This window comes from Sturnus vulgaris, chromosome 6 (genome assembly GCF_052056855.1).
Source record: "Sturnus vulgaris isolate bStuVul1 chromosome 6, bStuVul1.hap1, whole genome shotgun sequence".
Taxonomy (NCBI): Eukaryota; Metazoa; Chordata; class Aves; order Passeriformes; family Sturnidae; genus Sturnus; species Sturnus vulgaris.
In genome coordinates, this window is record NC_142248.1 from 41,905,517 (window position 1) to 42,006,671 (window position 101,155).

Sequence of the window (101,155 nt, forward strand, 5' to 3'; positions counted from 1 at the left end):
TAATTTCTTTAACTGCCTTTATTGTGACCCATGAGGTTTTTTCCATCTTAATTCCCCTTGTCCCCATCCTGCTGAAGCCCACAGAGTGGCTTGGTGGGCACCTGGCTTCAGCCCACAACAAGGAATTGTCCTTTCTCTAGGTGCTTTAACTCAAATACAGTATTTAATACAGCCTGTGTGCCACTGAGATCTATTTCCATGTGAGAAATATCCAGACTTTAACATGTTTAAAATTCCTTTTGCAACAGAAGCTTCTATGAAGACATCACAATTAGAGTAAAATTAATTAACAGCCACGAATATGAGCATCTAATCCTGCCACAGGTCTGTGAGAACTGCTGAATTCAGGTTTGGTGGGATGACTACCAGAGTGGGATGCCTGAACTCCTCAGTATTTTCCTTGCAGAAGTCATAATGTACAGAGGAAAAAAGCAACCCCCAAAAGTACAAGCCTGGCTCCAGGACCTCTTTTCCAGTGAGTGACCCTGCAGTCCTTCCCCTCTGCTGGGCTGGGAAAGCACAGGAGAGAAGACAGAAGGTTTTGAGATGCTGCTTATTCTGTGTGAAACAGCCTGTGAGCACTGCAGACTCTGATCTTCAGTTTGCATATAGGAATAAATTCAGTAATGAGAATATTTATTACAGTAATCAACATATGAGAGGGTGAATGCCTGGGAGCCAAAATTGGACATAATTCCCATTAGAAATAAGGTACATTATAATGGCAGAGGCCAAAATTAACCATTCAGCAACCTGCCTACACCATACAAGACCACAGAACAGGAAATATTAAGATTGAGTTTCCTTCACAAGAGATGACAACTCCTCATTTATAAATAATTCATAAATATTTTCATACTCATATATACTTTCATATATTTGAGTATATTTTCATATACTTACAAAATTTTCTCCTCTTTTTTTCTTCCTCAAAATAATTTCCCAGACATAATGCAGAATGGATTATTCAACTCTTTAGCCAGGAGTATTAACTTTCATTGAATTCTTCTCCCTGCTTTCCCTCCCAGTTAAGAAATTGTCCCTCTTGTTAATAAAGTTTAATAATTCTCTGAAATGATCATGCCATCTGCATTCCCATAAATTCTTGGCTTTTTTTTCTATTCGTTTAGTTCAGGGATATCCTTTAGCAATTTTCAGGAAAAAGCTGCAGTAACTTGGTGCATCCTGGAAGATGGGAACGACCAGAAGGTACTAAAGGAAAATATAGAGGACAGTTCTGTCATTCTTAGAATGATGCCTAAATACCCTGAAGGTTTTTAACTGTGAAAGAACTGTTAAAGAACAACAAAGTTACAGGAGAAAATGATCCTGAGGAAGAAAGAAAAGCAATAAGCAATTCACAGGAGTAGGTGGACTAGGAGATGGGAGAAACTTACCTGATAAATTGTGTATTGTGAGGCATTGAGTGGTTTTATAGTGGTTTTATAGTCTCATACATGTGTGTTTGACCATGGTATTTTTGCCCCAATTTCCTCATAGGTTAAAAGCTGCAAAGAAATTGTTCTGGTTAAGCTGAAAAGAATGGAGAAATGGGTGGTATTTCTAGAGGAGAGGTATTCTTCACTTACTGGGAGGGTTTGAGACTTCTGCTTGCAACACGATTGGCCCTGGTTCATCTCTCTTGTTTATGTTTTGAGTTTTCAAGTCACATACTGAATTATGCCAAGTGACAGAAGGGAAAATGTCTGTGTGGAGCAGAGTCATGCCCCCACAAGGAATTGGCTTCCTTGGCACATCAGTGTTTTCAGGCACTGGTGACCCTCTGAGTGAGAAATGGAAAGAGGAATGATGAGCCAGATTTCCAGACAGGCACGCACAATTAAACACATTTGAATGTGCCTTATTTGTGCTCATAGGGAGTTACTTGTATTTCTCTCCTGGACAGCCTGAGCCTACTTGAGCCTACCTTCTTTAACAGCCACACAGGGTCACTGCCCTCCTCAAGGGCCTGATGAGCTGGACCTTGCTGTCCTCCTCTGTGGCAGTGCTGGAGCCCCTGACTGGGTAGAAGAGATTTTGGGCAGTGTAAGGCACACACAGCAGCTACAGGAGGGAAAACCCTGAGCTGGATGTAAGATATGCTTAGGCTGTGGGATCTGTGTATGAGTATGGAGCAGGAAGGTGAGGGGCTCAGTGTTTACCAAAGGCTTCTGGCTGAGTGTGTTTTAGCCTGTGACTCTGATCAGGATTTTCATAGGAAACTTCTCTCCCACTTAAAATTTACAAGGCTGTGCACACGGCCCTTTGCTTCTGATTATAGCAAACATCAATAGAAATGGAATCAATAGAATGGTCTGGGTTGGAATGTACCTGAAATCACCTCGTTCCAGCCCAATGCCATGGGCAGACACCTCCCACCAGACCAGGCTGCTCAAAGCCACATCCAGCCTGGCCTTAAACATGGTCAGGGATGGGGAACTGTTCTGAGCAACCTGTGCCAGGGCCTCACCATCCTCACAGTAAAGATTTTTTTTTTTACTGATATCCAATCTAAACTTACTCTCTTTCATTTTGAAGCCACTCCCCCTTGTCCTGTCACTCTTTTAAAGACTCCCTCTCCATCCTTCTTGTAGGCTCCCTTCAGGTACTTACACTTGATTCCAGCTCTCTTGTTGAGGAATAAGTGATTTTGATGAATCCTTTGACCACGGGTATCATTCATGACAATTTTATTCAAGCCCACTTGTGCCACAACTACATCTTTTTGTAGAGGTCGAAAAGTATTAGGAAAAATTTCTTCACTGAAAGGGTTGACAGCCATTGGAACAGGCTGCCCAGGGAAGTGGTGGAGTCACCATCCCTGGAAGTGTTTAAAAAACGTGTAGATGTGGCACCTGGGGACATGGTTTAGTGGTGGGCTTGGCAGTGCTGGATTAGTGGTTGGAATCAATGATCTTAGAGGGCTTTTCCAACCAAAATGATTCTATGACTTTAAGTTTGTCTCATTTTGCATTGTTCATACCATTGTCCCTCTTCCCAGATGCACAACCACATGTTTCACTGCAGCAGGCAAAATGGTTCACAGATGCTTTTGTTGAGTTTGAAAAACTCAGTGGAAAAACCCAAGAGCCACTGCTGTGGTGAAAAACTAAGAAAAAGGACAAGAAATAGATGCAGCTTTGTGGTTCATACTTTATTTATAAACACCTTTGAGTGTGGTCAGTACAACCAGTTGTAAATCTTTCTTCCCAATTAAAGAACCAAATCAAGAGCAGAAATACTGCAATTTGCAAAATGTACTAAATTATTGGCAGAGTTCCATGGCTGCAGGTTATCCACCTGATTTCAATGCCCATCCCTCTGTGGCTGGGATACATAATACAATAAAGCAAATGGAAACTCCTCTCTATATAAAGGGAAATGTTGATAGGTTGCTTTTTTCTGTAATATTGATTTTCCTGAGCACAACCTTTTGTAAAAAAAAAAAAAAATCTCAAGAAAGTCTTTGGCTGCCTATCCCAGTCAATGACACTTAGTCCCATTAGTGGGAAAAAAAGTCAAACCATCTAGGGAGTGTCTCTTCAAGTACAGAAGCAGCTCTTAGAAGACAGGATCAACAATCTCATCTCTTACTCCAGCTAGTCAGAGGTATTGACCAACAGTGTGATGGGCTTAAGAAGTTTGTTAAAAAAAACCCCAGTGAATTGTAAGGGAAATTGGAAGTGTGAATAACTTTGATTTAGGAAATAATGAAGACTGTTTTGGACTGTGACTAGCCTACTGAATGCTTAATGGAAATATGCACTCCAGAGCCACTGGGAGCTTTCTGCATTGGTGTGATGGAGGAAAATATCCCATGATACACATTAATTGTGTATTGGGTTTGCATGACCAGAGAGGTTCTGCATGGTGAAGGATAGCTAATGCTAGCCTAGCTTGCATACAGACATTTTTATAATCAGTATATTTGGAGGAGAAACATCAGAAATTTTGTAACTCTTTAAAATTACTTCTTGATGATCTTGGAGGTATTTTCCAGCCCTAATGATTCTATGATTCTGAACAAATGGCATCATTTTTAGGGCCTCTGAATGCATCAGAACAGATGTGTAGCCCATTGAAGATCATCCATGCAAAGAAATCAGTGCACAAGTTGTAGAAGAATGCAGGTGTTCTTTCAAAAGCCTTCTTTGATGCTAAATACTCCAACATGAGATGGGAAGTGGGCACAAATGGCTAGACAGAGCCTGTTGCTCAGTGAAGGAAAATTTTGATCAAGAAAAGATGAAGTCCCCTCCCATGCTGTCCTTTCTTCAGGACACAACATTCTCAACAGACGTAGGAGAGGCTATTTGCCTGGACTTGCAGCCCAAATAACTCCTTTGTTGCCTCCTTCTGGGAGAAAAAAATGAGTGATAATGGGTCCCTGAACACACCACACACATGCAGGGTCAAGTGTCAAGCTGAGAAAAGTTGCCCAGAGAAGCTGTGGATGCCCCATCCCTGGTCAGGGCCAGGTGGGACGATCCTTGGAGCAACCTGGTCTACTGAAAGGTGCCCTGTCCACAGCAGGGGGTGGAATGAGATGATCTTTGAGGTCTCTTCCAGCCCAAACCATTCCACGATTCTGTGATTGCTGCTAATTCACCTGGACACTGAAGTGCTCCTGATTCCAGACCTGGGGTTAAGCACAGACACCTCAGGGTAGTGCTGCTGCAAGGGACCAGGGTAAGGACCTTTGTCTGTGGCACGTGTCCCCTGAGTGTTACCTGAGGCAGAGAAAATACACATCACCTCCTGCAGATCCTACAAGGATTCTCAGCAGGGACTGGCTCTGAGCATGAAGGAAACTCAGGCACTCCGAAAAAACACCATTTATCTCCACAAGATGATCAAAGAGAGAAAAAATAAACACACAGAGATTCTAACAAACACACAATGAACTTTCAGGCTTGGTGTTTAAAGACTTGCACGTGGAAGCTGTTACCAGTCCACCTGCAACTTTGGCTGGCTCAACCCTGCTGTACATCCATCCCAAATATCAAGAGGAGCTGAGCCATGGAGTCACCATGTAGGAACTATTTGGGCTAAACAGCTTTGTGGCTGGATGCATGTTCCCACCTTCTGGAAGTATCCTGGGTTTGGATTCCAGAAATAAGTCTGCTGCATGGGAAATGTGATCCATCCTATTGCGCACAGTTTGCCGAAGCAGCAGCCATCTGCTGGGGTTTAGAGAAGGCTGAGGAACACAGGATGTTTGCTTTCATTCAGATGTGCTGTGGATGTGCCTCTTGTGAGCAGGCTTGTCACAATCCTAATAAAACAACTGGGACATCACACTCGGGAGGAAAGCTTGCCTTATGGGGTAAAATTAGACTTGAGCAAGATAGAAAGCACTACAAATACACATGCACACATGCATATACATAATCATTTAAGTAAAGGTCAGCAGAAAACAGGCCAGACAGAAATTCCAAGGAAATGCAGCACTAACTTTGAGACTGAATTAAATGCTTTCCGAGGTGTTTCATGGAAACCACTCGCAAGAGAAAAAAATCCACAAAAGGTTAGATAAGGAACGGTCCAGCTGCAAAATAAACCTCCATGGCAAAATTACGAGATGAGATTAATTCAGATAAAGTCTCCCACGGGGGATTTGGGATTACTGACAGAACTGAAACGTGGGTGTGGATTCACAGCGTGAATCCAGGACTTCAGAAGACGAGACAGAGGCATTCCCTTATCACTGGCAGTGATCACCAAGGCCAGGCAAGAGAGGAGCTGGGCTCAGGTGTCTGCAGCTGCAGGAAAATGCCATCCAGAACGAGGGTAACCTCACGCTGCTGTGAATGTGAGCCACAAAGGGGAAACATTCCCATGGGAGCACAGAGGATGCAAGCAGCATTCTGCAAATGCAGGACGAGAACGAATCCGAGGAGGAACCAAAGATGCAGATGGAGATGCTGGCAAACAGCATGAGCAGCAGCTAAGGTTGTCTTTGCCAACAAGGGAAAAAGTTAAGTATAGTAAATCAAACAAAATTAAACATGCAGCAACAATGGATGTCCCAATTTCTCTGCAAATGTCTTTTACCCATTTCTCCCCAGGAGGTAATAAGGATTTTTTGCAAATCTCTGTGAAAAGCAAACAACCTTGCTTATATTTCTGTCTAATGGCTTAAATGAGTGGAGAATACTTCAGATGGAAAATATTTTTGCAACTAAAATAAAATAAAAAATTCTGCATATGTGGCATTGAGGTTGAAATACCCTGTAGATGATCACCAGTAGGACTAACACTACTGGTATCTTTTGTGAAGAAACCATTTGAATGGGTTGATAAGCACTGTATGAAAGCTCTGGTGAGTATATTTGTCAGAATTCTGTCAATTTGTCAAAAGCAAAGCAGTGAGGAAACTGGGGACAAGTTAAATTGTTTACACAGATGTATGAAACCAGTTTGCTGAGTTGCAGTGCTACCAGGAATTCTGAAAAAAGTCTCCAAACCGTTGTGTATCAGAATGGTAGTGTGTAACTTCTGTAACATCCCAAAGAACTACTGCTGGATCATGCTGGGAGAAGGCCTGAGGTGAGTTTCAGTGGGAGTAGAATTATATTTGATGCAATCAGAACAGTTTGAATGTCATGGAATGAAATTCTGGATCAAAACCAGTGTACTTTGGAAGAAAGTTTAGTAACTCAGAAAGGATGCTTTATGCAGAAGATGAAAAAAAAATCTATTTTCACATCTTCTAGGATGTGACTTACATAATATTTTAAGATCCTGAATGAAGCTGCAGTGAGTTTTCAAGAAGGAACTCAAGATCATAATATGAATTTGACCTAGGTGTAAATCAGAGAAAAGACAAAAAATTATGTTTTAAAATTGTACTCAAGCAGGCACTGAACAGCATTTCCCTGGAGTATCTCACACTCATGCATCAAGATGGTGATAAAATTTCAAGAACAAAAGACTCTACAAAGATTATGGAACTAAAAGAATGTCTCAATAGCCTATCATTAAAAGCCAGTAATTGCAAGAAACTAATTATTCTAAAACAAACTTGCTGGGAAGTGCTTGTCTGAAGGGCTCTCATTAGCCATTTTACTAAAAGCTTTCAGTATTAGAATTTCAGTGCCTAGTGCACTTTTGATGGACTTTAACACACGACGTGCAGGTGCACACCTATAGAATTGCTCTTAGAAATGAATCTGCTCCGAGGCAGGAGCTCACCTAGAAAGGCACATATTAGAACTAAATATGACTCAGAAGCACACAAGTCTCTAAAATATTTCTTTATTTATTTGTATTTGAGCTGCAATGGCTCAAGTGGGAGCTACAATTTCTTTGGATGTACTAAATATAGCTTAAGACAAATTTTCCAGAGGTGTCCTCTGGTGCTACTTGGTGCCCCAGCAAACTGTGGTTTTAACTTCTCCTTGCTTCTTAAAAATGAAAATCTCAACTCTGTTTTTGATGAGCTCTCACTCAAGCCTTGGCTATTGATTCTTGGCTATAAATTCTTCCAGGTCCCACCTGACACTGGATAATGTTGAAAATTCCCCAAGTATGGGGACAGCACAGCATGTCAAAGAAGCCACTCAATAATAATATGTCAAATATTGCCACATCACAGACTTTATATTGGCTCCAGTTCTTCTGTATTTACTGAGTTATCTTACCCTAAATCTGGTGTCTAGACTTCTCTATAGAGCAGACTTTTAAAGCTGATAGTGCTGCATTTTTATTTAGTATTTAGATAGGCTTCTCCACTCATTAATATGTTGTATGTGTCATGTATGTTGCAATTAAAGCAGCCCACTAAAATATGAGGATAATTTATTCTCCTCAGTGGTTTTTAAAATTTTCCTTTATTGAACCTGTTCAAACCTTCTGCCTCCCTAACAGGATGTGGAAGCTTGCAATATTCCACCTTGCCAGACAACATAAGAACAAAAAATACAAAGCAGTTTTGATAAATAACTCACTAATTCTCCTGTCTCCCTTCTGCTGAAGATCTTGACAAACCTCTGTCAAATTCAGCATGAAGCTTTTTTAGTTCTGAGATAAAGATCACCAGTGTGTGAATCCTCTCCTTCTGAGGGAATTGTACCAAGCCATCTTATTTCTTAGCTTTCTCTAAATTACAGAGAGTTAGAGATAAGGAAGGATGCACAATGGGTTTGTACAGTGGTATATTTCCTGGTTTTTTTGCTATTCTTTTCCCAACCTTGGCATTCTCATCTCTTTAGGCCATCAAGTATGGGAGAGGCTTTAATGACATTCCTTCTCAGTGTTTCCTAAAAATCAGTTCTATCAGAGTGCTCCTTTAAAGTGAGACATCCTCATCTCCTCAAGTTTTTAAACTTCCAGTGCTTGCACAGAACACCGGTTTTGTTCTTGTTCCAGTTATCTATTTTTGAGTGGTCTGCTTAGTCTCGAGATTATTTAGGTGTTTCTTTGCTATTTTCCACCTCAATCTAATGAATTTCTGCCTTTTTCTAGGATTTATAGCTTTTGGATTTCAACTCCAGTTCCTGTCTCAAAGTCCTTTCTTCCTGGTCATTTATAGGGTATCTGAAATTCCTGTGCATGGTAATGGCAGAACTACAACCTCCTAATTCATGTAATTTTCTCAGTTGCAAAATTATCCTATTTGTTTACCTGACAGTGGATCTTGGAAGACTCTAGAAAATACTCATAGTACTTTTCTTTTTCTATCCTTCCCATTTTGGCAATATACCTACATATCCATTCATCCCTACTGCAAAATTTGGAACCCATTAAGACTTGTATTTTAAACTTAAGTGCTGATAGACCCCCACTGATGCAAAGCATTCCTTACAATGCTGAGCTGAGCCACAGACTATAGAACACTTTCATTTGCCGTGACTTGAAAATTTAAAAAGTATCAAATAGGTTAAAGCTGTACCACGAGACAGAGATAAACCAGGTTAAAAAAATACAACATGAATACTTGCCTGTTCTCTTTTACAACAAAGAGAACGAGATCTCTCTGTCTCAGCCTACTCCATCCTCAGGGTCTCTGCACTTTTAAAAAACTGGAGAGTTTTATCAACTGTTCCTATGATCACGAGAAATGCACCAAGCTTGGGAGGGAGCTGGTGATGCTCAGTGGAGATTGGGAAGTGCTGCAGCTCACACACTTTCTGGGCACCTTCACCACGCACACACAGAGGTATTTTACTCATTTGTTCTTTCCAGGGTGATGTTGTAAGTAAAGCTTACAACAAGCTGGGCCACAGTAGAAGGTGCTCACCTGAAGAGGAAGGTTTTATGGCAGTATATATATATTGGTTTGTAACACATTAAATGCAGTGATAACCGAGGAAACAGAGCCAAGGAATGGTTTGGGCTGAGAGAGACCTGAAAGATCATCTCATTCTAGCCCAATGCCATGGGCAGGGACACTTTCCACCAGACCAGGTTGCTCCAAGCCCCATCCAACCTGTCCTTGAACACTCCCAGAGATCCCAGGCATTCACAGCTGCTTTGGGCAACCTGTACCAGCATCCTCACAGTAAAAAAAAAAAATTTGTAATACACAATCTAAACCTATTATTTTTCAGTTTGAAGCCATTCCTCCTTGTCCTGTCACTATATGCTCCTCAAAAAAATCCATCTCCATCTTTCCTGTAGGCTCCCTTCAGGTACTTGAAGGAGACTTGATCACAAAGCAAAGAGCACAAGCCGAGCTCATTTCACTTGGGACTCAGACATCTCCCAGTGGCACAGGGGGCCACGTAACACATGTGGCTGTTTCCAGGCAGTGTCAGGGGCCAGAGGCTGCACCAGAACCTTCTGAGGCAGTTGTAGGTGACAGTTGGGGCGGGCAGGGACAGTTGGGGAGGGGAGTTGGCCCAGCAGAGCAGCGCAAAGCCTGAGGAAGGTAAGAAGTAAACAGGCAGCGAAGGAAAGTGAACAAAAAAATTCAGAAAACTTGGCCTAAAGGAGTGCCCGAGGCCTGGAGGCAAGTTAAGACGCTGGGGGAGGGGAACAAAGTAGGAACAAAGCCATGAATTGGGGAATAAGTGAGAGCAGTGCTGTGCTGGAGGACACAGCTAGCCAGCTGCCAAGGCGAGCAAGCTCCTGCTTATCTTGCCATGTTGACTACAGAAACAGACTTCAAATGACGCAGTGTCTATAAACACAGAGGAAGAATTAGTTCCCATTAGGGTAGTTGTGTCTGTGACCCCAAAATGCTTACCCTACACCCACCAGGAATTCAGTTCCTGAGGGCACTGACAGTGCCATGGCACAGCTGATATCAGGAGGAGCAGGAGGAAGGAGTAACAAGCACTTGCTTATTACTAGGGAAACTTGGTATGGCAATTGCAAACACTGCCTAAAAACCACACCATTCCTCCCCAAAACCAAAAACATCAGTCAGGAAACAACTACAGGGTAAACAAACTTAAGTAAAATGCTTTCTTGTTACATGTGAATTGGATTCAAAAGCAAACAAAAAAAAGTCTCAAATTGTACCCTTTCAATCACAGTGATGGATCAGGACTGTTACTTTGATGCAGCGTTCCACAGTGTTCATTTTTGTTAAAAGATGTATCAGAAAAGCCTTGTTCTCATGCTGATTTGCCTCTTCAAACAGCTCTGCTGCTTCCTCCATACCACTTTCTCTGGCTGGTCTTTTTCCTGATGGTCTGAATAATTAGTTCTCTGGGGAGATCAAGTCTTTTCTTGCTTCCTAGTATTGGAACAGGGAATATCTGGACTAATCCCATGGCACCCTGATAATGCTCCTTTTGACATATAGGAGATCCTTTATGGAGCATTACATGACCCTTCCTGCAGACAAATAGATGTCACATGTGCCAGGTGAAACAAGCTCCAGCTAGATCCATTTATGTTTATCACTCAATACAGCAGGACTTCCACAGTGGTATCTCTGCAGCAATCCTGTTTGATAAGCTGCTCTGCAAAGAGCAGAATGCCAATGTGGATGAAAGCTCCTGTATTCCTGCCTGGGTGGCCATAACAGATGGTCTATAGTGGAACTCCAGTCACACAAAAAAACGTGAAGTGGCACAAATCTGAGTCACTGGTACAAAAATCTCTGTTCTGGAGGGCTCTTGACTGCTGTTCCGACTGTCTGGGTGCTAAAAAGCAGAGCTGAACTGGGGAGGAGATGGCCCTGAAAATTCCTTTCCAGCTATTTTTAAAAAGCCCTTTTGTAGGAGAGTGATGCAGTTTAAGATTTAAAGAGTAAGTTTGTCTTGTACCTTTGATAGCACTGGAAAAACACTGATCAAAAGGATTTATTATTGCTTGTAGATCTTCAGGAAGTGCTGCATGTACTGAATGTGCACATATTTTCATATATATGCCCACACACTTGTATGGCAGATGTTGGCCATGTGAACCTTTATCTGAGGAAATTTAATTTTTATTCTTGCAAATTGGTATTACATGTATTTATAAAACACATACATAAACATGTACAGATACACATCCACTGCAGAACAGGTGTAAAACACCTGTAGTACTCAGTTCTTCTCCATCTCTGCTTGGGATTCATGTAATCATTTTCAAAGTAGCAATTTTTACAAAATACAAGCTAAACAGAGAATAGAAGGACAAGTAACAGTACCCCTTTGAAAAAATCAGCATTTTTACATTCATACCTTATGTTGTGCTCTGAAATCTCATCACAGATGAGGACTTCACAGATTAAAGTAGAAAAAAGAAAGCGACCAGGAGATAAATGGGAAGCCTTCTGTCTAAAATCTGATGGCCACGTGATAAAGAAAAGGTAAGATTTTATTCCCTGCTAAAGCCAGCATTTTTTCTTGAATTGTTACTGTCCAAACATCACCTGATATAAAACACATCATAAAAATGCTTTACACAGCCAAAACGGACCATAGAGACCACATGATGACCATATAAGAAATGAATTAGCTGAATGCATTATTTACCAGCTTGTTCAGCTGTACTGAAAAACTAATTCTGTAGTTATTATACCAACTCAGAATGAGGAGTAAAAACATCTGTGTGCACTGGACAGTGGACTTGGACAGCACTGTTGATTTTTATCCCCTTCTATGGCAGTTATTTTAATAGATACCCACATCACAGCCTTCAGTTTTAGATTTTTGGTGTTTTACAAAGATGGATTCATCTCATACTAGGAAAACTGAAGTACAATCATGTAAAAGGACTTGCTCAACTGCACCTGAAGTGCCAGTGTAGCCATCAGGCTGTGCTAGAACCTCCTTTCTGCAGAGTGTGCTGCCAGAAAGTTTATGAGCTGCTCAGTGCACTGTTCACATCAAAAACAGCACACAGGACAGTGAACAGAACTGAGGAATTCCGAGCTACCAAAATTAAGCACATGGAACAGCAAAACATATACAAATACAGGTTCTGTCCCTCGCTAATGAGACATTACTGTTTTTGCCATAGTTTACCTTATATTGGTATAACTCTGACCCACGCTCTTTGTTACCCACCCTTGTTTGCATTTAGATTATTTTAGCTGGTTTAGTCTAAGCAAATTTAAAGTTTTAAATATCTACAAATACATACAAATCACTCTTCAAACTTTAGAGTTACACAACCCTTCTGCAACTATGGCACAGTTCAATCTTAGTTTTGCTTTTTTAAATACAATTCTTCCGAGAAGTGCAATCGATTTACAGAGGATGACAAATTCTACAGTTCTCTGACTTAACATCATGTGGAATTTCATTTTAAAAGATGTCTTGACTGCTTGGTTATAAAATAAAAATGAAGGCATAGCATTAGGGCTGTTGCAGGAAATAATTTCTCAAGCAGCATTACTGTCTACTTGAGGGAGAAATACCTGGCTTGGGAGGTCAGCAGAAATGGATGCGGGGGTAAAACAGGTCAGCAAGATTGTGAATAGATCAGACTGACTCAAAAGCACTTGTATTGGCATGTGTAAACAGGAATGGGGGCTGTGACAGGCCGGACAGCAGGTGCTGGCATTGTTGAGGCCTTAATTTTAGTAGTTCAGTCTTGGGTGCTACAGTTAAAAAAAAAAAAAAAAGATGTGAATGATTTTGAGACAACACAAGGAGAAGACATAAGCATCTTAAGAGATTTAAAACCGTGCCACACCCAGAAGGATTGAAAGGAAGTGAAATTGCTTTGTCTATAGATAAAAAAAAATAGAGGAGACATATATCTTGAGATATAAAGAGGCATTTTGAGAGATGAGAGGCAAAACTGCTCACAGCCATTACAGTTATACTTCAGTTACAGTGGTTATGAGCTTTTAACTACTGTTCCAGGTTCCTCAAGGGGAGCTGGACCAGGCAACTGGCTGAAAATTAGCAGTTTTGAAAGTAGTTTGACAACAGCTTAAATGACTTTAAATCAAGTCTGACACAGTCTCACTTCCTCCGTTATGCCAAAAGCTGAGTCAGGAAGCTGCGTAGGACAACTACCAGATCTCCTTTGCAGGGTTAGTAATGTTGAGAGGATTCAGTACCTGCACAACAGCAGGGATGTGACTGACCCACCAAAGCAACCAGCTCTCAAACTGCCTTTGAGCTAATTCCCTAAAATAAGACTGTATGTCAGAGGGATTTCGTCATATCAACATAGGAGAGCTGCTACTTGTAGACGTCAATTTTTTTTCCTGCCAGAAATACAGGTGAAACGGTGGAGCCTGTTTGAAAACATAACAGTCATATTAACACCATTCCAGAATCACAAAATCAGGTAGCTTTGGAAGAGACCTCTGAGACTGGGTGCAGCCTATGACTGACTGAACACCACCTTGTCAACCAGACCATGGCACATCCAGGCTTTCCTTAAACACCTCCAGGGACAGTAACTCCTCCACCAATCTCCCTGGGCAGCCCATTCCAATGTCTAATCACCCTTCCTGTACAGAAATGCTTTCTCATGTCCAACATAAATCTCCCCTGGCTCAGCAGGGATGTTCCCTGACATCCCCTACTGTGTCCCTTCTGTCACTTGCAGTGTGAGAGGAGATTGAACTCCTGGTACAGCCTCCTTTCAGGGAGCTGCAGAGCACTAAAATCACCCCTGAGCCTCCTCTTTTCCAGACTAAACATCCCCAGCTCCCTCAGCTGCTCCTCATAGGACTTGTGTGCTGTAGACCCTCGCCCAGCTTCGTTACTTTGTAGCCATTAGATGTATTTTGGGAAAACTCCCAACAAAAACAAACAAACCAGAACCACCAAACACCAAGCCATCGAGTAAATAAATTTAAACAAAATTTAGGATACTTAACCATGCTATCTACAAGCAGTCTTTGTGCTGGTCCCTGGTTGCAAGTATATATAAATATACTTAGGGGCAAAAAAAAAAGAAAAAAAAAAAGGTGATGCAGACAGCGATCACACACTGGGCTAAGAAACCCAAGGGTGCAGAGCTGCAGCAGAGGAGAGTGAGGGGCGCAGCCTCTGCTTCTCAAAGGAGGGACCGGCCGGGTGGGTCCCTCCGGCTGCTCCCGGCGCGGCCCCTCGCCCGCAGCCCGTCCCGGGAAGCGGCTCCGTGGCCCCCGAGAGGCTCCGACGGGGCTTTACCTCAGCCTGAGCGCGGCTCCCCCTCAGCAGCGCCGGGTTCTGCTGCTCGGCCGACGGGCCCGCCGCTCTCCCGGGCGAGGGATGCGCGGGGCTGGCGGGGAGGGGGCGGCCCTTTCCCGGCGGTCCCGGCGGCCAAGGCGGCTCCGGGCGCCACTGAGGCGGCGCGTCCCGGCGGCGGCTCCGGTGGGCGGTCGGGGGCGGTCCGCGGGCGGGGGGCGGTGGCAGCAGCGCGCTCGGTTGTGAGCGAGAGCGAGTGCGTGCGAGCGAGTGCCATGGCCGGAGCCCGCTGAGAGCCACAATAGGAGCGAGACCCCGACGCCCACCGGGACCCCCCGCTCAGCTCTCCCCCGCGCCAGCCGCCGGCGGAACAGCAGCGCTCCCCGCCCTGCCCGGCACTGCCTCTCCCCCCCGCGCCCGCCGCTCCCCCTCGGCTCGGCTCGGCTCGGCTCCCTCCCGCCTCGCAGGGCCCTTCTCCGGGAATGTGAAGAGGCAGCAGCACCGCAGGCAGCGGGGAGTGCACGGGACTGAGCGGAGCCGCCCGCGCCTGAACCCGCCGCCGACGCCGCCCTGCGCCGGGGAGGCCGCGCTGCCGCCGCCGCCGAGGCCGAGGCCTACAGGGCTCCTGCGCCGCCGCGGCAGCGACCGAGCCCGGCGAGAACCGCACTCGGGCCGCCGCCGCCGCCAGGCATCGGCCGCGCTCCGCCAAGGCCGCCGCCGCCTCCCTCCGTCTCCGGCTTCTCTACCAGGAGCGTCAAGGTAACTCCATCGCCGGCCCGGCGGTGCGGGAGGAGGCGCGGGGGGCTGCGGGAGGACATGTTCCAGCTGCGGAGATCCCGTCTGGAAATGACAGCCGGGAGCGGATAATTGCGCCTCTGCTCCCTTCCCCGCCGATATCCGTCGGTATTTTCACTTCTCCCCCTATCCCCCCCCCCCACCCCCCACCCCACCCCCGGGACCGGCGGATCTGATGAGCGTGGCTTCGTATTTACCAAAATACTCGGGGAATAGAGCGGAGGGAGCAGGGAGCGGTGGCCGGGTTTGCAGCTTTCCCCCTCGCACACAATAAATAATCTCGGGCTTTATTCCCCCCGCCCCCCCTCCCCCCCACTGTTGGTGGAAACAGAGTATTTCCCTGTGATAGTGCATGCAGGGCAGCGAATGTTCATTTGGAGAGACGAAAAAAAGATCAGTGTTTACTGTAAGGTTGTTAGGCTGGATGTAGTCTTGTTGAATTAGAATTAGATTTTAATAATTTATAAAGCAGGTTAGGGAAACTGTTACTAAATTTACAGCAGAGAAGTGTCAGTAAAGCTGCTTGCTGACACAATGATCCTGCAGTTTAAGTGATCTACTTCAGTCGCTGTCCATTATTATTTTTATTATTTTTTGTAATTTAATTTGGGAAGAGCGTGCAAACATTTCTGCAGGGATGGTTACACTTTAATGATGCGCGTGATGAGGAGGGGAAGCTTTCTGATGAGATGAGATGGGGCCAAACCGATTCAGATTTAGGGAATGAATTTTTGCTGGTATTTTCAGAATTTGGTTTATGTAACAGGTAACTTTGTGTGTTTTTTGGCGGACTGTTGAAATCTTAGAAGTGGGTTACTAAAGTACAGGCCATTCTATTCCAGTTTATCTGACTTTTTTATTTATTAATCTTGGCTGGGGCCTGAATGCCCTGGTGATGGTGGCATATTTTTTTTTCGCCCAGATGATAAACAAGACCAGTTTAAGGTACGGGTTCATGTTGCTGATAGTATATTATATTTAGAAAGCCTAAGCTGGTAGCGAAAGAATACTCCAGTAGAAATCAAAAAGATGGAATAAGGTTTTTTTTTCATTATTGTAATGCCAGCTGCACAGTTCAGCTTCTGGGTGCTGCACATGCTTCCTTGAAGAAGCCATGGAGTTTATACTCCATTTTTGATAGATTCAGTGCACCTATATGTAATTTTGCATTAAATAGCTCTTATCTTTTGGAGCTTGTTTACACTGTTGCAATAAATCATGCTTTCGAAAGCTTTTCTTACAAAAGACAAACCCAAATAATGCCTGTTTCAGTGGATTTGGTAATCTGTGAAACACACGAGTAACCAGATATTTCAATAAAAGTAATAAGTACTCGAAAGTGTTCTGTATGTTGTGGAATCAACTTCTTGTAGCACTCGAGTCACTTTGGTAATTGAAGTCAACAGACATTGAGGATGAGTAATGCTTTCCAAGGACACCTTCTAAGACCCTGATCCTGCAAGTGCTTACGCCCGTGCTTAACTTTGCACGGCTGTCTGTCCTGGCCGAAATCAACAGAGCTGCCCTCGTTAATGGTCGTGTCATTAATGCAGATGAGGCTGCCGATTCCAGTGGAGCTGCCCATGCTGGTGGAGCTAACTGTGCACCGAGCTGCCTCTAACGTGTAGGCCTGAATTCCTCCTGTCTCCTCTCCCTTGAGTATTACTCATGTGTTTCATCAAGCTCTGATGGGCCTTTTTAACAGACAGGACCAGACTAGTAAATAAAACAGCTGGATGCATTAATTCAGTGTTTGCTAGTGCTACAGAATCAGCTGCAGGAGTACCACCAAGGCAGGTTTTGTAGGAAAGAAGCAATGCCTATTGCTGAGGCCAGCTGAAGTTGGGAAACAAACAAACTTTTGCTTGCAGAAGCCTTTTTTGGCTCTCTGCCTCTCTATGCAAACCTTGTCTGTCTTATGCCCTTAGAACAGTTACAGCTACCACACTGCCAGTCGTCCAGAAATGCCAGGACATGGAATAACTACGTGTAAAGGGACTCACAGGAAAATAACTGAGTATTTCTGAAATGGAGAATAAAGAAGTAATATGTACAGTTTATCAGTGTTAGTGAAATTGTGAAGCATAGCAATACTTTTTACTGTACTTTCTTAAATTTCTGTAAAATCTTGTATGTAGGTGTGGCAAATAAATGCCATTTTTGTTTTGTCTTGTGTTTTTTGCCCTGTGCATATGGATGACCTTAATGCCAAAAAACCGTCTGTGCCTTTTTGTGTACCCCTTCTTTAGCAGAGTGAATTGAAATGACTTCATCCCAAAGAATGCATAATTTAAAGCTACAGTCAGGTCTACAGGTGTATGAAGTTCTGAATGCAGTGATGTCAGCATTAGGTCTGAAATTTTTGGCACATGGGAGACACAGATGAAAAAGTAAGCAAGAGGAATTACTGCACTAACAATTAAGTTCCACTAAGTCTATTCCATCCAAAAAGTGGGTTAGATCTCTTAACAGTTTATCTGTGTGAGTTTTCAACAAGAGAGTAATGCAGGAAGAAGATGTTTGGAAAATTTAGGTTAATTTTTACCTTTTTCACTCATTTGGAACACATTTTTAACATGTGCTTTCCTTCAGTAGGGATATGTCCTCAGCACCAACTACTCCTCCATCAGTGGATAAAGTAGACGGATTTTCTCGGAAGTCCGTCAGAAAAGCCAGACAGAAGAGGTCACAAAGCTCCTCCCAGTTTAGGTCTCAGGGCAAGCCTATCGAGTTAACTCCCCTGCCTCTGCTAAAAGGTAAGATCAAGTACAGTTTTTAATAAATAAAACAATTTTTGCTCTACAGCTAACTTCTAAAATAGAAGTGTTCTATTGTCAGAAATTGCAGGGAAATTTTGCCAGCATTGAGAAACATTTCATGCCAGATATATATGTGTTTAAGCTCTACAAAATATTTTATCTGTGACTTGAGGGTGTGGTAATTGTTTGCAATACTTTTGAAAGTTTAAATTGCTGATGTTAACCCGTACCATGACTTGAATTTTCAAGGCTCTCAGGCTTTGTGCAAGAGTGTTCTGGTTTGTGAATCCTCAGCGGCTGACATAAATCAGCATTAATTTTGGTAAGGGTAAATGGACTTGTGAGCTGAAAGAAATTGGTTTTTAGTATCTTTCCTTGATGTATGGACCTGCATCCTGTGATAGTGGTGCCAACTGCAGCCCCTACAGCAGGAGAAGGAGGTGGGATCCCCTCTCAAAGCATTTGTGTGTGGATAGCTCCCAGGTCCTGCCTTCTGCTGGATTTTGAAATGGAAAGGTCCCATGAGCTGCTCCCTCCCAAGGGGAAAGATGCTGCCAATCTGGTCTTAGGCAAGGCCCTACTCTTTTGAGATCTTGCATATCCCGATGCTGATTGAGTTTCTGCTGGCAGATTTAACCTCTAATTTGAGAAGGGAAAATATAATCCAGCATACTAATCTTAAAAAGATGCCAATATCTCTGTGATACCTTGAATACTTTCCTTGAACTGTAGTTGTCACTGAATTTTGGTACAAATTCAGGGATCAAAAGTACCTCTCAGAATGTCTGTCTGGTGAGGAAGGAGAAATCACCTCTCAGAAGTCTTCAGTGGTGACTTCTGAGAGAAGTTTATTATTATGAGAGGTTTGTTTACTTCTCTGTACTTTTTTTCTTTGCTGTTCTTCATTTCTGCTATAAGTAGCAAAAATAGGCATGACTGGTGCTGATAATTTTGGAAAACAGGAAGTTTAATAGGTTTAATACTATGTATCCCTTTTCTTCCTTTTTGGGCAAGTATGTTCCCCATATTCTCTCACCTACCTTGTTTGACAAATTTGCTAATCAGAGCACTGAAATATATAATAAATGCGAAACTGCACTTTGGTTAGTTCTCAACCCCACTTCATAAGGATACCGTAGTTGCAAAAAAAAAAAAAAGCAAACCCCCCCTAAAACCTCTGACCTTAATTTGTGTCTTTTAAATTTAAGTAAAAGTAGGATTCTGGGATTAGTTCCAGTGGAGTTGTCATTAAAATATTGTGGGGTTCTTTCTGTGGCTCCCTGTAAAAATGCACAAATGGAATATCCTGAGTCAAATGAAAGGTGCACCCAGCCCCCCTGCACTGTGCCTGGTGATGACTTTTATTCAGTATTTCTCAGTTTAGGGTTGGTTGGTGCCACTGGATTTGACTTTGTAGTCTGTAGTGAATATTATTTTTGATTCTTTGAGTGATCCTCTGCAGGGCCAGGAGTTGGACTTCAATGATCCGGTGGGTTTCTTTCAACTCAGGTTATTCTATGATTCTAAATTTTTTTTCTCTTTGTTGTTGAACTCTTTTGTTGTTTTGTGACGATATGATAAAGAAATAAATATTCTTTCAAATAATTTTAAAGCTCAATTTTTCGCTTTTTCAGGTAATTTTTGGTATGCATGTTATTTCATACCAGTTGCTGCATTTTGGAAGGTGACTGGAGTTTATCCTTTGGCTTAAACGGTGGGATTAGTGGAAAACGCTGAGATTTGTATTTGTACAAATGAAGAAATTGATGTTATAATTATTCCACTCTATTCTGTAGTCCCATTCAGGGAGTAAACCAGGCATGGGCCAAGTAAGAGTAAAACAGTGAGAGCCTCACCTTGCAGAAACACAGGCGTGTCCAGGTGCTCAATTTGACTACTGTAGCCAGTCCTGAGGATTGAGATATAAAACTATAATAAGATAAAACAAACAGATGGGGAGCAGAGAGTGTTGGTGAGACATTTATGATTAGTGTCATAATGAGTTACAGTGGTCCAGCTTCAAATTAAGAATCTGATCCTGAGAGTTCATTTTCCCTCTTCACCTTAGTGCAGATTCACAGAGGTGCAGGGATCTACCTGTGCAGATTAATTTGTGAGATTTGGGCCTAACAGTTCTCTAAACAGCAGTGCTGTTGGTCCCTGCAGAAGGGACACTGGCAGCTAAAAATCATGCTGCTGTTTAGAAATACTCTTGACCTACATTAATATTTGTAACATTCAGGATTGTTAAGTCTGCGAGAAGCGAGGAAATTATTTTCTCCTGTGTTTTCATACTTTTCTTGACCAGTTTCATGAAAGTCCTGCTTATTTTTTAACTCCTAGGTTTACACTTGCTTTCCAACAAGTGACCAGTCCTATTACTTCTGTCCAGTAACCGTATGATTTCCAGTTTTATCCTGGAAAACTTTGTCTTTTAAACCGAAATAGAGAAGAGATACCAGCAAAATAGCTTTTTAAAGTTTCAGAAAACCGAACTTAGTTTGGAAATGTACAATTGATAAGCTTCCTGGTTTGGGTAAATTTCAAGTTTAATTAAACCTCTTCAGAAATATTTCAGTATGGGAAATTTTTAGAGGATAGACCTCAAATTCATATTCATCAGATGTGTTTCATATGCATGATGGGGGGGTTTTGCTTACAAACATACATGCTATGCTCTCTTCTGGTTTGTTTGTTTGTTTGTTTTTTAATGGATATATTGCATATTGACATTGGCAGGCTGCCTTATCTCAAACAGCACTTTATGGCCTTCAGTATCTTCTGTGATTACAAGAATCATGTATGCAGAAAACTGGGTAACTGCTTGGTCCATTCCTTGCAAGTTTTTATACTCTGCCTGTCACCATAATGATCTGAGCACCTTCCAGTAGTGTATTAAGTGACGTGACTACACATCTGTCACATCTTATCTGTTCTCCTTCCTTTCCCTAGGGGCAGAGTCACATACAGTGAAATGGCTTGTTTTGGTAGTGTTTTAATGCAGTCTGTTGTCTTCTGTGAGCATCCTAGCCTGTATTGTAAAAACAGATAGATAAACCAGCCTTATTGTTGTTCATTTGGTAATAAAAATATTTTGGGAAAGAAAGAAGAGGTACTATGTTTTGATGCTGTGTACAAGTCTGAAGGATAAGCTGCTATTTAGTAAATGGAATAAGAACAACTGGAATTTTCAGTGTTGCTCATTTCAGAAAAAAAAGTATAGAGAAATGAAGTTGTTACTCTCATGTTTCTTTAAAAAAGTGTGTGTATGGTATAGACTTGTAAATAAACATTTAACGTATTTGGCAAACAAGGTGTTCTTTCTGAGGCTCTGCTGGGCTGAGTTGAGGCTTTCAAAAGCCCCAAGTCAAAACTGCTGTTTGCCTAAAGACTTAAATTTTTAGATTATTCCATTATATTTTTATTTATTGCTTTATGACTAAATCTGATTTGAAGTTATCTTTTAAAATCTGACTATTGTCCAATATCATACTTTAAACCCAGTGTTTTCTCATTTGTTTCAAGTGTAGAGGAATGGGATGAGAAGTGCACATGGGAGTTGTGACACAATTGCATTTTGCCCGTGTGCTCTTCTGTATGTTTCTCACATGCATTCTTTTGAAGGTTGCATGCTTTTCCCTGGTGTATCTTGCAGTGCATGATGGATTTTGGCTTTACTCTGAAGAGGCTGCTGGTATCACCCTGGCTGACAGGTGCCTTAGGTAACTGGCTTGTGGCAGAGCAGTCCTGGTGAAGGGCCCTTTTTTGGGATTGAGTAATTCCATCTGCGTGCCTTGATTCCCTCCTAGGTTTGCTAACCAGGTTGGTGGTGTGCCTCAAATCTCTGCTTGTTCTGTAGAGGAAAATAGGATTGTAGATGCATTGGGTAGGTGTATTATTTATTGGAGGGCTATTTTGCTTTCATTTTGTATAGCTGCTCTTTTTACTTAGAAGTCTCTAGAGGTGGAACAGCAGGAGTGCAATGTTAGAAAGCATTTGGCTGGAAAAAGAGTATATTGTAGTGCTGGACATGTGAAAACAGAACAATTTCAGTGTTGCCTGCAAAAGGGGGAGGGGGAGTTCATTTGTGTTTCTGCACGGTCTGTAGAGGTAGGGGAGTGCTCAGAGGATGAAGACATAGACAGAGATGATTAAAAACATCATGTGTCTTAGGAATGCACATTTAGCATCCTGAGAAATTGCACAGAAAACTTGGATGTAGCTCACAGCATCGTTCCCACTCCCCTTGCCCTCATTAAAAATGCAGAAATTAGGCAAAGCAAACCATCCAAAAGTGAGATTGTTAATTGTTAAATCATTTGTATCCCATTTTTATAATTCAAGGTGTGTTTTTTTTGTCATCCTTCCTCATTTTCCAATGTTTTAACATAATTAGTGAAGGTTACTTTCATGTTCTCTGCAACTATTGTATATTTTTGGTGAAAAAAATTTCAATGTATGATTTTTATTTTTAGATGGTTTTTCTTCCTTCAAATAAGCACTCAGAGCAGAAGTTCTCTGTCAACAATACCAATTGCTTTGCTACCTCAATATTATGAAATTTACTGAGCTTCTAATACATTTATCAGATAGTTTCCATGGCATTAAAGAATTGGTGTAGTGGCAACAAAAGAGCATTGCATAGTCAAAAAGGGAAAAATCTCTTTCCACTTGCTATTTGCTTTTGATCATTAAATTATTTTCCTATAGCTGAGATTTTATTATAAGCTTTTCTTATGAATCCTATCTACTGGTCAAATGCTGAAGTTCCTAAATAGTAAAAAATCCTAACACTTTGAAAAGAATCTTGGCTGAGAACTGCAAGATGTGCACCTTCTGTTCAAATACAGTTACTTTTGAATTTTTAAAATATTCCTTTATCATGAAAAAAGTCTGGCCTTTGCAGACCTATGGGTGCCACCTAAAACTCTTCAAATGGGAAATAGTTATGGTTTGAGTTGTAGAAGAAGAAAGACAGAGCTGCTGTTTTCTGTTGGCTTCCGTGGGAGCTGCCTGCTTATCTTGTCTGTGCTGCTTTTCATTGGAGAAATTTGGAATGCTTTACAGATATCAGATATACAAATATCAGTAAACTGTTAATAAAATCGCTAAGCTAAATGCTTTCTTCTCATCTATAAACAGGAATTTAGGGTCATAGTGGTTATGATTTCCCAAAATAAAATTCAGCTTTATTTACAGAATTAGAAATAGATCTTAGGGCTCCTAATTTATTGCATGAAAGCAACACTGGAACTTGGTTTGAACTGCATGTGCATAATCAGGGATGAATCCTGGAACTGCTTCTAGGAATTTTATGCCTGTTCTGGTTGATATAAATCTGGACATAATAGGCCATCTCTGTGTAAGATTTGGGAACAGGGCCACAATCTCAAAAGGAAGAAGGACTTAGCCCATTTAGTATTTTCTTTATGACTATGTATGATGTTCTAGTCAGAAGTAATACATTTCTTCACTTTCTTTGTGCTCTTGTCAGTTGGTTTTTGTGCGTGCACTTTCTTTATAATCTGTTAACATATGTTGATTGTAGAATATTTTTTTCCAATAATCTTAAAAGGTTTTTGGTTGTTTCTAAAAAGTGTTTTGATGGTGTTTAGAAAGGGCAATACACTAGTTACTTTTTTTTTTTTTTTTTTGATTGCTGGTTACTGTCTCCCATATTGGGAATGTAGTTTTATAAGGCAGCATTTGTTGAGAATGGGCAGGTTAAGTAAAAGAAATACCCTCTTATCTTTACAGTGTATGAGTGAAAGTGCAATTGGTGAGGAATTCTGTCAGCTTACCCCTGATATTCCAATGTTTCCAGTCAGTTCTCTGTATTCATTTCTGAGTCTCTCTAGGTCTGGCAGTTTTCCTGTGGCCAGAGTGTTGGTGGGTTATTTTTTTGCTTTTTGGGGGAGGGTGGTTGGTTTTATTTTCTTTTGTTTTGTTTTGCTTCTGAAGCCTCCAGTGTAATTGTTTTACTTCCGTAATTTCTCAGCCTGGCTTCTGCAAGTGTTTAGTGATGATGATTCTCACCTTTTCCTTTTTTTTTTTTTTTTTAAATAATTTTTAAAGTGAAGTAAGTTGTAATTATGTAAAATGGGTTTCTGTACTCTTCACAAGATTGAGTCTAAAATCTTGATAATTTTCTGCAGGATGTTTAGACTTTATCATAGAATCACAGAATCACTGAATGGCTTGGGTTGGAAGGGACCTTAAAGATCACCTTGAACAGGGACACCTTCCACAGACCAGATTGCTCAAAGCTCCATCCAACCTGGCCATCATCATGAAAAGCTTTTGATTTCAGTCTGTACTTGTACACTATGTCTTTATAACATTTCCCAGTATTACTTATATCTCTAATATTATTGCCGTTTTCTTTTCTGTGCCCAAGTGTAACCCGATGGGTCTGTAATAAAACCTCGTGTTTCTGTAATAAGTACCTCCTTTATATTCCTTTCCTGAAGTACCTTCAACAAATATAAGTTCTGGTTCAGCCAAGCTATTATTTCTATATACTGCACATGATTATTGAAGTATAGAGCTGCCTTTATAATTGGTTATGTTATGGTGCTTTACTGTTGTGAAAGAGCACATTTTCCATGTCTCTGAAATTATGTGTGTATTTATAAAATCTGTGTTTGTGTATATTACATGTGTATAATATATCTGTGTATATAAATAAGCTATAGATATATTTAATGTCTTATACAAAGTTTAGGTTTTGAGTTTATTTAAATTTTCTCCTCTGTTTTTAAAATAGGATATTGCTTCTGTTTATTGGTAGAGCTTCATAGTAAGGCAGCAGTCCTTTCACATTCATCCATTGTAAGCTCCTGCCTCCCTGAGAAAAGAGCACTTTCATTAATGCTTTCTGGGGAGTGGGAGGAGGACACACAACTATTTTTAGGTTCAGGGTAACTTCCTTTCACCTACAGTTTTTTCATTCAAGTTATTACTGTTTCTTTGGCTCAATCAGGCAAAATTCCTTAGTAACAGAGGAGAAGACTTGGGAAGTTCAGGAAGTTTTGGTAGGGTGGGTATTTATGGATTACTGTCATCTTGGTAACTGTATAGCTCACAAGTATCAGGAAATGGGCTCACTTTGCTTCATAAGAGGTTAATGCAAGTCTATTAGAAAAATTATTATAAAATTATTCTATTAGAAAAATACCAGAATCTTCTTTCAGCGAGTATGGCAGCGTTCCTCTTCCTTTGAAACCTCCCTGGCTGTGTCAGTCTGGTTGCAGGTGCAGTGACAAGAGGGTTTTTTCTGAGGGTTTTTTTCTGGTGGCAAAATTTCTTTGAGAAGTTCTCGAGCCAAACGCGGCCTCTCATCTGCTGAGAGAAGTGTCTGTGGGGCCAGAGTGTAAAACAGATTGGTAGAAACATTCCACCTCCTCCTGATTTTAGTGATGTGCTTGATCCCGAGTCCTCTCCAACAGTTAATTCAGCAGATCTGAAACGCTGGTGGATATTTATGTAGGCTTGATAGTTTCTGTGTCTGTGGTTTTCTGCTTAAAGTAAAAAATAGTGCAGCTACAGTCTGGGGATCTTTATCAAGCGTTTCAAAAGATAAGGCAGCTGTCCAAAGAATCAGTGTAAAATACTTTTCTGCCCTTAGTTGTTGCACTTGGTTGAAAATTTTGTCTGTTTTCAACGAAGTCTTGGAGTCAGACTGAAGGGGAATCAGTTTGATCAGGAGTAATAATGATCCACAGTAATGGAAGGTTTTTCACCAGTAATTTTTTTCTAATTGTTATGTTAAACCAATCTAAGAGTATCTACATTTTCGAAATTATACACGTGTCAGTATCAATTTACTTTTGAATTTCCTGTAGGAAGTTTATTTTTCAAGTCGCAGTATCTGATATTAATTTTTTTTTTGCATGAAAACAAAATATTCAAGATTTTATTTTGAAACACTTTAACGTTTTTAATACATTTTATTAAAAATGACAATTTGTATTTATTATTTTTATTGATTTTTACCACTCTACTTCCTTTCCAATATGTATGACAGATTCTTAACTGTAGTATTTTCCTTGGCTGTGAAGTGCAAGGTCCTTCCTGTAGCATCTGCAAGAGTCTGAGGCAGAGAAGGAAAATAACACAGCAGAATTGCTGTACCTGTTTAAATGGGCAGAAAGCAAAAAAGTGAAATGGATAATTTCTGGGTAGCTGCCTAAAAGAAAGCGTAGAATATCAGATTGCTGTAAAGTCTGTTTTACATGGTTGGACGTGGTGCCAGCTCTTCTGTAACAGCAGCTCCTTGTGTTCCCCGAGCTGAAGAGCTTGTTCTAACACCTCAGTGTTGGACTTCAGAACTGACTGACTTACAAGAGATGTGGAGACAAGCAGTCTGCTCTTATGGTTATAGAAGTTTGTGCATAATTAGGGTATATCTGAAGATTTTTATGAATTGGAAATGGTGCATCTCCTGCAAAACATGAGTTAAGGATTCAGCTGTCCTTATTTGATGGTATTTTGTAGAAGTTGAAGTAAACCCAGTGGTATCTCAGGAGTGATGAGTAAATGCTGACACCTCTGTGCCCCTGCTGGTTAAATGTATCAGTTTTAGAACTTGACCCCAGCAAGAGATATGATAAACTACCCAGTTACAGCAATTTTTATTCTGAAAAATCAGATACTATCATGAAGAATAACGTTAAGTTGAAATTGTGTATTGTCTGGAGAAGTTCTTTGCTCTCAGATTTTGATTAAAATGATGAAATAAATATAAGTTGCATGGTTATCCATTTTATATTTTCATTGTGAAGGCTGGCTGGGCAAAAATGTAGTTTGGGTGTTGGGGGAGGCGTTTATTTGGATATTTTTTATCTTAAGGAGATCTGTCATTATAATTATTAGTGAGTTTCTAACTGTTTAAGGAGCATCAGAAAAGGTTTAGTGCCATTAAGAAGTAGTGACTGTAGTTTGTGTTGGATGTGGTCTGTAGTTTTCTGTGGGATTCCTGGAAGGTTTTAGGGTACATTGCTTGTGATGTATTTTTGCATAATGCTTGTGGCTATAGCTCTAGTCTGAAGTGTGCATCTGTTGTTTGGGATTTCTATACTTTGCAGTGTCATGAGTTGAATATTTTTGTGACTTTCTTGGCTTTTCTTTGCACGTGCTTGTACTGACCTTGGATTTTCAAGTTTTACAGTGTAGGTGGTAGCAAATTTGTTTGTTGCATTCAATGATTTTGTCATATGGATTATGCTGCAAAGGAAATCTACTGCAACTTAAATTTCTTGTATTACAAATTGATACTCTGAATAGTCAGAAATTGAAGGAAGGATAATTTCAGATTTTAGAGGAATTAAATATTCTTATTTTTCCTTTATGTTACCCAATAGGATGTACTGTAAACACATAAACTTTCATTAGTTTTCTTGGCAAATTTCGCTCATGTGATTTCCACTTTCACATTCCAACAGCAGGACATAGATGTTACGTGCAGTCTGTATAAATTATAAAGTCTAGTTGGTGTTTTCTGATTTCATGTAAGGTTAACTGTTCAAAACTATTTATAGAGAATATATTTTCCTATGGGTGTGTGAACAAAAATGCAAAAGATGGTGATTACAGCTGACACAGTACTTGAATCGCTGTAGAGAACAAAACTTACTGGTTGAATATTGTCAGTGTTACCAAGAGAGAGTAAATTTGGCAAATTGCTCTCTTGGTGTTTTCAAATAACGTTTTGGGATGGCTTTTTGAAGAAGTTGAGGTGGCACTGTGCCATCTTGGTTCTCCTTCACTTTCCCTTTATTCCACCCAGCCCATACTTCTGTTTTTTTTCTTCACTTGTTCCTCATCACTGCCTTTCTTACTCCCACTTCTTTTTCTTCCTGCACCCTCTGACGGATACAACAAGGTATTTTTCCACAAGAGGGTGATAAAACTCACACGTGTTAAAACGAGCCCTCCAGGTGGAGGGGATTGCAGAGGTTATTGACAAACTCAGTATAATAAAATTAGCTGTATTTATACAGAAAAAAATAGTCTGCTCATCTTCAGCTCCATTCATGTGTTACAGTGGTTGTTTGTGTACACTTCTGGAGGCAAGACTAGACCTGTCAGGATGGAGATCCACCCTGGGAAGAACATGCCAGCTCCATCCTGCCTCTGTTGCAGTAATCAGACCTTGCTGCAAGACAGTCTTTCATATCTGTTATTCATGCAATCATTTTCCTTTCTCCCCCATGCACTCTCGTGAGTATTTCTTGCTTTTTTTCTCCCCCTCTCCTGTTTACTATGAAACACAACCTCCTTCTTCACTGGTCCTAAGAAACTGCAGTGGTTGAAATTTCTATTCATCTTTAAAAGGTGCAGAAAGGATGAAAAGGTGAGGTGCAGAGAGAGAGAGAAAAATAGCCACTGCTGTGATTTGTCTTTAATAGGGAATTTTAGTACAAATTTTAGTACAAATTTGTATCTGTTTTTTACTGTACCCAGACTTGAACAAGTATTTTACTCTGGACTAGATGCTGCTTCAGTTTCTCCTTTTAGGGCTAGGAAGGCTGGTGGAAGTCAGTGATTCTTACTCCCTCTGACAAGAATAGCTCCAAAATTGTGTGCCTTAAGTGGTGGAGACCATGGCTGGAGTTCTGGCACCTGGGCTGGGCTCTTGGAAAAGTGATTGGTATAGCTGGATGACAAAGATGTGGGAGCAGATCCATTATATATATGAGAGAAGGTTGGGATGCAGGGTTTTTTTAGATGGCCTTCAAGAAGTAGTCAGTATTTCAGGGTGGTTGTTAGCCTATATTTTGGATGCCATAATCTCAGAAGTTTCTGTTGCTGTAAATTGCCTAAGAGTATGATCTGAGCTGCCAGATTAAATCTCTGTAGTCACAAGTAAAAGGAGCTGTTGTGAGTCTCCTAATACTAGAGAAATGAGCAAATGAGTTCTATATTGTGGGTTAGGCATAAGCCAGGCAGTGAAAAGGCTTCTGGAAAAATTCTGAACACTTCATTGCCATGAGTCAGCGGGAATCGTGGCAAGGAAGGAGAGAGGAACAAAGTACTTGAGGTTATGTTTACTCCATCCTCCTATTAACTGTGAAATTCCAGGTCACAGAGTGAAATTTTACACTCTTCTTTAATTTCAGGAAGAACAAACAAGTGTCCCAAATAACAAATAAAAAAATTTCTATCTTTTAAGTAAGACAGCCACAGAGTCAATGATCTTGTCAGAATCTCTGTTAAAATATTTTTTAATATTTCCTCTCTTTAACAGTAGGAAATTCCAGTGGCAAGAGAAATGTGTTAAATTTCTCAGAACAAGTCTGTTCCTCTTCCTGTTCTTTTACTGCCTTGTTTGTCCCTAAACTGCCACATCCATAATGTCCACAGTCAAGTTCAGTAAACAGCATTTGGAGCTCTCGTTTCATGGGCCAAGTTTAAGTTTTGGTTCAAGTATCCCATAATCTCAAGTGGGACAGAATCTTCCAGTTAACACTCTTGAGGGGAACATCCCCACCCTCACAGCAGAAAAAAAAACAATCTACAAAACCCAAATAATACTTAGAATTTCTGTATGTGCTTCTGAGCTGATTCTGAGTGTAAAGGAATTGGGGAGATTCTAATTTCCATTAGGAATGTAAAAGTAATTTTCTTAAGTTTTTGGGATATTCTTCTGATGGAAGAATGCCATAATTCCTAGAAAAGAAATGGCTAGAAGCAGGTTTTGAGTGTTTCTAAGCAAGTTTCTCTTATTTCCTGCTTGGTAAGGAACAATCATTCCTCTTGCAGAAACTTTATTAATCAAGGACTTTGCAGAGAGGAGGATTGCCATGCCCTTCATGTAGATTCCAAGGTGACCTTATTTGACACAAGAGCAGGGTTGGTTTATCTTCCCTTGTTTTGTACAGTTGTTCCCGACATGAACAGGCATTGCATTATGGCAAAAATTCATTTGAGAGCCAAAATCTTCAAAGTGATTTCAGTTGTGGTGAGAAGTGCCAAAACTTCATGGTCAATAAAAAGCAAATTGTTTGGAAATGAGCATATTTTCATGTTTATTTGCTTTTGGATTTAAGAGTTCTAATATATCAAATATAACAAAAAAGCTCTAAAACACCACATCATATACAATAAAAAATTCACAGACTGTTTTTCATTACAGTTCTTTTAAGCTAAAGCACTCAGTACTTGATAGTATTTTTGCCCATGTAGTTTTAAATGTCTGAAGGAACAGGAGCTGTCTCATGTCCAGAGCTGCAACAAGGAGTGGAATAGAGCACCCACCCGTGTGTGCTTCATTTTGGGAGAGTTGTCAAATGGGTGAAAGGGAAGTAATTCAGCCTTCCCCCCATTCCTAGATTCAGTGACTGGACAGACACTCCCTTTTTTTAATTTTAATTTTTAATTTTTTTTACCTCTCATGCTGCATTTGTGGCTAATGCAGTTTTACTGCATTGTTGTTTCCCAGGTTTCTTGTCCTTATTGAATATCTATATTTGGGATTATTTTTCCCAGATGTATTAGCTGATGTTTTTCCAAACTGAATTTCACATTATTTTCTGGCTGTGTAAGGAATTTGCTTAGGTTCCTTTGTATTATTTCTGACTTTACTGCTACTCAAAGTTCACTATTTAATATCCTCAGATGATGTTATCTATATGCTATTTTAATCATTAGATCATTAAAGAAGTTATTAATGTCTGGACTAAATTGATTCTTTTATCTCACTGGTATTTCTTTCCAGTTGGATACTTAGAGATTTTTATCCTTTTATTTCTAGATTTTTTGGCAACACTGTGTATGTCAACCTCCTCTACCCCAAAAAATTGGAGTCTGTTTTAAACATAGGACTTTGAGGGAAAAGTGAAGTATGATTCATGCTGGAATAGGGTAAACTTTGTAAATCAAATCATAATTGAAATTGAAGATATGTTGTAATCATTACATATGTATCTTCACATGGATTTCAATATGCTGTCTTTTGTACTTTCATTTGTACAGTAGTAGTTCTTAAATGATAAATTATTAAGTAAATATTTTCCTAGCGGAATGTGCTTTCTATTTTTGTATATCATCTTGAGAACAGAATGTGATTCCTTTCTGTAGGGTCAGCTATTTGAAATACTTGCCTGTGTTTGTTCTAACTGCATAATCTATAATCCTCAATATGTCTTTAATCCACTTTATCTCCTACAGAGCTAAATCTTTGGAATTGGGGAGAATATAGTGTGGTAGATGGTATCTAAGGTTATAAAGTTTGGGAAGCTTAAATTTACTTCTGAGGTCAGATTGATAGGTTTTGGCAAATAACAGATAAATTACTAGTAAAAAAAACCACTACTCATATTTTCATGCCTATGGAATAAACAAATAATAAGTAACAAAGGGGTTTTTTAATATTTCATCTCTAGAAATAAGATAAAATTAAAGATGAAATTTCCCACTTGGTTAATCTTAAACATCTACAGTGTTAAGCAAAAGGAATTGATTTATTTTCTGTTTTATTGTTCTTGTGTGAAGTTGAATTGAACTTCAAAATGTTTACCTTTGTGTGCATGACTAAGGCAGAAACCAGAGTGCACATTTCTTAGCACTCACCACTTGGGAGTGAGTGGATGCATTAATGTGAGCAAACTTCCCCTTGGGTTCGAGGAAGGTGCTGTGTGCATCCACACACGTGCCTTGATGTCTGTCCTGGGAGAAATGAGCACGTCCTGGGATTGTTTAGGGTGCCTTTAACATTTTGGGGTGATGCTTTTGCTAAGGATTGCACAAAGGGCTTCTGTGGGATTGCTTCCTTAGAGTAAGGGAAGGAGAAAAACTCCTGATAACTTTTTTTTTTTTTTTTTATCCTTAAGTAAAACAAGTTGTCAAAGGTCTGTGTTTGTCTAATAAAGATATTAGGTGCCATTTGTTAGGAGAGGGTGGATTTGTCATTTTACCTAGTGATAATCTGATTTTATAAGGTGTTTGGGGAATGAGATAATGATCATGTCAAATGGCAGGCTGGCACAGCACAGGCTTTTGTTAATGAAGCCACACTGCACAGCAGGCCTGGGTTCAAAGTCCACAAGTATTTATATTTTTTTCATTTTATTTTAAGTAGTTGGTGTTAAACACAAATATTCTTGGAAGAAGCAAGGAGATCAGCAATGTTAAGTAAATCTGGCTCATCAGTCCTAATGTTTGTTCTTACAACAACATGTATAATACTGAACAGAAGAAGAAGGTTAGTAAGGAATTTCAGTATACTGTACTTGTAAAATTTAGGACAATCCTGCGAGGAGATGTAAATTGCAGGGAAGCTTATTTACATGAGTAGACATTTCCTGTATAGAAAAAAAAAAGCTACCTTGTAAAACTTGGCCTTTAAAAATTATTCCCTGGAAGGGATGGGAGCTGGCTGACAGGGCAGTGAGTGATTCTGAGCACTGAAATGTTTTGTCACCTGCATTTGCCCCTGTGATGGCATCCATATGGCTGCAGGGAGGGAGGGCCTGCACTTTATTTTGTCCAGTGAGGAAGTAAGTGGGATTTCACTTTTTTTTTCCCCTTTCAGACAAGAAGTTTTCTCCCAGCTTCACTGCTTTAATTCATATTGTGCTCTCTGTGCTGCCATACCATTTTCAGTAAAAGAGCAGTTGCATGGAGACAAAGAGGCTGCTGATTTAAGTCTCAATAGAGAAGTCTGTTAGGCTTCAACTGTGGGAGGATGCTAAATGCAGCTCAGAGGTTGGCAGATGCTACCTGGACCAAAACTACTTGAAAATATTAAGAAGCTGTTTAGTAGGTTTGCCTAAAAAAAACCAGAGACATTTAATGACTGGAAGAATTAGTGGGACTAATATGACAGAGGACTTGCAGTTTAAAAAGGTACTTACTGTCTGGATGTGATCTGCTGTTCATGTTGAATAAAAAATAAAAAGAGTTTAGCTACAAATATTTTGCTAATCTTGATGGGAGGGCAAAAGAAATCCAACCCCAGCCCTGCTTTCTCTTCCACTTGTCAAACATTTTTTAAATTTATGTCAGTTTATGCAACATTTTGAACTTCATTTTTAAAGGGAGGAATATTGTTTCTGATCATGATTATTTGAAAGCTGTGGAGTGTTGTTTTCTGAAGTTTTCAGAAAGCTCAGTGTTACTCTAGACATTTTTCTAAGCCATAACACAATGAAAATTTACCTGCAGGGTTTATTTTGTGCTGCAGCCTTTGGGAGCACCATAAGCATCATTACTGAGGTGCTAGGACTGTGCCTGGCTTTCTGCTGGCTGTGTGTAGAGCTTCATGGATGATCCAAGAGGGGAAGTTTTCTTCATCCCTGCCTAAGCCTCCTCTGCAGGTTGGGAAGTCCTGGGAGCTGCCCTGGTTTCTCACCTTGTTGCTGAGCCAGAGTTTAAAGGCTCTTTAGCCATTTCACTTCTGACCTGTGAGATGCTGTGTGGGAGACATGAAATGAGATATCCCAGCATTTTTTTGTTGTTTTCTCTTTTAGGGATGGAGAGAGGAGATAAAAGTAGTGTGAAGGTGTTGTGCAGCCTGAGTAAATGTAGAGAAAAGGCCTAAGGAATCCATTGCTCAGGACCAGGGTCGTTGATTTAACAGGGAGGGTGAACTTCTCATTAATTTCTGAGGGGGGTTCCTTTCATGACCTGTTCCATGGGGAGAGTTGATGAGAGGATTTCTGTGCCAGGTTATTCAGTAGTTCACTTCAAGGGAGATAGTTTTGTTTCTGAAGCAGAGGTTTGCACGCACATGGGTAACAAAGTGTTTCCAGTAGAGCACGTTTGATACTTAACCTGCAAAATGTCAAAAGAGGTGATTAATGTTTTGTGCCATTGGAATAGGTTTGATTTTGTGTGCCTGAAGCTTCTAGCAGGTGCTATAGAAACGAGGGGAAAACATTCTTTTCAGCATGTTGCACTTAAAGTTCAAGTTGAGCCACAAAATAATATTCAAATGAATGACAATCTCTTGTTTGAATCTAAATGGAGAATGGAGTTTTCCATGGCCTACTTATTCTAGAAATGATCATTTCATTGTAGGCAAATTTAACTAAAACCTAGGAGACTTTGTCAAAATTACATGAAAGAAAAAATGATATTATTCACTTTTAAAGTGAGGCAAAGAAATGACAAGACATTTTTCAGTGTATGTTGATCTATCTTGCCTGCTAGTTCTGCTTTTGAGAGAAAGTAGTTTTCAGTTTTCATAAATACATTTTTTGTTGTTTGATTACTTTTTTTTGCTACTACACTATACAGAAATGTGGCTAAAATTGCTGTATACAGTTTCTTAAATTTCAGGGGTGTTTTTCAGAGTTTATACAAATGTATTTCTGAAAGAGTGCATGTTTGTCCTAAAGAAATGGTGCTTTAGAACTCCCCTAGTGGTCCCTTGCTGTTTGCCAGGGGTAGTGTTTGTGCCCTAGGTGAGTTTTTTGCCTTGTCTATGAACACCAGCCCAAAATTGGCTGAGTTCTGAGATAGCAGGAGATTACTCTGTTTGTAACAGCTAGATAGGTTTATCATAATTAAGAATGACCAGGCATTTTAGCATCTGTTATTAACCAGAGTGTACGTGTGTCATCCTCCCAGAGCAGATGAGGGTGATTTGTTTCCTCTGAGGTGTGACAGAGGCATCGTTGTTAGATCCGGCTGGGGCTCTGCTAAGATCAATATGAGGATGCATCATGGCCAAACTTGCAGGAGCTGTAGGAGGATGAGAGAGATTTAGATCTATTAAATAATGGAAAACCCAGAGAAAATGCCTTATGCAGTGCAATTAAAAAAATAATTTTGAATAGTTTATTAAAAGGTTTGTGGGCAGATATAGTGTCTTATGGGGAGGAAATACTTGTTAAATAAAAGAAGAAGTGATACTGTCAGCTAAAGCAGGAACCATGTGGTTTTAATAGTGAGGAAAAGTCTGTGCTGGCAGGAGCTGTTTAAATGGATGATAAATTCTCTGTGAGTTTCCTAAAAATCGTGACTACATGTTGTAGTTGAGCACACGTTACCAGATTAGTTCATGGAGGGTTGCTTCTGTAGGATATCTTAGGGACTGTTTTCATTTAGGTGAAACTACCTGCTTTGGTAGCCTCTTCCAGCTTGCAGTTTCCTAAATGTGCAGCTCGAGGACCCCAGCTTTTCCTACTTCTGAAGCTGTGAAAGTTGTTGGAAAGGCAGAAAGGAGTTTGGGAAGAAAAGTGAGGCTTCCATGAGTTAGACCAGTGGGATGTTTCCTTGGAGGAGTTGGCCTGTGTTGTTTCCTCTGCTCTTTCTCTGCTCGTTGTTGAGAGCTCCTCACTTGCTGGTTTTGCTGCTCAGCCTGAGACACGAGGTGATGATTTACAGAATGGATGATGACTCAAAGTGCAAGTGAACTTGGTGGGAGCTAGTCCTGAATATCACACAGTGCTAAGTAAACATCCAGAAAAATCAGAATGTTTCCAGTTGGGCATGGGGAATTAATGGATGCTTTTAATCTGACTCTTTTTATTTCTCAGTGTTCTTTTACATTGATATCTTGTGAGTAATACAGCATAAAAATGACAGTCTTTTAAAAAAAGTTATTATTGTCAGGTCTGAGGAAAAACAAGATAAAATTACACACGACATTATGCTAACTCTTTAAGATTCACTGCTTTTGTTACAGCTAAGTAACTGAAAGATTGCTCTAATTTTATTTTAATAGAAACAAATCTGATTGAATTATTTCTGTTTTTCTTTTCAAAAATGAGACTATCACAAGCATTTTAAAAAGTCTTGATTAGAGGTGATGAAGTGCCTAGTGAAATTCAAGTATCTAGACTGGAGCAGTGCTGCTTCCTTGGTTCATTTTGAGCATGAAGTCTTTTGCTTTTCAATCAGAGGCTATTTTATTTTTAGGAATAAAGTTTTGAAATTAATTATTCTGGGTTTTAATAGAATACAGTAATTCTTGATTTTACTATGCAAAATTAATTTTTTTTTCCTAAGAGTAGTGTACTCTTAGGGTTTTAAAACCTTTTAACTGAAATCCATAGTTCATTTTGTTGCTTCACTGGATCTTTTTCCTCTTCTTAGCACATTTCAGCAAGCCTCACCAGGTTAAAGAAAGGCCATAGTGTTAAAACAATTTTAAACTGAGATCCTGCTTAAGCTCTTCTATTTTCTCACTTCCTGACTGAGCACAGCTATCTTTGCCTGCCCTTTCTCCCCTCTTTCTTTTACTGCTGAGGACAGGGCTGGTACCACAAGCATTGGAGATGCTCATTGTCAGCTGAAAGGAGTTCAGTAGTGAATGCCTTGTCTTAGGGAATATTGAACATCACATCCCTATGCTGTGATCTTTTATGGCATCAAAAAATTCATCTGTGTGGGCTTTCAGTGTTTATTCTACTAATTTGGTAGTGCAGCATGCAGTAATTTATTGTCATGTGTTACATATTCATACATCCAAAAAAAAGAAACGAAAGCAAAATAAGATTAAATAAGGTTTTCTGGATGTTTTATTGTTTTATATGAACTCCTTAAAACTTGCTTTTTGATTTATTTTTTAATAAGTTTGGAAGCATGGAAGAGTGTGCTGATGAATCTGAAATTTTTGGAGATTTGATATGAATCTATTCTTAAATATATGAAATGTTTATATCAATGAATTGCTGTTCAGTATATCTTGTTGAAAAATGGTTATGCTCTTGTTCTCTGAAAATAAAGGCTTGTAATTTGAGACTGCCTTTTTAAGAGTTTCCTCCAACGCTGTCTCAAGGTAGAGTTTGAAAAAGGAAGGAATTTGTAAAGTGCCGAAATACAGCTCGGTGTCAAAGCAACCAAAGGATAAAATTGCTCAAAAGAAATAGTTGCTCTTATTTTGAAAGCGAGTCAGAGTGGAGGAGCTTGCTTTGTGCACAGCTGCTATTGGCTGCACAAACCCCTCGTTTCTGTGGCTAGTGCTAGATAGGAATATTAATAATATAACTCACGCCTTGTCGTATTTTGCCGCTTAATCATCTTGTTTGGCACACCCCCGGTCATGTTCTACGTGGCCATAGTTCAGGCAAGCAAACTCAGCGAGGCACCGGTATTGCAGTGCAGCAATCAGCGAGGCTGGGGTTCTGCAGATGATGAAGGGACGTGTTTATCCCGGAGAACCGGGCTGAGGCTGGAGGCACCAAGGAGCCGCTCTGCCCGACCATGGCCGAGGCTCCTGCGCCACGGCTGCCCTGAGCACCCGGCCCGGGTAAGCACAAACCTGTGTCAGCAGCATCGCTGCAAGGCTCCTCCACCAAATAATCCGGCTCTCAAAGTCCTTCAGAGCGTTGTCTTTCCTCTGTTGTCAGGAGTGGGATTTCAAGGAGGTTGATAATATTTTGTTGGAAAAATGTTTGATTCCATTAACATAGTTTGGAAAGATAGAATGAGCCTAAATTCAAATAGAAGAGAAAAGCAGCATTTTTAAAAATTTCCTCTTAATTTTTTTTTAGCAACAGCAGTTTTAAAATCTAAGCCTAACAGTTCCTCAGAGACCAGAACTGAAACCTATGAATGGCTTGTAATTCAAAGTGTTGCTATATTAGTCAGGAGAACTTCAGAAAAAAAAAGTAGAGTAGAAAACAAATGCTTGGCTTGAACCTAAAGGTGGTTTAGTTGAGGAGCACTGTAGAGGATAAAATGATGAGAGGATAAAAGGAAGTATCTAAAACAAATCGAAGGGGAAACTAAATTTGATTGGGTTTTTTTTGGTTGGGGTTTTTTTGGTTATTGTTTTCTTTTTCTTTGTTTTGTTTTTAAAAATGAAGAAGCCCTTTCCCTCTTTTGGTTTTTAAATAGTGTAGGTTCTTCCAGGAGACTTTTTGTGAAGTGGCTTCCATGCTCTTGTCAATGCATGAATAAGAAATAATAGAATGGGTGGGGAGGAAGTTGATTGTAATTTAACTTAAAAGCATGAATGTTTTGACCTCAGCGATTGGCAGTTTGAAAAGAATGATTTGCTGTGCTGTTTGTGTGATGGTTGGGCTGTTTAGTGTTAATCACCATCCAGTTATGAGTTCACTTGTTAGACAAGTGAATTAGACTTTAGGCTAGTGCTGGACTTCTAAACATAACTCCGGTAAACACTCAGGTTAAAAGGAGGGGTGGTTTTTGGAGTGATTTGTTGAGGGAAATTTCATCTTCATCTTGTGGAAATATTCATCTTGTGGATGTAATGAAGGTAACGCTCTTCAATTTGGAGAGGTCTGTAAAAATAAGACGTTTTTATTATATTTTCTTATATAGTTAAAAGGTGTATTTTCTGAAATACAGTTTTATGTTGACTAATAGTGAAATTTTCATGCCTAAACAAACGGTAAGGTATTAGGGTTTCCTTTTTGGTGGGGTGTCGTTTTATTTGCTTTTTCTAGTGATTTATGTTTTAGGCTCTTAAGTTTCAAGTAGGATGTTGTTTGGTTTGGTTTATAGCTTAAGTTGACTACTTTAGCAGCTGATACCATTTAAGAATATTTTGCCTATGCTTGCTGTAGCAAAGCAATGGAGTCAGAGGAAAGCTGATCCTTATTTTTTTAAAGTGATACTTTTGTTTCTGGTTTTTAGAGTTTTGAGACAGTGGGTGGAAATCAAATCAACATATAACCTGATCCTATCTACAGAGTTCTCCTGGGCTTGAGTGGCCCAAAATCTGAGCAAGTATAGGATCAGTCCCACATTGTAACAGTTTTTCCTGTGTTTCAGAATTAAGACTAGTTTTTGTGATGCTCAGAAATAATTCTCATTTGATTATATTAGCACTTTGCCTGATTAAGGATTGCTGAATCAGGTTCAGTATTTGAAAGGTGAAGGGAGGTGAGTGTTAATATTTGTGTTACTCTGGCTGGTGTGTTTTGTGGTAACATTTTAATAAAGCAGAAGCTGATCATTGTGTTGAAGGATGTTAAGAGGGACTGTGTTTGTATTCTAATCCAAAAGAGAGATATTCAATTTATTTTTTGCCCATCTTTTTGCTGAAGACAAGTTTTGAAGTTGTCATTGAACGTGCCAGGGCCTGAGTTGGTTCTCCTCCAGTTGGACGTAGAGAATTATGCTCAGAATAAAGGTAAAATTTACTTTAAAAAAACAAACTAAAATTAGAGTTTTCAAAGTTTTTATGTGAGAGTTATAAATCCTGAAGTTTTTGTACCAGTAATGTATTCTTTAGTATTTTTCATAGGAATGAAGTAATGTATTTCAGTTTGATTTAAGAAAGGACATCAGCATTACTTATTAGGCATAATAAAAAAGTAGCTTAGTTTCAAAATACTAGTCCAGTGGGAATTTCATACACCTCCTGTGTATTCTCCCCCGTGGACATTAAGAAAACATTAGGAATTTAAATGTCTGTAAGTCAGACACTTATTGTGGTCACAGGGTGGTTTTGTTTTCCTTTTGTCCCTTCTAAATATTTTCTAGTAGTTCTAAACTTCTTCCTACAGATTTCAGTGAGTTTATTACTTACAATGAGAAAATAAACTTCTTGTTTTTGTTGTTGTGATTAGTTGGTTGTTTTTTGTTTGCTTTAAGTGCTCAAGAAGCCCAAAACTAGAAAATGATTTTGAAGGGTTTACCCGGAATTGAAGGGTTAATGGCAGCTTGTGAGGTGGTGCCAAGGAAAAGGTGGGATGATCAGGGAAGGAGGAAAACGGAGGGAAGTTTGTTGGTGTCACAGAATGAGGAAGCCGAGAGGAACTGGCCAGACCTGTTGTGTAAGAGGAGCTGTGTCAGGTGCAGGGCAGGGAGCTGGAGCTGATGCCGGGCGGGTTGGGTCGAGCACAGAGGAGCAGGGGCAGCTCTGCTCCAGCCCATTTATTCTGTAACTGAGAGAGGGGGAAGAGCTGCTGCTGGCAATCTGAGCTTGCTGGGAGAGCTCAGCCACTTCTCCTTCAGCCTCTTAAAGTCCGGGCACTTCGTAACACTGGAAACAAGAAAATTCACAGCTTGCTTGATATGCTGCTCCTTGGAGATAGTGAGGATGTGGAGAAATGATAATAAAATTTTATTCCTGAGCAGGTAAAGTTCACTATTATACACCACTGTATAATAATGCAGTTTTGTTTGCCTTACTATGACTTTAATCAAAATGTCTATGCCTGAGCTTATGCCTATCTACCAACTGGTTGAGTTTTGGAATAATTTGATTTTTTCTCAAGTATCTGAGCTATTGAAGGGAGGGTCAAGAGTAAATACTTGCCCCATGAGTGCCCTAAAGTGGTGCTGGTGCCTCAAGGAAGGATTATCTCAGAGTGGGAAGAGTAGTGCCCAAAGCAGAAGAACCTGTCATTTTCCTCTTCATTACACAAGCAGACTTTTTAATTTCCTCTGCCTTGCTGAATCCTGATTGAAACCTTGCATTAGGCCAAAGCAGCCTGGGTGCCCAGGTAAGGCTGTGTGCAGGGAGAGAGGATGTCTGCCTCAGAGATTGGATGAGAGGAGTCTCCTGTGAAATGATGAAAATATCCTCAGGTCTTGGGTATGCATGAACCATTGGAGAGTTAAAATATGGAACTAGGAGTGACCATGTCTGTCCCATCAGTTTTGTCCACAGCTAGAAACTCCCAAACATTTTTTCCAGCATTTTGGATGAACAGCCGTGAGGTTTGGGAGTTGAAGTCAGAGGGATGCTCTCGAGCTGGGTTCTGGGGCCCAGGTTGCCTGGTGCTCTTGTGATGGGCTCTGTGTGTCCTATGGGATGTTGGTCTCCCTCTGCTCACTCCTTGCTCTCTCCAGGCATTCGATGTCCCTCACAGTGCTGTGTCACGGGAAACAGGGATTCCTCATTGGTTTGGAGGTGCCTACATATGTTTGAACCCAAGGAGATGTGCACAGCTGTTCTGTAATTAATTCAAGTCCTGGCTCTGTGGCTTGAGTCCTCAGTCAGGACGAAGGCTGTATGCAGCCATATGGAACTGTTCCTTTAAAAGAGAAATAACCCCAGCCAAACCACACTAATGTGAGAGTGGGAAGAAGGGATGTGCCAACTAATGGTGGTGGTGGTTTGCTGGGCAAGGATTTTGCAGTCTGTTGTATGTGTTCTTTCTTTTTAGCAGAATCACGTTTAAAGCAGATCCTTTTAGCCTTCATTTCAAGTGAAAAGAAGTTCCTTTCTCAGCAAAACAAACCATCATAGAAGCATTCAGTTTCTCATTTGCAGAATAAATGATTTTAAGTTCTCTCGAGTCCAGCATGGAAAAAGTACTCCATCGTTTTACCGGATGCTGTGTTCTCCAAAACATCCGTTTTTTAAAATGCCTATTTCTTAACGATCCACAGCTGAAGGTCCTTCCCTTTACTCTTGGCAGCTTGAGCTATCTTCATAAGGTGGAACAGGATCTCTCTTTCGTCCTAAGAAATAGTATCAATCCTGCCAGTATTGAACTGAATCCAGAATTACTAATCTGTCAGAACTCTACTTTTAGTTACTACAGATGATAGTCAGGATATCTGAGAGTTGCATTCATGTTCTTGAAAACATAGGATGTGTTTGTCTGTGGTAACATCAGAATTTTTAGAAGGGATTTGTTATGTTACTATTAAATGATTGTGGTCTTTATTAGTAAAAATGAGTCAAGTTCTCTTAATAAAGTGGTAATTTTCTAATTATGTACTGTATTTCTAAAGTAATGGCTTTTAATACGAAGCATTTAAATTTGGCATTTTAGTTGAATAATGAAATATTACAAAGGCTGTCAATTAGGATGAATTCAGATCATTTAGTTATTTTTTCCTCAGTATTTTCCTAGTAAAAGCTGCCTGACTAGTCTTTCTCACGATCTGTTTTTCCTGTTTGTACCAATTTGGTTGATAACTATTCAGAAGCAGAATAGTTGGGAGGAAATTCCAAGATGTTTCAACTTTTCATTAGCAAAGTGATTGAGAAACAAGGAGAGTTCACTGGGATGGCTGAAGCATCACTTTGTAGCTGTGTAGCAAGCTGGGCAGTGTCACATACATAAGAAAGAAGTCCATGTGGAAAAGCACCCTCCTCAGAATGGATTGCTTTTATGTGTGTAATGTCTTTGCTTCTTTCAGTCTTCAAAAATCGAAATTTACATGAGTTTTCTGTCGTTTCTTTTAAGTAATCCTTGGAAGGTTGCAGGCTGGTGTAGGTAATACGTGGGGAAAACCTGGTGAATAGGCAGGGTGAAGTCTCTAGTGCTGCAGTTATCTCTTGTTTTATATGTTGCTTTCTTAAGGATTTAGAACTTTAAATGTCTTGTGCAGGAAGGCTATTACTGAAAAAAAATTGTAAGTGACACTGCTGTAAAATCTTAGAAGCTAAATTCTGGTTAATTTAAACTGGTTAAACTCTGGAACAAATTTACTGGAAGCTTCCTTGTCTGAATGAATGTGAGACATACAGAGATTCCTCAATGCAGCAGTAACTCTTTCTGAGTTACTCAGCCAGGTTACTTTTCCAGTTGTGACTAAGTAGCCAGTTAGCAGCATCCGGATGAGAAAGAAGGCAGTGCCTAGGTAAAAATAGGATGGCATTTGGAGAAACTGGGGGCTGGCTTGGAGGAGGTCTTCAGCTGTAGACTGAGAGAAACAAGAGAAAGAGGCACCCTTCAGAAAGGAGTGTTCCAGGAGTAGTACAGGACTGTGAGAAATTCCATGAACAGGCACGGGTAGGAGCAGCCCATAGGAATGGCAAAAAGCAATACCAAATTAGACCCTCAAACCAACCGGCCTCTGCTGCCAGAGGAATTCCTGAGCTGGGCTCTTACTCCCATTTGACAAGAGCATAAGGCTGGCATTGATATGAAAATGAAACAAGCTGTAGCATCCTCTGAAAATGACAGGAACCAGAGGTGTGGGTGTACAGCTCGCTAGGTTGTTAGCTCTTCTGTTCAGGATTGATACATTAATGCCTCTGTCAGAGGCAGGAGTAAGTCACACACGAGTGATGCTTCAGTCGGTTTGCTAGAAGGCAATTAGCTGACTACTGATGGCATCTCAGACTAAATAATTAAGTACCATGTGAGGTACAGGGAGGAGAACTGGATGGGCTGGGATTTTGCTTTCTAGCCTTTACAGTAACAACTTAGTCCTGGGACCACAACAGCTTTGATGGTCCTTCTCTGTTGTTTTCACAGGATACTGAAGCTGCTGGATTAGTATAGTTAAAAACTCTTTTGTTGCCCACTGACCTACTTTGGCTGCATGTTAGCTATTGGATTGGGAAGGGGCCATCTGTGTATGTACCTGCTGGTAAGCCTGAGTGTAAAGTGAACCTAGGATGCTGTCTGCCTTCTCTTGATAAACCTCAGTCCAGTGGAGGCAATTACTTAAAATATTCAATTTTATTGTGAATGGCTTGCTTTGCTCAGCATTTAATAACGCATTAGTAAATTTGATGCTTCATGGAAGAAAGAGAAGGCATGAGAATGCTCCTGAAGTCCTGTCTTTAAATACAAAGGATGTGTGTAAGTTAAAGACTTATTACTAGTGGTCTAGTAGTGAGCTGGCTGCTTTCTGAAAAGTATGGGCAAGCCAGGGAAGGTGTGATCTGTGTATTCCTTTGGACAGATACAAAGCATGTTTGCTTATCTGTATCTGCAAAGGCTCTATAAAAATGCTTTCAGAATGTTATGATAATTCACCTGTAGTGTATTTAGATCACCTCACTTCTGGAGTTATCTATGTTTGTATAAACCTGCAGAGCACACTGAGTTTTTCTCCATTTTTTTTTTTTTTTAATACATAGCTGATGTGATTGCTATTCTTTTTTGCATTAGTAAGCAATGAGCTTTCTGCCAATTAGAGCAAAGGTGTAATTGCAGTTGTAATGAACCAGAGTAAAACTCCTTGACTTCAGTTTGGCCAGAGTGCCACCTTCAAGATGAAATTTGTGACCACAGCACAGCTGGGGATAAGTATTGCTGGAATCTAATTTCAGTTTATCATCTTCAACAGAGAAGCAGCTTAACTAATGAGTAGCTTGGAAGAGGTAGAGAGGGTAGCAGTTGATGATGAAGGGTATTGTTTGGTAACCACAGAGGAAATGTTTTAATTATATTTAATGCCTAAACTGTTATGTCTGGTTAATGTTTGTAACAGTCTAAACTAGGAAGGCTTTGCAAAGTGACTCAAAGCCCAGCAGAGATATACCTTTGGTTATGATACAGAACTTTTAATTTGTATGGGTCAAATATTTATTTTTAACAGCAATCTGTTGTAGACTGATAGTGATATTGCAGAGGGTCTAAGTAACTTCTGAGAATTTCAGGTGCCAAGGACCAGTGATCATCAGATATATTTGTCTGTCTGTCTAGGAGCAGACAGCATATCTGAGGGACAAGACCCCCTGTAATGGATTTGCACACAAGCAGGTAGATAATGTTCTGCCCAAAAAACTCTGCATTATTTTCTTTGGTGTTTTTGAAGAGCTCAGAGGTAAAGATCTTCTGAAAGAAATGCTCATCATGCTAGTGTGAGGTTATGATAAAGGTTGTTCTTTAGACAATTATAAATACTCTGAAATTAAGTCTTTGATCTCTAGAACCATGTTAGGGAGATAAAATGCCTATCCCATTTAGGGTTCAAGAAGCAAAATAAAAAGTTTCTGTTCAAAAGAGAGAAAAGTGCCCTAATAATCTATGTCAGTCAATTTTGCAAGTTTTAGCAAAATTACCTGGTTTAGGTATAACAGAGCAATAGTCTCTAAAGGTGGATAATTACTAGTAAATGAGTTTCTCATTTAAATTGCTTTGAAATGGAGCTGAGCCATTCTGTGATGGACAAGATCCCATTTCTAAAGGAATAGCTGTTATTTTTACATAGATATATGTAATGATAATACATAATAACATAAAATACCCAGCATAGCACATATTAACTTGACAGGTTATAGATGAGTATTATATAAATGTCATGCTTTTCCCTTCTATTGCTGAGTTGTTCCAGATCCTGAATAATATGAAGATCAAAAAGTTGCTGTAGAAGTGGTATAGAATAGCAATGTATTTCTGTGCACCAGGGAATATGAGAGAGCTCTACAGCAATGGCAAAAGCAAAATAAAGTCGATTTATATATTTATTTTCTGTCATTTAGACATATATACTGGGCTTGGCAGTATAAAAAAGGGTGTTTCCTTAACTAAGAGCTTGGCTGACTGGAGTTGCTGTCACAAGGTGTTGAATAAGAGTGTGAGGCTCACAGGTGAGGGCTGTGGAGCACTGAACGCCTTTAGCAGGGAGTGTACAGCGGGGAGGAGCCGCCTTTGTGACAAGGAAACCACATGGATTGTTTGTGGGCTGTGCCGAGTCCTCACGTAGCAAATTCTGAGTAATGCTTTTGGGTTTCTGAGCTGGCCAGGAGCTGTTATCCCAGCATGCAGATTAGGATGTACCTTCAGGTTTTCCTGTATTTTCCGGGGCTGGGATGTAGCAGGGATCACGTTCTTGTGCTCAGGAGCAGTGGTTGGTGTCTCAAAGGGACTTGGTGCTGCACATGGAGCATCCTCTGCAGCCCCAGTTTGCTTTTGGCATAACATTGAATCCAGCTTGAGGTGTTGATTCTCATCCTAGTGGGCTGGAACTAGAATTAAAAAAACCTAAATGAATAATTTAGTCAAATCCCATGATTTTGTTGTTGTGTCATGCTGGAGTTTATACAGGAAAGAGGAGATAAGAAAAAGAATGTGTAAGAAGTTGAGCTTTCACTGTATCCACCTGGGGAATTCCAAGTGAATTCCCAGCTTGTTTCTGCATCTTTTGTCGTAACTTTGGGGTATGTTTACTAAACACTGGGGTTTTTTCTTACACGAACATAATGTCTCAGCAATGTGCAGTTCCATAAAATCCTTACTCCATTACACACATTGTCCCCTCTCTGGAGGGAGTGAAGGAGCAAATAGTTGGATTGTGTAGCATGTTACTGGAAAATGCTGGGAGACTATTGTGGTAAATTGGCATAAAGTAGAATATGTTGCTGACTAAGTTTATACTGCCAGATGAGAAGGGAGTGGAAATCATGTTTTCAGGGTTCAATTAAACTCTTCTCAATGTATAAACAGGGCTATAGAAATGTATATTTTATGTGTATGTATATTATTTAAGCTAATAAATGTGAATATTTTAAAATATAAGCCTGAGCTCTTAGACAGTGGTTATGTATGTAGAACAGCTCTCACGTAATTATTTGTTTCACTCGAGAATGAAGTGTTCCTGTGACTTCTGGGCTAAATCTGTGGGTCACTATTAAGCAAAGTAGCAATTCTGGCACTTGCTCTGAGCCTTGGATAAGAGTTATGAGTTGGGCTTCCTGTGCTCTTGGTTCAAGCTTTTTTGCAAGTATCTGGGCATTTCTATATACATTTCATATAGCAGTTGAAGCAAAATGAATATTGCATATTTTATTTGGACAGATGGCAGTTTCAGAGCACTTACTAAGCAAGATACAATTTTTGCATTCTTACAGGAAGCGTGTACAGATATATAATTTTATCATTATTTTATTATGTACTTAATGAGCTGCAGAAATGAATTGCAATGCAAATCCTGGACTGCCTTGTGACTGCATTTAGGGTGGAAGGTAACTGTAAGATTGCTGTGGCATGTTTGTGTTCTTATATTCAATGATCATTACAGAGCACAGGCCTCTCATGTCATGCAGAAAAAAAATGTGATCTGGTAAGAATCTTATCAAAAGAAAGACAATAATCCTCTTAAGGATTCTTGTGTCTTAGGTCAGGAGGCCATCATGGGGTTTTTGCAGAGGTTTGTTTCTTAGTGTCCTGGAAGTTGCAAACATTTTTAATTTCTTTGCCGTCTACGAAACCTGGAAACAAGGTCCTATTCATTATAAATGGTTGGTCTTGCCATAATATTGCCATTAATTTACAATGAAAAAATATTGCACATGTTGTAGCAAGATAAAGCTAAAGCTGCAATGTAATCCATCATTCTCTCTAAAATTAACAGAAAACAAGTACGAGATAAAAGAGATTTGAGCACAGCACAACCAAGTTGAAATAACGAGCTGAGACTTGGTGTCTCTTTTGATGTTTTGGGTTCTAGTGCTCTACTAAGAGCTTGGGAATGGATGGAGGATGGCAGGGTCCTAGAGACCAGCTAGGCAATTAAAAGTACACTGAAAAGCACCTTGAACTGTTAGAGATTTTAAAGGAAAGGGAGACAGCAGTAGGGTGATTTCCATGGAGCATTAAGCTGCCGTTGTGCAGCTTTGCTCTGTATTGGGTGTTTGAGAAATCCCTTGGAAAATGAGCTGGCTTTGTTTATGTGGTGTTCCTGCCTCTGGTCTTTGAGATGTGATTTAGGGTAAAGGAGCTGAGCACGTAGGTAAGTTCAGCTACTTTGCATTTGCTCTACCTGTAGCTTTTGCTATTCAAATGTCTACAGAAAAACCTGATTAATGCTGGTGTGCAGCTCCTCCTGATAAGGGCTGAAAGGAGCTGGTGGAAGGCTCTGCACTAGAGGCATTACCAGCTAGAGCTGAGCAAAGATGTAGGGAGTAACACTAATCCTGGAGCCTCACAAAACCCAGCTGCAAGGATTTCCCATGTAGAGTCAGTCTTGTTTGTAACCGAGCATGGGGCTAAAATTCAGGATCTCTTCTGAGTTTGTGGATATTTTGATTCTTACACTTAGAATGTTCTAACGGCTCTGGGAGTTGCAAAGCATGAGCTGATTGTACTGTATTTTAGTGCTGTCTCCCAGGTTTGTGGTTTTTTTTATACTTCTGGCTAAATTAAAAGGTTAGTGTCAGAAAAAAAACCAGAAGCAATGAACCATCCAAGAAACAAACAAAACCAAATGGAAAGATGCTCATGTTTATATACATGAAGAATTTAGAAAACAAACAGTGGGGATTTTTTTGCATTTTATTTTCTTTCTTTTAATAAAGAACATTTACAGTCCATTTTCTTTCCCTTCTTGGAGAAGACTTTGAGAAGTAGCAATTAAGTGCTTCATATGTAATTCTGGATGGTACTAGGCAGAAAGTGTGTGGCAAAGGTATCCTGATAACTTCTTCACTACCTCAAGCCAGTGTTTCCAAGTAGCAGGACAGACAGTTTTCAAGGCAGCAGCTCTCTCTGGTGACTGTTCAGCAAACTCAGTGACTTGGCTGAGGGAAGGGTAACTTGTACTTTGAAAGTACAGTTCAGTAAAAACCTACTTAAAACAATTGGCATGAGCTCTCTGAGCCGGTATAAAAGAAACCTGAGTCAGTCCAAGAAACTGGCCACAGTAACTCTCAGTTTTCCAGCAAAGTATTTTTGTCTTCTTTTGGGACTTAATGCCACGTGTTCCATTTAGGGAATTGAAATAATATTTATATGTATTTTTGCCAGCCTTCTTGCTTCCCTGGAAAAAAAGGAAATCAGTAATAATTGTTTTTGAAATATTAGTAAAAACTGGGGGGAGAGAGCAAAAGCAACCTACAAAACCTTTGATCAGCCCAGGGCTAAAATATAAGTGTTAATTTGATGTTTAGGCAAACTCACCCTAAGTAATGTAATTGGATATATTAAAGATGTCAGAGTGTCAAGAACCTCCAGATATGTGGTTGCTTAATCAAATCTAGTCCCTAACCTCTAACTCCTTCATTCTTGTTTTCCTTAAACACTTCGAGTTACTACTTTTTTTCCTTTAAAAATATTCTACTTCCATTGTGTACATATTCTCCAAACATTTTTTCCTCCATCTTCCAAGTCTCCTGCTCTACCTCATTCTCTCTCTCCTGGTCTTTTAATAATTTATGTTGTTTCCTTGCCTTCTTTTACTTCCCTCTGTGTACCCTCCAAATAATATTCACAGCCTCTTTGCCATTCTCCCATCTCTGCTGAAATTTTTTGGTACATTCATCTACTTGCTCTTTTTCCATCAATTTTGCTTTGAAATCTTGTCATTTGAATCCTTTTCCTTACCTTCTCTTTTACCTTCTTCGACCTAGATCATTTTTGGCTTGAATGGAGTTGCAGGTGGAATATGTAAACTTTGGCTGTCCTGGGGTTGTTTCATCAAACTCATCCCAGTTCTTGAAGAACTAATGGGGAAATGTTGAAAATGTTGGCAATTTACCTAAAAACGAAGTTATTGCTGCTTGATTATGAAGAGACACAGTTCTGCTGAGTGGTGATTATCAGTCCAAGCATCAGGGACGCTGTATAGGCCAAGTATCTTGTGAGTCTCTATTTTTATGGGGCGGCAGTTGGTGTACCAAAATACCCTGGCAGTCTTGTCTTCCATTAATTGCTCAGGAATTGTCACTATCCACCATATATTTCCTTGATTACATATCATTATCTGAGATGTTTGATGTAACTGTTTCATAACAGATTCCTCGTGTAGGTCAGTGATGAGTGAGAGCACCCAAACTTATAAAACCTAAGGTTCCTTGGAGTCTCTCTGCTCGCTTTAGGGTGCATATCATCAATGTCCATTTGCACTACTACAGACCTTTGGCAGCGAGTATTCATGGAATAATGTTTTGTTATGGCTCATAAATAACTTTGACAACCAGGCTTGTGCTCTTGGTTCACTTCCAAGTTAAAAGATTTTCACAGCACAGACATCATTGGTGAGAATGAGCAAGTATTGGTCACAGGTTAACAAACTGTAGCCCAAAGGAGTCTTTTCCTTGAAACTTTCACTACCGTGGCTCTGGATTGAGCTGTATGAAAATGGAGAGACTTAAATTATTGCCTGCACCATGCCTGCTGTGGAAATAGGCAAAAGGTTCAACTGAAACTTCATAAAGTATAAAAGTATAATTAAAAAAATAGTTTATAAAGTTATTTTTATTGTCAATTCTTAGCTGTTCATCCATGTATTATTGTATTCAGGGGCTGAAACTTGAGGTACCACATATGTGAGCAAAAGCAGAATTTTGATTAATACGTCTACATGACAAAATTTGAGCAGTCTATATGACTAAGAATACATCTATTAAGGAAAACCCTGTGCTGTTTGTAATGCTGCCCCATCTGCACTCAAGGCACTCAAATGATATGTTAGATCTACACTGAATTTAGAATACCCACCCCAGTAAGTGATGTTTGTTGAATATCTGTGAAATGACTGGGGAGTGTTATAAGCAGTGGAGGGATCCCTGGATCCAGGATCCCTGTGGAACTACCCAGGAGGCTCCTACCTGGTGAGAATGTGCTCAGTTTGAGTGGGGGCGAATTTATGTCCAGGGAAATATTATCAACTTTGTGACAGGTTATCTGAAGAGGCAGTGATTATCAGGAAATTGGTGGATTATGTCCTGTGTTGCATTTCTAATAATGCAGTTTGAATGTGCTGGAGATGGTATGGTAATGTGCTTTTTCTTTCTAAGTGTGTTCACTCAGGAAAGTCAGCTTGAGTTTGTCCCTCTGTATTTATTGCTGTGTGAATAATTGTACTGGGTAGATTTTACATACTTGGAACTCAGTGCCTAACTGCTGCCCTGCCTGTATAATTATAAAGTCTAGAGAATAGGTTGGGAAAACAGCTTTGAGAATAGCACCTCCTATAAATGAATGATTACTGACTTGGCAAAGCATTCATAATATTGACGGCCAGTTAGGAAAATGAAATCAGTGCAATCAGGATAGTGATTAGTTTTCTCAAGAAGTGTTTGTGTAAGGAAAAGAGAGTAAATATTGGTACTTCTTGGAATGTTAAGACCAATATTCTGCTGTGAAAAGTGACCTGTAGAAACATAGCTTTTCTGTATTTCAGGACTTTAAGTTAGGGAAAGCTTTGAGCTGAGTGTCCCTAGACCTCTTGAAGTCAGCGTCTCAAAGAAAACCAAAAAACTTTCAAATTCAAATTTGCCAGTTTTATTGGAATGAAAACTAGAAAGGTAACTTCTTCCAAAATAAAATCTTCAGAGTGATTTGTGAGGGTTAGCTCTAGCAGAGTTTTATGCACCACTGCCCTCTTTGTGCAGGTAGGATCTTGATGCAGGACTTTGTTATATTTGATGTGATTTGGTGAGTGGTAGCAAAGCAGGAGCAGTTTTGAGGTTTGGGAAATTTTTTTGTTGGGAGATTTTATTTGAAAAATAATTGTTCGAGGTTTGCTTAGTAACTGGAAGATATGAAAATTGAAGAGTTGAGGAATTATTTTGCTATTGAGTAGAAAGGGAAAATTGAAATTTTGGAGCTTAATTGAAAGAGGAAACAAAACAATCTCAGAGGTGGCGTGAATGTGAAGTTCTCAGATGTTGGGACAGTATAAGGAAGTTCTTAAAATTAATGTGAATAAAAATGTTACTATTAGTCTCTCTTCCCCATTTTGAACTTGGGTCTTAGTATGTGTTTTTATTTTTTGTGCTTAATGTGGTGTTGGCTTTTAGTATTATACGAGGAGATGATGCTAATTATCTATGCAAATGTCATCTTCAAGCTAATGAATACCAGTAATGTATATACTGGAAGCAATAGTTATTCTGGGAGCATTTTGATTTTAATGTTTCATAAATGTTCTGAAAGTGCATGTGTGGGTGAAGGGTAGCATGTATGAGCATACTCTAGTTCTGCTTAATACTTCATACATAATCTGCATATTTTGTCTTGTTTTATTTTGATTTTGGGCCCTATACTGCCCTGTGTCTGCAATCCCATGGCTTTTCCTCACAGTTGCTGCTTTGAGCAGCTCAATCCCTCCCCACATCTTCACTTCTTCACTTCCCAGCATTGTATCCTTCATTGCAAAACTACAGGCAGGAGTGGATCAGGGAACTGATCCAGGTCCTCCCCCTTCCGGGTTGTTCACTTGCCAGGGAGAGGAGAGCCAGAGCTCTCTTCCCTGGATGCAGTTTCTCTGGTGCATAGTTTGTTTCCTATAAGCCAAAATGTGTTACTTGTAAATTACTTTAATTAAAACATGAATGTAGTATAAACGTTAATATGTTTTTATTGATGTTAGAGACTTGCAATAAAAGTATGCTATCAGATTTTTATGTCTTCAGTTCATAAAACGATGCAGAAGGCAGAGCCTGATGAGAAGGGATGGGCTGGTTGGATTAGGATTATTTTGGGAAAAGGCTATTAAGAGAGAAACAGAATTGCTTTAGCCATTTTAGAATTAGTATTTCAGCCCTTGCATTAAAAAGTGTTGGTCCATGTCGAAAAAAAAAATAGCACTTTCTGTCAGTTTTTCTGATAACTTTATAAAAACTTGACTTTAAAGCTCTGATTCTGTCCTGATAATCAGTATTCACATGTACGTGCTTTCACTAAGCCGATTTCCTTTGAATCTGTGAATACTCACTGTATTTCAAAAGCTCTGTACAGTTTTAAATGGCTAAAGAGAAAACTGACAAGCCTGAAAATTAAACTGTAGCAAAGACCTGAAAATGAGGAGAGTTCTCACAGTCATCCAGACAGAAATTTATCTTGCTTTAAATTTTGGTTTTAATAAATGTATACTCCTCTGTGCATTTGCCATAAATCACACATGCCACTTAATACTGTCACTTATAGGTTATTAAAGTATTATGTGTATTTACACAGATTTATTAGAGTGGTTGCTCAATTTTCTGTTCTTTTATGTGAAAGTAGATACTGGTAATGGTAATATTGCAGGTTATTAAATTTTAGAAGCTAAATGTTTGGCTGTGTGTTAGCATGGGAGTAAAATTCATTGAAAGCTCTTAGTATCTGCTGAGAAGAAAAGGGTTTGCTGTCTTTTATCAGCCAACTGTGAACATCTATAAGGAACTGTGTGTTTATTTCCAAGTTGCTGCATTAAGGACTTCAGGAGTTCTTCTGTGGGTATGTGCCCCAAATAGCAGAAAAAGACCCCCCCCACCTTAAAATCTCAAACTAGTTAATACCATGGTATGCATGGGAAGGTTGAGAACATGGAATACTGGTTTTATTTATTTGTACCACCCTTTTCTTGTCTTAGGACTCCCTAATTTTTCAAGTATATTTAGTCTCATATACTTCCCCTGTTTCCAAGTTCAGCCAACCTTTGGCATTAGTTAACCCTGTTCCCAAGGCACCCCAAATTCCCAGGAACATTGAGAAAAATTACTGAGTGAAATGTCTTAGAGTTGTATTCCCTAGTGTGAGTGGCAACTTGCTTAATAAAGAAAAGCAAATATGACCAGAACAATTGGTTTGTGGGGTTTTATTCTATGGGGCTTTGAGGTTTTTTGTTGTTTGTTTGTAGGTTTTTTTGGTTGGCTGTGGTTTGGTGCTTCTTAGCTTCCCCTATGGTTCACATGGCCTGTTGATGTAGTCAGACTGGCATGGACTTCATGAAGGGTTTTAGAGTGGTTTTGCTTGAGAAGAATGTAATTATATTTTTTGTTTTGTTCCCACACCTCCAGATACTTAACTGGAGAAAGAAAAAGAAAACAAACGTTTATGACTTATTTTAATGCTTTAGCAATTTTAAAATTTTTATTTAATTTGAACCCTGCTTAAAACGAGTGTAATCTTGAGTCATATGTATGAGTCTGGTTTTAATTTGTGCTGAATTGTATCCTAATGGATTCCCACTTGATTTCAGCCTGTTTTTCTTTAACTGTAATGTCCTTGTTGGTCAAAACAAACATGTAAAAGTCATGTAGAACAGTGCAACCAAAACTCCATTATAGTCATGCAACAACATAGAGTGTATTGAAATCTTTTAAGTATTTTCAAGGTCTGTGGTGGATTATAGGTGTAATAAAGAAGAAAGAGTGTAAGTTTTAAATATAAAGCTTTTGAAAAGTAACCAGTTGCACTTTCTTTTTTTTAGCCTGTATATAAGGCTGTCTTTGTAATAAATTTTTCATCAATTAACTCTTGCCTGCTTGTTAATAACAGTGAATTCTGAAGTCCATTCATCTCTCTATTATTTGAAGGCAGGTAGTCAAGAGAGCAGTCACAGAATTGCTTCTCCAGGCCCTTTATGTGCTGTAGGGCTGTAACCTTAGAAAGCTCCTGTATAGAAATGATCTTTTTTGTTGCGGGTGAAGGCTAATGAGTTTCTCTGTCTCCTTGACTCATCTTAGGTTTCAGCTCTGCCTCCTCTGAGGTGTTTGAATGTATGAGAGAAACCTGGCCAGTGGAATACTTTAGGGTGCCTGGTTTTGGGACCTTCAGTATTCCAGAGGTGTTTGTGGATTCTTCTCCCATGTAGATTCCCTGTTGAATCCTGTCACTACTTCAGTGCTGTAAACAGAAACAGTTTGAACAAACCGTTGCATCTTTATTTGTACTGCAATCCATGTTTATTCTTTTTAGTGTTTAAGCGCTGGTTTTAATTAAATTGAAGTGCTGTGTTTAAGCAAAACAGATTCGTGGTTCTTAAGCCTTAAAACTACTTAAAACTACCATACAATTACAAACACCTCCCAGCATTTGCCAAGTATTCTTTACTGTGACTTACTCCTGTGTCAGCAATGAGAAGTTCCATCTTATACTGGACTGATAGAAGTCCAAGTTTAAGAAATAAACATAAATTCTTTACTATTAAAGCTTTTTAAAAGTGAGATCAGGAAGTCAGCCAACGGATTTTTGTGATGAGGCAGTCATTGGTGCTTTAAATAAAACCAGGTAGCTCAAAGGAAGTGAAGAGCTCCCTAGTCTGAGGAGACCTTCAGAGTAAAAATGTGGATTTCATTTCTACAACTTTCTGTTATAACTATCCTCTTGTGTACATGAACATTGGATAAATGAAGCTGTCTCTGTATTCTTTTGATGCATTTGGTAAAGTAACCAACAGCTAAGAAGCTGACATTCCTTTCATTGTATTAAGTCCTTTCACTTCCTGAGAATTAAGAAAACAGTGTAAAAGTAGTGAGTTCTGTTACTTTGTTGGTCAAGCACATACTATTTGTGAAAATGTTCCTATTGATACTTGTTATATGTTTCATACTACAGTAAAAAAAAATCCTCACTGTATTTCAGTGAAATTGATTTTTCTGTGGAAAGTGTCAGCGTGGGGGTAATGATTGAAATCTAAAATTTGTTTGTGGAATTATGGTCTTGCTGTATATTCCTATAAATGTATTCATGTATATTCATACAGGGTTATAAGTGATGCAGTGTTTTTAGAAATACAAATTAATCAAGCTTGATGTGTTTGACAGTTCTTTCATCCTTCTTTGGAGTTTAAGTTAACAATGGTAAATACCAGCCTCCAGTCAAAGTAGTTGTTTATTGTAAAATTAAGTCTTGAATGCTAGTATGTTTCCATTCTTTACTTCAGCCTGGACTTTCTTGGTGAACTTTATTTTCCTAATAGCAGTTGATGATTAAATTCTTTCTACAATATGTTCAAGATCTCAAACACACAATAGTAATACAGTTCCTGTAAGTGGTTCATTTGTTAATCTGAGCTCTGTTTTACAACAATTGTATGAATGCTGCTTTCCTTTGAAATTGATCTTCAAAAAGAAATCCTGTTTTGTATAATAAGATGCCAGACTCACAAAGATTTCCTTTCTTGTTTCATAGACGTTCCATCTTCAGAGCAGCCTGAATTGTTCCTAAAGAAACTTCAACAGTGCTGTGTCATTTTTGACTTCATGGACACGCTTTCAGACCTTAAAATGAAAGAATACAAGCGCTCCACTCTTAATGAACTGGTGGACTACATTACAATAAGCAGAGGCTGTTTGACAGAGCAGACTTACCCTGAAGTAGTTAGAATGGTGAGTTCTTTCTTTCTCATGGTCTTGTTTTAAATCCACTTGCAATTCCAGTTACACACTGTGGGCGAAATTGAACCCTGGAGTAGGTGGATTAAATGATGCCTTTGGCTAGTATTTGCTAGTAGACATTGCTTGGAGATAATTCTCCAAAGACAAAATTACTAATTTTTATATATTTTTAATTAAAGTCAAGTAGACTATGGTTATTGTAGTGTCACAAATGTATTTAAGGAAACCTGGATTGTTTCCTGATGGAGAAAGCCAGCAACTGTAAAATCAAGAGTCCCTCATATTTTCTCCAATCTATCTTCCCTCTCCTCCTCAGTATAAAAAATGGAATACTTTTTGCAAGTTTTTTATCATTCTTTGAACTTTCTCCAAGCTCTTGGGTGTCTGCTTTAGGCAGAGACAGCTTAAAGTATGCGTGGATAATAATTTTAAAATAATAAATGCTAAAAATGTTGTGTAGGATTGTTGTGGAAATGTCCTGGTTGAGTTATGGGGACTCATTGCAGGTGCTCTTAGAGTGAGCAAGATTACTCAACTATAAAGCTATACCTTGTATATATAAATTGTTAAATAATAGTGTTTTCAATGTAAAAATGGAAAAAGTAACAGATGCTGCATGGTGAAGAATGTTCATTGCAACTGGCAAAATCAATTGCTGCTTTAAAATGTTTGTTCTGTGCTACTGTACAGAACCCTTATAACCTCTCTAAATGAGAAAGCAATTAATTAAATATAGATTTGGTGATGTCAGTTTGCTAATGGTACTCTGTGATTATGGAATCCTCAGGCTATGTGCTGTAAGAAGAAAAATGTGAATAGTTTTTGCATTGCACTGTGTATGCTCCTCACTTCTTTTCTGACACTCAGATACATGCTGTGTTGCTTGTCTGTAATACTTAAAAATAGCTGTAAATTGTGACAGAACCATCAAGCAGTTAATCATGAAGGAAAAAAAAAGAGAATTAAGGGTTTATGAAAAAATCTTAATATGGCTTCTTTGTGTGTATTCATTGTCAGAAAGCCTATGAGATCAGATTCTTCCCCTTCTCCCTCACCCTCTCTTGCCCTCTTCTGCACTGGGCCAGTTGTGAATGAACTGCTTGCTGTGTTATTTCTTCAGTATGTGAACTCATGCACCATTCAAATACCAGGCAGAATACAGAATGACTATTTTTTGTTCCTAAATTTTTCTGCTGGTACTGCGCTTTAGTATCTAAATGGTTTGCAAATGTTAGTTTAATCTAACGTGTAGTACCCCTTGTGATGAACAAAGTATATCACACCCTTTGCATAGAAAGGATGTTGATGCACAAATAATCTCAATAAAATGAGAGACTTTTTCTGTGTGTAGCAGATGCCTCCAAACTCATCCCCCCAGAGAACTTGGTAATTTTTTTAGCATTTCTGTTACTGAGGTTGTATTCTTGCATTGACTTTGGTTATAATTGTTTACTGAAGCAACATCTCTTGAATAAAAGCTCTTCAAGTTAGTGTTGCCTTAGCTTGGACCCCAAGAAACAAGAAGAATTTGATTTTTAACTGCTTATAAAGTTCAATTTGAATCATAAATCATAATCTATGAAGTAATCTGATTTTGAGCTGCAGAAGAGATGCAAAACCCCTTTGGTATCATGTTCTACTGTCCCTGCAGTCACTTGTATTGATTCACACAACTGATCTTAACTTAAGGAAATAGTGTACTGCCTAAAGAGTTTGAAAAGCATGGTTTTGAATAATTTCCTTAAATATAGTCTGTATCTACAATATGGGGGAGTTATTAGAAATGAAGAGAAGCCTGAATGTTTCCACTGGATTTCATAGATATTTACTTACGGAGCTTAAGAAATTCCAGTTTCAGCTTAGCTCCTTTTTGATAAAAGATGAGAGAACAGATTTCCCTTTTCATTGCATCATGCCCTTCTTCATTCTGCTTTCTTCTGCTTTTCATTTGTGGTGCTGAACCCAGGCTGTTTCCTCTTCAGTGCTGGGATACTGAAGCATGGGAGGACTGTGAATATTCTCATGTCCTGTGTCTGGCTACTCAGTGGCCCCTGACTGCCCAAACCTGATTTTTTTTTTACAAGCAAAAAGATGCCTAAGTATTTAAGGAAGTGAACATGTTTTTTCCTAAAGAATTTCCTGAGAAAATTTTAAGTAAATGTAATTGTAAATTGTAATTTAGATTTTGGATGGAGCTGTAGTGTGCAACAGCCGCCTGAGCTTTGGTGAAGGTGTTAGCAGTTGAACACTGGAGTCCCCTAATTGTGCCTGTCACAACCAGTGGTGTTCTTGCTGCCTGTGCTGCTGGAAAACCACTTTGGTGGTTGTATTCCATGGGAGCAGGATGCAGTGCTCTGATTCTGAATTGGTGTGAGTGAATCCATAGCAGATGCATGAGTGATTCCTGAATGCTATTGCAGTGTTTCTGCTAAGCCACATCACCAGGGCTTTTGAGGCTTGCAGGTATTTTGTTCTTTGCAGACAAGACTATCTGGTAAAAATGCTGTTTTTTCCTGCTGGTCTTTGCCTATAAAAGCAAGACTTCTTCACCACTTTGAGCACAGTTATGCAGGCCCTAGAGGGAAAGGTAGTTCTTGTAATATTATATAGAATAAGCTTTCAGCACATACTGCCTGGTGAAGAGATGGCATTAGTCACTTGGTGCTGAAACACTGTTTTTGGTATCACTTGTTCTTTGCTCTAAGTACATGTTCATGTTTCAGGCAGTTTTGTGCCCATAATCTTACACTGAGACAGACTTACATGTGCACAGTTTACTTCATTGAGTGCAACTACCACCTTCATGTGCTTTTGGGGATTTTCACCAAGGTCTCCAGCTGTGTTCACAAGGGAGCTGTCATGTTGACAGTCTCAGACCTGTCATGATAGTGAAGAAAACAGCAGTATTTATGTCCTGACCAAATTAGCATCCCCTCTGCCTGCCTGCCACAGTTGTCATGGGAGTGTTTTGATTGAAAGACCAGGTTCTTAAAACTGATCAAAACGGAGCCCAGTTTTTTATGTCCCTTTGAAATGTTCCTTTCTATGTCCCTGCTATGTTTAGTGTTTATGAATCTAAGAATTAGTATTTCCTGCTTGTCCCTTTGGGCTACTGTGATTCAGAGGTGAAGGGAAAAAAAGTTCTTTTGTGAATTTTAGCATCTTCAGGAGCAGAGAAAGAAGGTGCACCTGTCTAAAACTGGTATTTTTAAAGTTACAAATATTCATAGAAAAGGACTAATAGCTGAAGTGTTTTCTCACCTAAATCGTCTAAAACGTTTGAAAAAGTAATACCTGTGGAAGAGACTTTTTTGTTTTAAGGTGTTACAATGTACATGTGTGTTTAGTGATCTCTGTTAGTGACCCAAAAGGTGTTTGGCTGTAGGCATACTAGGCTAGGAAAAGGTTGCCAGTAGAATTCTTCAGAAGAGCTGAGATTTTTAATTGCTTCTAAAATATAAGGGTTTGAAAAAGTCATTTGTGGTAGCCAAATAACTTCTGGATGTTTTTCATGCTGATCATCTAAAATTTATTCCATTAAAAGCTTTATCCATGCTTGTAAAATCACATGTTTTCATCTTCTTGTCTTGAGCATGTGATATGATGTTGTATATAGCTAAATGTGAAGCCACTTGGCTGTTTGTCAACCTGTGTGCAAATCTGCTTCCTTAAACCACTCTATCTAGCTTGATACAGTTTCTGGTATGTTATTTGTTATTCAAAAAAATAAAATAGAACCTCCTAATGACCAACCAAAGCAAGTTGCAGGGGCCTCATCTGTGTCATCAATATCAGTTGATGGGGAGAGTGATTGGGATTTGTGCTAATGGCCATGAGTTGAACAGAATTATTCAGGAGGGTATTGCTCAGCGTGCTTCCCCTGCAGTTTGATGTGTTGTTCAGAAGGGTAGATGACATTCTTTAGAATTAGGCAAGTCTTAGGAAAAATAGCCTTGCCAATTAAGCCACACTCTGCTAAGAAGAAAATGCCAGTAATAGGACTTTATGAGCCAATAATTGGACACTTAATCTAAAATTTATTCCTGTCTGAGCAAAACGTGGAGGCTTAAAGTAATGATACTGATTTTTGCTGGTAGATTAAACAGTGGTAGTTGAATGAAATAAATGTTTGTTATTATCTGTAGTATCCTGAAGGGTGTATGTGGTTGAGCTGTTTGTGTTTGATGGATGTTAAGACATAGATTGAGGAAACTGATGTATTTCATTTAAAAAACGGACGAAAAATTTGACAAGCTGTTAAACTGAGAAGTCTGGATGAATCTCTTTGTTGGTGAGCAACCTTTCAGCTCTCCTACTTGCTTCTTTAGAAATTGTAAACCCGGGCACTGACGTTTGTGCAACATCAGTGTGTGTTTGGCAGCCCACAGGAGATGGCTAATGAAACTCTCTTCAGATACATCTTTTAGAATGGAATGGTGATACTTTGTTCTCTTTTCTAAGTGCTGAAATGCCTCTGGCTTCCCATTGTCATCTCTATCTTTTCTGTAATGGCAAATCGAGTAAAATAAGGCTGTAATTTCTGAACAGCCAAAGTGAAACATCATAGGAGATGTCATGTGGTGTAGAAGCTGTGTTAAGCAACACAGAGAAAGAAACTTGGTTAAATCAATACTCAAATAAACACAAAAAATGCATTTTAAAGGTCAGATTCTGGTTTGGGATTGTTTTTTTCTCCCTCTCTTTTCTTTCTACTGGCAAATCTAGAGAGATTGCATTCAGTTTAGTGCAGGTTTGTCTCAACAGATGTGAGGCCAGAGTCTGTTCAGGAGTTTGTTTGTGACAGACCCATTAAACATAAAGAATATCTTGCTAAGCTGTGATTTTTTTTTAGCATGTTGAGGAACCTATTTTTAGGAAGTGTTCTAGCTGTTAGACTTCATAGGCATTATGGTTTTTATATTTTCTATAGCTTTAGCTGTGTCTTATGACTAAGTATGACATCTTCAGAGTTTCTGTATTAAATGTTCTTGGATAGGGATTTTTCTGCAGGTCAGTCTTACCTCTTTGATTTAACAAAACCCCTGCATTTATGTTCCTGTTGCTTCTTGTGTGTTAGATTTCAAAATAAAATGCTGAATGTCATTTTGAGTTTAAGGGAAATAAATGAAATCATATACTCTCACAAGAATTGAAAAATCATATCCCTTTCTAATGGAAATTTTATATAAGTTCTGGAACTCTGTAAAATATTAAGAATTAATCTTGAGCTTGACTTGACTCGGTGTAAGTGGAACGGATTTTGAAGCCATCTGAAATGCTGGAAGGAAAAATTCATTGTCTTTTGACTGCCCCTCAAAGTTTTTTGATAAAAAATTATCATGTAGGTGCAACCATAATGGAGCAAGCATGCTATTGTTAAAAAACACATTAAAATCACATAATATTTTAAATTCTGTTCTTCTTTCTTTAATGTGAGGGTTATCAATTCTGTAGAAGCAAGAAAAGAATCTATCTTTGATTTTTTTTTTTATGCATCATTTCCAAATACTTTTGTTAGATGTTTTTGTTTTTCGTGTTCTTTATATACCTAGCTTGTATTAAACATACAATGCTTATTAAAAGAAGAGGCACTGATGTTCTGTGCTCCTCACAAAAAATCAGTTGGAGGCAGCTGCTCTTGCAGCAGTTGTCTGTAATTACATTTACCTGTATCCATTATTCCTGTGGTTGGTTACATAGGCCTTGCATCTGTCAGACTTTATCTGCATGACAGTTCAGTGACCAGGTCTAAAGGAAAGAAATAAACTGGAAAAGCACTTTCTTGTTCTAAGAAGCACTTGAGCTTTATTTATTTATTTATTTATTTACTTAAAGGACCTTTACCTCTCCACGCCTTATTTTGGCTGTGTCATCCTCTTAAGTATCTTTAAAACATTTTGTCTACAGACAAGCACAGTGTTAATCTTCTTCTGAGGGGTTGCTTTCCTGGCTTTTGAATTGTATGTTTTGTTCTTTAGTTTGGAGTCCAGGACAGCATGAGTTTTGTAATGCTGTCTAGAGTTCAAGTTCAGGCATGAGCAGGCTTTCACTTGGTCTCCTGCCTGCTCTGAAGGTGAGGGGCTCTTTCTGCTAGTACTGTGCATTAATTTGTTGAAGATACTTAAGCTACTGCTATGATTTTTCAGTATTATATGTATTATAGAATTACCTGGGCACACATTAAATAAAAAATTCCTCTGCTGAATGATCTGAAAACTTTGTTGCAAGAAGAGAGTGATGAATGGGGTTCCTGGTAGGGTACTCAGATACAGTTCAGGTCTAGGTGACCTGGAGAGGAATTGCAGAGCTCCAGTTTCCTGCAGCCCTGGTTGTATCCAAGGCTGCTGCTGGGCTGGGGTCTGGGCTAACACTATTAATTCAGATCCAAAGTGTCATAATCCACCTTGACTCTTGTTAGAGTGAACAAGATTAGAGCAAGGGGTAATGGCTGTACACTGGAAGGAGAGAACAAAGAGCAATGGCTTGAATTTGGAAGGGGACAGGGGCAGATTACATGTTAGGATGGAATTATTTACTGTTGGGTTGGTGAGCCAGTGGCAGAGGCTGCCCAGAGAAGCTGTGGCTGCCCCATCCCTGGAATTGTTTAAGGCCAGGTTGGATGGGACTTGTAGCAGTCTGGTGTAGTGGAAAGTATCTGCCTGTGGCAGGGTGGAAGACAATTAGATGACCTATAAGGTCCCTTCCAACCCAAACCATTCTGTGGTTCTCTGGGACGTTTCAGGGTTTGTAAATTGAGTTTCTTTTGGGAAAAGTATCCACTGCAGGAGTATAGCTACTGCTTTTGTTCAGTGCAGGATATCACTAGAAAGCAGCTCTTCCCTCTAAACATGCATGGTGTGGACATTGCACCTGAGCACCAGCTGTTTTGTCCTACAAACTTGCTCCCGTTGTAGTTCTGCCAGGAGAGGCATTGCTCAAGGATCTCAGGTTTGCTGCCTCCTCATCTGTATGGATGGAAGCTGCTACCACCACTGAAGTGGGTGGATGGCAAGCTAACAAGTTTAGGAGCCCTGATCCAGAGCTAGATTCTTGCAGGTTATTGATTGAATTTTTAGAAGACTTAAAGGTCAAGGGAAAATGAGAACTGTTTTCCCCCCAGCCTGTGATCTGGATTGTTGACTGTGTTCACAATCCAATGTAGTTCATTTTGATGCAGCCAAGTCAAAAGTAATGCTGCTGGGCAAAAGAAGGCACATAATATTAAACCCTGAAAGACTGTATTCAGGCAAGCAGTGGTGCAGAAAAGAACCTGAGCATTGTGGATTGCTTATCATGAGTATCTTAATATGAATTTCTGGTACACTGCACTGTTCAAAGAAGTGAATGTTGATAAATTAATACGACAATATGCAGGAAAAAAAAGAGGGAGACGGTCTGGCTTTTTATATATACCCCAGTGCACTTGTGCACAGGTGGGAGGTCAAAGGAAGGAAGCAAAAATAATCACAGGATTAACAACAAACAGAGAAACCAACAACTGCTTGGGTTTAGGAGCTTTGTTTTTCCATTTAACGACACAGAGGTTGAGAGTTGTCATGTCTATATAAAAATACCGATCTATAGATAGACACATACTGCATATGCAAATATATATACAGGTGTAAAAGAGATCTGGTGGTTTAACAAGAAGCAACAGGGTATCAGGCAGATTCAACCTTGAGATCAGAAGCAGTGCTGTAGTAAAATTAGTGAAACTTTAGGAAAAGAGAGCTGGTGGAACAGTTTATAATCTGTGAAGATAAAATTAGATACTAGATTTTGGAAGATGTTCTTTAGTGAAACTTCTGGGAACAATTCAGAGGGTTTTATAGAGAGATTATAGCTGAGTGGCTGCAGTAGTTGCTTCAGGCTCTAGAATATGTAAATCCATAAACAATATTAAAAAACTCCACATATGCAGATATGTTTCAGAAGGACAAGTCCAGTGCCTTTTCCAGGGGCCAGTCTCCAGGTTAGCATGGCTTCATGTTATGACTTAATTACATTTTATTGCTTCTCTGTTATTATTATGCACAGCAGTTTAAATATTGTGAGCAGAGATACTGGGTTTCAATTTTGTATGTACGTGAGGTTCATTTGGATGATTCCACATATTTTTAATTGAAGAACAGGTGTTCCCTGTAAGCTAAATGGGTATCCACTTACCCTAGTTTTATATAGAGAATATATTAAACTTTGCAGTGTGTGTGCTTGTTTTCATTTCAGCTTTCATTCAGGAAGACTATTACTGATAAAAATCTTTGTTTCAAACAGCACAGAGTAGAAGTGCTCAGCTGCAATTCAATTTGTGAAGTGTTTCTGTTACAGCGTTGTCACTTTTATAGCACTCCAGTGAGGGGCAAAGAGGATTTCTCAAAACATGAATTTTGACTTCAGACTTGAGCCTCTTACCATCTTCTTTTCTAAAAGTTATTTCAAATGTGGTGATAAAGCTTTCTTGAAGCTTGATGCTTCTACCTGTATATTCATAATTTTGTAGTTCCACAATGCTGAGTAGCAGCCATCAGATCTGTTCAGAAATTGCAGCTCACTCTCTAGTGGGGTGCAGAGCAGTCTTCTCTGTCTTGTTTGTTTTTAATGAATTGACATTGACTTGTAATTGCTTGGGAGAGTTTTTGTCTTGCTTCTGGATGGAGTTAGATGTTAGATCAGGTCTTAAGAAGAAATTGTTTATTAAGAGGGCAAGTGAAGCACTGGTAGAGGTTGCCCAGAGAAGTGGTCCTATCTCTGGAAGTGTTCAAAGCCAGGCTGGATGGGGCCTGGAGCAGCCTGGTCTAGTGGGTGGCATCCCTGCCCATGGCACAGCATTGGAACTAGCTGACCTTTAAGGTCCCTTCCAACCCAAACCACTCAGTGATTCTGTGAGTTGTGCCTGACTGACACTGACACAGAGCTCAGAGGTTTCTGTGCATCTCCAGTCTAGAAATCTGTCATTTCAGCATTTGCAGTTTGATCTTGGATGTTTCTGATTCAGAGCCAATGGGTAGATTTAACTGCTTGTTAAATGGTTTCTGGCACTTGGGTGTTCACATTCTGCATGGTGGAGCTGAGGTGGACTTTGTACATCCAGGTTGGTGTGTGCTTCTGAAAGGTACAGCCATGGAGAAGAGGAAGGTGCAGGTGTTTTTGAGGACAGAGAGGGGACATCTGTCTTGATACAACTTTGTAGAATATTAGAGTTCTGGTTTGCCTTCCAAAGAGATCATCTGGGCTTGGAGGCGTTCCTAATCTGTGGCAGACGGAAGTCAGTATTGATCCATAGTCATTTGTGTTGGCTTTGGGAGAGGAGTCGCTGGGGATTGTGTGTGCAGGCTGGCAGGGATGTCCTCTGGCTTGATGATCCAAGAGAGGTCAGGAGAGAAATGATTCAGCTATCCAGCTGAAGGAATTTTGGCATGCTGCTTGGGCCCAGGGATAAATATGAAATAGCTGCCTTATGCCTCTCTGAGAAAAAGTCTTTCCAGATCCAATGTGGTGTGTTCCTGTCTTAGGCTGGTGGCTGTCAGGGTCTCCAATGTACAGCTGGGCACTTCATGCTTGGAAGGACTTGTTGCCTTCAGTTCTCCCTTAGAGGCTTATAAACATTAACCACCCAGAGGCTACTGATTTAGATAAGCATTGCTATAAATTGACACTGCATGTAAATGAGCTATCGTGCTGTGTTGTGGTGATTAATGTAACTGTAATGGCACACATTATCTCCTAAAGTTATGATAACCTGGGGAAATCACTTAAAGATAACCTGTTCTGTCTGTTCTCCTCAGCAGAATATCTGCATTTTGGCTCCACGTAGGTTATCTTTACTCCTAATGCAAAACAGAAAATCAAAGAGAGCAAACTGCATACTAGGACCATATTCTAGCTTGCATTGCATTTACTCCTACATGTTAATTTTCTTATGCAAAAAAACCTGCTTTTGAGTTGCCTTGAGACTGGCATTTTTTAATAGGTACTCTCCAGAAATCATACTAATTTTGTCCCAAGTTCAAGATCCAGGTGTCAGTGCTGGCACTTAACTAATTGTTGCTGAACCTCTCATATTTCTGTCATGTTCGTAAGGCCCTAGCAGGAACTGCTGGAGGCTTGCTTTGACTTAATTTGAGTCTTACAGGAATTTGTCTTTGTTTAGCTTTTCATTCTGAAAGTATGTACTTTGCTTGCAGGTTTTACTTGTGCCATAATTCAGTATTTGTTCCAGTTTCTAAACAAAACAGCTGATGAGTGATCTGTAGGCATAAGTTTTAATAATACATGTATAGTTGAATTTGCAGAAAATTTTCTTCCTTGTTTCAAATGAAATTTAAAGCAGAAAAGGAAAAGAAAAAAGCTGCCTTTGGTTCTCTTAGTTTCTTATTTTGATCCAAATCCTGAGAGAGCTGTGTTTTTTGACTGTGAAGCATTAATAAAAAATGCTTGAGTAAGTATTTTAGAGTCCTAGATATTTGGATTCAAGGTCTGGATTTCCCACTTTTTACTTGGGAATCCTTTGGACTGCCTACCTTCTTTTGTGTTCCACCATAGAAACTCTCTTGCTAATTCTGATCACTCTCCTCCTCTCCCTGCATTTTCATATCAGGGATAGTAGAAGGAGGAGCTCAGGAATCCTTGAGGAAAGACAAACTGTAACATGTGTGTATTCCTGGAATAGTTATTTGACCTCTCATGAGATTAGAAATGTCTCTTTGGGAAGGGGCTCTTGAGAGAAGTGAACGAGTTGAGGAAGAGGCTGGATAAAGCAGAAGAAGATCTCCGAATGAACGCTGGCAGTCACCAGGCTGCTGTGGGTACGGGCAGGGGAGTTCAGCACCCATCAGGGCTGGAGTGGGTCTGTGTCTCTCCAGGCTGAAGGCAATGCTGAGCTTTACAGAGTGGGGCTTCAGTAGAGCCTGCAGGACTGGAACTGCAGTGGCACACACCCTCTTGTGGCAGGAAGGGACAAGTCCCAGCACAAACCAGTGTGGCCTCTTGTTTTCTGTGCTCACTGGTTTGCCTTGGTCACTCTTCTGTGTTCAGTGAATATCCCTCACTCGGGTGCACCACGTGTGCTTCCCTGCACTTACCTCTTTCATCTTTCTGCTTATGCAGTGCCTGAATCTCTTCTGTTTGTCTTGCAAATTCTAAAACTTCACCCTATTTAAATCTGATTTAATCAGTATTTGGATTGTATTTCAACTGTGGGCTTTAAAGTGCCCTTTCTCACTAAGTTGCCAACATACTGAAAATATGCCTTACAAACGAGAGCATTTAAAGGAGCAAAAAAGCTGGAAAAATAAACAAGGGTGCTGAAGAACATACTAGTTTTGTGTCTTAAATAGCTTAGATTGTCTGAACTGCTATGAAGGGGTCATGTATAGATTAGGGGATAACATGCTGCTTTTCCCAGCTGTTTGATTAACCAGCTTAGAGATGGGTCAAATGTGCAGCAGCAGAGTGCAAGGAAGGCACATCATCACCTTCCAAGTGCAGAGAGGCCCTATAGCATGTTTGCAGTTTATCAGATTTGCTGCATAATAAGCTGTACGCTCCACTCAGCACTCTAATTAACCCAGGAAAGCTCTCTGGCTCAGTCTTTGCTGATAGCATGAACCTCACAAAGCCAGGCAGTCTCACCAAAGTGCCTCTAAATAAGATTATGCAAAGTGAGCCAGCCATGAAATAAAATGTAGGCTAAATGTCGAGCAAATACTATTATTTGTATTCATTTATTACCAAGTTCTGTACTTGGCATGAAGTGTCCAGGCATTTAATGTGTGAGTAGCACTGGCAACTCCTTACAAGTGCTGACAGATGAGACCTTAATCATTAATGTTTCTCTGTACAGATGAAAATAACCAAGTGCTGTATGACAACACTTATGAATACGAGTTGATGGTATTTCCTACAGCTCTTAAGCAGTCCTGGCTCCCATTGATGCCCATCAGGATTGGCAATTACATGTTGGTAGGTTCCTCTGGAACATGGTGGCAGACTGGATAATGCTGGGATATCAGAGGAAAGGAGAAAAGCCAAGGCTGGTTGCAGGTTTGTAAAGTGGCAGGTTCCTTAGTCCTGGGCTGTTGCTAAAGATCCTTGTCAGACAGCAGGAAAAGGAAATAGTGTTTAAGTGATGGAGGATAGAGCAGGTACAGATACAGAGTCGTGGAATCTATTACCTGTTTAAAGAATGGATCTCATCCTCCTTTCTTTGTCTTTTCAGGTATCTTGCAATATCTTCAGAACTCTCCCACCTAGTGACAGCAATGAATTTGATCCAGAAGAAGATGAGCCCACCTTGGAGGCATCGTGGCCGCATTTACAGGTTTTTGATTATTTACCTCAGAAGAAATTCTTGTAGTTGTTTAGTGCCTCTAATAATTTTCTCAGCTTTTTTTTAACCTGTGAATCAGAACTAGTCTGTGAGACACTAACATTTATTAATACTGTTTGTGATTCTAATATAGTACCTGCAGAGATGGGGGAGAACTTCGTGATATTTGCAAAATGTTAAAGCTTTCTTTCAAAATTATATTGATGGTGTCCCTCGTATTCCTGTTTTCCTTCATTGATTTAAAAATTATTTCGCTTTTCCATCTGCTTTGATGCACAAGTGTTTTTCAACAACTTCAGTATGAGCATTGTGAGGATGACACTGCTGGCAGTTTTGCTTTATTGAGGGTGGTTAATATTCATACAAAAGTGCACAGGTGTTGGCAGCTGATCAGAAAAATGAATGAGAAGCTGCATCCCTATCTAAGTCCTCCTTCCTCTCCTAGAGGCTTGCTCCCAGGTGTTTGGAGCAGGATTCAGGTTCACTGAGTAGCATCCTTTCCTCTGAATTTCAGTTGTCAAAACAAGGGATTTTGAGACCCCATGTGGAGTAACACCGCATGCAGCTCTGGAGTTACTAGCACAGGAAAATTGTGGACCTGTTGGACTGGGTCCAGAGAGAAGGATCAGAATGATCAGAAGGCTGGAGCCACCTGTGAGCACAGGCTGAGAGAACAGGAGTTGTTCATCCTGGAGAAGGCTCCAGGGAAACCTCACTGCAGCCTTCCAGTACTTGAAAGAGAGCTTGTAAAAAAAGAATGGAGAGTGACGTTTTACACAGTCAGATAGTGATAGGACAAGGAGAGATTCAGATTACACTTTATTAAGAAGTTCTTGACTTGTGAGGGTGCTGAGGCACTGGCACAGGTTGCCCAGAGAAGCTGTGGCTGCCCCATCCCTGGAAGTGTTGAAGGCTGGGTTGGATGGGGCCCTGGTTGAAATGGGCAACCTGGTCTTGAGAAAGGTGTCCCTGCCCATGGCAGGGGAAAATGAGATGATCTTTAAGGTCCTTTCCAACCCAAAGCATTCCATTGGTCTGTGATTTTGAATGAAAAACTAAACTGGAGAAAGCATCATTGATACTGATGCAGTAAATTCCTTTATAGAAAATACAGATGAAGATCTTGTGTGTGTTAGTCAGGATAATGACTCACACACCACTGGGAAATTTACAAGAAGTTTGCTTGAGTAACAGTTTGTGGAGTTTGGGAATTTTTGTGAGAAAAGGAGTAAAATTGATCTCAGCCTGAAATGAGAGTTTTATTTTACAGTTGCATGCACAATCCTGTGAGCAGTTTGCTTCACTCTTTTGTGCTCTCTAATTCAGAATCTGTTGAAATGTAGGTTCGTCCCTCATTTATATTTAAATTTCACAAAAAATAAGAATCTTCAAAACGTCAAGGCAGCTCTGAGGAGCTTTGCCTGCCTGGAAAGAGCACATTCAGTGACACTGGTGCTGTAGTTCAAAAAGTCATTAACTTGCATGGAAATGATGGAATTTCTTATCCAGTGGATGACTTACCATTGTCAAGAAGAAATTCACCAAAGCGTTTGTGAAAAGTCGATGGAATTGATTTCCTGATGATTTAATGTTGGTGTTATGTAAGCTGTCACTTTTTTCTAAACCTCTCTCCTGCTTTTTGATTTCCTATTGCTTCCTTGGAGAAGTCAGAGAATGCTGTTATAAAGTAGCAGCAGCAGTTTTTCATGGAAAAGTTTAAAATTATTTTAAAAATGTAATTTTAAGCTTCCTTTCTCCTTTCAGTATCAATATTCATACTCACTAAAGACAAAAGAGGAAAAAGTTTTCAATGGCTGCTCTTTATGAGAAGGTTCTGCAAAGAGGATGGGTGGCTGGTAGCTCATTACCAGTGACAGATCAGAGCTGCTGTCTTATGAGGCCACAGCAGTCTCTGTTTCACTTCACTTCCTTGTTCCCTGGTTTTTATACTCTTCTTTTTCTGCACTAAATGAAAAGTCTTGCTGTCCCACTGAAGAGTTCAGGCAGAGATGGAATTGCATGAAAATAAGCAGATTTTCTCCAGCCCTGAGGCTAATCCTTACAGTAAATTAGGAACTTCTGAATAAATTCTGGTTTGTATTCTTCTTCTGTGTTTCAAGTTGTACTAGAACACTACTCTGAGCAGTTTCTAATTTAATTTAAATATTTCCAGCTGTTTTGCCCACCCCTTCAGAATTGTAATGTCTGTATTTGATGTGACTTCAGCAGTTCAGAGGGCAATTTAAATGTGCTTCCCAATCACTCTAGGAAGCTTTACAAGATGATAACAAGTATTACAAGATGGCAGTGCTTGTTCTTGGTGATGAAATGCCTTTGACTGGAGTTAAATAAGCAAAGGCAGCTTAAAAAGATCATGTAATTAATTTTAACTAAAGGGTGGCAATTCGAAAAAGGAGAAAAATATTTTCCTTTTTTTTAAACCCCTTTTCTGACCCTTTGTACTGGAGAAAAATAAGCATTTATTCTTCTAACAAAATAATTTAGGGAAATACTAAAAATATAAAGCGTAATCAAGTCACAAACTAAACCCATGTTTTGTTTATTTTTTCTTTTGCAGCTTGTATATGAGTTTTTCATACGATTTTTGGAAAGCCAAGAATTTCAGCCCAGCATTGCCAAAAAGTACATAGATCAGAAATTTGTATTGCAGGTAAGCTGGTGTGTTTTCTTTAAGGCTTAGTGTTGCTTTTGAGAAAAAAAATCCTTTAAAAAGATTTTGTTTAGAATTTGAACGTGTAACTTCATTTGCAACAGAAAAAGGCTAAACCAGCATCTACAATGAAAGTTTTCAATCTATGGAGGTAGTGGAAAACAGTGTGTATGTGTTTGTATGTCAGTCTCTGTTGCTATAGATACATCAAATAGATGGTTTGGATCCAGTTTTGGAACCTCAATCAAAATACTTGACTTACTGCTTTTGAGATGGAGCTGAAACAGTAACTGTTGAAAAATGCAAGGTTTGCTACCAAGTTGTCTCAAAATGCTGTTCTCTCTCTCTAGAGAGACAACACCAGTTTTAATGTGTCTTAGTATTGTTTACACAAACAGATGTGCTTGAAGGAAATTGTTTTCTGGGATAAGCCAGGACACTCCACAGATACATTTTTTTTGTCTTCAGATTTGAGAACAGGCCTGTCTTGGGTCTTCTTTTCCCTTAGTGAGTTTTTGTATAACTGCAAAGTCAGAAAGAACTTTGTGCTTGATGCTGTCTGTAGCTTGCTTTTGAAATCAGGGGAATTTAGAAAGATTCCTATTTAGTTAGAAAAGGGAGTTCCTTGCAGGCTGACACTTGAATGAAAAACCAACTAGAGTTGGCAGGAGATACTCAGCATTTCAGAAGACCTTTCTCTTGCCCCTTAGCACTCATGGAGCTTTTATTTTTCCCTGTACTGCTCAGGCAATAAAAGTTGTGCTTTTACTGTTCATGTGTGTTGTTTGGATGAAGAATACCTGAAAAACGTAGTGAAAAGAGCAATTTCTGTCCTTACATTCAAAGTTTCAAAGAAGAGAATTCAGTTTCCTTCTCTGTATCACAAGACCTTCTTCATCCTATGAAAGCAATAGTATATACTTATATTTTTATTTTATCCATCTCCTAAACACAAGAGCATTTTTAATCTGGATCAAACCTCTGGTGGTTTCCTTTTTGTTCATCTCAGTACTGATTTGACAAGTAGATGCACCAATATGTTCATCCAGTACCTGGAGGAGATGAAAGAATATGCATGATAAATCACTCCTGACAGGCTTTTCCAGGCTGGTTTTAGTTTGATTAGATAGAGCAGGATTGCATTAGGATGAATGCATGTGCTGTCCTTCAAAATCTAGTAAAAATAATTCTTAGATGCTCCTGTTGTGTGCTGCTGAACTTGGTCATGACTGGCAACATCCCACTCACACCCTTTGAAGACATTCAAAGCTGTCAGTTTGGCACAGGAGAATGGGTCTAAACCAAGGACTTATATATTTTTTTTAAAGTCCTGCTAGTTTTCATTTAATCTGCTAAATGGAAGAATAGTATGTACTGAAAGAGGGGAATATGAGATTCTAAAACCTACATATCAGAAAACATGATATGACAATTAAGAGGTCAAAGGAGTTCTAAGGATTCCTGTGTTCTTGCCAGGTGGTTTGGTGATGCATATTTTTATATTGCTGTGCAGAGTGTGTCATGTTAAAATTCACATTATTTTATAAAAAATTCTATTCAGCCATATACATACATATATATGTATATACAAGAAAGTAGGTATATTTCCATGTGTGCAAATAGGAACTGGGGTGTCCTTCCACTTCCTGTTGTATTTGTTGTGTGTCAGGAGTAACTCCTGAGTATCTGCAACTGAGATCCCTTACACAAGAAAGCCATTTGGGACTTAAGAATATTAAGCATTTTGGTGTCTTGTGACACTGACAACACAAGTGGGACATTTGGAGTATTTGGAATCAGCTTTTCCTCAAAATTAATCTTTCATGTTCTTTTTTTTTTAAATTTTAATGAAGTGTTTCTTTGCAGTAAGGATGCCTATGTGAAAAAAGTATATTAAAATGTTACAGCTTTTTAATGGACTTTTTTCAAACTTTTTGCTTGTTTACTTGCTTTATGGTTTGGGGTTTTTTTTTTAAGTATTGCTGTGTTTCTGGCTTTCAGCTGTATGTTTTAATAAAATACTGTATTTAACAGTGTAGCTGTTCATTTCTAAATCCTGCTTATGTACAGTTTGAAATGGTTGGCAGTGGTTGCTAAGAGACATACTACTCAAATATATCCACAAGTCTGTGTTATGTAGGTTGCTATTTTGGAAAATTAATTTCCCTTTTCTATGTATGTTTAGAATAGTCAACATAAATTATGGAAGTCTTGCAGCTTATCCATAAAAATAAGACTTTATTGTTGAAATCTAATAACAAATTGGACATAGCAAAATAATTGTCTTTTTTTTTTTTTTTTAATGAGAGACTGGGTCTTAGTTTAGCAGTGTTTCCAGAGAGGATCTACATAAGAGAACTGGAAATATAAATACTTTCAATCCAGTAAGAAAACAAAAAACATAAGTGCTTCCAGCTGTTTGCTGTCTTAGGCTGAAATGTGCTATTTGGGGAAGGATGAGGTGACTATTTATTTATTTAAATCTAAAACTAATTGGACAAAGCAATGTGTTTATAACCTCTGGAGGGCATCTGACAAACCTTCATGTACTTCCCTCATGAAATTCCCACCACAGATTCTTACTGCAGGGAAAATACAGTGAGGTCTCATTGCAAGCTGCAGAAATGTTCAAAACAATGAGAAAGAATGTGTGCATCATCCAAGACCTGGATGTTAGAAAGCAAAATCCCAGACAGCCTAGAAACTTTAATCATATTTTTTCCTATCTTTTTCCACCTCCTCAAAGTTGTGTAGCAGTTTAACAGACCATGCACACACTGACATATCTACTTGTAATAGGTATTTATAATTTATCTGTTTGTGAATCTAAGATAATTTTGTTTTCTGCCACTCCTGTAATGATTTTCTGACAGCATCTTACTCATTTGTAAGACCTGTTTGACAAACTATCTTTATTTCTCCTGTAAGACAGGTACTGGTTGACAGTTACTATTTTTTTTTCATGCAATACAGATAGTGGTTGCTTATGATTACTGGAAATTACCTAAAATTCCCTGCTTTCTGCACATTTGTGGCAGTTGGTTGTGCTTTTTGCTTTTAAGTAAAGTACCTCTGAATTTATTCCAAACATCCACCAGAATAGCCAATGTTGTGGTGTCATAAAAAAATAAAGAAGGTGGCCAAGGGAAAGCTCATAGTTTTGTGGCAGAGGATTCAAGGGGAACAAAGATCTGCAGTTGATATTCCTGCTGCTCATTTCATGCAGCTTCAGGTGTCAGTGTTTGGGATATATTTTGTACAAGATACTAAAACACCTTCTCTCTTGAGTCTCACATAACCATTTTGCTGTTTATTTAAGAGCTACTTAGTAAATGTGGATTTTCTGTTGTTGGGGTTTTTTTTCTTTGTTCATAGTTTCGTTTTGGTTTTTTTAATTGGCAGTGATAATGAAATCACCATTTTATTCAGAGTGAAGGATTAATTCTCTCTGATGCTTTTGATCTGTGGCAATTGGTGGAGATCCTGTAACAGCAGATCCAGTGCTGGCCTGGACTTCCCTGTTGAGTGTTTCCACAGCATGGAGGCCACACAGTCACTAGGAAGGCTTAAGAGCTCATCATATAAATTACAAGCAATTAAAAAAATGTGACCTTGACACAATGTTGTGAGAACAAACTATTAGATCAAATGAGGATCTTCTGGTTCTGCAGAGTCAGGGAATGGTGGATGGTGAAAGGAAAACTGTCTTGCCATGTTTATTTTTGGGGAGAAGGAAGGCAGCGTTTTGGAGCTAGTTGATCACAAATTTATTATTTTGAGTTTTGTGATGTTGTACTAAGGTTCCAGCAGATTTTTTTAATACTGGATAGCTACTCCTTGGGTACCATGGATGTTTCTTTCTTTCTTTTTTGTTTTTTTTTTTTTTTTTTTGTGAATTCAGTTTCATACAGAAGTTTGTGTGTCCTACTTGTCAAATGTCTCCTGTTTCAGTTCTCTTTTTTTTTTTTTTTTTTTTTTTTTTTCTAACACAGCTGTTGGAGCTGTTTGACAGCGAAGACCCTCGAGAACGAGACTACCTAAAAACAGTCTTGCACAGAATTTATGGCAAGTTCCTGGGTCTTAGAGCATTTATCCGAAAACAGATTAATAATATTTTTCTACGGTAAGTTGTGGAAGAAGTTGCTTTTCGCTTATGAATGCTTTAGGAAACTGATATATCGCTTATATTTAACTTTTCTTTTTTTAGATTTGTTTATGAAACTGAACACTTCAATGGCGTAGCTGAACTGTTGGAAATTTTAGGAAGGTAAATAAGTCTTTATTTATTATCTAACTCAGACTTCCCTTGTGGACACGTCAGGATAGTGTCAGATTCGGAAAAAGTATTATGATAATCCCTGATTCTGAAAACAGATGTGTGCACATGCTCATCTTTAAGCCCATGTGCAAATCTCTGTCACATCCTTGCCAAGAATATATAACTACATTGAAGTTACAGCCAAAGTGTTGGATTGATTTTATGTGTATGAGTGCATTAAATACTCCTTACATGCTGGAGGATTATTTTCTTCTGTGCACACTTAGCAGAGTGAATGTTCTGAGTGAATCTAATTTTGGTTGGTTAATTACTTGAGACCACCTTGCTTACATAAATTTACAGACCACACAGACAAGGTCTTATCTGTTTGGCAGCAGGTTTGTGCAGCTGTTTTTGTGATTATTCCTAATGGGAGCTGGATTGCTACCTAGATATGTAGTGCCCTGCTAATATAAAGCAGGAGGACCAAAGTCAGCACCTGTTTACAAGTGCTATTTGTAAACAGGTGCTGACTGCTAAATATATTTTAATCTAGAAACTGCTTGTTCAGACCTTAGTATTGCTGTCTGTGGTGATGACACTAATAAATATTTCTTTTCTAATTTCCAGTATTATCAATGGTTTTGCTTTACCTCTCAAGGCAGAGCATAAACAGTTTCTGGTGAAGGTGCTGATCCCTTTACACACTGTCAGGAGTTTATCACTCTTCCATGCACAGGTAGAAATTACGAAAATATTTTCTGTTCACTAAGAATTATATGTATATTTTTTGAGGTTGCTTTTTAAATTTAATTGCATGCACATAAAAAGTGGGGGAAATTCTAACTGTGAAAAAAATACAATAGAATTTTTCAAAACTATTTCAGTATCCTTTGTATGATAAATACATAGCTTTTGTTCTGATTAGATAGTTGAAAGCATAACATACATCTGGAATATTTTGGAAATTTTATTTAGTAATTAAGCTGCCTCTCTAGGTTTTCTTCTCTGCTCTTTTCTCATTCTCACAAGTTTGCATTTCCCATTCTCTCTCTCAAGAGGATGTTTGGGTTTCCTTAGTCTTGTGCTGTCAAGGCTCTTCTTCACCCTGGCAACCTTCTGAATACTAATTCCCACATTTTTTCATTTCATATTCTCCCTCATGGATTCCTTAATACTGCATTTATGCTCTCATACGTCTTTTTATACCTCCAGCTTACATGATGTAATTTTCCCTCTGATAACTGCTACCTGTTGCCTTTCTCTCTCATTTTCAGATAGTGCAGTATTTCTTATGGTGATAAAGCTCTGCTTTCTAAGTATGTTATTCCAGGTTTTAGCTGTGTCGACTCATCTTGCAAAAACTCTCACGACTTTGCTGTATAAAATTAGTAAAAAGACACAGCTTAAGAGATTAGCAGAAGCTTCAAAACATTGCTTGTATGACTGCATTTAGAACTCCAAGTTGTTCTGGTTTTTATTTTATATACTACATTGTCACTCTAATTGTTCTTGTAAAGTGTCCTCTTGTTTCTTATAAACTGAATTTTGAATGGATTTGCACAGGGCAAACTGTGCATCTCAGTCTAAAATTGGATGTAGTTTGAGACAGCTGAATAGCATCTTGCCTTAAGTGTCTCTTTTTAAAAAAGTTGGGGTTTTGTGGTTTCTTTGTAGAAATGTTCTGATTTTGTTTTTGTAAATTCTTCCTCTTCACAGCTGGCGTATTGCATAGTACAGTTTCTGGAGAAAGATCCCTCGCTCACAGAACCAGTAAATATTTCTTTCATACTTTTTTTTCGAACTATGAATGGCTTACCCTATAGAGAGAAAAGTAAAAAATCTAATTTGTTTTTCATTCTAATTTAGGTCATTAGAGGTTTAATGAAATTCTGGCCAAAAACCTGCAGTCAGAAAGAGGTAAGTCATATGCTATTATTACAAAAAAAAAAAAGAAAAAAAAAGAATTATATTACTCTAAAATATAATAAGCAAGGAATCTTTAAATAATTCATGGTTGATAGCACATACTGTGCTGAATCTTGGTATTCTTTCTTGTAGATGATTTTTCAATACTGTAATTCTAGTTTTTTGAACAGTTTTGACTGTGAAAAGTTTGATAACTCTGGTTTTTATTCACATTTATTCACTTCTGCAGAGAATTTTTTAGAAAGGAGAAAATAAATATTGTTGAGCATAGGTTGAAAAACTCTGTCAGACTTGAAATTGTTTATCTGAAGGCAGTATTTTTCCAGTGAGGATGAAAGATACTTTATATGGTGTTACCTACTAAACATGTAAAAGATGCAGTTAAGCATATACATTTTTGTTTCAGATGCAAATCAGAGTTTCCCTAATGAGGCTTTATGAAACAGTAAAACTGTTACTTTGAATATTGCTCTCAAAAATTAAGTAAAATTAAGAGAATCTCCTTAGTTATTGAAGTTTAAGCCTTGGTTGTTCATATCTTTGTATGAGATGATGTATTCAGCATGGATGTATGTACTGGTGCAATTCCGAATTTCATTCAAAATACTTTAAATGCAGCACTTGAAGAAGAAACTTGTCCTTGTTTTAAGGGACTGAGTCCAAAAGCTGCCAACATAGAACTGATTACATTTTTTGAGAGCGGGTCTCACTGAGCTAGTGAGGTTTCCATTTCTTCCTGAAGCAGTAGAATTTGAAGGTTTACCAGCATTCTGCAGAATGAGATGATTTGGAGGCTTTAAATTCAATGCTTTCTTTTTTGTCTTTAGGTCATGTTCCTAGGAGAGCTGGAGGAAATCTTGGATGTAATTGAACCATCACAATTTGTCAAAATCCAGGAACCCTTGTTTAAACAAATTGCCAAGTGTGTCTCTAGCCCTCATTTTCAGGTCAGTGGTAGAGGTTATTGTTTGTATAGGAATGTATAGTCTCAGTTTCAAACATAACTCCCCTCAGATGTAAATATTATTTTATGTTATGTTTTTAAATACTTGTCCTCTGTGGAAGAGGGTATGCTGGGGTGAAAGGTTAGGTGTGAGCTGCATGAATAACTTGTTAGAGGTGTTTGGGGTTACAGCACAGAACTTTCCTTCTGAGCCCCTCACAAGTCCTTGACCTGTGTCCAAGCAGGCTTTGAGTCCTTACTGTGGGTGACAGGTGCTGGCCCAATAGATCAGGGAGGATGAATTTGCTCCCTGGTTTTGGTGCAGTGTTGTGCAGTTCTTGTTTTCTGACCTGCTTCCTTCTAACCATGTAACCATGTGTCTGGTTAGAGGTGACACAAACTGTAGCCTATTTTAATCACATTGTATAATGGGAGGAAGGGGAATGAATGGGATGTAAATGCATGTGTGAAGAGGATATAGAGTTCATGGCCTGTAGTGTCTCCATATTAAGCCCAGTGATCTGTCCTGGCACAAAGACAGATGTGACTTTTCAGCTTTTCCTTGGACTACATCTTTCTTTAAATCATAATTCAGATCAGCATGCTCCTTCCTAACCCCCCGCTCCTCTCCAGGGTGAATACTGTCCTTGGTACCTTCCCCACACTTAAGATTTCTCCTTTCTTATCCAGCCCAGCTACTGGGCCTTTCCCTGTCTCCTTCCTCTGGTATCTCAGCACTGATGGGTTTTTTCCAGCTGCACCCTTCCTGATTTTCAGGGAAAGGGTGATGTGAAGTCTCTCTGTTCTTCCTTCCCCTCCTCAACTGTAACACTGATGCTGTTTCTGCATCCAGTCTTCAGTGAGCAGAAACACATTGCTCAGGAAATGGAGAGAGAGTGGGTGCTGTGGGATCAGAACTACAGGATAGAAACTTAATTCCATTAATGCATGTCATGGTACTGATTTGAATGTAATTCCAAAACTAATGACTCCCGTTAGCTCATCTTTGTGGAGTTTGTCTGTGATTTGTTTTTCCTTCAGGAAATCACAAAATTACAGGTCTCTGAATTCCTGTTAATATTTTATTTCTTTGACTCAAAGGTGGCTGAAAGAGCGCTGTATTATTGGAATAATGAATACATCATGAGTTTGATAGAGGAGAACTCAAATGTTATACTTCCCATCATGTTTTCCAGCCTTTACAGGATTTCTAAAGAACACTGGAATCCGTAAGTTTGTGCATTTACACTTGTATCTTACAATTTGACATCCTACTGATAAAATTAGGGAATGTCTGCTGAAGAAGATCTGAATGGGAGAGATGCAGACTCAAAGCTGCTCTGAGCAAGTGCAACTCTGTTAATGCCAGTATATATTAGTCTGCACTTGTGCTTGTCTCAGAGTTTTTAATTAACTGGTATGTGTACAAAAATCACTACCTTGTGGGATAAAAATAGGCCTCTCACAAGTTGGAAAAAAGAAGAAATTAAATGTTACATTGTTATTGAAGGAAAAATGTTGCTCATCAAGTGTGTCTCCTACGCAGTTTTTTTATAAACCGGTTGGCTCTTAAGCCTGATTGTAAATTGTCTGGAAGAATATCACTTGGCATTAATAAAGCTTTGTGGCTGTATCACCAACTGATACCTCTGGGAGACTTTTGGTGTTGGCATTTTTTTAAATATCCATGAAACGTACTGACAGTATATTCTTAGATTGGGTTGTTTTCTAAATTCATTTAAATACAGCTATTCTCTATGACAATAATTGAGCAGTTACTTTATACTGATGTCGTGATAATTAGGCAATTTTATTTTAAACTGAATGACCTAGTAAAAAGTGTTTTCATGAAAAATTATATTAAAGTTAGATGACTTATATCCTATATTTTAGTTGGAAAGTTTTTCTAAGTCAAAATGATTAGCATTTAGTAAACCCAGTATTTTTAAGAGCTCTGCTCTGGTCAGGTCCCAGTTGCTTTTAGACCTTACTGTAAAATGTTTCATCTTTTCAAACATTGGTATTTTTGTTCTCAAGTTTGTATGTTTACATGACAAATCTAATGCTGCTGGAAAGCTTCTGTAAATTAACACTGGTCACAAAAGGACACTTTCCATGGCACAGTGCTACAGTGCAAGTCTCCAACCTTTTATATTAAGCACTGGGATGCTTCTGGTAATGAGAATATTCCAGTATCCCAGTTCACAGAGTTCTCATACCCATAGAAATTTTGTTACATGAACCAGGTAAAGACCCATCTAAAAATAAAGGAGATATTTAAAGAATTTTTATATTTATAAGAAAATTTTTCATGTAGCAACAAAAATGAAAGTTTATTTAAAGAGATGAGAGACAGGGGTGCGTGGGAAATGGCACATAGTTTGTGTGCTGTAAGGATTAGCTCCAAAGGTTCCTGGCACTTGTGCTGTTGATTCACTGCCTCCTGGCTGAGGAGCTGCTTCTTCAGCAGCCCTTGGTCTGAATATGACAGCCAGAGTAGTGAATCAGGAACTGTGAAAGGGAAAATGAATATGAACTATATGAGCACAAGGAAATCACTCTTGCAATACAGCTTTGTATTTTGCATAGATGCACTGAATATTCAGCTTCATAGAAGAGTCATAAGGAAATATGAATCACTTTCATTTTGTGTTTGAATTCTATTCCTTCTGCCAGCATTGATGATTTGAATCACTGAAGTTGCATTCAGAATTGCTCCACAGCATGAGGGAAGAGACTGCAGTTATATGCAATAGCTTTCTGTTGTTGCCTTTTGCCCTGGAGTTTTGGGCTGCTCCCTTTCAGTAGTCAGTAGGGACATGAAAGCTGATTCTCACCTTTAAGTATGTTAATCAAAAGTAGTTTCACTGAAATCGAAGAATTTACATAACCATACTTGCAGGAACAGAATTGGTCACAGAAAGGCTGGGAAGAGAAGACACTTTTTATTTCACGTTTGATTTCGCCTGAAACTAATGGATTCCTTTCTTTCTTCTTTCTCCATGTTTCACAGGGCTATTGTGGCTTTAGTCTACAATGTGTTGAAGGCATTTATGGAGATGAACAGCACCATGTTTGATGAGCTGACAGCCACTTACAAGTCAGATCGTCAGCGGTAACTTTTAAAGCTTTTTTTTGTCAGCTGTGCACACGGCCTGCAGTTTAGTTCTCCCCTTACACTCAGGTGCAATTGCAGAATCTCAGACAAAATAGGCACTGCCCCATTTTTGCCCTTGCCTGCTCGTTGGGCTTCTCATTGCAGGATGGGAGATTGTGTGCAGGTTGTTCTTTAGCCTTTATTTAATACAGTATCCATTGCATCGCTTGGGAATCCACATTCCTCATGTAATTCCTTTTTGACTCCACATTCCAAAACACTTAAGTGTATCAAGATCTTGAATAATAAAAGGAAAACAAGAGTTTAAAGGTAACATTTGCTTAAAGACTTCAAGAAAAAAAAGTTACACTGAGGTTTGGAAAGAGACATGAGGGAAACCGGTAAGATTTGATTTTCCAAATTGCTGTTTGGATGTGGTCTTAAAGCAGAGAGACATCTCTCAGTCTTTTTATTTCTTTTTCAGAGATCCTGCTGTATCTGTCATATATATAAAATATATAATAAAATATATCTTTCAGTATGGAGGATCCATTAAATACACCACTCATAGAGGCATTTGTTCAAATCCGGTGTCTTCTTGTCTCTTCTCCTATTTTCCCTAACCTTTATTTCTCCATTACACTGCAGCATCTTTTCTGAAAAGTTTCACCTTATGCAAAGATTAGGTGAAAAAAGGAGCAAATTTTAGGAACTTTGAACAGTTTTCAACTTCATTTAAGTCATACTGGGCTCCCCCAAGCAATGCAAAGGGCACTGCATGTCAGCAGGGGTTTTTAGGGCAGTCCAGCCTTAAAAGTCTCTTGGCTGTTGTAGTTTTTTTGACTTGTGTGACTTGAGTTACACTGATCTTTCATTCCACTTTGTTTTATAGCCCAAAAAATCTGCACATAACAGGCTAGTTCATTAATATGGTGTTTGACTTTTAGAGACTTGTTTGAAAATAAATTTTAACTAAGAAGCCATATATTCTTGATATGTGTTGATAAATAAGTGCTAATCTCATAGTGCAGTTGAGACAAACTGTGTGGTTTCCTTGCAAAAAGAGAGTTTTAGGACAGATCATCTAATCCAGTTATTCACTAAAGCAGCTTGGTGACCTGAATAAATCTGTGGTTGTACTTTGCCCCTTAAGACGAGAAATTCTACTCTGAACAGGACCAGACACTGCAGTGGTGTGTGCCATGTCTGGATAATGGGGAAAGTTTCGTGGCTGAACTGCACGAATAATTTGTTTTGCACCTGCTGACACTGTATTTCTTACCAAGGCTGGTGCTAACCATTTCACCATTTTTATTTACTTCTTATAATTTTAAAATCTGAATGTATAAACCAGAATATTTACTTTAATGCTTTCAGAAAAATCTTAGCATCTTAATAAAACCACATTTCAAAAGGGTAGCTTTGATACCACTTAAAAACTTGAGGAGAAATACGTTCAATATTAATGGCTATGATAGGTCAAATAGGTAAGTTGGATGAGGTGATCATCCTCTAACAGACCTTTAGGTAAACAGGCTTGTATTTCCTAATGGTTAGAAGATAAATATTGGTAAGTAGCCTGAAAATGTAAGGCTATTTCACTTATTCTTGTATTTAATTTTAAATACTTTCTAGTAACAATAGGCTCTTTTTTTTTTCCCTTTACTGTTCTGCAGGGATTTATCTGAAAGTTGTTTGTATTTTTTTATATGTTTAAAATCCTCTTGGGAAATCAAAATTCCAAACAAATGAGCCAGATGTTGGTATGTTGACTGAATCAAAGTGTGTAGGAATATTTCTAATCCCTTGAAATACTTCTCAAGACGTCTGTAATGTGACTGGCAGAGAATCTGTGTATCTGTCATTGTTAGATTTCCATTTCATCTAAACCTACAAGGTGATGTCATAGAACTTGAAAGCATTTTGTGCCTTGCAGTCCCAAGGAAATTTATTCACAGTGAGCTGTGGCAGAGACAGGAAATTTAGAAAGCAAACAATGCAGGTAAAGTAAATGTTAGGTTTGCTGTTTAATTTTCTCAAATCAGCCACTGAAGTCTGTTGTTAAAGCAAATGCTACAAAGATCTTGCAGGAATCTGGTGTGGAGAAGGAGTAACTCACTGAACAAAAGGCACATCTTGTAGGTTGAACTTTGCTTTGGTTGGTGCCTAAGCTATAGGGAAGCCAGCAGTCAATATAAATAAAAATAGTGATTCTAAGAGAATCAGGGAATGCTTTCTAGAAAGTGGCTGTGATTTAGAAGATTATATATGCCTTAAATAAGTAAACATAAAAATAATTACATAACGTAGTCCGAATTGTTAATTTTTATAATTTTGACAGATTTGTAGTGAAAATCCACTGCATTTTTTAATTCCTCATTGCAAATTAGTGTTTATGAACACTGTCACTTGTGCTCAGCTTACATTTTGTGCTCTTCTCATATTGCTTTGTTTAGTTATATTTATGTAGGTAACAAAAAGGAAAAAAAATACTAAAAAAGTTAAATCTGTATTAGGAAATTGCAGATGTGTTCAAGAAAATTAGTGCAGCTATTTAATGTCAACTACATATTTTTAAACATAAATATTATACAGTCTTCTCTCCTGCTAACTCTTTGTTTTATTTCATCTGTCAGTGAGAAGAAGAAAGAGAAAGAGCGTGAAGAACTGTGGAAAAAACTGGAGGATTTGGAATTAAAGAGAGGTCTTAGACGTGATGGAATAATTCCAACTTAACAAAAAAACAAAACAGCATTATTAACCTGTGGAGTCACACATTTATGTAGTAGAAGATGGAGCAACAGTTTTCTGTATTGTGCAACTTTACAGTAGATTTCACATTTGTTTCATTATTACAACAGCACTGTATATACCTGTCTCTAAGTAAAGGAAAAAAATAAGGACTTTAATCCAAAGTTTGGACAACAGATGGACTTCTCAGAACTTTGCAAACATAATCATTGTTTTAACCCTTCTTTAAAACCAGTCTTCAAAGATCTGTTGATGAAAATTGCAATGTCAGATTCCATTGTCAGGACCTGTTCCTTATTTATCGTTAGCAGAGAGTATAATACAACTTTCAAATGTGAACAATCTTAAAATTTAGCTTGTCTTTCTGCTAAACTGTTACGTGTATTTATAGTAAAAGAGAAAAAAGACTGTCATTTCCTTATGAGTTTGTGTAACATCCTCCTTCTCTGGATAACTTTACTGTAATTTGACTTCCTTTTCCTTTTGCATATCTTCATAAGTTGAATGTCCATTCAGATCAGGGCCATGAAAAACATTGGTCCTGAATAAAAGTTTTGTTTACTGGTGTGAGCATTTTTTAGTACCAGGCTGTCTCTGGTGCTTCCTTAATTTGAACATTAGGAGTTAAAAAACAAGTAGGTGATAAACATAGTAGGAAAGGGAGCTTTGGATTCATGCACCTATTTATTGCAATCCAAATTTGTGTCCACAATCCTTGGAAAAAAAAAAAAAAGGGCAGTGGTAACACCCTGGACTTCAATACCTAACCAGTATTAGTGATGCAGCATTGGACACATGTACCAGAGTTGGTTTAGAAACACCAATTGCTAAATTATTACAGTATGTTCTTATTGGACCATTCAGAAAGAATAAAGACACATGCTAAACAACACAAGCATGAAATTGGTCTCCAGTGGTCGTGGATTTAATTGGAAATTGAATTGAGATAGCAGTTTGGACAGTTTGGAGTTGTTGCCTTACTTTTTAATATGTATTTATAAAGTGTTCCAGCAAAAGAGGATGTAGCCTCTAAGAAACATACTCTAGTGTTTTTGTGGTTCTAGTACTATTACTCATCACAGTACCAGCCCTATGGTCTTAGCTGGAAAGGATTCTGGATAATACACTTCTGCATTCTCATCTGGATGCTCATTCCTAACTACTGTATTTGTTACCAAAAGTGGTTCTACAAATGCTACTGAAAAAAAAAAAAGATTCTGGAAATCCTAATGTTCTGAGTATTAATAATAAAGTTTAAAATGCTTTTATATCAAAGGTGCATTGTGACCAAATTGTTTAAAACAAAAGAGGAAAAAAAATACAAAAACAAAGAAGAGGGCTGTATTATAAATATACATTATTGGCTATCTGCTTTGTATTTGAAAGTGGAATCTTACATCTTTGGTAGGTAAAATGCTGATAAGACTTATGTACAGTATATATTTAGCTAATGCAGTTGCATTATTCTATACCGGAAGGTATGTGTTTCAGGATTTTTCTCCAGGATGCTTTTGAACTGTTATAGACATATGACAACAGTGAATTGATAATCCTAAACCATCAATCCAGCAGTATTTACAGTATAAAAATGAATTGGTGTTCATGAGTCTTTGTGATAGTTGCAAACATGAATTTATGACCTGTTGCCATTGATAGAAATACAGTATAAATACAAGCTTGTATATTTTTCTTCCTACCATTTAAATATACAGTAGAATCTGAAGTTTTCTTGTTTTCAGGCACGGGAAAAAGGTAAAAAAGAATTCCCTCCTAGACTACTGACTGTTTCAGGATTATCAGGTCACAGTTTGTACTCCTGGGTCTGCACACACAAATGTTGTAAACTCAAGATTTTGTAAGAACTTGACACTGTTAATTCTGGAAAAAAAAAAAAAAAGTGGAACTAGTCATATACAACACCAAACACAACATGATTTTATGGGATTATTATGAGCTTCTTCTAAGAACATTGACTGGGACGCAATGTAAATTAGGCAGTTACTGTCATAGTTGAAACATTTTATTTTAAAGTGCTGAAGCAAAGGTGCAAGCTGAAATACTGAAGATTAAATAAATTTATAACAAATCATGTCCCTTAGCCCATTGATTTTGACAGTCTTTTATTTCTGTTACCAAAAAAAACCCAACTTGCTAGTGTGATTTCTGTGTGAAATGATCATTCACAGTACAAGAGGGTGGACTCAAACTCATGCTCAAAGACTATGTTCCATTGTGAAAAACTGAGAAAGAATGGAGGAATAAAACTTCATGTTTTTCACCTGGTGGAGTAAAACACAACAATGTGAAATTAGAAAAAGCACCTTGTCCTGTACTTAGAGTTTAGGTGAGTGTTGTTTGTTCATACCTGTTTTTGGTTTTGCCATGTCATTATTGATCATACAAAACTGAGGAGAACCTGGTGGGTTGCAATATTTCGTGGCCTCTGCCGCGGGGACAGCGGGGAGTGTCTGACGTTTAGAGATGATTTATCACTTCTGACAAGGAATGTTCCTTTGAGGAGAAGATGATGTGCTGTTGTTGTGAAGTCGCTTGACTCTAAAGGCTGGGTGATGCACCTGAGGAAGCGCCTGCTGCCCGGACCCCGCGTGTGCCGCAGTCCCTGCGCCATGTCCGGCCCCACGGGGCTCCACTGCTCCCGCTGGAGCTGCAGGAGGAGGAAGAGGAAGGCAGCCCGTGGGCCCAAGTGTGATCAGTGCATCAGAAATTGCGCTTCTGTTTGCTTCTTGAGTTCCACAAACCACCTTTGTTTGTGTCAGTGTTGTTGTTGACTGCTCGTCCGGCAGGCGTTGGGTGGTCCTGCGTGTCCTGGGCCACATTGGTCTCGGGGGGAAGGGTTGGGCACTCCGTGCTCACAGGAAAGAGCTGCAAGGGCATTGGGTCATGGGGATGTAACAACTGTACAAGTAAAGTTCCTCTCATACACTCTGAATTGACCACACGTTGCTTTCTTCATCTTGCACGTCTCCCTTGCTGTTTTCCTTTCGTTGCTTTCGAGTGTTTTTTGTCTCTTTTCCAAAGGTTGGAATGCTTTAAATGAAAGTATTCTAATGCCACTGGAGCCTTTGCTTGCAGGGTTACAGTAAATTTAATCTTGATTTTGTTAGCATAAGTAAAAGGGTTTAATTTATTTTTTTATCTGTTCTCATATATGGAAAAATCGAGGGTGTTGGAGCCAAGAATTGCTTTAGTAAGAAATGCAGCAGCTGTACTTACAGTATATGTTTGTAAGTACAGCCTTAGGCTCTCTCACTCCATGGAAAAGAAAATATATTAGGAGCTCTAAGAAGCTCTTCATTGTTTTGTGAGGAGTAGGAAAGATGAGATTCTTCTCCCTCCAAGTAAAACTGAAATAATTTCCTTTTAGTTCTGTCTTTGAAAACAAAGATGCCGGTTTTTCTTAATTGTGTGACACCACTATCCCAAAGTATTTGCCCTTAAGGAAGACAAAGGTGATGATGCTCAAGATTGAAGAATGTTTTTATTTACTTGTAGCTTTTTAAATTTGGCTCATGTGCTTCCCTTCCCTTAGCAGCTCTGGAGTGAGCCATGAGTTAGTTTTTTCCTAGTTGGTATGTGCAGCAGATTTTATGTAGCCCAGTTTTCCATTTTGAACTCAGTGAAACAGCATCTTGAGACACAATGGAATTACTTTCCGTTGAAAACCTTTATCCCAGTGTTGCTTCCCGTCCACAGAAGCGTGCGCTTTTTATCACGACCTCTCTAAGAGTTTTTGTTACTTGGATCACCTGCTGTAAATATGTTGTATTCATAACCTCGTGGAGCCATGAGGAGTTTTCAAATATAAATAGTACCGATACATTTCTTGTTGTTGTCCTATTTTTGATTGTAGTATAGCGAATGACCTGTCATGCTTTTTGTTTGAAGGTTAGCATTAGATTCATAGATCTTAATATTTTAGCATTTCATTGTTTAAGCAGGAGAGGGCAGCAAAAGTTCATTTTTCCCCATAGGAATGCTCTGGTCCCATTACTGTTTTTAAACTTAGGTGCATCTAACTATCTGCGGGTAGGGGGGAAAAACGAAACTTTTTTATATATATTAAAAGGTGCATATGAAAATATATAGACTGGTCTAACCAGACTGTGAAAATGTCTTCTACTCTACATCCAAGTAATAATAAAAATATCTTCCACCTCTGGATAAAGTACAAGCAGGTCTTAACTCTTGGATTCAAATGTCATTCTTTGGAAACAGTTTACTTTCTTAAAAATGGTATCAAAGAAACTCAAACTCAATGGTGCTCCCAGCCATAAATGTGTTATCTTCCTCTTTTGCACATGCTCAAGAGGCTCTGTACTGTGGGTGCATCTAAATAAAGAAGCAATGAAGTGTTTTCCAGGTGCTTGGCTTTTTTTTCCACCTCCTCCCATCTAAACTTCATGGGCCTTTTCAACAGTGAACTTGCAGCAATCAGGTACCCATCCACATAAAGACACTTGTCTGGAGAAAAAAAAAAACCAACAAAAAATGAGGCAAGGAGGTGGTAATTTAAGTTTCAGCCAGAATTACCATAGTAAACACTCACTTTTCATTAAGTTGATTTTTCTCAGAGGTTCTCTGGTGATGGTGAGTATCCTTGTAGCTCACAGAACCCCCCTGTGAGGGAGGTCAGGAGCAGGGGATGCAGGAAAGAGGCATTAAAGCCACACACTGTTCTTTGGGAGCCCTCTGAGCCTTACACTTTGCAGCTGGTGAAGGAATTTGCTCCTTTATGGCGAGGTTCTTGTGTTTCATTCCTCGGGCTGTTCTGCCTTGCAGTTTGGAGGTGAAGGGAAAGGCTGGAGATGGGCACATACAAGGGGAAACCCTCTGGAGAGAGCCATGGATAGAGCCTGGAAAGGGGCACTGCAGGTGAAAGGCTTGAGCAGCAGTGTAGGAGAACTGGTTGCTTCAATAAAATGAGAAAATATTTATTTAACATCTGATTTTTAAATATCACGTTTTTTACATGATTTGTTCCAGTAGTCTAATCCTTAATTATTTCCATTTTTTCTCCAACTTTAGTTTTTATCAGTTGGATCTTGCCTGTCTTTGTCAGAAGAGCTCATTATCACAAATCTTTTTAAATACTTGTAAGACAGTATTCAGATCACTTAACAACTTTATGTCTCTACTTATTGCAAGGCAAGTATTTTCTAAAGAAGTTAAAAAAAAAGAACATGCAGTAAGTTGGCCTCCAGGGTAGGATTTGTCTTCTTACTTGCAAGTTAGAAATCAACCTTTACAGGATTGGAATTAAAAACTTAAATTAGTTTCTACTTTCAGTAATGATAATTGCTTTGCTAATTTTTCATCTTGTTCTTTCCTTCTCAGGGACATTTTGGTTTCTCATGCAGCAGCAGAATATCTGGTTTGTCTCACGTTAAGTTTGGACCTCAGCTCACAAGTGTGTGTGTAGCCTATGAAAGTAGTTTTGTGTGCAGGTAAAGGCTGTTCAGAAAGCTGCATTAATTAGTGCCTCAGTGCACTCTGAAGGAATAGCTTGGGAGTTAAACTGATACAAGGTCTCAAATTATGATCTGTGGTTTTAAAGACTAAGCACTGGAGCTGAAGCTGAAGCAAGTATCCTGAATTTGTTAGTAAATACCTTGGAAGCAAGTGTACTAACCCACTGTGAGCAGTGACCACAGGCTCTTCTGGGAGTTTCCATGACATGAGAGATGTTCATACAAAAACTTTATCTTGCATTACTTTTATGATTGGTTGGTTTTGTTTTCCTGCTGTCCATCTTGTCTATTCAGTATTATCCCCCTTGGAATCACTGAGGGGGTGAGAAGTCAGGGGTCACTCGGGAAGGATGGAAAGGTTGAGATGCATTTAAGGAAATGTCTGGTTTTTATACAGTGGTTCATACTTGGATACACACTTGAAAGTGTCTGGGAATTTGGCATTATCCCTGGATCTGGGAAGGCCTTCCAAATACAGAATGAGAAAGGAATATTCTATACACCACCTGAATCTTGTCAAATTCTTACTTTGCAAGGTTTTCCTTGTGTAAGAAGCCTCTGCACTTCCCTGACAGAGGAAGCAGTGACCCAGCCGTGAGTATTCCTGGAGCCCCAGCAGGAGCAGCTGGGGCAGAATGGCTCTGACAGCCAGGAAGGAAAGACCTTGTGTTTGCACAAGGATGTGTGCAGCCCTCCAGCAGTGAAGGCAGAGCTTACCTGCAAACCTTTTGTGAACTGAGCAGGCTCGGGTCGGGTTTGAATCTTTGCCTTTTGAATCTTCAGCACACATGGTTGGGCTGTGTGAGCAAACTGGACAAATTATCCAGCTCAGTTTTAGGTTTTAATGCTAATTCTGCAAAGTGTACTGAGTAAGGTTACAGCTTATGCTCATCTGTCACCCCAAAGACTATGCAGGAACTCTCCTGCTTTTTTTAGATATTTGGCAATGTTTGTGATGTGCATGAGTGGAAAATCGCTGTATATTTGTTTAACTGTCTCCAGCTAATATGGGCATCTGCATTTCATAATCTTCCATTTCAGGCATCTTGGAGGCACCAAGCTCAAGTCTGCAGGTGGCAGATCTTGGAGTAAACTGCAACTTGGCAAAGGACACTCTTGATTTCTAGAGGAAGGAAATGTGGAATTCAGACAGTGGTAATTAGTTTGTTAGTCCACAGACTATTTCACAAGCACAAGGGGATATTCTTGCTATTTGCTCTCCATGACACTCATCAGACAATAATTGTCACGGTTAGTGGTTATGCACATTGCAAACATCAGTTCTGGCCAGACAAAAATGACTCAGGAATACAAAGAAAATAATATTTCCCACTGCAGTGTGGAGCCCCCAGCCCCTCTTCCTCCTGTGCTGCACTCGGTTCTGCAAACACAGGTGTAAGGACTTGTAGTGGGCTGAATTTAAGCAAAATGTGCTGTTCTAGTTGAGATTGTTGTAAGGGGAAGATAACTACAGACCAGGGGGCATTTCAGCCTTTTCCAAGCAAATGCCTTGCCATGTGTCAGCTAAAGAAATGGGATTTCTTTAGAATTGAAAGATCAGGTTGTTTCAGGCCCCATCCAATCTGGCTTGAACACTCCCAGGGTTGGGGCAGCCACGACTTCTCTGGGCAGCCTGTGCCAGGGCCTCACCACCCTTGCAATAAAGAATTTCTTCCTAATATCCTGTCTAACCCTGCCCTCCATCAGTTTGAAGCCATTCTCCCTCTCACTACACACCATTGTAAAAACTCCTCTGATCAGTATCTGCAAAGATCCAAAGCTCACAAGCTGCACAAGCCTTTTGGATTCCTCTGCTAATTAATACAGCTTAGACAGGCCAAGCATGTGCAAGAGTTCTTGCTTGCTTGTATTTTTTGTCTGAATTTGGAGAGCAGAGGTGGCTGCTTATCCCACGGAATTTTAGTCCTTCAACTTTCAACTTTTTCAGCTTCTTTTTTTCCCTGAATTTTTTGTCTGGCTTTCTTGCACTAGGAATGTGTTAGTGACTTTCTCTGCAGTTCAAATACACTCTGGTAAAAAGATCCCCCTGGTTTACATCAAGTGCTTCAGACTTGACCAAACCAAGAAAGGGCCCTGGCATTCAGGTGCAAGAGAATATTTCCAGCAGGAATCAGGTGTGCCCAGAAAGTACCCTTTACCCTATGATTTCAGTAGTTTGGAAAAGAGATTAACTAAATTAGACTGTAAAAACACACACACACACACACAATTTTTCCTCTCCCCTCCCAATAATAATTTCTATAATTTATATTGCTGCTAAATCCACCATCAAACTGCTTCTCACTTCCTATTCTAATTTACCAACCCCCTCTAAAATCTTTGACAATGATATGTATGCTGTGTATAACTTCATGGGACAATATCCAGTCTGTTACTAGGATTTGAAATCTAATAATTAAATTTATATGCTTGAGTTAATTGTCTAGGAAAACAGAATCTATAAATAAGCCGTTTAATGTCATAGTGGCATTTTGGGTGTCAATTAGTTGCTGATGTAGAATATCCTGTTTTGATTGCATCATCAGTGCAGCAGGGAGTGTGGGCATGGAATCCAGATCTTGCAGCAATAAATAAAATTTGATTTCTAATGCTTTAGTTGTTTAGTTGTTGCTTCAACTTAAGCCTGATTTTATGGGATTGCTGTTGGTCCAACCTTCATTCATTGTGACAAGGTAGTTCAAGGCAGAAATGGTTCAGTTTTATGTCCCAATTCTTTATTGACCAGAAACAGAAAAATCAGATGAAAGGAAAGCATTTGTCTCACAACATTCTTATTCAGTAGCCAGGGTGTGCAAAATGCAGGTGAGGCTTAGGAGCAGAGATTTCAGGCTTGCTATGGAAATGCTGGTAGTCAGTTGAACTTCTGTGACCTTACTTCCACACTGGCTTTTCTCCTTCTGTGCTGCCTGACTTGGCAGCAGATGAACTCCCTAAAACACATCTTTAAAATGTATTTTCCTTTACTGTAACCTTGAATTGTTTTCCATGTGTTCACATTCTCTCATTCCCATCCATTATCCCCATCAGGCCGTTCATGCTAATACATTTTCCAAGTAGTGCCTCACCTCCAGAGCTGGGGCTGTTATCTCTTTGCCCTCAAAACGAGGACTGAGAAGGAGGAGAAGGAGGAGGAGGAGGAGGAGGAGGAGGAGGTGGAGGAGGGTTTCTGGCATCCCTGTGCCAGTGGGATGGGGGTGTGAGTGATGCAGGGAGGACATCCCTGCTCCCTATGTGGATCCTCCCTTCCCTGAGGAGACAGAGCTGTGGGGTAACCCTCACCCACTCTCCATTGCATCCCCAGTCCTTAGGATCCATCCCACCACACACTGCCTTCCCTGAGTTCTTCACTTCCCAAAGAATCAGATGCCTGGAGGGGAGGAGATGCAGAAAAAAGTTTTGTGTTAGTCTGGAACAGAGTTTGTCCAGAAGGGGATTTTGTTTAAATCTCAAAGATTAGGTGTTTTTCTATCCAAGGCTAAGGTTTGGGGTTTTTTGAAGAATATTTTATTGTTTTTACCATGACTGCACTAATATGAACTTGAATGATGGAGATCTTGCCTTTTCCAAGTACAGAAACATGACGAGACAGATTAAATACAGCTCTTCTGTAAACGGCAGGACTTAATTCTCTTCCTGTCAGAGTCAATGATGGAAGTTCTGTTGCTGTCACCAAAAGTAAAATAAAGATCTGTGAGGAGATTGGACAAATCTGCTGTGTCTATGTGGGAAAGTGGTCAGTACTAACAGGGCTGACGTGGGCTCATTTCCTCTTCCTGCAGTAAATGGATCCTATTCATACCATCCACTATTGTGTGTACATTGTCTGTGTGACCTCTAGAAAGCTTTTATGGAGATGAGCTTCAGAGGGAATGTGTGATCCCAGTTTGCTTCCTGCTTATTTTACAATGACACCTATCAGCTCCAGAGAAAAACTGGATTTATTAATGCAGAATAAACCTCTGCTGCATTATTTGTGATGTGTACCTGAGCATTCAGGTGAACACTTCAGCTCACGCAGTGAACCCCAGCCCTGGGATGTTAAGTGAGGCAGTTTCTCTGAGGCTGTCTAGACACAATGTCTGCCTACAAAAGAATTTGGTTATGAACAGGGCAGCATTGTTCAAAAGATGTTATTCTTCTTCTGAGGAAATGGAAAGGATTTTTTTTTTCTTTCAGGAGCAGGGAACTGCCCTTTCCTGGTGCAATTGTCATTTCATTATTAGTGTTACCGAAACTTTTCTCCTCTGAGACTCTCCATTATTATTAATTATGTAAAACATGCTGTCTTGTGAAAAAACCTGCTGACTTATTCTTTGACATGAGAAAAAAAATGGAAAGTAAGCAGTATAACTTCACTTGTTTTGTTTGGAGAATATCAAATGCATCCAGGAGGGGTATTTCATATGGACTGCAGTAAATGTCACTGTGATGCTGAGAAGCAAGGTGTGTGCCATCTGTTTTGTCACCCTGTGGACCAGCACTTTGTGGACTGTGGAAAAAGGGACCTTGCATGGAGTGTGCTGCTCTGCTCCAGACCGAGAGGAGAGGAGCCACTGGGGAAAAATGTGGGTTTGGAATGAAGTTTTGAAGCTGGAGACGCTACAGTGAGGTGAAAAGACCAGTCAAAATCTGCTCAAACATTTATCTGCCCTGGAAGATGATCACATGTTTAAGGAATTAAGGAGACAAGGCATTTTTTAACATGCCACATGTGTCTTTATCCAAGAAAACACTTTACTCCTATTGCCCAGTCCATCAGATGGGCTTTTCTCAGCCATGTCAGTCAAAAGCTCAGTCTGGATCTCTTGCTCTGACTGCCTGGGGGTGCTGGTCAACAGTGGCTGAACATGAGGCAGGTGTGCCCAGGTGGCCAAAAAGGCCAGTGGCACCTGGCCTGTGTCAGTGTGGCAGCAGGAGCAGGGCAGTGATTGTCCCCTGTGCTGGGCACTGGTGAGGCTGCACCTCAGATCCTGGGGTCGTTTTTGGGCCCCTCACTACAAGAAGGACCTTGAGGGATTAGAACAGGTCCAGAGAAAGGAACAGAGCTGGGGAAGGGTCTGGAGCACAATCCTGTGAGGAGCAACTGAGGGAGCTGGGGAGGCTCAGCCTGGAGAAAAGGAGACCCCGAGGATTCTTTCACTCCTTTTCACTCTCTACAGTCCCTGAAGGGAAGATGTAGCCAGGTGAGGGTCAGTCTGTTTTCCCAAGCAACAAGGAATAAGACAGGAGAAATCACCTCAGGTTGTGCCAGAGAACATTTAGATTGGGCATTAGGAAAAGTTTCTTCCCCAGAAGGGTGGTCAACCACTGGCAGAGACTGCTCGAGGAAATGAAATCACCATTCCTGGAGGTATTTAAAAGATTTGCAGATGTGGCACTTGGGGACATGGTTTAGTGGTGGGCTTGGCAGTGCTGGATTAACAGTTGGACTCAATAATCTTAAAAGTATTTTCCATCCTTAATGATTCCATGGTTTTACCTGTCCTTGTATGTGACTATTTCAGGCTGACCTCTGGGTGGGGTGCAGAGAAATTGTTGTCCTTGTCTTCAGTGCTGAGGAGAGGGTAACAGAAGGAGTGGGAAGCTGTATTTAGTGTCCCCAGTAATTTCTTATTTGGATGTGCCAAACAGCTTTGGCAAGAGGAGACATTCTGAATAACACCCTGTCTGGATGAAATGCCCTGAGTCTTTTAAAAAAAATGTATGAAAATTCAGTGTCCAATGGATTTGGTGATTAAAACCCCTTGACAATGATGACAAGAACATCACACTTAAAACAGGATTCCTTGGACCATGGTTTGAAGTTCCCACTTTCCTATGACATGGAGAATCCCTTTTATTCCAGAGTTCCCCATGGGTCAGGCAAAATCTATGCTGCTCAGCCTGCAGCCACTGTCTGTTTCTTATATATTAATTAGAAGGTTTGGAAAAACCTTTGTTTGGACATGGTCCTGTGCATGCACTCAACTTAAATGGGGGAAGAGAGCAGATAAGATAATTTTAATCTATCTTTCAACACTCTGGCTCCTTGGATTAAAAAGTTTAAGGTGATTTCTCAGTTGAAAAAGGCTGTACAACTGTGATGTCCAGAAGCTGTCACTGGTACCAGTCTCTTTGGAGACACATTACAGTTCCACCAGTGCTCTCCAAGCTGTGCAGGGAATGTCACCCAGAGCAGGAAAATCAGTAAATGTTGGGCTGTGGGTCTGGAGTTTGTTCTGTGTCTTCTTGGCCTCTTGTTGCCAGTCTCTGTGAGGAGGGTTTTCTAAAGTAAGTACAGACCAGCAGTTTTCCCCTTTCAGTGTCAGTGGAGATTTGGCCATTGCTAACCCTGGTAAATTTAACCTACAGTGCTTGTTGCTCTTGAGTGCTGCTTTATAAAGTGTTCAGAAACTGGAGCCTGCAGGACAACTGATCCCTGATGCTAATTAAAGACACAAACCTTAAATTTCATTTTCTAGCCTTATGTTTCAAGTCAAAACCAGCATTTTATTATCTTTCCAGCTTAATCTGTGAGTCATTTGTAATGCATTTTCCTTATGAAGCAACATCTGTATGTTGTATTCTTTACATGTCCAAGAAGTTCAGAGTCTTTTAGTACTTTGAGTCGAGTGGGAATCCCTGGGGTACAGTTTGGCACACACCTCTGCAAACATACCTTTTAGTCATTTCACTGCTGGGTTAAAACTTAAATGGATGATGGAGGGTTTAAGCAGCTGGATTTCAACATCTATTTGCCACATGCCAGCTGCAAGCAAAGCAAGAAATTATTATACTCAGCCATGATTTACATATTTGACCTTTGAACTCCACAGGATATAGCTGACATTGTCAGAGTCAAATACTGTGTGAAACACGAAACTTGTCTTGTTAGACTGTCCAATCTTTATAAATTAATGTCTGCTTTGAAAGTGTCTTTAAATTACAGAAGTGTTTTGTATTTATCAGGATTTATCTGTCTGATCTAATGAAAGTAGACATTGCTTACAAAGGCTACAGAATAAAAAGCATACTTGAAGCAAGGCAGAAGTGTGCAGCATTAGCACCATAAAATTGAATTTGTGGGACTCTTTTCAGTTAATCTCTATTGATTAATCCATATGCAGGAGAGTGCAGGCTCTGACCTGAACTTTCAGCTCAGGTGAAATCGTTACTACTATGATATCAGAATTTGTAAATAAACTGTAAACTATAGTGAGTGATGTAAATTAGGAAGAAATTCTTCTCCGAGAGGGTGGTGAGACAGTCACAGTGTGATGTGCCTGTGGCAGTGATGCTCAGAGGTGAAAGATGGATCTTTGTTATCTCTCACTCTTCTTATCTTCCTCCCCTGGTGATTCTTCAGTTGCTGATAAGACAGCAGAAACCTGGGCAGCCTCTGGTACCTCAGCTGTCTCTGTGTGGTGATGGGGTTTGTTTCTGGCCTGCTGGAACCCACTTTTCTTCCTGGCCTCTGTGAGCCCTGCTGGTCCCATGACTTGGGATGGATCTGCCCCCACAAGGGGCTGTTAAGATCAGTAGGAACAGGGTGAAGAACTTAAACTGGAAATAATCTGAGGACTCAAAATATTGACTGAGATCCACATTTCCCCACAGGGTAAGAAGAGTTCAGGCTGGAAGATTTGGTTCCATCTGCTTCTGACACTTCTTGCCTATTATTGTCTGGGTCTATGCTGTGCCAAGGTTTGATTTGGCCAAGTGCCTCTCTGGGGTTTGGGACTTCTCATCATGTTTGTTTTCCTGGCTGGATTTTGATTAGTTCAGTAGTTCTATGAGTTTATTCTGACAGGATTCACAGGAAGAGACAGTAGCTTTGTTTTAGGAGACTTCATTTCCAGCTTTGTCTACTTTGCAAACTTCAATCATCACCAAGGCAATGTTAAAAATGGAGCATTAGCACTGGGGATGATGTGAGTCAGACAAGGGGTCTGTTCTCCAGTGCACTGGCCATGAACAGTAGGGAAATTATTGAATTAAGGTAATGTATCTTTGAACTTCTGTAGTTTTGATTAGGAAGCTTCATCTTCAAATTCTGAGCCCAGAGCAGCTGTGTCATTGCTCACTGCTCTGTCCTAAAAGACTAAAATGTCTTTTCAAAAAAGACTATTAGAGGAAAGCTATGGAGTGCAGAAGTGACTTGAGCTAAAGTGGGTATTGTCAGCCACATAAAGTTTGCATAGAATCTGTATTTGTTGGAAAAATCTTTTCCACACTGCAATGAACTCAGATCAAATCTCCAGGCTATTCCCTGGTGTACAAATAGAGACCCCAGTTCCCTCTCACATCAATATTCAGCCAATTCCATTGGATTTGAATTCTTGAATTCAGATTCTGGGCTGGATCTGTGATCAGCATCATCACCATGAAGGGACAGTTTAATAGGGAAGAAAATGTGGCTGTGTTTGATGAAAACGTAAGGATGCACACAGTTCCAAAGTGCCTGAGAAAACTGAGAAGATTGTTACCAACAGTGTGGTGAAGCAGTGTTTGATTGCTTACTATCAGGAACTATGCTTGACAAATACACCTTTCCAGAGCCAGGATATGGCAGCTTTAGGAAATGAGTCTCCTTACTTCCCTAAGGACTATGACAAAGCAGTTCCACAGCCTGGGCTCAGTGTTGTACCTTTATTCTCCTCCTCATCCATTCTGGATATGTGTTTTTGTGTTTGTCCCCTTGCCATTGTATATATCACAACCCCGAAACCTTCAGGGAACTCTCCAGGAATGCTCCTGTTGCAGGTAAATTCTTTCTGCCAGTCAGTCTTTGAGAAATGTGTCTTCAGCACTTGTTAAATTTTGCAAAATGTAACTTACAGCCACAGTACAGCAGGACTCTGAGATCAATTTTTTGCACTCGTCAGACTGGAACAGATACCAGACAAACTGGTCTGGTCTATCACATCTTTTATTTTAAATTTTGCTATTCTTTGCCATTGGGTCAGGATGAATTCGTTGGAACTTGTTATTTTCTTGACAATGGAGAGTCTTTACTTCCTTTCTGGCCATTATATTTTTTCCTTCTGATTTCTGCTTGTGAAGCACTTTGCTCAAAGTTTAAGGTTTGAGAAATTAATTTTTCTGAGGTACCCTGTAGATAAACATATAAAAAAGGAATTTTTAGTAAATGTGTTCAAACTAGTTTTTGTCCATATAGTATCAAAGCAGGTTATGATCAGGTTCTGAACTGCAGTTCTGCTATGGATTTATTATTATTGGATTTTCCTTGTTTTGGGTGCAATACCTGTATGTTAGAGATGGGCACTACCAAATTTCAGAAGCTTCATCTCTTCTAGTGCCTGTAGGACCTTCATTAGCTCTCTCTGGATTGAATCCCTCATAGCTGCAGGCCTTCTTTAGCAGAAGAGTGTTATCTCTCCAGGATAGATGTGCCTCAAGCAAACTGTGGATTAGTGTTTTTTGTTGCTGTTAAGCCTCACTCTTGGACTTCATTTTCCAAGTCTGATGGTAAAGGAAGAGAAGAATAGTGTCTGACAGATTCCTTATAGCTGTGCTGCTGAGGCAGTGTCTGTGCTGAAACAGCTGTGATTTTGCTGCAGTCAGCACGGAGCTTTTCCACAGCACATCAGATCTGCAGGGCTGGATTTTACAGGTGTGTTCACTGGGCTGTTCTGCCATTCCTAACACAGGTAGCCCCAAAGCTGCAAGAAGTGTTTATCTCCTCTGTGAGAGGGCTCATTCCCCTGAGTACTGAAATCAAGAAATCCTCTTTCCTGTCTACATCCTTCTCCCCCTAATGCTCATTCAGCCAGTGCCAGCTCCTGCTGTGTTAAGCCCAGGAAGCAAAATGAGCAGAAAGTCTTTGAAAGCAGAAGTGGCTTTGTGAGTCTGAGACCTTCAGGAGCGACTGTATCCCATTGTTAGCAGGGAGAGCCCACATTTATCTAATTCCTGCCCAGGAACACATTTCCTGATGGCTGCATTTTGCTCCTGGTGCTTGCACTTGGCAGTGTTTCTATCAGAGCCTTTCAAGGAGCTTTACTTGCTGCCTTTGATTTTCATTTACAGATCAGCCATGCTCTCTCAAGGTTAAACCTGCTTTGTCTGTCTCTTTACAAACCAACTCTGCATTCTTTCAAAATGTAGAAAATGACAGAAAGTCACACTTCAAGACAAACACGCAGCAGCTTTGGATTAGATAATTTTAATGCACTTGTTTGAAATGCTGTTTTCAGGACATAAAGGTTATCTTTTTTCCAAAACTACCAGCAAAAAGTAAACAACCTATTGACATAAAGTCTGATGTTAACTTGTATAGGGAAAAGTGATTCTAGTGCTATTTTTTTTTCCATGAGTTCATCAAATTGCACCTAGCATTTCTAGCTATGTATCCTACCTGGCAGTTTTATCCCTCTGTTGTAAACTGAACCCTGACCTCTCTTGGATGCCACCTCCTGTGAATTTGGCCAGCCATCCCACACCACCTTGATTCCTCACCCATTTCCCCTTCTATCTTACTTTTGAACTAACACCCACCTTTCCAAATGCCTCTCTTGTGCACTGCACTATATATATATATATTTATATATATATGTATGTATATATATTTAGAAAAAAAAAATCTCCTGTCCTGTCACTGTTTTTTGTTGCCTGAATGGTCACCAAGTTCTTTTGGCCTGCCACAGCCACTCAGCATTGGTATTTCCCTTGGTCTGTCTCATTAAATAGCTCATCTCAGCTCCTTTCTCATGACCAGCCCGATTTGAAATCCTACTGGTATATTTAGTGATTAACTTAAATGGGATAAACTCACAGAACAGTAGGACAGCAAAAACTTTGTGTGGGAAAAAGCCAGCGCTCAGGCTTTTCAGACAACACAAAGCAAACCCTTCAGGAATTGCTGTCTGTCCCTTAAACAGACAGGATTTTCTAGAGACAGAATAAGTGAGAGTCTGCAATTTCTCTTTTGTTTCACACTAAGAGGCTGTTCAGTACAAATGGAGACGAGAGAACAGGATCTTACTTAGCTGAAGTCACTGAAACCAAGCTGAATTACACAAAAACTACAGCACCTGGTTTTTTAATCCATAGAAGAAGAGGGATCTGTCAAAGCTGGTTCATCTGCAATCTGGCACATATTTCCTGTACCTGCCTCTAATCTTGGGCTGATTTTTGCTGGCCCTTTTCCAGAATCAAATAAAGGGAACTTAAACTCAGTATTTTCACTTTTACATGCTTTCCCAGTAAGTCAGGAACTATAAAACTGCATATTTTTGAAAAAGCTTTAGGAGTTTATTTTCTTGCTTTATTTTTGGTCAATGAAAATTACAGAAAAGTAGTTTTAGGGTTATTTTAGTGGAAAGTTTCTGATCATTTCAGATCAGTGAATACACTTTGGCTGGTACTCTTGATTTCCCTGTGATCTCATTTTTCTTTGAATTTCCTGCTTTTCCCTATTGGTTCCAATGGGGGAAAAAGTTGTCTGGGACATTGTCTGGTGAGCTGATGGAGACATTTAAGACACCTTCATTCAACATTCCTCCTCCAATGTCTCACCTGATCACCCTTCACTTGAACCTGGAGTCCTTTACTGCCAGTGAGACTAGGAACAATAAGGAGGGAGAATACTGGGATAGATTTTAAATAACCTCTCCCTCCTAACTATTCAAAATTTTTATTAAAAATTCTATTCCTTCTTTTTTTTCCTTTTATTTTCTGTTAAGTGAGTTAATTATTTCAAGCAGTCGTTTCCCATGTCATGATGGCAATATGGCAACAGCACTAAATGCCTGCTGCTCTTCTGTTTTTCAGACAATCCCTTCCCTCTTTCACTTGCTGCAATCACTGTTTCCTAATTTAGGCAGAAAAGGTAGACCTTGAGAGTAAATAACCAGCCTTTTACAGTCCAGCTTGTGTGGCTGCTCCAAGCTGAATAATGAAACACAGCAAGTGCTCGGGGGTCCCAGGGGTTTGAGAACAAGTGTGAGCTCTGCTGCTGCACCAAATGTGGGCTGCTGACCTTGGCAGTGGAACA

General features: G+C 39.4%; 1 protein-coding gene and 1 long non-coding RNA gene across 4 annotated transcripts; one reads left to right on the top strand and one right to left on the bottom strand.

Annotated features, from left to right (window-relative positions):
* Positions 1-10,380: 10,380 nt before the first annotated feature.
* On the bottom strand, positions 10,381-14,561 carry LOC148223452 (uncharacterized). The gene is made up of 2 exons (XR_015804270.1): positions 13,454-14,561; positions 10,381-12,985 (listed from the first exon to the last, which is right to left on the bottom strand). It is a non-coding gene; the product is annotated as an uncharacterized LOC148223452 (long non-coding RNA).
* A 209-nt stretch (positions 14,562-14,770) lies between these two features.
* PPP2R5E (protein phosphatase 2 regulatory subunit B'epsilon) lies at positions 14,771-85,748 on the top strand. 3 transcript variants are annotated; one of them, XM_014871359.2, is made up of 14 exons: positions 14,771-15,275; positions 17,907-18,067; positions 55,468-55,664; positions 67,891-67,992; positions 70,580-70,672; positions 74,665-74,795; positions 74,880-74,939; positions 75,561-75,669; positions 76,650-76,703; positions 76,800-76,850; positions 77,687-77,806; positions 78,904-79,031; positions 80,816-80,917; positions 83,536-85,748. In XM_014871359.2, exons 2-14 carry the CDS (start codon positions 17,911-17,913, stop codon positions 83,633-83,635), a joined length of 1,404 nt encoding a protein of 467 aa, XP_014726845.1. In that variant the 5' UTR covers positions 14,771-15,275; positions 17,907-17,910; the 3' UTR covers positions 83,636-85,748. The 3 variants fall into 3 exon arrangements, with proteins under 3 accessions (XP_014726845.1, XP_014726846.1, XP_088022452.1); XM_014871360.2 differs by having other exon boundaries at positions 14,774-15,275; positions 17,904-18,067; XM_088166326.1 differs by having other exon boundaries at positions 15,154-15,275; positions 17,904-18,067; positions 80,816-80,902; positions 83,536-83,777.
* Positions 85,749-101,155: the final 15,407 nt, after the last annotated feature.

What these genes read in the sequence shown, in the direction of transcription:
- PPP2R5E (XM_014871359.2), top strand. Translation starts at nt 17,911, where the DNA reads ATGTCCTCAGCACCAACTACTCCTCCATCAGTGGATAAAGTAGACGGA. An exon ending in CATCGTGGCCGCATTTACAG is followed by an intron (nt 67,993 to 70,579) that starts GTTTTTGATTAT and finishes TTTCTTTTGCAG; the next exon opens with CTTGTATATGAGTTTTTCAT. An exon ending in CTGTTGGAAATTTTAGGAAG is followed by an intron (nt 74,940 to 75,560) that starts GTAAATAAGTCT and finishes TCTAATTTCCAG; the next exon opens with TATTATCAATGGTTTTGCTT.